The sequence below is a fragment of the Vicugna pacos genome, chromosome 5 (assembly GCF_048564905.1).
Source record: "Vicugna pacos chromosome 5, VicPac4, whole genome shotgun sequence".
NCBI classification, from domain to species: Eukaryota; Metazoa; Chordata; class Mammalia; order Artiodactyla; family Camelidae; genus Vicugna; species Vicugna pacos.
Genome location: NC_132991.1, coordinates 94,371,769 through 94,514,821, shown reverse-complemented (window position 1 = coordinate 94,514,821; position 143,053 = coordinate 94,371,769). Strand labels below are relative to the sequence as shown.

At 51.1% G+C, this 143,053-nt stretch overlaps 2 protein-coding genes and 1 long non-coding RNA gene across 12 annotated transcripts; all 3 read right to left on the bottom strand.

The window, feature by feature from the left end:
• Positions 1–30,529: 30,529 nt before the first annotated feature.
• Positions 30,530–35,412, bottom strand: LOC116280517 (uncharacterized). The gene is made up of 2 exons (XR_012072974.1): positions 35,353–35,412; positions 30,530–33,077 (listed from the first exon to the last, which is right to left on the bottom strand). It is a non-coding gene; the product is annotated as an uncharacterized lncRNA (long non-coding RNA).
• A 7,303-nt stretch (positions 35,413–42,715) lies between these two features.
• On the bottom strand, positions 42,716–58,373 carry ASB1 (ankyrin repeat and SOCS box containing 1). Of its 2 annotated transcripts, none has more exons than XM_072961967.1 (5): positions 57,991–58,373; positions 54,180–54,321; positions 51,399–51,701; positions 44,518–44,903; positions 42,716–43,280 (listed from the first exon to the last, which is right to left on the bottom strand). In XM_072961967.1, the coding sequence occupies exons 1-5, from the start codon at positions 58,028–58,030 to the stop codon at positions 43,153–43,155; spliced, it is 999 nt and encodes a 332-aa protein (XP_072818068.1). In that variant the 5' UTR covers positions 58,031–58,373; the 3' UTR covers positions 42,716–43,152. The 2 variants fall into 2 exon arrangements, with proteins under 2 accessions (XP_072818068.1, XP_072818067.1); XM_072961966.1 differs by lacking the exon at positions 57,991–58,373 and adding an exon at positions 55,552–55,825.
• Positions 58,374–79,777: 21,404 nt separating this feature from the next.
• On the bottom strand, positions 79,778–137,994 carry TRAF3IP1 (TRAF3 interacting protein 1). 9 transcript variants are annotated; one of them, XM_072961957.1, is made up of 18 exons: positions 137,725–137,994; positions 134,378–134,446; positions 133,792–133,953; positions 131,031–131,174; positions 130,475–130,927; positions 128,944–129,015; positions 127,934–128,009; positions 125,466–125,567; positions 123,935–124,030; positions 119,844–119,945; positions 117,375–117,395; positions 116,352–116,436; positions 115,812–115,895; positions 114,954–115,077; positions 114,700–114,736; positions 111,982–112,058; positions 81,635–81,858; positions 79,778–80,169 (listed from the first exon to the last, which is right to left on the bottom strand). In XM_072961957.1, the coding sequence occupies exons 1-18, from the start codon at positions 137,845–137,847 to the stop codon at positions 80,004–80,006; spliced, it is 2,217 nt and encodes a 738-aa protein (XP_072818058.1). In that variant the 5' UTR covers positions 137,848–137,994; the 3' UTR covers positions 79,778–80,003. The 9 variants fall into 9 exon arrangements, with proteins under 9 accessions (XP_072818058.1, XP_072818059.1, XP_072818060.1 ...); XM_072961958.1 differs by lacking the exon at positions 117,375–117,395; XM_072961959.1 differs by lacking the exon at positions 123,935–124,030.
• Between the last annotated feature and the right edge of the window lie 5,059 nt (positions 137,995–143,053).

Below are 143,053 nucleotides of genomic sequence, written 5' to 3'. Positions count from 1 at the left end.
AGCCAGTGGGGGACCCCTGAAGAATGGTGAGAACACCCCAACTTTTCCTTTGCTCCCTCCAGGTAAGAAAGGCTCAGGATCCTTGTCCAAACACTGCTGATTGAAGACGAGCTAACAGGGGCCGAGACGGAGATGAAAGCGACGAGCTGGCGTTGCAGGAACAGCTCCTGGGAGGCCAGGCCTCAAAGCCGGACGTTTACTTGATGAATCCCTCCGTGTGAAAATAAGCAGAGAAAAGACCGAGCTCTGCTTCCACCCCCAGGGGGGCTGGGGAAGGGGCCGAAATCTGCCCCGCACATGGTGAGGCCGGGAACGCGTGTGGGTCTGCGTGTGTGCGAGTGCGTGTCTGTGTCAGTAAATACATCGACGTGTGTGTGAAATGTGTTCAAACATCAAGCGAGGGCCCCTCCGTTTGCCTTGGGAGGCGGAAGCCCTCAGAGTGCAAATCAGACGCAGCTCCGTGTCGGAGGAGAGTCCGAGTCTAGTTAAAGCAAGGCTCCTGGCCACCCCTCACGGGGGACCTCGGTGGCCCTGCAGATTCGCAGCCGCTTCTGCGGGCTTGGTGCGTTTTCAGGAGGAGCCAGCCGTTATCCCGTCAAGTACGAGCCACGAACACTGTGTGTTTCCATTTGAAGCCTCCCAAGTCTCAGAGGGGGTTCAGCTCCATGAAAACCACTGAAATCCTGTCGGATTCTGAGAAACAGTCTCTTGATTCACGTCAGTCCTTCCTGAACCTCTGTCAGTGAGGTGGGGAGCCCCACGAAAAAGACAGCGGGACCCCCAGGCAGGGCCACTACCCTCCTACCAGCACCATTTGGTTCCCTGGCCCAGCAGCGTTATCTCGCTTTTTAAACTCTGGAACAGCTTACTTCTAGGAAAGCGGAACTTATCCCTCAGATTCTATTGGTTCCCTGAGCTCACCCCTGATCAGTTCATTTCCCTCACTCCTGATTGGTCCATTTCTACAAAGCTTGTTCCTAATTAGTCACCTTTTGTTATACCTTATTTGCATATGATGTTACAAAATGTTTCAAAGTCTAAACTGGTAGCCTATAAAAGCCAGTGTAAACCTACAGACGGGGTCCAGAGCTTGGAGTGTTAACTTCTCTGGGCCCGCTGGGATAATAAACCTGGATTTTCCAAATCTCTGAGTGCTGCTTGGTCTCTCGCCCGGACCCAGGTTGCTGGCACACTGAGCTGTAACACACTTTGCTGTAACATCATGGATGGGCAGTTCAGTGAAGCCAGAGCTTTGATGTGAGAGAAATGCTGTCATTTGGGCTGAGAGATGTGGCTGCCCAGAGAAGGGACCGAGGGGCAGGAGGAAGCCTCCCGGACTGGAGCGCCATGGCCATAGGAAGCTCCAGTGGGTCGTGGGCTGGGGTCCGTCTCCTGCTCCTGGACATCCTGACAGCAGCCACAGCCAAGGCTTCTGAAACCAAGCCCACTGCAGGGGGGCCTCCCTTCCTGCAAACCTCCCAGACACCCAGGAGCCTGGATCTTCAGTCCCTGCACACGCACGTGTGTGAGCACACACATGTGCATGCACACACTCACACACACACACTCACATACGCACTTGTGTCCACACATGCTCACACATACATATATACACTCATGTGCACACACACACATAAGCACACACACATCCCCACCACCACAGCCCCCATGTGGCCCCAACATGGATCATCCTGATTCCTCTCTAGCCTGTAGTGTTAGTGTCCAGAGCTGTCGGAACAAAGTACCAAAACAGGGCAGCTTAAAACAGCAGAAATCTATCCTCTCCTGGTCCTGGAGGCAGGGTCACACTGCCCCAGGGGCTCAGGTGAATGGTCCTTCCTCGTCTCTCCCAGCGTCTGGTGGTGGCTGGCGTTCCTGGGTCGTGGCTGCATGTCTCCAATCTCGTGTTACTTCCTCCTCCTTGTGTCTGTGACTGGCTCTTATAAGGACACTTGTCATTGGATTAAGGCCCCCAATAATCCAGGATGATCTCATCAGAGGAACATTAATTAAATTACACACAGAAGAGACCCTTTCTCCAGAGTTATGGTCTCACGTCCTGGGTGTGAGGGGCACACACTGGGGTCGTCTGTGCACAGCTCAGCAGTGTGTGCACAGCAGTTGGACCAGAATGAAGGACAAGATGAAGTCCCTTGGTCCACAACTCACTCACCACTACCCAAAGCAGCTGCCCGCCCAGTGTCCAGCCAAGGTGGGCACCAGGGCCCTGACACCGGATACAGGGTGGCCACTGACCTGGACAAGGAGATCTTCTCCAAGATGGTCATCGGGACAGTCTAGAAGAGCTCTGCAGCCGAGTCTGCCCTGCCTGGCTTACCTGTGCTGGCATTGCCAGAAAAGTGCCAAAGCCACCTGAGAGCCAGCCCCGGTGTCCTCCAAGCCCAGAAGTGCCCAGGGACCAGGGCCCACCCTGCTCCAGCGGGGTCAGCAGCATGACCCCCATCAGGGCTCCAGACAGGGAGCGCCTGCCTGGCCCCCACTACACCCCTGCCGCCGCCTGGGGTCTCTTTCCAAATGCACCTGGGACCCAGCCACGCCCCCACCTGACGGACAGCATCCCCCTGCTCAGGGTCTTCTACCCCTGAAACAACTGCCATGCTAGGCCCACGCTCACACCTGCCCTGGACTGGGGTCCTGCCCACTTTCCGGGGGGCTGGCCGACACAGCAGTCACCAGATGTCCCAGTACCCGCCAGGCCCCTGCGAGGGCCTCACCGGCCTGAGACGCTGGGCATTACAATGAGGGTGGAGGGGAGAGTAGAGCTCGGGGTGGAGCGCGTGCTTAGCGTGCCTGGGGCCCTAGATTCAATCCACAGCACCTCCTTTAAAAAAAAAACTCAACCACAAGGGTGGAGCTGACCCCTCACAGGTTTCCCACCCCCAGGGCCGGGTCAGCTCGCCCTCTTTCAAGGTGCTTCACTTTGGAGTGTAGCCCAGTGGCCTTCCCTCTGTCTGGGCCTGAGCTGCGGGGAGCCCGCGTCCGGCTCCTGCAAGGCCAAGGTCAGAAAAGCAGCAGCTCTGAGCGCCCAGCGCACCTTCAAGCTAGGTAGTGAGAGCGATGATCTCGGGACCCAGACACCCAGGGGTGAGAGCGTCTGCATGGGGACTGCGGGGCCGGGGCTAACGTGTCCCCAGAACACAGAGTCATCTCTGCTCCCTGCCCTCCGGATCTGAACTTGAACACGACCTCCTTCCAGGCACCAGCCCCGCGAGTTCGACAAGCCCTGGAGAAAATTTCTTAATGACCTATGAGTGTTAATACGCAGTGCAATAAATAAGACGCAATTACATTTCACACAGGGGAGAGACACAGGTACTTCAGCCTCGTGAAAACACAGCATTTCCACAAAACCGCCAGCACCAGACGTAAATCCAGAACAAAAGTGCGCCCGGGTTTGCTGGGACGGCGCGGCTTGTTTGCACAAGCACACAAAACACAAAAACACCTACTCACCTCTTGAAACGAGTCTCCTCTGTCGTGTGTGTGAAAGCTGTCATTTGGAGGGGTGGGTTTTGGGTATTTTGGGTTTTTTGGTGTTTTTTTTTTAATGCTCTACTTACATTGTGGCATCCAAAGAGTGAGAAGATACAAACCATGTGTTTTTTAAAGTATCTGGAGCTCCCACTGAAAAAAAAATTAAAAAGAGAAAATACACAAGAGGGCAGCCAAGTGAGGGCAGCTTCTGAGTGGCCCCGCATAGAGTGGCCGGAGGTGGGCAGGCGACACGGCCCTCTGCTCCCCCCACCCCGGGGACCCTCCCTCATTGGTGGGCGCTCCCAGCCCACGACCCTCCCAGCAAGCGAAACCCTGGGCGGCGGCGTGCGAGCACGCCCAGCTCCAGCGGCGGGGTTAAAAGAGGAGACTCTGCCTCTCCAACCAGGGCAGGCTAAATCGAGACCCCAGGGCGGTGGCCTGTCGGAGGCCTCGCGCAGGGGTCCGGCACCCAGCTCCACCCACCCACCCACCTGCCGTGGGACCTGGGGTGCAGCCTAACTCTTCCTTTTCTCATCTAAAACCTGGGGGCCTAGCCCCCTCCCCACCTTCCAGCGGGGCTGAGTGGAGCGAAGGCAGCTGGAGGGTGTGCTGTGTGCCCAGGACAGAGCCCAGCGCCACGTGGCAGTCATCACATGATGAATAACTGCCCAGCTGTTTGGAGGACACACGGCTGACCAAACTCACCAACAGGAAGAGGAAGATCAGGTTAGAAATGAAGTTGGGGCGAGCCTCTGTCAAAGACAGCATGACCATCAGAATTCGTGTCATCCACCCCTCTGGAAGCCCAGCATAGATGGCAGGAGAGGGTTTTTTTAATGGCATAAATCCACAAAGACATAACCGGGAGAGGCAACAGCGGGGACAGAGGTAACAAGGGGTGGACGCGTGTGACCCACGGAGCAGATCCAAGAACCGAATCCTCAGCCAGGAGCCAGGACACCAGGAAGCAAACCAGCCCGCCCCACGGCATGCCCTGCAGGCACAGCTGCAGGTGCGCCTGGAGGGAGGGAAGGGCCACGAGTGGGAGAATTGGTTCCAGGTCTGGGTAAGAAGCCCCAAGCTCTCATGCCCCCTCCTCTGCCCCAGCAGACAAGGCTTTGTATTCCCTGGAGAGAGCGAGCCAGGATCTTGGGCTGAGGGACGGTGCGGAGGGAGAAGGCCCATGCTGGGCACTGTGAACAGGAGCTCTGGCTGCAGACACCTGCATCTCTCCCCAGTGGGCTCCCGCGTGCTGGGGCCAGATTGACCGCTCCGACTTGAAGCCTGAACGGAGAGACCTGGAAACCCCACATGGGCATCCCTGGCACCAGGCCGGCCAAAACACTCTGCCCTGAAACCTGTGGGAAAGCACCCCCCCGCCTCGGGCTGCCAGGTAAAACACGGGAAGCCCAGTTACGCTGGGCTTGCAGATAAACAACAAATAATTTTTAGCATAAGTATACCCCGCACAGTGTTAGGGGTATACTTACCCTCCTTTGTTTACCTGAAACCCACATGTAACTTTTATTTGTACACACTTTACCCACTCTCCAACACACACACACACACACACACACACACACAGCTTGCAAGTGGTTTTTTAATATCTCCATCTTAGACGTAACATTCAAAGATCGACAAACTTTGGAGGAAGGACTCTGAGAGGGAACGGGGAGTGTGGGGTGCATCTTAGAAGAAAGAGAGGGCTGGAAGATGAAGCTGAGGAAATTGAGTTTTTAGCATAAAAGGGCCCGATCCATGCACAGCGCTGGCATGGAAGGAGATCCACACAGAGAAAAACGTGTGACAAGGCAGTACACTGGGGGCAAAGAGAAAGTCCTGGAAGTTTCTAGAGAGAAAACAAGGTTTTATACAAAGGATGGAGAATTAGCTTGGCACCAGGGCTTCTCAACCACAACCTCGGGGGTGGGGAGGAAGGGAGTGGCCATGTCAGAATTCTGAGGAAAACGACGTCCAACCTAGAGTTTGAAGCCCAAACTATCAAGCGATGTCAAATAAAGACATTTTCAGAAGCTCCAGGTCTTCCCAGGTCACCACCTGCGCACCCTTGCTCAAGAGTTCCCGGAGCACATGCTCCACTGAAGACCCAGGGGTGGACTCGCCAAGGGGAGGCTGTGGAGCGGGACAGGGGACAGAGGTCACGCCGGCCAAGTCACGTGCGGAGAAGCCCATGGGTGTGCGCAGAGGTCCCAGACCACTGCCCGCAGCTGCCTCCCCTGCGAGCAGGGCCCCGGCCCAACAGGGCCTTCTCCAGGAAGACAAAATTGGGAGGTGACGTTTTGGGGACCTATGGCATGGGGAGAGTCTCAGACTGCGCTGGTGGTAAAATAAAACACACAAAAAACAGTAATCGTTGACCCCAGAGAAAACAGAGGGCAGGTAATCTTGTTGTTCCGCTGGCCCGGCTGTGAGCAGTGAGCATGGGCTGGTCGTCTCAGTGAGCCTCTGCGACCACATTAGAGGGACAGCGGGAACGGAGGGGTGTGAGTGAGTGAGTGTGTGTGTGTGTGTGTGTGTGAGTTAAGGGTTCAGACAGAGCTGGAACCCTGCACGGTGGAAAGTCGCCTGATCAGCACATAGCCACGTGAGCATGTGGCTCGTCGGCATCTAGGTGGGCAGCACAGAGCCGGCTGGGGGAGCGGCCGGCAGGCTCCAGGGAGGGGCCGCATGGGAGGGGCCCGGGAAGGGGCCACGCCGGCTCTTTAAATGCCCTGTATGTGTAACAGGTAGAAAGCGCAGCTAAGTCCTTTGAGAAATAAAGAGTTTTTTCATCTAAGGAAGCTTCCCAAGCTAAAGCCAGAGAAGAGGCTGAGGGTTTCCAGCAACTGCTCCTAAACACCTGGCGCGGAGATGGGAGCCAGGCGGTGGGGGAGGGACACGCGGGGGGCGAAGCCCCCGAATCTTGTCCCACGTGCTCCCGGCCTGCGCGCGTTAAGCCCGGATGAGCATCCAGCCTGGGTGAGAACTGTCCGTGTGCTCGGCAGCAGCAGCTTCAAGCCAAGCCCCCTCTGCCTTCACTCCTTTTAACTAAATTGCCCGCCCGAAATCCTGGGCGCCTGTCTTAGTCTCCTCCAGCTGCTGTGTGGCTTAAAAACAACACCAAGTGATTATCTTACAGCCTGAAGCTCCGAAATCCAAGATCAGACTCACGGGGCTAAAATTAAGGTGTTGGCCAGGCTGCGTTCCTGCCTGAGGCACCGGGAGAACCCATTTCCCTGCCGCTTCCCACGTCCAGAGGCCACCTGACTCAGGAAAACCCAGGACCCTCTCTGCATCCCAGGGTGTTTAACCTGATCACATCTGCAGAGACCCTCCTGCCATGTCAGTTCACCCTCGCAGGTCCCGGGGATCAGGGTGTGGACATCTTTGGGACCACATTCGGCCCTGAAGTCTGCTGGTAGGAGATGTGACCACCTAAGCAAGAGGCCAGCGCGGCAGAAGGAAGGGGCCACCAGCCAAGGAACGCAGGCCGCCTTGAGAAGCTGGAAAGGGCAAGACAATGTGTCTTCCCCTCAGAGCCCTGAGAAGGACTCACACCAGACTTCTGACCTCCAGAGCTGTAAAGAGAGCTGTGTTGTTTTAAGCCACTGCGTTTGTGGTAATTCATGTACTGTGGCCAGGTCTTAATTTCTAAAGGTGACCAAGTGATGACATGGAAAGGCTTATGCCGTTGAAAGATTTTTAGTCCTCCAAGCTCCCCCAGAGACGCTCGCTGGGACACACCGCCCGCCACGCTCAGGAGTGGGGAAGCAAACGGACAGAGGAGCCACCCCCCCCCCTTTATGACTGTGGTGGCGGGATGACGTCCCCACCGGGTCAGTGGTCGGGGAACTGCTGCACGACAACTGGGGGCCCGAGAAGGCAAGTCTGTGGTGAAGATGTAAACCACGTGGGTAGTGAGCCTGGGCCTGTGATTCAGCAGATGCACGGACGGGCTGGGAAGGACAGGCGTTCAAGAGCCAGTACAGAAGTGGCTGTGATGAATAATACATAAGTAACACAATGTGTCCGGCAGCCCAGGACACCACCCTGGGCAGCTGCCTTCCTGCAGGTGGCACGGACTTCGAAGAGGACCGAGAGCAAAGAGGGACCTGGAGAGGGGCTGGCCTGGGGCCTGTGGATGGTCCTGATTCCCGAGTCCCTGGAGACCGGAGGCCGCCCCAGTGGGCGCTGCAGAGCAGGGTCACACGTCCAGTCCCAGAGTCCAGTGGGAGCATCCAGGCGTCTGGGATTGAGACTGGCTCCCTAGAAGCCACGGCCCCCCAGACTTGGACAGGGCGCCACACCGGAGGGCAGGGGCGATGGGCCAACCTGCTGGGGTGAAGGAGAGTTGACGGGTCACACCTGAGGATCACACCTGGGGCTCTTGCAGCCTGAAGTGAACCCTGCAAAAGCCAAACCCCAAACAGGACTGCTCTGGAAAAGTCACCGAGGTCAGTCCCTCCCGTGGAGAGTGAGGGTCGGGTTGTGGGTGGGGGGAGCGGAGGGTCCCACGATACTCTCGGGGGGTTTCACACCATCTCAGCAGTGTGACCGGCTGCCCGGGAAGAGAGAATTACGACTTGTGAGTTTGGAAAGCGAGAAGCAGCCCGGGCTCCCCCCGGCCCTGAGACATTTGGGGTGGGAAGTTCAGGATGAATTTCAACTGCAAAGACCAAGGTGATTTAGAAGGTAAAACATTGGCGTTTGTGTCGGATTTCCACACCTTCCCCTCCATGCCAGGCGGCCCCGCTCCCCGCTCCGCATGGCTCAGCCTACGGCCCCGCGACGACAGGCGGCTTCGGGGCCCGCGTCTGCAGCTCAGAGCCTCCTGCTCCCTCGCCCCGCCGGGCGCGGGCCAGGCCGGGCCACCCGGGGTGCCTGCGGTCTGGGGGCGCACAGTGCGCCTTTGTGTGGAGCCGGGCTGGCGAGGGCCAGCCGAGCCGCGCTGCTGCGCGGCTTCTCAATCCGGCCGTGTCTGTGTTTGGTTTGGTAGCTTCAGGCTGACGGTGTACTTAATTTCACCTCCATACTGAGTCTGAATGAACTGAAAACACAAGTATAAAACAATGACTGGCCGGCTCGAGGCGCGGGACAGGTGTTTCCTATCTGGGTATCCCACCTCTGCACCGGCCGCGTCCCCAAGGAGCTGGGTGTGCCCCGAGGCATTTTCTTTTAAACAGCTTTGTGATAAATGCGCAGTCTGGGCCCAGCTGGACGCCCCCCGGGGCAGCCCTCTCTTGGGTCTGGGTCTTTTAAATACAGCAGAGTGAGCAGGAGGGCTCACCTGTCACATAAATTGTCTGAACCCCAGAGTTAACCGTTTGCAACCTCCCGAGTCCCGCCGCAGTGAAGAGCAGGGGTGACCTGAGGCCTGCGACGAGGTGAGCGGCCCCCAGTCCACCTTGCCCTGCCTGTGCTCCAGAATTCATCCTACAGTTTTGCAAAAGTGATTTTTTTTAAAAAAAGAGGTAATAAAAGGTCAGAATAGCAGAATACAATGATTAGCAGGTAAACCCACCTGCTTTCCAGAAACTGCTTTTGCTCAGGGGCCCTGTGAGAGCAGGGCCTTGCCTCAGGCTAGTGACTGCTGATTGCCAGGGAGGGGCCTCAGCAGTCATCCCCCCAGGTCCCGGCCTGAGCCCACGCCAACATTCCCATGGAACACGGTGTCACTCCCACGGCCTGAGTTCCTCAGGGCTGCGTCCCTCCTCAGCCGCTGGGCCAGCTCCCGGGCACGTGACCACAGTCACACAGCGCCCCTTGCTCGGGAGGGAGCCCTGCGTGTGGTGGTCAGAGCTCTGCCACCACTGCCTAAGATTCTTCATAATTCCCCCTGAACTTGTGTTTGGTGAATGAAGTCCACTGTGGGACTAAGGAGCTCGCCGCCCCTCAGCCCAGCGACCTGCCTGGGAGGGCTGGGGGCAGGCGGGGGCAGGGTGGGGGACAGATGCCAAGCCACAGGGTGGGCCCGGCTCCCATGAGGGTCTGCACTTGCACGACGTTAAACAGCAAATAAAGAAAACACCGTGACAGGTCAAGAGAGAAACCACAGGAAAAGCTTTTTCCTGCTTTTTGAACAAGGGGCCCTGTGTTTTCGTTTGGCACTGAGGCCTGCAAGTTATAGAGCTGGCCAAGCTCAGCGACCCGGGGTCCACCCTGGATGCAGAGAAAATGCACCTCTGTCGGGCGCAGGGGCATCCGGTCCAGCAGGCTGAGAAAGGAGGTCATGGGGGGTGGGCGTAAAGCCGGCCAAGGACACCAGGGCAAAAGTGAAAACAGATCCCCCTAAAACCGAGCTCCTCCGCTGAGTTTGTGATGAACCACTTTATCCAAAAGTTTATTCCCCTTCTTGTCCCACCCCCACTCCTCTCAGGATTGAAACTGAGCAGGACCCTGCGGGGCCCTCCTGGGTACAAAAGCCCCTGCATGTCCCCCATTTCTTATTTGTAAGAAAAAGGCTCTAATCTCCTAGGCCTTCTCCTGGTTCCAAAGAACAGACTCAAGCAGTTACTAAGCAGGGAAGTGAAGGAACACAGAAACAAAGGGAAAGCAGTTAAGCAAGAAGATGGTGGCCTAACCAATAAACAGAACCCTGGCTCCTCCTCGAGGCACGCGCATAACAGTCTGACCTGTATCTCTGAGCTGCTCTGCAGAAACTAAGATCCACCGCCACCACCCCCAACCCAGGAGGAGGATGGTGACTACGTGCTGACCACAAGCACACAGATCCCAGACCAGGTGGGACCAAAAGGCTGATGGTTAAGATTTACAAAACATCACCCTGTTACCTCGCCACCAACCAATCAGAAGAAAGTCCATGAGCTGCAACACTCACCCCAAATGTTGCCCTAAAAACCACTGGGGAGTTTGGGTCTTTTGAGCATGAGCTGCCCATTCTCCTCGCTGGGCGCCCTGCAGATGAATGCTGTGCTCTCCTTCACCACAGCCCAGTGTCAGCAGGTTGGCTTTGCTGCACAGCAGGCGAGTTTGGTTCCATTAAAAAGGGTGCCAGGCCAAGGGACAAAGGTCTGAAGTGGCCTCAACAGCCCAAGGGCTGTGTGAGAACAGTGATGTGCTCCTGCACGGCTGGCCATTTGCAGATCTCCTGAGGGGACCACCCACCATCTTGGGGGCCCCGGGCCCTCGAGCTTGGGGGGAAGTGCCAGCACCTGTACCGCAGGGCCTCTGCGGGACACAATTGCATGTGTGCGCATGCCACAAAAGTCTACACTGGCACCTGAGTGTATACTCGGATATTTTATATCATAGTTGAAGAGTTTGGCCACCTGTTCTTTTTAAACAGCCATTGACAAACACCGCTCGGTGTAAGAAGTGGTGAAAAATGTTGTTAGAGTTCGTGCAGGATTTCTGGGAAGGCTCCTGGTGTCCCACTGGGGCTTCCTACGTGGCCCGCTCCTCTGTCTGTACCCCCAGTGCGCACTCGCAAACAGACACACACATACACACACACACACACAGAGATGCACACACCTAATCCAGAAAAATGTGTTTCTCACAAAGCCCAGACCCGGCCCGGGCCTGTCATAGGCAAGCAATAGATATCTGTTAAGCAAACAAATGAACGTCATTGTTTATTCCCCCTGATGGTAAGCCCCTGGATCCTGGCCCTGCCCCATGATGGCACACTTTGCTAGCCTGACTTTTCTTTAGGTATTTCCGTCTGACTCCTAATGCCCTCCAGCTTAACAGACAACCTGAGGCTGGAAACGGTGTGACTCCACCCCTACAGCGACCGAGTGACCTGGTGTCCTGCTGCCTGACTGGACTGGCTTCCTGACCGCAGAGCGGCAGCCTGCAGGCTGTCTGCAGAGGGCAACCCCGAGGCCACGTCTGTCCTCCATGAAGATGGTGCCCCCGCAGGAGGCGTGGTGTGTCTTCTGGGCCGGGCGGTGCTGGTGGCGGGAGGGGCTTCCCACTGGCTGGCTTAGATAGCTCTTTCCCCTCATTTTAAAGATAAGCAAACTGAAGCCTAAGAGGAGAGTGAGGTCCTCCAGGTGACCCCAGGTTGGTTTGTCAGGAGAGGTGGGAGGTGTGCAACCCCCAACCTGGGTCCCCAGAACCACTTTCTGGGAGGTCCCCCTGTAGCAAGAGATGGCAGCTGTGGGGGGAGCGCCGCAGCCCACCCCAGGCCGCTACAGGCCCCTCCAGCCTGAGACGGCCACGTGCAAAAGAGGTGAGTTGATTTTGTTTGTCCTTGGTCTTTCCGCGGGCCGCTTCCTAACCACAGTGCGTGGGGGTGAGTTTAACAGAGAGGAAATGATCAATCGCTCTTCCCACATCCTGAGCCTGCCAACGCAGCGCTCTGCAGTCTTTTCAGTCCTCTTGACCAACCCCCCAAAAATTGCTTAATATGAAGCAATATAAATGAGATTGATATAAAGATATTTTTAAAAGCTTATTTTGCTCTGTCTGGGGCCCCAATAAATGCACGTATCTGTTAAATAAATACAGCCCCAGAATGTTTCATTAAGCATCAGAGTCCTCTAAATTTCTCGTCAGGCCCTGTCCCGCGGAAAGAACAGAATTTAAGAGCCGCGAGAACGTCCGCTTGGCGGGGGCTGCCCCACCGCCCATCACAGGGCCCTTTGTAGGGCTGAATATATTTTGGCTTGGGGCAGAGAAAATGCATTTGCCAAAAGGGTTATTATTACCTTAGCAGTGATTCATTTAAGTGGTTTCCCGGGAGTGGTGTTTTATTATGATTTCTCAGCTCTCAGCTTGGTTCTCTCCCTGCTGTGGGACCCGACTGCATTCCTGTGATACTGGCCTGTTCATAACGCACAAACAGCCCATTCACCGTGCCCTGGGGGCCTCGGCCGGATGGTCCCCACCCCCAGCCCTGGGCCTCCAGCCACGGCCTCTGCCCTGCCCCAGGTGAGCTGACCTTGGGGCCCCTGAGGTGGGCCTGGCTTGGGAACAGTCCATCCACACCCCAGGAAGGACAGCGAGGCCACCCCCCTCCACCTGGCTCCAGAACTCACCGAGGTCCTTTTGGGGGGTGGCGCACCCCTGCGGTCAGGTCCCCTCCCGCGTGCCAGGCTGTGCTGGCCGCCCCAGTCCCTGCTTTGATTCTGATTATGCCATAGAGAGACTTAGCACCGAGAAAAGAAACAACTCGCAGGCAAGGTTTGCAGGAGAGCCAGGCTTCAGAGAAGTAGCTCAGCAATAAAAGTGAGGCTGATATTAAAGGCAAAACATGAGATTAGCGCGGCTACCAAGTTTACTGTGGGTCTCCTTCTGGGTTTTGGTGGAAAAAGAGCAATTTTTGACCCAACTATCATATCTGAACAATCAAAACAGATACTCCGACATCTGCCACATCGCAGGGGTCGGTGGTGGTGGCAGTCACACAGAGAGAGTGTACCTTCTGTCCCTGAAACTGAGCCCTCAGCCTGACTCACCTTCATGACCAACTCCTAACCACCCTCTTCTCTGCTCCCCAGGAGCCAAGGGAGATCCATTTTCTTCCCAAGATGCGCTGACCGGAGCCACCGAGAACGCACCAGAACACTCAGCCGGGAGCCCAGGCCTGATGAGGGGGCCTCCCCTTGCGTCCTGCCAACCCCCCACCCCCACCCCCAGACACTGAGGGCATCTCCAGGCCAGGAGGAGTCCCTCCCAGTCACCTCCATTCACCCACCAACTGCTCCCAGAGAGTGGGATCCCCTGACCCAAGGAGGACACCCCACCTGTCATGGGGGTCTGACCCTCCCTCAGGCCACCCACACTCCAGGCTCCCTGCCCCAGCCCCGCCTCGCCCCTTAGAGCTGCCCCCGGCCACTGGGGTCACTGAAGCACGCGGAAGGTGTCGAAGACTCAGCACAAGAAAAGAACGTGCAATGTCCCACTGATGATTTGTGTACGGATCACAGATTGAAAGAGTAATATTTGAAGAGCGTGCATTAAATAAATTATCAACATGAATGTCGCCTGCCCCCTGTTTCGGCAGTGGCATAGATGAGATGCTGTCTTCTTACAGCCCCTTTTTTAAACAGCAAAAGGAAACAGCTAGAATTAGCTAACAGACATGGAGCCCGCGTCACAGGCGTGGTGTCCATCGTCCCGGTGGCTCAGCGCCATCCTCCCCAGCCGCGGCCTCGCCACCTTGACCAGTGACTTGGTCCAGGTGCCAGAAACCGCCCTTAACTAGACATTCTCTGGTCCAGCAAGGCTACGGCCAGACAGTCGTCGGGACAGTGCTGGCACTCACTTTGCTAGAACACCCTCAGTGCTCCTCAGGCCCCTGCCCCAGCTCCCACCTCCCTCATCTCTCGTCTCCCACTTAATCAGAAGAGCATGAGCTGCCAGCATCCCCGCCCTCGCCTGGACCGTCCCCAGGCCTTGTAGGGTCATCCCTCCCTTGGAGCAGGGCCCGAGGCCTGACTGCACCTGCTAACAGGCTCCCGTTCCTCCCCGCCTCCCCTCCAGCTCCACGTGCTCTGCTCCAGTGCCCTCAATCATATCACAGTTTAAATTGCCAGTATATCAAGGAGTGTTTCCAACAGGAAAGAGCAAACTGGAACTGGGGTGAGCACATCAGAGTGAGCATAAGGGACAGAGGTCTGAGGTCAGCAGATATTTCAAACCCTGCCCCATACTCCTTTCCTCTTAGCTGCTCCTGACAATCGGTCCTCACGGATGGGCGGCCCAGCCACTCTGCAGGGTCCCTGGACCAGCATCACCCTCACAAGACGCCAGGAGGTCACGTCACCCTGGAAGCCGCGATGACCACACCAGAGCCCAGGACAACAGTGCATGAGGCAGAGGATGGGTGTGGGGATAGACCCCTCCCTCCTCTCCACACATGCTCTCCCCCCCTCCACGGGATAGGGGTTATGACCGAGCACACGTTGGATCTTCCAAACCTCCTGGAGATCTTCCTCCTCTGTCTGAGGTTGAGAAGCCAAATCACGCACAAGTCATTTTCAGCCTCCTTTTAAATCTGGAAACCACATCCCTGCTCCCCTTTCTGATGGAGGAAACAGTTTGGTTTGGAGGAGCGGGGATGGGGGAGCCTGCAGACCGGAGAGGAGCCTGCAGGTCGGCTGGGGGCTGGACCGCCCGTGCACTCCCTCTCTGCTGCTTTCCCGACCTGCTGGAACACTTAAGCAGACCTTTTGGGAAGGACTTCTGGTGCGAAAAATAATGATTGGCTCAGCTAAAAGCCAGAGCAAAATAAGAATGAGGAAGCAAAAGTCCAATTTCTGAGTGATTAATTTTATGAACTACACGGGGTTGCAGTGGTTCCTTGCATCAACCCTCCTTTGTCACGGACGAATGTAAACACGCAGAACCTCGCTGGCAATTCTGGTCAAAATATTTAAACAGGGAAGTTTATGAGCAAAAGAGCTGCTTTTATTATTCAGCTCTGTTACAACCAGCCCCTTGAGTTTTCCCTCAGGTTTCTTTCAGCTTGAAGGCAGTCTCCTGTTCATTCTCTAATCTCCTCAACCCAATTAACATGCAACATGTGATGAAACATTACTGCCCTCTGTTTTTCCTGGTTATAAAAGGAATTCATGTTTCTTCTGCTTCTGGGATGAAGTAACCCACTTTTCCCTACTTCCCCCACTAAGTGCGGCTAACAGCCCTGGACGTTACACCTAAAACCACAGAGAGCATCTGGAAAGATGGAGGGAAGGTGGTAGACCAGCTGGTGTCTCAGGACCCAAGGGAAAACACAGTGCGGGGAGGGGGGTGCCCTGCTTTTCTTCTGCCTGAATATTCCAGACGTGGATATGAACCTGTCTGCAACCCAGAACTGTCAATGGACAAAGACCCCAAAAAGCCCCAACAAAAGCCTGCTCTCTCTCGCTAACAGATCAGAACAGAGGCAGCCTGGCAGGACAGAAGACTTCTAAAGAGAAACTGCCCTGCTCCAGCCAAACACCACTGGGAAGACTGTGGCCCCCTTCACCCACAACAGCGAAGATTTCTTTGCCAGGGAGCCCAGACCCCTATTTCCACCAGGCAGGAATGAGGCAGGACTCCCTCCTCCACCAGAGTAGTGCCACAGGCTTCAACAGAAAACCACTTATCACACCAAGGACCAGGAAGACCTCAAATTGAGTGAAAAAAGGCACCCTGATGTCAACAGTGAGATGGCAGACATTAGGGGTATCTGACAAATATGTTAAGGCAACTGTGATAAAAAAAAAAATGTTTCAACAAGCAATTACGAGTATCATTGAAACAAATGAAAAAACATGGAAAGCCTCAGCAAAGAAACAGAAAGTCTCAACTAAGAACTACAGTATATTTTTAAGTGGAAATTTAAGAATTAAAAAGTTCAGTAACTGAAATATAAAGCACGGGTGAGCAGCTCAGCAGCAGAATGGAGAAGACAGAGGAAAGGCTCAGTGAACCAGGAGACAGAGCAACAGACACCATCCAGACGGAACGCTGAGAGAAAACGCTCTGGCAACGATAATAATAAAGGCTCTCAGGGACCTGTGGGAATATAACAAGAGATCAAATGTCCACACCATCTGAGTCCCCAGAGGAGAGGAGAGAGGAAGAGGCTGAAAAATATTCAGGAATATAATGGTTGAAAACACCATCAGCTGGGAAAAAGACATAAACCTCTAGATTCAAGAAGCTGTGCAAACACCAAACAGGGTACACCTAAAGAAATCCATGCTGAGAAACACCAAAATTAAATGCCTGAAAACTCAAGACAAAGAAGAGATCTTCAAAGAACCCAGAGAAAAACGACATCTTACCACAGAGGAAAAGCAACCAGAAGGACTGTAGTTTCTGCAGGAGTCCAGAAAGAGGCAGCATAGTATGTCTCACACACACACACAACTGTGCCCAGAATGCTAGAGCAGACCCATTCTGAAGACTGGCTAAGGAAATGCCCTGAACAGAAAGGAAATAGTAAAATAAGGAACTTTGGAATGGCAGAAAGGAAGAAAAACACATATGAGACAAGGATATGGAGAATTACAGTAGGCTTTCCTTCTCTGCTTGAGTTTTCTAAATTATATTTGACGTTTGAAACAAAATTATAACACCAAGTGATGTAGTTCCAAATATACATACAAGTAATATTTAAAACACTGATGTTATAAATGGGGTAAGTAAAGGGACATAAAGAGAGGTAGGGTTTGTATACTTCATTCAGTTTAGCAGGGAGGGGTTTGGTCAGCCCCACCGAAATGTTGCACCCAGGACAGCAGTGCCCTCACCCACACTGCGCAAGGGTCAGAATCTGCACTGCAGGGGCTCATTGGTTCCTCTCCACCAGGGGAGCAGCCCACATTGCTGGGCTGACCTCTCTTTCTGGGCAGAGGGCTGTCCTTCCCACCACCTCTTGCAACCAGATGGGAAACCATATGCCTCTAGCTGAATGTCACCTGGGAAATATGAGACTGGGGCGACCTGAGATTGCTCCCTGCTCTAAGTTGCTGAGTCTGGATGGGGAATGACTAGCAACCATGCAAAGGGGACATGGGGCTCCATAGCATCATCTCTACCTGCCTGAGCCTCGAATTAACCCATCACTAGCAGCAGTCCCTCTCTGGCCTTGTTGGAGCCAAACTTACACTGTAAGTTCATGAATCCCTCAGTTGAGAGGCCAGGATAAGGGGTGAGGGCATGAGCAGTTAGGATTCCCTGTGCAGGCACTGCTGTGGTGGGGAGGCAGAATCATAGTCCAAAGGAAGAACAAGAAAGGGGAAATAAACTAGGGTAGGATAAGCAAACAGTAAGAGTAGGAAGGGGGACATGTGTCCTAAAGGGGTTTGAGGGCAGTCATGAGGAGAGAGGACCTTGAGACATGGGCAGCTGGAGGGCCTGGGGCCTTCTCTGTGAGAAAGAAAAAGGGCCCAGGGTCTTGTGTGAGCCCAGTCGGTGGTTCCCCCAACCATCAGCTGCTTATGTACAAAACAAAATGACTGACTTGCCAACAGAAAGGTGACTAGTTTCCAAAACTCTGGAATTCAGACAGCAAATAGGGGCCAGGGGACAAAATGAATCTGAACTTTTAGAAACAAGTTGAGAGAGGATACAAAATCTTGAAGCATCCCAGGCTGACACAGACTGAAGACAAGATTTCTGAAGCAAAGAGATGACAGCATCAGGTAAGCACAGGCAGAGCCCACAGTTCTGCACAGCTCCCACCCACCCGGCCTGGCCGGGGGCGAGGTCAGGCCGCTTGAAGGGCGGCACCCCGGGGGCAGAGGATTCCTCCTTCCGAAGTCCTTCCATAAAGTGCTGCTGGGAGTTGGTGCGTTCTTCCTTTGAGGGGAAGCAGAGCCGTTCCAGAGTGACCTCTAGGGGACAGGCCCTGCCAAGGGGAAGTCAGAGCAAGTGGAAATTCATATTCTCTTGACGACAGTGAGTGATCTCGCACAGTCGCCAGGGCCTGGTGAGGCCTGTGCCAGGAGCCACGTGGGCCAGAGCGCCCCCTCCCTCCACCCAGGGCTGGGTGAGGGGCGAGGGCGGGGCCGGGGCTGGGGGCGTCTGTCAAACTGAGGACTGCCAGGACGCAATCAAAGGGCCAGGGCGGCCTCCCCACTGTGGAACAAATTCTAAACACTTCGCAGGAATGTGGGCGCCACCGCAGGCCTGCGGCCATAGAGGCCAAAGGTGAGGCTAATTAGAAGCAACTTTTGGAAGGACGCCGGCATGTGTGGGTCGAGACACAAGGCAGGATGCAGCTGGGGGGCCGGGGGGCCAGGCCGGGGCCTGTGAACATAACAGCCCCCGAAGGGCGCCTGGGGAGCTGGTGGCTTTGAAGGTTGATTCGGACCACAGCCAGGATGCTATCATCGAACCCGAACTTCGACCATGCCCTTTCACCACCATCTGTGTACGCCCCCCACGCCCGATCTTCCAGATGGTTCTGGAAAAATCCTCTCCTCACAAGATCCATAGGCCCCGTGGCCAGAGTGCCAGTGGCACGTGGCAGAGCCCCTCCTCTGGGGCCACAGGACAACCAGCGGGACGCCCCCACATCCCACCTTGGCACCTCTTTGGGGGTCACCAGCTCAGAGTCCCAGGAGGGCACGGCCGGGTTTGTCCGGTCTCGTGGCACCGGAACAGTGGCTGCTGCTTAGCTGGGGTTCAAGAGACATTTAAGGGGTTCACTACCTAGGGCTGCCAAGACCACATGCCAGAGCCTGGTAGCTTAAAATAATGGAAATGTATTCTGTCACCGCTCAGGAGGCCAGAAGCCCCCGATCAAGGCCCTAGCAGAGCTGCGCCCATCTGAGGCTCTCGGGGAGAAGCCGTTCCAGGCCTCTCTCTCCAGCTGCTGAGGGCTGCCGGCCGTCCTCGGCATCTCCTGCAGCTGCAGCCAGCCAGCCTCCGCCCGCACCCTCCCTCTGAGTCTCTATGTCCGATACCCACTCTCCTTCCTCCTTTAAGGACACCAGTCACTGGATTTAGGGCCCATCCCACTCCAGTGTGACCTCATCTTAACTTGTTTGTATCTGCAAAGACCCTACTTGTAAATAAGGCCGCATTCACAGGTCCCACGGCTAAGACCTCAACATACCCTTTTCGGGGTGCAATTCAACCCCTACAGGAACGACTGAATGAGGGGAGGACGAATGTCCCCAGCCCAGGAAGGAACCCACTCTCCCGACTTTGCCAGGGTCTACGGCAACAAGCACTTTCTGCGCTGAGAGAGGCGGGTGCGTGAGGCGGGTGGCTGTCGGTGGTGCCCCATGAGGGAGCCTTCCCCACGCCGTCCCCAAACCAGGGATTCCAAACATGGAACCAAATCCCCAGTCACTAGTCACAACCACGACCCAAACATGCACACCAAGCCGCAGCGGTGGGCATACGTACATGGGGTCGGACACGCGTGCGAGTGTGTGATACGGCATGCAAGGGGTGAGACGTGTGGTTTGTGTTTGGGGGGTGTGTGTGTGTGTGCATATGACAGCTGAAGTTCTGCCCCGTTCTGCCCACCTCGGGAGTGCACTCAGTGGGCCTGATGTGCTTCCTAAGATGAAGAACGTCACTAAGAACCACGAACACGCCCCCAGCACGGGGCAGGGGTGGGGGGCGCATCCTCCAGCTGGAGTCAGTAACGAGGGGCGCTCGTCAGGTGGCCCGGGGGCCTGGGGGCGGTAACAGAGCACCACAGACAGGGCGGCTTCAACAACAGGAATCGACTGCTCGCTGCTCTGGAGACCAGAAACCCAAGGTCAAGGCAGGGTGGCGTCTGGTGAGGCCTCCCTCCCCGGCGTGCAGAAGGCCACCCTCTCACTGGCCCTGATGGCCCTCCTTCCGCGCACAGGGAGGGAGGTCGGCGTCTCCTCCCCTTCTTACATGAGCAGTGGTCCTGCTGGGCTGGGGCCCCGTCCTCACCACCCTCGTTTAGCCTTAATCACCTCCCAGAGGCCCCAGATACAGTCACACAGAGGTCAGGGCTTCAACATGCGACTTGGGGGTGGCGGGAACAATTCAGTCTGTAACAAGATTTGAGGAAAGATGTCAATGTCACACCTCTATTAAAAAGGACACAGCACTGAGGAGGAAGGCCACCTCAGTGGTGTTGAAAGCATCCAGAACATAGCACAGCCGTCCAGGAGCCCGAGGTCTGAGGCAGGAGGTGTGGGTGCCCATGAGGGGCTCCAGGAACTGCCGGTGAGGCTGTGAGGTGGGGCCCCTGGACCCACACAGGCAGGAGAAGCCGGAGCTCCCTGGCTCCCCGGTCGGCCCGGAGAGCTGGCATGAGGGGTGTGCAGAGTGAGCGTCTGGGAGGAACAGGGCCAGCCCAGCCTCCCTCACAGACTTGGACCACGTGCCGAGGGTGCTGACGGAGGGGCTCCCAGGGGATCACACAGATTCAGGAAGCCCAGGGCTGCAGGATCTCCAGGTGAGGTTTGACGATGGGGGTCTAATGCCACCTGTCCTGTGATGATTACCCCATAGGCAGCAAATGCACCAGATGTCAGAGGACCCTGGGTCCCACTGGGCAGTCACCCCAGACACGAGCCATCCACCCCGTCTCCCGTGCTTTCCTCAAACACCCCTGGGGCCAGCTCTGCATCAGCCTCAGACCCTCCAGACCATTCTGCACGCCGCCCTGGAACAAGCTAGACTGAGGAAGCACCAGAGGATGGCCACCTCCCCTCAGAGGCACAGTGACGAGGAAGGGGTCCTTCCCCTCGGCTGCCCTTCCCGAGAGGGAGCTGGGCACAGGAGAAGGAACCCCCCCGTGGCCCAGGTTCTGAGTCCTGGGGGTACCACAGCCTTGCAGAGCCTGGACCCCCTCGCCTGTGGGGAGGTGTCGGCGCTGCCCTTGCAACAGGCACCCCAGGTGGTGTTCTGCTTGTGACATCAGTTTGCCAACTGTCAACAACAGCCAAGAAGAGCCTGCGATTAACCCCACGATGCTGCCCGCTGCAATGTGAAGAGGCCATCCCAAAGCAGCCGACCCCCAGAGGGCACCCCAGAGACCCCAAACCTCTGGTCAGAGCTGGCTGGCATCTGTCTGCAAGGGGAGCAGGTTTATTTGCTGCTGGACTTCCCAGTCACTTAGAGGGAAATAATTGCACCCACATGGCATTTGTTTAGAGAGAATTTCACTCATGTTGCACTGAGCGCCTTCCTTTCAGCTCAGTGACTGAACTGCCACCCACCAGGTCCCTCTTCTTCAGTTACTGCTGTTCCCCGCTCCCCGAGCATAGTTTGGATTCCATCAGACGGTGTCACGTACAGTGCAAGTGGGTTTCAGCATTGAGCAAGGCTTACAGGAGACGGCCCACTACGTACTAGCTACGGGAACTCCATCCACACTTTACCCCTCTGAGCCCCAGTGTTCCCCATCTTTAAAGTAGGGACAATAACTCTGCCAACTACTTCACAGGACAATTGTGAAAATCTAATTTTAAAATCATCTGATAAAGTGCAAGCTACTACTCAAACAAGCGGTCTGGAATTATTTCATCAATGTGCTTCTGGCATGACAGGAGAGGTTGCATCGGACCAGACCCCCTGCCAAAAATAGCAAGGAAAGCTGGACAAAACACAAAGACCCCCGGGAGGACAGAGCTGGCCGAGGCGGGCCTGGCGTGAGGCGTCGCGGCCTCCCCACAGGTATGTAAAAGTCCATGAGCAGCACGGGTCTCGGGGGCTAACAGCCAGGCAGAAAGCGGGCGCCACGAGTGAGCGACATTAAGCAGCTCCATCATTCCCACAGGGATGAGGGGGAACAAAACCTGGAGCTCAAGGCTACCAAGACAGCCACATCTGAAGACCCTGAGAGAGAAGGTAAATGCTTAGAAGCAAGCCCGACACCCTGAACCACTTGTCTTTGCAAAGAGATCACTTATTCACAAACAGCAAGCCAGAGGCTGACACACCCTGGAGAAAACAAAAGCCAACAGCTGGAAAAGCCCAGCAGAGCTCTGGGCTCTCTCACCGTGCCATGGCATAGCTGGAGTTCAGGGGCGTTCCCTGTGAACAAGGATGACCCAGAAATACACTGAGCCTTACACAAACTGAAAAGTGCCTCAAACCTGCTTACTACCTGATTATATTAAATGAGTCTGCCCCTAATTTAATTGCCATAAGCAAAAGTAAACTCTCTCTACAGGAAGATAGCATGATTCAGAGTCACAATAATTTATGATCACAATGTCCAACACTCTTTCCAAAATTACCAGATACCTGGACATAGGACCAAGAGAAAAGAGTCTCAAGAGAATATTGTGGAAAAAATTCAAATGCCCATCAACAGTAGAATGAATAAATAAAATGTAGTATATTCATATTATGGATTGCTACATAGCAATCATAAAAATTGCCATGCAAAAAAGCACGGCCATATCTGAGACATAATGTTGAGTAAACATGTCAGATACAAAAGAATATGTACTAGAGGATCCAAGTCTATATACTAATTCATGGTAATAGAGATCCAAAAATTGGTTATCTTTGAGGGAAATATCAAATGCAAGGAACATAAGGGAGACATTGGGGTACTTGGAATGTTAAAAATCCTGATATGGGTGATAACTATTTGGATATGGTGATAGATGTAGACATAAGGAGTGTGTGTGTGTGTGTGTGTGTAACAATTCATCAGGCTAAATACTTAGGATTTGTGCACTTTACCATATAAAAATACTTCATTGAAAAAAGAAGAAAAAAATCAACCTTTGAAAATAAATAAGTAGAACTCAATACAGTTGACCTTTGAACAACACGGAGGCTGGCATGGTAACCCGCCACACAGCTGAAAATTTGTGTGTAACTTTACAGTCAGCCCTCCATATTCATGGTTCCACATCCACAGATTTAACCAACCATGGATCGTGCAGTACTGCAGTATGTAGCTGATGAAAAAAAATTCATGTACAAGTGGAATGTGCAGTTCAAACCCATGTTCTTCAAGAGTCAACTGCATAGGACTTTAAAAGCAGATCATACATAGCTGAAGAGAAAATTAGAGAATTAAAAGACAAGTCAGTTGGAAGTTAAATACAGAAAAAAAAATTACAGATGAAAAATACAGAAAATCATTTTGAGAGAAATTTGGAACAAGAAATATTTGACATGTGAACAAAGGAAAAATGACAAGTTGGTAGGCAGATTTAAGCCCAAATATATTAGTAATTATAATAAATGTTAATTTCTTAAATATACCAATTAAAAGACATATTATCAGACTGGATAAAAATATAAAGTTCAACTATGACACTTATAAGAGTCATATCTAAAATATAAGGATACATAGATAAACAACAAGGACCTATTGTACAGCACAGAGAAATATATTCAGTTTCTCATAATAATATATAACGGAAAAGAATCTGAGAAGAAAATATATACATGTAGGTATACGCATAACTGAATCACTTTGCTGTACACCTGAAACTAACATTGTTAATCAACAACACTTCAATAAAAAATAAACAAATAAAATAAAAGGATACAGAGAATGTGAAAGTAAAAGCTATACATATCTTTTAAAAAGATATACGATGCAAACACTAACCAAAGGAAAGTCAGTGAAGTTATACTAATACCAAATTAAATACAAGAGGAAGAAGCATTAATAAATAGATACTTCATAATAAGAAAAGGGTCAGTCTACCAAGAAGACATGACAATCCCAATCATCATGCTCCTAATAATATAGGCTTAAAATACATAAAGCAAATGTTTACACAAATGGAAGTAAAAACAGACTCATTTGCAATCAAAATGGAATATTTTAACAAGTATCTATGGATAGAATGGATAGAATAAAAAATATCAGTACATGTACAGAAGATTTGAGCAACATGTTGAAATCTCACGAATTTCAAAGAATTGAAAATATACAGATTATATTCTCTATTTTCTGACTACAATGGAGTTAAGCTACAGCTGAGGAAGAAGTTTAAATTCTAAATACTCTTCTAAATAGCCTATGAGTTAAAAAGAATTCATAATGGAAATTAGAAATATTTTGAAATGAATGCAAATGAAAATATAACAACAAAATTTATGAGATTAAAGCTATGCTCAGAGGGAAATTTTATAAGTTTAAATGTACATAGAAGAAAAGAAAGGCTAAAAATTAATTATCAAAGTCTCTATTTTGAGAAATGTAAAAAGAACAGCAAACTAAACCCAAAGAAGGAAGAAACAGAGCTTAAAGGCTTATCTGGAAGAGATTTGGGAATGCAGCTTCTGTCTAACGGGGTAAACCACAATGAGATTCATATGTGACTCACAATTATATGAGAGAATTACATCAGCAAAAACATTGTCAGCCTATACTAAAAAACAAAGGTGGCCTTAAATTAAAGGAGCCAGGTTGACCCCCTAAATTCTACCAGCAGGAATCAGGCTGTGAAAACTACTCTGCTGCAAACACGCATTCTCCTTCACCAAAAAAGACAGGATGACTCAGAGGGTGGAAACAAGAGGCCAGAGGGTAGAGCCAAACACTGTGAAGAATTATTTCCAAGCCTCAAAACCTCATCAGGGAACTTCCAACATGTGTCCCGCTGGATGTCAGAACTGCCATGGACCACTGACTGCTTGGTGCCTCCCGTTTCCCCTTTTTTTAAAGAGGAATATGTATCATGGTTATCTTGTGCCTGCCCCACCACTGTATGCTGGGTATAGGAAGCAGATAACCAACTCTTTAGTTTCACAGACCCAAAGATGGAAAGGAACTGTACTCAAGGAGCTGTGCTAAAGGAATCGTCCTTGAAGAGCCTCACCGAGGGGGCAGCAACTTGGAGGAGCCGACCATGCATGGGAGGGGAGGAAGGGCTGAGAAAGATGTGGGATTTTTTAATCGAAGAGAGTTGAGCCTCCAGTCAAGGGTTGGGAAAGTTTATTCTCCCTCTCAAGGGAGGAACTGGAACGCTACATGGTAAGTGGTGTGGATACAAGAAAGGGTGAAAACATACAGACAGACCTCAACTTTGAACTCTGAATTGTATTCCACATTTTCCACTGAACATCTCAAAAGTACCTCAGATTCAATCTTTCCAAGACCACACCTTGTCTGGTAGCTTACATCTCCATGAATCACAAGACGGTCTACCCAGCTGCACGGGGTAGACAGCTCGGGATGGAGCGTGATCCCCTCCCACCCCTCACCATTCATTACCCAACCAGCCACCCAGATCAGAAGCTCTTACCTCCTTAGCTGCTCTAGGATCAGCTCACTTCTCTCCACCCACCTCCAGCCCCACAGTCCAGGCCACCAGGATCAAAGCTGGCCTCGGGAAATGGCCGGATCGTTGGCCTGCCCTGGACCACAAGGCTGGCGCCCACGGCCACTCTGCTCCTTTCAAAATGCCAGTCCCCTTGTGACTCTCCCTGCTTAAGCCAGTAAGTGGCTTCTCGCTCACCTGGCCCCATGGTCTCCCCTGCAACCTGAGCAGCTGAGGGGAGGCAGGGCCGCAAAGCTGGAAGGAGGAAGGAACAAGGGTGCTGGTGCCCTTCCCCCAGGGGCACCACAGGGCTCTGCACCAGGTCCCCTCCTCCTCCAGGCGCAGGCCTGCCCATCTCCCTAACGTCAGATCTCTGCTAAGTGCAGCTTCCTGCAAGGAGCCCCTTCCCCTGCCCGCACCCCGCTCTAATGCACGCCTCATTAAACAGGGCTCCTTCAGCATGCCTTACTTGGTCCACTGAACGCTTGAAATAAGCCAAAAGCAGTGGACGACGTTCTCGGTCCCCCTCTGCACCTGCACATGAAGAGACACGAGCCCAGAGAACTGAAGAGAAATGGCAAGGTCACCGAGCTGGGGACAGGTCCCTCTCACCAAAGGAACAGGAGGCTCAGTCCACGTCTGACTAATGGAGGGAAAAGAACTACCTAAAAACAAGCGGAGAAGTAAAACGCTGTGACAGGGGTTCCTCACGCTTAAGTCCCCTGCCCTGCGTTTTCTTCCTCCCTTCCCCTCGCTTTTCTCCTCCTTCCCTGCGCTCAGTAGCTGACCTGTCTCCCTTTAACTACTTCCCAAGGAAGCAGCCTCAACAGTCTTTCCCACAGATTTGAAAATTCCCTGCAATAAAAATGTCAAGGGTGAAATAAGACAATGCATTTTCTCAGTCCTACATCAGGCCAAATTACATATTAAAGGACCAACATCTGAACAATAAAACTCAGGATAAAAGCCACCTTTAACTTGTCAGAACCTTGGCTGCGGTCTGGATTACAACTGGAGCAGGCGCTGGGGCTGAAGTTGTCCTTCCCCAGGGTATTTCACACATGGGCCCAAATCTGCTTGGCCCCTCCCAGACCTCCTCCCCAGTCCACACCTCACCAGGCTGCCAGAGCTGATTCAAATCCTAGAGAGACTGATGAATTTTGGGGGGACTGATTGCTGAGAAATTTTTTTTTTCTTGCCTAAAGTAAGAGCCTGGAGGGGGAGGGCAGAGCTCAGTGGTAGAACCCGCGCTTAGCATGCACGGGGTCCTGGGTTCAATCCCCAGTAACCCCATTTAAAAAAAAAAAAGCCTGCTGGAAGCCAGGTTGGCAGCGCTGGCCCAGCCCCCGAACGCCCCGCCCAAGGGACAGGGAAGTGACTGAGCTGTCATCACTGCTGACTCCTTCATTAGGGAAGCACTCACTCCTGCTCCCCACTGACGGCTCTTTGTTTCTGAACTTTCTTACTCAGGTGAAAGGACTCAAAGTCTCCTTTCACCAAAGTACCTGAAAACCCTCCGTCCACCTACACCAGTTACACCTTCTTCCCCCATGCATGACCAGCACTGTCTTTCCTGGGCTTCTATGACCTTACAGTTCCCAGAGAGGCTCTGAGTGCTCAGCACCGGCTCCGGTGTGTCAAGATGCAGGGAGGCTGCGTCCTCTCTGGGCCTGCCTGGGACAAAGTCAGGGCCCCGCCCAGAGGACAAGGTGCGAGCCCTCCCCAGGGACCCCTGCCCCAAGGCGCCCCGTGACAGGCCAGTGTCACAGCTGGATGACATGTAAAGTTGATTTCGATTTTAAGGGCCTGTGAGGGGAAATGCTAATTATTTTGACACTGGCAATGCCCCTGTGATGGGCTGATCCCCACAATTTCATTCTGTTCCGTTACTCATGAAAACTGGATTCAAACTCCCACACAAACTGCCCCACAAACTCCCCATGTGCTGACCACCAGTCAATTCAGTTTCCCCACTTCTGTGAGCCCTCCCTCCACAATTTTGATTTTTGTCATCACAGACAAGAATGGGGAATGCCATTCACCAGAGACGGTCCCTCCTCCTGGCTCACAAATGAGGAAAACCAGCCCCAGACCACAACCCCCCCAAGACTCGAGTCCCAGCTGGCACCAGACCCAGAGCCCCCAGCACCTCCCTGCAGGCCCTCCGTCCACAGGAAGACTCACCTCAGGGCAGGCGTGTTTGTCTCCTCCGTGAAGACCACACAGGACCCAAGCACTGTGACTGGCCCCCAGTGGCCTCTGCTTGTCCGTCCTGGCTCTGGAAAGCTACAGCTTTTGCTTTTCATTTCATTTTCTATGAAGGTTAAGATAATGCTTGAAGTCTAATGTCTTTCTAAGTGTCAGTGACAAGGGAACACTGGCTTTAGGGCCTCCCCTGGAAGGGCTGCTGAGCTACGGAATGGACTTAGTCTAGTGGAAATCAGCGTCCACCCACGTCCGCCAGGGTGGGGTCAGAGGGGGGCTAGTGGAGAGTCAGAACTCCCTGCACTGCCCGGTGTTAATGAGGGAAGTGCCCTGTGCCCCAGCCCCCTGCGGCTGAGGGGAAGACATCCTCTCCATCCCCCAGGGTCTCATCGGGGGCCAAGAGGGGAACCTGGACTTTCACGGCACCTGACAGTAATAAGGCCACACTTCCTTCTCCCAGTGATGACGTGTCAGAGGTTGCCTGCTAAAACAGATTTAGGTAAAATTCTGAACACCTGAAACGTGTGAGATACAACTGAAAATCACTAGTCATGCCACAAAGCAGGAAAATCCCAACTCGAATGAGAAAAGACGGCCAACAGATGCCAACACCAACGATACATGTGCTGGAATTCCCAGACAAGGATTTTACAGCAGCCATCACAACGCTTAAACAAGGGATTGTAAATGCACTTGAAATAAATGAAAAGAAGCAGAAGATACAAACCAAAGAAACAGAAGATACAAAGAAGAAACTTATGGAAACTTTAGCACTGAAAAATATAACCAAAGGTTTTTGTTTCTCGTTTTTTTAACTCACTGGATGGCTCCACAGCAGAACAGAGAAGGCAGAGGGTGTAACTGGTGAACTGGAAGAGAGAACAATGGAAATCACCAATCTTAACAACAGGAAAAAAAATCACAGAGCCTCAGGGCCTGTGGGACTACAGCAAAAGGCACAGCACTCATGTCGCCATGGCCCTGGACAGAGGGCAGGGCTGGCAGCGCCTCAGAGACACCATGGCTGAAACTTGCCCCAAACTGGGCCAAGGAGCACACAGGTACAGATTCAAGAAGCCAAGCAAACACCAAAAAGGATTAACCCAAAGAAATCTGCACCAAGACACATCATAATGAAACTCCTGAAAACCAAGGACAAAGGAAAAATCTTGAAGGTGGCAAGAGAGGAACACTTTACAGAGACGAGAAAAGGCAGCTCTGAGCGACGTGACTTCTCATCAGAGACCACAGAGGCCAGAGGAAGTGGGACAGCATGTGTCCGGAGCTGAACAAAACCATCAGTGAAAACACCCTTCAAAAATGGAGAAACCAAGACACTATTAGATGAAGGAAAACTAAGCGAATCTGTCACCAGCAGACCTGCCCTAAAGAAATGACGAAAAGAAGATCTTGAAATGGAAAGGAAATCATAAAAGAAGGATCTTGGAACATCAGGAGGGAAAACCCCACAACAGAAAAGGTGAAAATATGGGCAGACACAATATACCGGGCTTTAGGAAAACGTTTTGTGAAACATGCATGTTATTTCAGACCTTTTCAACAGTTACCATCATCATATGAGTGGATGGTGAGCACCTGGAAATAGCTGATACTTTCTGATTTTTTTGGAGCTAATTTAGAAGAGTTTCATTCAGGTTTCATAAATAAAAAAACAATGTCTCTCTGATTACTTGGCCTGCTTCTCAAAATATTCACCATCCCTGTTTGTAAGTCAGACTTCCCACTGACAGAATTACAGATTCATAAAAACTAATTTTATCCCCAAGTTTATTCCAAATAGAATTAACAAATCCAGATTTAACAACTAAAACTACAGGGTGCCCAGGTAAATTTAAACATTACATGGGACATTGTTATACTAAAAATCATTCATTGTTTATCTTAAGTTCACGTTCCACGGGGCGTCCTGTGCTGTCGGGCAGCCCCGTGGGGCTTGACTGTCAGCGTCTACAGCACAGAGGCCCCACCCCCCACCCCACCCCCCCACCCCCGAGCAGACCACACCTACCCTGGAACCTCGTCCCTCTCGGCAAGAACCCGCCAAGGGGCCCAGCAGCTCACAGGGTCACATCTTGAACAGTAAATAACATCCTTGCTCAGAAATGCCTCATTTCCATAGATTAGGAAGTCTGGGGGCTGTTTTAAGCTTTCATTCATAAGGGTAAAAATTACCTGCTCCTAGGGGCCCGACAGAAGAAATGGAAAGCTTTAGAGCCACTGCGAGGCAGAGAGCAGCTGGGGGTTGGGAGCACACTCACCCCCACCCTGGTCTACCCGCATTCAGAGCAGGCATTCCAACCCCCGGGACATGCAGACCACAAACCTGTACTCAGACCCTTACAACAAACGTTTGGGGGCGGGAGCATAGGCCTTGCGGAGCACGGGGTGGGGGTACCACTTGGCTGGGAGGGAAGGGAAGGCTTCCCAGCAGAAGTGGCATCTGAAAGGGGATGGGGCAGCCCTGAGGGTTTCCAGCACACGGGGGAGGGGAACAGGCCGCGGGGCCGCCAAGAGCTGGAGATGACGAAGTGTACACGGCAGGTGGGAGGTGGAGCCACATTCAGGGAAGCTCCTTCCAGCCAGCCGAGGGGGAGGACGAAGCAGAGCAGACTGGAGGCAGGACATGAGCCGGGCCACCGTCCCGCTGGTGCAGGAGCGCCCGGAGGTGGACATGGGGAGGGCAGAGGCGAGGGAGGGCAGGAGGTGATGCGAGGGACGGAGGGGCTCCCACCCACGTCCTGTGTAGCAGGTTCTTTCCTTCCTCCACGACGCTCTCTGAGCCCCTGTCGTGTGCCGGGCACGGGGCTGCGGTCTTCCCTGTATTTCCACAGCCATGGGTAGCGGGGGGGGAGCCAGCCGAAGTCAGCAGTGTCACCCCCAGGCTTTCCAAGGTCTGTCCTCCAGCTGCCCACCCAGGCCGTCACTCGCACGCCAGGTGCGGTTCTATCCCACACGCCTGGAGCTCCATTTGGGCTTTACACACCGGGAGGCTTGAGCTCCCAGGCCCCGGGCCCCTCAGTGCTCAGCCGCCTCACCCCACCTCTCACCACAGCTTGGCTCACGCTCCTTCTGAAACAGCAGGGATGTTCCAAGGAACACTTGGAATATTCTAATTTTCTGGTTTTGGCCCACAGAATGCAATTGGTATTATAGCTGACCATGTATTCAACAACTTTATAAATTTATTCATCTAAAAACGTATCTGTAAGTACTTCTAGATTTTCTACATTTCTATTGTCAAATAACAAGTTGTTCCCACCTTTCTAATCCTTATATCATATGATTTTTTTTATTGTTAATTACCTTAGTGGACCCAACTCAAAAGCAAAGCATTAAATTTTTCACCAATAGTTATAATGCCTGCTGTGGGTTTTTTAGAAATAACCTGTATCAGAATCAAGACATTCCCTTCCACTCCTCGTTGGCAGGGATTTTTAATTAAACAGTTTTTTTCTGCATCTGTTAATATGATCATATAATTTTATCCCTTAATCCCTAAATACGATTAACTATAAAATTTATCTTATAACGCAAATAGTTAGAGAAGACTAAAACACACACACGAATCCCAAAGTGTGCACCAGCTCAAAACGTTTATCGCCTGTTTAGCAGCCCAGGATGGAAGTCTGACTGGCAAGCAGCTCTTCTCCCGACACGGCCGTCTACCCGGTAACTCCGCGTTCCCTAAGGGGCAGGTCGCCTGCACAGAAAGCAGGGGGGAAAGCGAACAGGAGGAGGCCTGCGAGCTCTCTCCTTAGAAGTTTTCACCTGGAGGCTGCATTTCATTGACGAGAGGGTCACCTGGTCACAGCTTGGTGACAGCCCCACATCAAGAAAGAAAACAACAAGTTCCGGTGGAGAGCCTGCCGGTACAAGCCCAAGCTGGTCTTACCGCTTTAGAGTTTGTAAGTCGCTAAATCCAGTTTTCTGACTTTTCTTTAGGATTCCACATCCATGCATATGTGAGGCAGGCCAGAACTATTTCTTTTCTCCCACCATCTTTGTTGGGTTTTGTCATCAAGGTTGTTTTAACTTCATAAAAGGAGTTTAGCTGTGCCAGTTGTGAACGTGTCGCCTCTCAGCCCTGACTCCGCTTTTCACTGTCCTGCTTCGGAAGCCAGACGGGTTCTTCCCGGCCAGCCAGCGTGGCGCCAGGCTCTGCTGGTGGAGGAGCTGGAGGGATGCTGGAGGAGGAAGCCTCTCTCCCTGGTCCTGGGCGCCTGCCTTCCTCTGGTTCCCACAGTGTTTGACTGGAGTGCTGCGCAGCCAGTGGAGCCCAGTGAGCTTCAGGGCACCTGAGATGACTTCCTGGTGGAGCGGTCCATGGCACCCCTGTGAGCAGCTTCCCGCAAGTTCTGCAGGTACCCCAGCCAGCCTCCAGGGAGTTCAAGGGCACCCCCATCGAGGGGTTCTCAGCAGCTCACCAGCAAGCCCAGCCACACCCGAGTGGGCTTCTAAGCAAAGTTGATAGCACCTCCCTTCACCCCGGGCAGCTCCCAGGTGAATTATGTAGCCATCCCACTTCCATAGGCATCCCACTGCCAGGGGTGCGGGTTCCGGGGATGGGGGTCCCACCTTCCGCCAGCTCAGCGTTCTTGCCCATCAGTCTTGGAAGAACAAACATGGACCATCTCTGGTCCAGATCAACCTGGAAAACTTCTCCGCTGTCTGTCTGTCGAGCTAAAACAGCAGCATCTCCAACCAGGTCTCAGTCCAGCCTTAAGGAGGCCTCCTCCCTTCCTTGTTTATTCTTCCTTGGGTACTCCCCCTCAGGGTATCCCTTAGAATCCTCTTCTTTCTCCCTGGAAGTAGTTAATAATTCTTTACATCAAATCTTCCTTGCTCAAATTATTGTGTGGTTACTGCCTGTTGGACTGGACCCTGGCTGATACAGAACTGGTACCAGGAGTGCCCACAGGAGACAGACTTGCAAAGATGGCATTTGGGAACTGATCTGTTGGAATCTCAAGCTTAACAAGTGCTGTGCTCACGGCCAGCGGGAAATGCTCAGTACCCGTGGCCTGCGGGCACACCGGCATCAGAACTAATCACACAGTCGCCTTCGGTTGCTTGCGATGAAGTACTGTCTGAAGCCAGTGACCTCGAGCCTCAGTGGCTACTGAACTTTTTTTTTTTATGGTGGTAAGGATGACTACAGGGACACAGTATGGGATAGTCTCTTGAGTGCACTAGAGTGCATACAGAGAGAAAATGACAAGTCGTGGTGACTCAACTCAGGACAAGTGAGAACCAGAATACTTCAATGACAGCCCTAAATGAAGCTCTTTTCTTGCAGTCACAGGAGTCATGTTCCTAAAAATCATACAGAAAAGTTAATTGTATTGCTGGTGAACAACAACGTGGAGTTCACAGTCTCACCAGTATCTCAGGGGAAAGTCAGGCATTGGCTGGGAAAGGTGGGAGCATGAAACCTGGAGCGAGGACATTTGGTTAGACCCAGGGAAACCGATCATCTTGAAGTGCGAAGTCATTCTAAGCCTCTCTCACCAGTAGAAGCATCTTGGCCACAGTGTCTTGGAAAATTATTCTCTCTTTGCTTGAAAATCCTGTGACAACTTCGCCAAGGGAAGATGCCTTGAAAGGGGATACCCTCTCTCAAGACCCACCACAACCACATGACTAAGGTCGAATCACAGCATGCTCCAGAAGGACAGGAGTGGCACTACACTTCAGGAAGAAGAGCTTACACACCTAGAAAATGAGCAAGACTTCTCTAATATATATCAGGAGTATACATAAATATGGGAAACATGTGTGAAGCGGATTCTAAGGGTGTTAGACCAAGGAGGGTGGAACATACCACTAGATCAGACCAAATTTATTAATGATGGAGAAGTTTCCAGACTCCAGATTTACTGTACTCACTGAGCAGCTAGAGGTGTTTCTAAGCAACACATCTAATTGTCTGAAACTTATACTCGAAAACAGTCTACACTTAACAAGGCTGAGACACACAGAGGAGGGCATCCCAAGGCACAGGGAGGTTAAGAAGGTCGGAGTGGATTTACCATGTGTGCCCTGCACACCTACCTCCCGTCCACACACTTCACTAAGTCCTGGAAGACATTCCTTTCACTTGGGAACTGAGAACACATTAGTCAGAGGAGCATTCACGTCCAGGAACAGCCTCAGGACTGCTGTCCTTGGCAGGCAGGTATGATGGTGGAGGTGCCACCCCTGGGATGGGCTCTCTGATTTCAAGGGAGACGATGGGGCTCCAGAGGAGCACAGCAGGCAGTCCCCTTGGAAGTTTGACTTGGAAGCTGGACAAATCCATCAAGAGTCACACGAGGCCAACAACGTCCCTTAAAAAAAGGTAAACCATCCCTGAAAGCCACAGAAAGACCCCAGCGATCCTCCTAGCCACAGCTGGGTCATACCTACACCCTAACTCATCAGGAAGCGACGAAGGCCCATCAATGGGCCCCGGCTGCCCGTGGTCCCACCAGGGACTGGAATAAGCAGTTTACGAGTCCCTCCCAGCTGGCAGAATGGTGAGATGACTTCTACCACTGGCACTGGCAAAGAGAGAATTCTGGCAAAGGCCCTGGGCAGGTCAGAAAGTGCCATGTGGCTCCCGAAAGCTCCTCACACACCTAGTACTCATTAGGAATTATCCCGTGTGGGTGCCTGAGCGTATGAAGTCCAACTTCAGCCGACAGCATCCTCAACAGAGGCTACTCTCAGAGCTGGTCTCTGGCACACCATCTGTTATGCTGAACAGGGAGAATGCACGTTCCCCGCACACTTAAAGCCCTTCTCTGATGCCTTACGAGGTGAGGCCTCTGACTGGAGGTTTTCTCACTTTGGCTGCACTCTTAGGCCTTTCTCTACAGTGAACCTTCTGGTGCCGAATGAGGAAGCCTCTTTGGTGGAAAGTCTTCCTCTTGAGTGTGAATCTGCTAGGGCTGAACGAGGATGGCCCTGAAGCTTAAGGCTTTCTCACACTGGTCATACTTAACGGGCTTTTGTGAAACACCAGTTGGAGGTTTTGGCAGGTTTCCCGTGTTTGCTGTACTCATATTTCTGGGTTGCAACCCTTCCAGTGCCAAATCAGGGCAGAGCTTTGTCAAAATGTTTTCATTCCATGCATTCGAAGTATAAACTTTCTGACGCTGAATGAGCTCACAGGTATGGCCAAAGGTTGTCTGATATTTACTGAACTCACTAGGCCTTTGTGTTGTGAAGCTTCTGATGCCAAACAAGTGTGTGTCCTTTGCTGAATGCATCCTTCCCACGGTGGCTACACCCGTAAGGCTCTTCTCCACGGTTGATTCTCTGGTGCTGAATGAGGTCGGCGTTGTGGCAAAGATTTCCCACGTTAACTGCACTCAGGCCTTCCTCCAGTGTGGCTGCCCGCGGCTCCTTCACATCTGCTGTACTTCCCCGTGTGAAAGGTCTCTCCGCCTGCGGCCCACTGTGAATGGCCCGGTGCGGGAGGAGGCCCGGGCCGGCGAGGAACCGGTCCTCCCTGCACACTAAGGGCGTGGCTGTACTTGTCAATAAATCAACCCCAACTCCTACGTGGACTCCATGGCGCTTCACAAGGCCCTGCCCCGCCCACTTCTGCAGGGTTTCTCTCGGCTGTGCTGCTTCGGAGCTGGGGAAAGCTGAAGCCGAAGCCTCTCCCACACCCCTCTCTACTGTAGTTTCTGCCCGCAGTGGCTCCCTGTTCTCAGCCAGGAGCAAACGTCTTCGAGCCTGAGCCACACATGCCACGGAACGGGCCTCTGGCTGCACCGGCGCCCTACCCTGAGACTCTTACGAAAACGCCCTGCTCGGAAGGTGCCTCGCCCTCCGCTGCATGTCCACCACCCCGGGGCCGCAAGTGCGAAGTGCGCCCGCGTCAGTCCCCACACAGCAGGGCCCGAGCCTTATCCACGAGCCACTCCTCCAGGATAAGCACGTGGCCACCTCCTCAGAGAGCGCGCGGCCCTGCCCCCGGGAGCCCCAGCCCGGAACCCACCCAGCTCTCCGCGCCGGCGGATCAGGACTGACCCCAGAACCGCCGAGATCCCAGGAAGACAGCTCCGGAAGTCCCGCCCCCACGTCGTCCACACGCACAAGAACACCCAACTCGTGGGTCTTCATTGGCCCGACACCGTTGTGACGTAAACAGAATGGCCGCAGAGAAATTGCGTTTTCCACCCGGGGCGGGACTTCAGTTCCTTAAAGGAGACGCGCCAAGATTCCGGGCAAGTACTCAACTTCCACTTCCTGAAGGGCATTGGCTGCCCTGGTGGCTGTCTGAGCACCTCCTTTCATATTAGGTAAGTTCTATTTTCCTAGGAATGTATCCATTCCCTCTAAACTTACACATTTACTACCTTGAAGTTGTTTCTAATATAGCCTTTTTTTTTACATGACCTGTGAAATTGCCCTTTTTATGTGATTCCTACGCCCTTTCCGTCTTGTCTCTCTGGAGGTGTTATCAATTTTCTTTTGAAAGAAGCAACTTCTGGCCTTGTTGCTGCCCTCCGTTGTTTGTAATGAATTCTGTTCGTTATTTCGCTTTCACTCATACACACCTCCCCACCCTCCATCCCCAAAAGCGCTTTATGGTGGTTCACTGATGTAAATAGTAGTCGTAGCTGAGACATCTAGTGTTACTGTGATAACTTTTTCTTTCTTGCTCAACCTTTCGTTTTCCTTGGAGTTGTGTCCCTTGGTTCCTAAGCACTTGCCAATAAATCAACCCCAACTCCTAAGTATGCTCAGAGACAACAGGTATTCTAATAATTGAGACATCTTCTCTGGAGCCTCAGCCTCCTCCCATCTGATCTCGATCCGGCGTCTTCTGGCCTGACGCACAGCTGCCACCTTGGAAGCTTTCACTACGTTCCTGGGAGTCACCTTGCCTTTGTGTTGGAGCCACATTTCCTGAACACCAGGTTTTCTCCTTTGTTTACTCCCTCACTCTGGAAGAGTACAATGCTCTAGTAGTTTCCTAAGAAAGGGTGTGTGGAACGTAAATTCCAAGAGAAACTACAAATCTTTAGCTTGACTTTTATATGTATTTCCTTCAGAATTCTGAAAGGTCCAAATTCCTCTACTGTCCCATGTGGCATCTGAGAATTCCAAAGCCATTTTCATTGCTGATACAGTGTATGCATCCTGTTCATTCTCTCCAGAAGTTATAGAACCTCTCCTCCCCAGGGTTCTGAAATTACACAGTACGTGCCATGGGAAGGGTCTTTCTTCTTCCAGTGTGTTAGTACAAGGCTGATCCTTGTAATCTGGAGACTTACAGCCGTCCTTCTCAGAGTTCTCCTTAATTGTTTATTTGAATCCACTGCTCCGTGTGTGTGACCTTCTCTGGCACATCTGGCACTGGTACCCTTACTCCTTTCTGGCTGGTGAGACTCCCCAAGAAGGAGGACGCAGCCTGTTTCCTGAGCTGAGGATTTTACACACTGAAGGCTGATGTCACGCCTCCTTTCAGGCTCCCACTGGGCTAGGGCAGGGCCAACGGCCCAAGCGGGCGGAGGGGAGTTGTAACTGCTTCCTAAACTGGCTCTCAGCCAGTCCTCCTGCTTTCAGCCTTCTTCACATCCACTTCTGGAGGTACCTGGAACTGCCAGTTCCAGAGCCTCTGGGAGCTTTGTGATAAAACCGGATTCTCAGATGTGTTCATTTCTTTCTTACAGTGTCTCAGGTGCTTTCGAAGTCAGTAACCATCTACCTATCCTCTGGCGTTTCCAAAATTTTGTTGCTATTTACAGTCACCTTAGTGGATTTATACTTTTAAAAAAATTAAAATTCCCCTTAGTTTTAATGGGGTCTTGGGAGGAGCTGTGGTAAACGACCACATGTAGCTGTAAGAAGTCTGGGAAATGAAGACCTTATTCAGGGAATTCCAGTCTCCAGCTAAAGCTGTGGGTTCTATTATCACACAGAGAGACGACGGAGAGTGAAGGAAAACTAGCAATCTCTGCCACCCATATGCAGCTGGCTCTGAAGTACGAGAAGGTGAGGCCACTTTTCAGTGGAGCAGGAGAGGTGTACATATGGGAGTAGGGAGTTGGGAATCGGTGTGAAGAATGAAGAAAATATCTGAAATAGCAAATACAGAACATGCTAGGGAGTTGCTAGTTGCTGAGAGATAAATGTCTTTATTTAGTTCATTCATTCCTCAGTTCATCCCAAAGCTTCACACCTCACCCTCCGCCTGTCAAAATAAGTCACATATAGCAGGGGCCCAGAAACAGTGGTCCCGCCCAGTCTCCACCACCTCCCCACCAGACACAGCACTGGAGGGACATGTCACTTTGAGTGAAAGCCATGTATTTCAAACACATTTAGGGGCACATTCTTTTCAAACTAGAAACCCCACTAAGTAAAACAGGTTCGCCCATCCATTTAAACCTGTGCAACATTTTGGGTGCCTCCTTAGAGCATTTAAAACCCCTGTTTTAGATAAGCCCCCTCTCCAAATCATTAGAAACCTTCCAGCGAGCTAGCGGCCTCTACCTGAATGCACATGCAAAGATTTCACATGACCGACCTCTATCCATTGCGATAAACAGTCCACAAAAGTAAGGCAACTGGGGGGAATTACAGAGGGAAAAGCATTTATTAAAGTTACAATAGCATATCAAAGATGTCCATCGTATTTTTGAAAGCTCTTAACCAGGCACGAGTGTGGGAACAGTCACGGTCCCGGCGGCTGCAGGCAAGCACACGGTCGTTACCAAAGGAGGAAGGAAAAACTGAGGGCTGAAGGTCAGCATTCCCTTCAGCACGTGTGCAGGCACGTGGGCCCCGGTGCGTGTCACACCTCACGTGCCCAACACCAAGGAGAAGCAGAGGGAGCTGTGCAAACACCGCGGGGCGGAGCGGGGCACTGCTGGCTGAATTACAGCAGCACACTGATTTTACACACACAGGACAGCCGTGTTCACAAGTACCACACTCAGCTGGACTTAAGCACACGCAAACGGTCCTTGGTAGAGATCTGAAATCCAAGAAACAAAAAAAACACTCCCCAGGCATTTCAAATACTGAGCAATTACACGTGAAGGCAACAGAAGTCACTCGTCTCCCTAACTCCCTTCTCCACCTGACTGTCTCCCTAGAATTCATGGTGTGTATTCCGCACATCACTGTACTTCAAAATCCACTGTCCTTCCCGTGGAATCCTCCTAGGACATGATCCCACTCACCATTTGGGTGTACGTGTCAGTTACTTTATTCCACATCAAGTGAGTCAGGCTGGGGGTGGGGGCGACGAGGGAGGTGAGACACGGTGACCGAGGGAGAGGGGGGTCAGTGGCCAAATGAGTCACCTCCAGGAGGGGTATCGGGGCTGGCGGGGAACCCAGACCACTCAGGACTGGTCACTGAGTGCCGAGCAGGTGGCCAAGGGCACAGAAGCAGAAGGCTGCAGCCCCTGCACCAGGAGACCCAGCAGTAGCGCCATTGCCAACATTCGGGGCGCCTCGAGTGCCCAGGCCTGACTGAAGGGGCAGTCTCACTGGGAAGGCTGCACTAACTTCCCAAGAGTGTCCCTCAAGGTTTCGGGGTGGCCGGAGGCCCACTGCCACGGGGACATTAGCTCTGCGGTCTCCGGGACACAAGCACACACTTCCCACACCTCACACACTGCTCTCAGTACTGTTCTTGGACCACCAGGCAGAGCAAAGTCTGGGATACCCTTCAGCAATGTACAAGCTACTTTACGGCTCCGAGAGGGACTTCTCAGCAAATAAACATACCCTATGGCTAGACTGTGGGTCCCCGAGGCTGGATTTTAGAGACTGGCAAACTTAGAAAGAAATTCTGGGGTTTAACAAAGGGCAGCCAACATTTTATTCTGCAACCAAGAGCATTTTTAAAAATAAAAATATTGCCCTCTATTACCACCTTCCTTACAGAAAAGGACATTTTATCACCTCAACTAGGAAGGCCATAATCTCAGAACAAAAGGCAACCCTTTAAACTGAACAGACTTGACTTCCTGTATTATCTCACACATGTCCTCACACTTCTGGCGTGCACAGAAAGTGCACGCCCTTGGTCCCCGTGACTCCTGCTGCCCTGGGCACGAGGCCACGCGGACCACCAAGGTCACGGCCTGTTCCAGCACCATCATGGCCTTGAAGGCACATCCACTTAGACGAGGGACGACAGTCACAGGACAGCAGTTTACATGTCACAGGGACGGCTCGAGTGCAGAGTGCTTTCACAGACGTTCTCCCGTGTCCTCACAAAAGCCCCGTGGGAAAGGCAGGGCCGGACCCCACCCTGACGAGGAGGGCAGCCCCCACTGCCCACGGGCCCTGCTCGAAGCACGCGGAGCAGAGCGTGCTGACCTCTAAGGCCAGTCTCCCTTTGCTCAGTCCTAACCTGTTTCCTGCTCTCTGCCTCTGCAGGAACCTTCTATTTGAGAATTAATTCATGGAGGAAAGGGGAAGAAACAAAATGACAGCACTTAGGCCTGATAACAGAAATGCAGTCAACAGCAGAAAACTGCTCATTGTCCTTTCTTCTTAAAATTACCTGTTTACCAGTGCATATTGACTAAACTTACCAAATGGTAAAAGAGAGCATCAAAACTAAGCATCGCGGCCTTAAAGCCTTTCTGTGACAAGGCAGGGCATAAATAAGCAGATATGCCAATAACGTAAGTCACGTGAGAAGGCACAGATATGTAGGACATTGATGGGCTGTGGAAACATACTCAAAAAACCCCACCCAGGATGCCAAAGCTGAATTCTCAGAGGTATCAACGCCGCCCCCACTGCATGCCAACCCCCGCCCACCTGTGCACAGGAGCCAAGGCCCAGAGCACAGGACTCTGTTCAGCAGCTGGCAGGCACCCCAGCAGTGGCAACAGTCAGGACACTCCTGGGAGCCGGCCGGGGGGACACGCGGGTTCCTTCCCACTGGCCCATCATGCCCCTCCCTGGGAGTGCTCTGGGGCGGCAGCCTCACCAGGTACCACATTTCCTTGCCATGTGAGATGTCGGCAGCCTGCAGCTGAGAAACGTGATTTTTATAAAGTGCTCTGATGGAGAGAGTTACTCCTTCCTATTCTGAACCCCATCTCTGCAACAAAAGGAAAAGGGAGCCACAGTGAAGTCACTCAGAACAAGAACGGCCCTAAGCAGCTACCTATTCTATTTTCAGATTCATGTTTGGCAGCTATGAAATTTCAAACTAGAGGCTGAACCTCAAAGTCGCTGGGATTCTGAAAAACAATCCCTATGGCTGGCTGGACAAGGAGAAAGCCAACCTGTCTCTGCTAAGGGAGAGCTGAGGCCCGGCGCCTGCAGACCAGCCCCGAGCACAGCATGCTCTGGGGATGCAGCAAGGGGCCCTAGTCCCCGGCTCACCCTCTCGCCAGTCCCACCACCTCCCGGCCAGCCCTGGGCAAAGCCCCACAGTGAGGATGAGCTCAGGCCGTTCCCTCCAGAGAGATCCTGGAAAGACGGTTCCATCCCCAGGAAACAAGCCCTGCTTCGCTGGGCGGAGGAGCCTGACGGCTGCTCTGCTGGACCAGCCCGGTGCCCTCGCCTCTGCGCCGCCCAGGGCAGCCCTGACAGGGCTGGGCCCCCTGCACCGCCAGCGTTCCCAGATGCTGCTCTCCACAAAGTCTGAGAAGAGAGCCGCTCTCCTACCCAGGCCTGGGCTGGGGAGGGTCTGTCCTTAACAGGCTCCTGCAGAAAATACCCAGCAGGGCACACCCAAAGCGTCCTACGAGTCTACAGCTTGGCTCCCCTGAAAGGAACCGAAGCCAAAGGGCAGCAGAAGAGGTACAGGAATTACGGTGAACTAACCACCACTCCCCACCCTCCTCTCCCAGCCCGACCAAGGTGACAAGCCACCACTTACACACCTCCAGGGACCCGAAGCCCCTCCAGCGGCCCAGTCCACCTATGAGTGGCTCGATCCTTCCCTACATCCAGGGAAAGCCCTGACTCCCTGCAGCTCCTGCCCCAGCCACAGCCCTCCTCCTCACTGTGGGTCTGGTCCCACCACGAGTGCCACAGGGAACACACTGAACCCTCTCTGGGCTGAAGCCCCTGCAGCACTGGCTCTGGCTGCAATGGCACACATCGGCCAGCCCCAACTCCCCTCCTAGTGTGGGGAGCCCCTCCCGACCGCCTCAGGGCCGCACCCCAGGCTCCCCGTTCTCCAACAACACGCAGCCCCACCCTGGGCCTCAGAAGACGTCCCACGCCCGCACCGCGGCCTCCAGCAGCTGCATCTTCCCCTGAATTACCAGTGACTCTTCTCTCCTCGGATCTCAAACGTGCATATACCGGGCAGCCTGGCTTTCCAGCACAAGTCCACACGACACATGAGGTGGGGTTTAGAATGCCATCCTGAAGTCACAGAAGATGGTGACCAGACACTGCCTGTCTGGTCGGCAAAGACACATAATGATGTTAATAAATAAACCCATATCATTAGTACAACTGTTACAAATTAGATGTCTCTCACTGAAGAAAATTTAAACATAGATTTGTAATCTGCCCATTTCTAAACACTTCTAAAGGTCAGAATCACCATGGATCCAACACAACGATCCTGAGGCCTCAAACCCCAAACGCGGTTTCCCTGGAAAAAGGAGCTCTAAAGAGGCAGCTGCTGGCCCACCTGCAGACACAGCCCACACCTGGCTGCACAGCCCGGGGTGGGAGTGAGCCCTGCCCACAGCCCGGGTTGCCAGAGCTCAATTCTCTCACTCACCACCGCCCCCAGCAGGCCCAGGGAAGACTTCTGACCTCACTGCTATCCCCTTTCTTAGGTTCCAGGACCAGCTATCCAGACATCAGGTCCAAAAGAGTGAAGAGCAATCAACCAAACACCAGATGTTTTGTCCACCGGACACCAAGTGACTGAGAGCTTAGAACCATCCAGAAGAGGGCTCACTCTTCCCCTGTCTAGGACGTGCAGGGACTGGTTAGAGCTGGCAGTGAATGCTGACGGACGGTCCTTGGTCCAAAGGTAGGCAGTCAATTACTGGCTAGTTCAGTGTGGGCCTCCTAAAACCAACCACCTGTCTGGAAGCTCCGCAAAGTGAAATGGCAGAGGACTCATGAGACCCGCTGGCGTGCTGCTAGGCACAGCCAGGAGTCAGAACAGGTGCAGCGCTGCCGAACTCTGAGCATTACCTAAAGAGACTGTGAAGAAACGCAGGCCTCGACTTTGGGATAATAAGGCCAACCCACGTGGGTAGGAAACCATCCCTGAATGAAGACAATTTGACATTCCCACCACAAGGAGAGTAACTGAAGTGGCGAGGAAAGCCTGTGTGTACGATAAAAGTCAAATGTCTACCCCAGGAGCAGGGGGGACAGACTAGCAAGTTCACAAGCTGCATCTCTGTACTGTACTTTCATACCAAACTCCCTTTAATCCAACCATTAAACTGAGAGGCAAACACAGAAGCACAGTTCTGGAAAGTGCTAGTTCTCCCCGCTAGGCTATCAGCAGGCCTCCAACCTCAGCCCGAACTTGCCCTCGTTTCAAGGCCCATTTCTTTAATGCTCAACGGCGCAAATCCAAAACACAGATACTGAGGAAGAACAAAATTAAGTTTTGTATGAGCCTCTCCGCTGGTACTGACCCAAGGACCATCCGAAGCCCCAAGCACCTGAGATGGGATTACAGTCCACAAGAACAAGGCTGATTCTGCTTTACCAAAGCCGAACGGGACTTAGCCAGCAGCCCAGGATGCGGCTCCCGGGGGCACGAGTCGGAGTCCATGCTCTCCGCAGCGGCGCCCTCCTCCTCACCGCCGCCCCTGCGCTCTACTCCTCTACTCGTAGAGCAGAAACCTCTTGACAGCGTCCGGCAGAGGCAGTGAGGGGATCAGGTGGAGCCGGTACTTGCCGAGCGCTCTTCTCACGGCCACACGGCACAGACTCAACAAGGTCCTGGGGACACCTGGAAGCCGTGGGAGGAAAGAGAGAGACAGAGGAAGGTGGTTAACTGAGTTCCTCTCCCGACTGGAAGGACCGAAGCTGGCTCTGACGACAGGTGGCCCTGCACTGCTGCTCGCTGCCAACTTCCCCACGTTAGAGGAGAGCGGGCTCTGGTAGGAGAGGCCTCAGCGGCACCCCCGGCTGCAGGAAGGCTGAGATCTTCATTTTCTGGGGCATCTGCTCACTGTAACAGCACGTCCTTGACTATGTTTAATTCCCTTGACAGGGAGATAAGAGCTGACCCCGACAAGTGTGAAACACAGACCCTTACGCTCTGTCAGCCTCTGCTCTTGGTAATCCCAGAAGCTCCAAGAGGGTCTGGGGAGACGGGCCGAGCAATACATGAGAGGGCCGGCTGACAATTTTGCTCTGGGTCAAAAAAGCCCAGCCACAACTCGCCTCGTGCAAAAGGCACGGACACAGGCAGCTTACCTCCACCTGCATGGCTCCACTGACACTAACCAGCTCTTCTGGGAAAGCTCAGCAGGGGCAAGTCTACTGATGGGGTTACGGAAATCCAGGAACAAGAACACAACAAACAGAAGTTCTGCAAGAGGTAAGGGACTGGGGAAAAGGCTGGCACTCAGATGCCCTCAGACCCAGGTGGTGCTGGGGCCGGGTGAGGGCAGGTCACAGAGAGGGCCCACGGTTGGCTTCTGAATCCCGGAGAGAGGACGACAACAAGACCAAGGCATGGATCACCGCAAAGCCCCCGCCATCAATTTCATTCACTTCCAGAATCGTTCTTTATAAATAAACAAGCTGTAGGCTTTATTCTAACAAAAATGAGACTTAGCACACAATCCAAAATGACGGTATTTGAGTGGAACTGAAGAAATGGAAGTGAGGAGCCCTCGAGAAGGAAGGGCTTGCGATTTGTTGTAAAGCCAATACTTAAAAGCCATAAATATACGAGTGAAGGAATTTGGGATTACAAAGCAGAGCTAAGGGGTAAAGAGAATACAATTCTAGGAACTTTGAGAACATGTACTTTTATATATTTCTCGGCATCAACTCTTAGTGTCTAGGAATTTAAAAGGAGAAGACTAATGTGGAAGACCATTCTAGAACATTCTTAGTCCTAACTGAAGGTTTTGACCAAGCACTTAGCTGGAGACTTGTTTTCTTAACTGTTACAACGTGGTTCGTTCAACTGCCCTGAAGAGACCATCAGTCAGAGCTCAACTAAGGGCACTTACTTCTGGCCTCTTTGAAGACCTGCAGTGCCTCAGGGTCCACCTTCCTTCTGCCTCTCGACTCTGGGCCCAAGGACTCCCACTTCACCAGGTTCAGGTTGGCTCCGAACTCCACGAGCAGGCTAACGAAGGCCGCCTCGCAGCCGTGACGCAGGACCGCATCCATGACACACCCGGGGGAGCCCCTGCAGAAGCCCTGAGTGTTGACAGGCCCGTTGCAGTTGAAGTCAGGGTTTGCCCCAGCCTGGAGGAGCAGCTTGAAGCACTGGAGGTTGTGGTAGGCCGCGCTGATGTACAAGGGGCAGACCACCAAGGAGGTGAGGCGCCGGGAGAAGGGGGGCTGGATGTCAGGAGTCAGGTGGTGGTTGACATCGACATCGGCCCCATACCTGCGGGGAGACACGGACAGTCAGGCCTTGCCGGAGGCTAACCGCGGGCAACAGATCCCTGCAGCACCCTAAGGGGACAGGTCTGAACTCCACGGAAGCTTGGAATGTGCTCACAACAAGTAACGCATCGGGGATTTCTTGCAAACCTTTGAAGATCCGATAATTCCACGGGTATTTCAACCATTTCAGAGCAAAGAAAAAGAAGGAAAACTTCCAAATTCATCTAATGAAATTGGCAAAACAATAATCCCCAAACCAGAATGAGGCCACATCGTAAAGAAAAACCACCGAGTAATTACACTTATGAGTATTAACTTAACAACCTTCAATAAAATGTTAGCAAAGAGAATCCCAAAACATTAGGAAAGCACTATACAGTGACCTCACGGGGGTGCTCCAAGGACGCAAGGGTAGTGTCTGTATTAGAAACTATTAACATAATCCATCATATTCATAGAACTAAGGGGAAAATCCATGATTATCTCTACGGATGCAAAAAAGGCCTAGGACAAAACTCAACACTCATGCGTATTGTAAAATATTTAATAAAACAGAAAGTGATGGGTATTTCCTTAACATGATAAAAAATACTTCCTCAACCCGGAAGTTAGGAGCTCACCTGCGAGGGGGGAAAGGCTGGCAACTCCGCCAGGAGCAAGACACACTCTCCCACTCGCAGGCCCACTACTTTAAAGGCATTTTTTTTTCTTTCTAAAGTATTAGTGCAAATAGACAAGAGAAAGCGATTAGCTGATTTAGACTGGAGAGGAAGAGGTGAAACCTTCCCTATTTTCAGAGCACATGACTGTGTCTGGAAAGCCCCAAATAGTTAATGAAAACACAATTAACAAGCAAGCAATTTACTGAAGCAGCAATTTGCGAAACCAACAGCCGACATGCACACGAACGGAAACAAGCTCAAAAACAAAATGAAAAGGCCTCTCTGACAGCAAAGTAAACGTCAGAGTGAGGTGTCTGAGCATAAGCTTAACAGCAACTGTGAACAGCTGCGCCAGGAGAAGCTTCAAGCCCCACTTCCAGCCACAGAAGCAGCGACACAGAAAGACACAGCACAGGCTTGGCCGTGAAGACTCAGCATCCCTGAGATGCCACTTTCCCCAAGCTTATTACATAAACGAAAAACTCCCTAAAACTAGGTGAGTTGCTTATAAATACAAGTAAGCAAAAATACTGTGGAGCTACCACGAGTCGATTATGAAGTGCATTCGTAGACCAGACAGGAAAATACGTAAAAGCAAAAATTTTTAACATGGAAATTAAAGAAAACCTTGGCACAGCAGGAAAAAAACAGCCTAAGTAAAGTAAAACAGTAAGTGAAAAATTGAGGGAAATTTTACGTAGGGTTAATATCCTTAACACATAAAGATCTCCTAAAAGGAAAAGGTCAGTAGCCCTACAGACAAGTGAGCCAGGGATGGATACAGACACAGGCAAGGGGCTCTTAACCACATGGAAGGAGGCTCAGCCTCACTCATAACAGAAATGCAAATTAAAACTGCAGGGAGATACCACTTCTCACCTATCAGATTGGCAAAAATCCAAAAGCTTACTGACCAGGCTTTAAAGAAAGAGGAAGTCTTATTCATTTCTGGGGGCCATGCAACATGGAGCAATCCCCGCAGAGGGAAATCTGGCGACAGCATTTAGCTCTGACTCATCAGTCACACTTCTTGGAATCTACTCCCAAGACACACCTGCAAAACTCTGAAAAGATGCATATGCAAGGCAATTCATTAAAACATTTTCGTAACAGCTGAAGGCAGGAGACAACCCCCAGGTTCATCAAGAGGGGACTGGCTGAATGAACTGTGGTCCATCCACATGAGGGTGCCCGGTACCACTGAGAAGGAATGGGCGCAGTGCTAGCAGTGCTCTGGCGTGACCTCCAGGACACACCGTTTAAGTGAGAAAAGCAGGACCATGAGCATGAAGTACGCTACTGTTTCTCCTGGGGAGGAGGCTGCAACATGAATGTGTACATGACACACACCTAGATACATACACAGATCTGCTTACTTTCTAACAACGGGAGCATAAACCACAGAACTTTTTAAGTGGTTATCTATAGGGCAGGGACGAGCAGTCAAGGACAGAAGCAAGACTTCTTTTTATATACTTTGTTTTATAGATTGGGCTTCGGAACCATGTAAATATACATTGTAAAAATTAAATAAACAGCAATCCCTAAAAAGTGAAAGGAAAGAACAGTGCAACCCAGCTGTGTGTCTAGCTGGTGCCATCGTGCTCTGCCGGCCAGGATGGCTCTTCTTTTCAGGCAGACTGAACAGAACCTCCAGAGTAGCCAGACCACTCCCTGCATCAGAGTCATCTAGAAAGACTAAGACAGGAAGCACAGCAGGGCAGCTCCATGCAGCCCCCTGGGGTGGGGGCACTCCCCTGGGCCCCACAGCTAACCTCCACAGTGGTCCCGGACTGCTCGCCTTCTGACTCCCAGAGACAGCCCAGGAGTGAGGCTGACTCTCACACGGGGCGGGTGCAGGAGCCGCCTGACCTGGAAGCCTCATTCTCCACCAGAGCCAATCACTAAATGACAACCTGCAGGGTCCCTCAAGGGACCTGCTCTTGTCACTGCCCTCAGGGACGCCCAAATATATGGCTTTCTATCAGGCATTTAGAGTTCTCCCAGGCCAAGCACACACTACTCATTGGGTCATCTGACTCTAAGCAGGGCCCCTGACCACAGCAGGGAGGGCAGCCTGGCCCAGGGTATCCGAGTCCTGGCCAAAAGAGGATGCCTGCGAAGGACGTCGCCTGCACAGGGGCGGCAGCATAGGAGGCTGCTTACACACGGGGGGTTGGCAAAATAAATACATTAAAAGTAAGGGGAACCAGGTCTCTCAATGTCGGAAAAGAATAATAAATTAGGAAAGAGAGAAAATAGGATGAACCCTGTGGTGTTGGACTGGATTAGAGGCATCGGGGTGAACTCTTCAACTGTCAACGTACAACTGATACAGAAACGTAGCCAGCAACATGTGTATGCGGCCTTAGCTCCGCCCAACAGCTGGGCCTGAGAACAGTGACGTCTCATAAGCTATAAGCACCCCTCATGTCCAGATCTGGGTCTTCAAACACCATTTCCCATGGAAAGTCACTGGAGAAATGACTAATTCCAGGGCTGAATCAGGTAAAGTACATATGAGTCTAGAATATCTTGATAAAGGAACCATTCAGAGATTGATGGGGACGGGCCAAACGGCACAGAGCTGGCGTGATGGGGCTCCCTCTAGCCAAATCTCAGATAGTTTGAGCATCAAAATAAGTAACAATAATAATGGATTGTAACTCCACAGGAAACTATGAGTCTAACACACATAAATGAATAAATTAAAATCCTCATGAGGAATAGGATATATACATGGTTGCAAAGTACCTATCCACCAAATATTTATTAATCACAGAGGGAAAAAGAAGAGCTTTGTAAGAGAGAAACCTAGCAGACACCATCTTAATCAAAAGATCAGAGTGAACAGCAACAGCACTGGGACCAACTGAAACCCTGTGCAGCCTGATAGGCTGTAACGAGAACAGCACAGCCTCACTCCTGTGAGGCCAAGGCCCAAGGTGCGTTACCCGACTCCAGTCTAAGTAAACATCAGACAGCCGGCACCTGTTTACTTGAGCGCCCACTGCCCTACAATCTGCAGTGCCTCACAAATCGTGTCATCACATACTTCATCTGGATTAGGAAATGACAATGCGTAGCAAGTGATGATGGGGCCTGACATGCAGGCGTCCAGGCAGAGGGAAGAGCACTGTTTTCCAGGCCTTAATAAAAATGGCTGGCCAACACTCACAGCCAGCAATCACGTTTTATCACCTGTCTCTTCAGCACTACTCCAAGTACCCAAAGGAACCTCCCCCTAGAACTGACACCCTGCCTCCCAGCAGCACAGACCTGAAGAAGAGGAAGGACGGGCACACCAACCAGGGAGCTCACACAACAACCTGCTTCCCCGCTGATGCCACACAGCATCACCAGACACTGCAGATACAAGTACCACCCATTCTCCAAGATACTCCAGGAGTGACGAGAGGAACATTCTAAAACTCATACCAAACCAAGCAGAAACTAGTATTTCACTTCATACACTCAACCAATTAAAAGAACTAGATTTCAAGCAGTCATTTTTTTTTCCCTCTCTATTCTTAGCAATGCGTCTTCCAAAATGTTTGTAATTTTGGGCAGAATGACAATCTGGTATTAGCTGAGCTGTGGGAAAGACAGCCCTTCAACCACTCATAAAAATATACTGGATGGGGTCCAGTTAATTTTAATCCTGAATATTTTCCAAAATTCCCCTACTGCTTTTAACATCACTGGCAAGGAACCACTGGGACAACTCCATAAATCAGTATAACTTTTGCACATACAGAAATATCACTCCTCACTGTTTAAAAAAAAATCAGCAATATATATCGAGGGAAATCAGAAGTAACAAAGTGGAGGTTACCTGCAGAGGAACAGCAAATCACAACAAAGCAGAGCCCTGCCTACAGGGGTCAATGACTTAGGGAAGGCAAGAGTTGAGTTTAGATTATATTTAGATTATATTATCTGTTCAGTAATTTAACCCTATTTTCCAAAAGTCAATTATCTGGTAATTTAGAATACAGAAAACCTTTCAATAGAATAATATATGTTCTTGGTACCTCATTGTAAAAGTAATGTCCTGTGCTCCAGCGGGAGAACAAGAAGCCTCACTAATGTTTTCTCAAGAAGGGCATCTGTATGTGTACTTCTGAAAGTCAAGCCTGCAGTTAATTCAAAGCAGTTGTGCATCATGAATTGACTGAAATGCCCAATGGGATTTCTGGACCAAGGTGAAATTTCATGGATTGACCCTACTGAAAACCATTTCCAAACTGATGACGTACAATCTCCAAGACGCAAAGATACAAGACTGAGGTGGCATAGATTATCAGGCTAAAAACCCTTAAAAAGAAGGCGAAAAAAGCATCACATCTTTATCACCCTCTAATAAAACCACCATATTAACCTTCGTCTAGCTTTCCAACAGCCAAGTCCATAGCCATTCCATAAAACCTTTTGATGTAATAAATTTATCCTCAGCACCTAATTTAAAATCTATGTTCTGCACTGGGCAGGGGGAAATGCCAGGTCCGGGCTTGTCAGACCACTCAACGGCTATGATCCTTCCCAGCACTGACAATCAGCTACCTAAACTGCACTCGGTCCAACCGCAGAACCGACTGCCTCCAGAGAGGAAGGGAAGGAAAAAGCATCCTTGGTAGAACACAGTCACTGCAGACACAGGAATGAAAATGCAACCTGGTTCAAATTTTTTAAAAGGTAACCGTTAGGACCATTAAAATAAGACGATAAACCATCTAAAATAATAAAAAGAGAAAGCAAAGAAAACGCAGATCATAGAACAAGACAAAAAATAAAGGTACAGTCAAGAAACAAAGATAACAAAAATAGATCTGACATCAGCTATGGCGATGAAGCTAACTGTACTAAAAAAACTCCCAGACAGTCAAACAGTAAAAGTGAACACACAAAGAATTACGTAGACCTGTTAAGATTAAAACTAAACGTTACAGAATGCTGCATCAAAGAGCCCTCAGTGAAACCAATGGTTCCCTTTTGTTTGGATAAAGGGCATAATCCCCAAGCAAGAACTTCTATGAGCCAAATTAGCATCAAAACGTGTTAAGCAAAATTATTAGAAATACAAGGGGAAACTGATAAATCACAGCAGAGACTGGAGACTTATAGATTTCTCTGAATTTTGGGCAGATCCAATGGTTAAAAATGTAAAAAACAAGAGAGGGAATCTGCAAAACGTTAAGTGAGGTTTGTAATATGCAAACAAAACACCCATGGTCATGTACTTTGTTACAAGCACCCACAACAATGTAGTCTGACATTTTAAAAAAGATTTTTTTTTAATCAAAGGAACTTCAACATGGAAATTATACGGTTCGTATTATCTGAGCACAATACAATAAAATTAGAAGGTCACAGGAGTTGTTATCAAAACTGTTTCCTCCATAACTGTAGGAGGAAATCAATTTCAATCATACCTATTTAAAAATGAGGAAAAAGCTCAGCAGACATAGCCAAAGCTATGGGCACAGAAATCAGCAACCTTGAAAGTTTACATTACCAATCAAGAAAAAAATGAGTAAGCGTTCAACTCAAAAAGTTGGGGGGGAGGTAAAATTGAGAAAAACGGGAAAAAATCAAGATGAAAATAAAAATTCTTCAGTAAGCAGAAAAATAAGAGAACTGATAAAGCTAAGCAGCAGCTCTTTGAAAAGACTAAGAAAACAGACAAATCCTCTAACAAGTCTAACTGGAGAGACAGAGGGAAAAGCAAATAGAGAGCGTAAGGAATAAGAACAGGGCTGGGGAACCGGCAAACCTGGCACGTTCCCGGTGGTGGCCCTCTCAGGGCGATGGTGGCCAGCCTGTGCAGTACTGACCTGATGAGGGCCTTCAGGATGTCCGCCCTGCCCACGCGAGAGGCGTGGTACACAGGGGTGCTGCGATGGTGCCGGCTTCCATTGGGGTCGGCACCAGCCTCGAGGAGGATCTGGGCACTCTCCAGGTGCCCATTCACCACAGCTACGTACAGAGCCGTCTGTCCCTTCACGTCCACCAGATCCACCTCGGCCCCCTTCCGGATCAGGAAGTCCACGCAGTTCCCGTGGCCTGCAGTGGCTGCGATGCGCAGGGGTGTGCAGGGGAGCCAGCCACAGCACCAGACAGACTTCTCGTTGATGCGGCTAGGAGAGAACACCGGGGAGCCAGGCTGTGGGGGGTGCCGGGGACCCACCAGCTGCTCTGCCTCCCCCCACGTGGGGGCTCTGAAGCACAGAGTCGGAGGGCAACCTCTGCTTTACTAACGCATCCAATGTGCTCTGCTTCCTGAACTGCTTGCACATACTTACCCTGCTGGACCCATGCCTGCCGCAAGCAAGAGATAAAGTGAGAGCCCCGCGCTACAGATGAGGAAACTCGAGGCACAGTTAGACTGCTGAGCACTAGGGCTAAGATCTCGAACTGCCTGAAATACACAATGGGTCCCAGTTCCTCCTTCAGCTGTGAACTTGCTTCCACTGGCAAGGAGGCCAAGGAACGCTCCAAGGACTCCACACCAAAGAAACAGAGCAACAGAAAAATATTAAGAAACCAGAGATTTACTGAACCCAAGGATAAGAAGAAAAAAAGTACCTGAAACAGCTATAGGAAAATACATGGTCTAAGACCTAGCTGAGCTCTACTTTGTTCTACTGTTATAACTGAAAACTTAAGGTTTCCTTTAAACTTGAGTCATTCATATTAAATATTCACACACAGGCAGAAGACCTAAACAAGCAATTCTCCCATGAAGACATACGAATGACAAATACGCACATGAAAAAATGCTCAGTATCACTATTTATCAGAGAAACACAAATCAAAACTACAGTGAGGTATCACCTCATACCAGTCAGAATGGCCATTATTCAAAAGTCCACAAACGACAAATGCTGGAGAGGCTGTGGAGAAAAGGGAACCCTTCTACACTGCTGGTGGGAATATAGTTTGGTGCAGCCATTGTGGAAAACAGTATGGAGATTCCTCAAAAGACTAAAAATAGACTTACCATATGATCCAGCAATCCCACTCCTGGGCATATATCCAGAAGGAACCCTACTTCAAAAAGACACCTGCACCCCAATGTTCATAGCAGCACTATTTACAACAGCCAAGCATGGAAACAACCTAAATGTCCGACAGATGACTGGATAAAGAAGTTGTGGTATATTCAGACAGCGGAATATTACTCAGCCATTAAAAATGACAACATAATGCCATTTGCAGCAACATGGATGTCCCTGGAGAATGTTATTCTAAGTGAAGTAAGCAGGAAAGAAAAAGAAAAATACCATATGATATCATTCATATGTAGAATCTGAAAAAAAAAGACAAATGAACTTATATATAAAACAGAAACAGACTCACAGACATAGAATACAGATTTGCAGTTGGCAGGGGGGATGGGGGTGGGAAAGGACAGACCGAGAGCTCGAGATTTGCAGATACTGACAGGTATATATAGAATAGATAAACACGTTTATACTGTACAGCACAGGGAAATATATTCAACATCTTGTAGCAGCTCACGGTGAAAAAGAATATGAAAATGAATATATGTACGTTCATGGATGACTGAAAAATGGTGGACACCAGAAACTGACACAACACTGTAAACTGACTGTAGCTCAGTTTAAAATAAATAAATAAATATTCACACACAATCTATCGAATTTTAATTTCTCTGTATGACAGTCCTTTCTGGAGTTTAAACAGGAATAGCTGCCCTGATGAAACAGAGCAGCTAACGCACTAGAGAAGAAAGAAGAAAGGAATCTATTCCTGTAGTGTTAGAAATACTTCTTCTGGGAACTATCCACAAAAGTGGTATTAGTTTTAGTGTCAATACACAGGCATTGCTTCCATCAGCTCACTGCCAACCAACCCTGAAGGGGAAACAGAAAAAGCCCAGAGGAGCTTCTGGTTCCAGGTGAGCTCCACATCTGTTTGGGGTGCCCATCCTAGACACACAGGGAGCAGGAAGGCTCTCTGTGCTCCCGCAGGAGTCTCAAGTGGGGAGAAGTAAAAGATTCCAACGCTTGAGCCAGTTTGGAGGAACTCGCAGGATCTGGCAAGGTGACAGGCAGGGCATCGTCAACAAAAGGAACAAGAAGGTGGGCACCCAGCTTCTCCCATGGGGATGAGACAGCTGGCCTGAGCCCCAAGCCCTGGAGGCAGGTGACTGAGAACCCGAGAAAGCCAGAGGAGAGTGTGTCAGGGACAGTGTACAGGTTCGCTATGTCAGGACATCTGGACCCACAGGGGGATGACAATGAAGATAATTAAGGAAGGAGAATTTATGGATACAGCTTAGGATAAAGAGCCAGAAGAGGTACCCATCACGGAAGATGACACCCAGAGAGCAGCAGGAGTTGCTGGAGAATGTAAACTTCAATGACAGGATGGACTTGAACTCGGGTCTCCCGCCCGCACTACCTGGCGATCTCCTACAAGTCTGAGCATGATTCCCTCAGTCACCTCTGCCCTGTCCTCTAACACTGGGAAGCATCGGGGTCTTCACCAGTGAACCCGAGACGGCCATGCCTCCCTCCCGGATCAGTCTTAGCTTCGTGCAGACCCACAGGGGACCAAGTACAGGGCTGGCCCAGGGCAGTGCTGCTCACCTCCGGTAGCTCTCCTCTTGCAGCAGGGTCCTGAGGGTCTGGAGGTCCCCCACGTAGGCCGCGTCATGGAGCCGCGTGTCCTCACAGTGCTCCAGTGGATGGTCACAAAACTGCTCCCTCAGCCACTCCTTCAGATTAGGACCTGCGCTGAAGAGAGGGGCACCTGTCAGCTCAGGCAAACCTCGCCAATGCCTAGCGAAAGGGGCGCCATAGGCAGCGAGCCCTTCCTCTCCCAGCTACTCTCAAGAACAAATCACTCCCATGCTCCAGAAACTTTCAGAGCACAGAAAAATACAGGAAGTCTGCCTTAATGAAGATAGCACATTACTGACACCAAATCTGACAACTATAAAAACGTTGGTGGGGCGGAGAATAACGAGCCAAAACTACTTAAGAATAAAAAAGATTCTAAATAAAATATTAGCAAAGTGAAATTTTAAATACGTATCAAAAAATCACCATAAAATCACTCTATTGCAAGAATGTTTTAATACTGGGAAAAACCATATAATCATCTCCTGCATTACAAAAAGACACGAATTTGGCAGAATTCAACAGCCAAAATAACACTACTACTGGCAACGTGAATGACTCTACCGTGCTGATCTGGGTAATGGCCACGCCACGGGGGAGTCTGCAAGAGGGACACACCTGACTGTAAGCTAAGGTAGGTGCACTTTACTGAATACAAGCTGCACCTCAGTAAAAAGGAAAAAAAATTAAATATCTGCATACAAATAGAAAGCCAGCCCTACATGATGAAGACTGGAAAACTGGAAAACAAAGAAAAGAAAGTAAAAATAAATAAATAAATGATGAAAACCACACCATGTGCTGGGATGAGAATCCACGCTAGGAAAATGCTAAATGATACCAAAAAAATTAAGATGTTTAACAAATCTCTTTCAGGTTTTTACACGAAGTGTGACAAAAATATTCTAAAAGTTTATTTGGAAATATAAATAAGAGTAACTTTTTTTTAGTACATCTATGAGAAGAGGCTACCTTACTAGAAAATAGACGTTATTATCTCTCATCAGAATAAAAAGATGAATAAATCAATCAACTGCCCAGAAAAGAGCTTAGTGTAAATAACTCAACATTCCAGAAAGGGGCATGGAAATCAGTGAGGAAGGGCAGGAGCAGCTGCTATAAACTGCATATGTGTGCCAAGTATGTTGAAGTCCTAAGCCCAAGGCGATGGCGTTAAGAGGCAGGACCTGCAGTAGGTGATTAGGTTATGAGACTGGAGCCTCCGTGAATGGGATTAGAGCCCTTAACAGAAGAGACCCTGGATAGCTCCCCGGCCCCTCCACCACATGAGGACAGAGCAAGAAGGCGGCAGCCTGTGAACCAGGAAGCAGGTCCCCACCAGACACTGAATCTGCCGGCGCCCTGGTCTCGGACTTCTCAGCCACCAGAGCCATGAGAAGTATGTTTCTGCCGTTGACGAGCCGCCCGGTCTGTGGAATTCTGTTCAGCATCCTGAATGGACTACAGCAAGTACTGGTGACCCCTGAACAATGCAGGTTTGATCTGCAGGAGACACTCATACGCATGTACTTTTCAATAATAAACACAACAATGCTGCACGGCCTGTGGCTGGTTGAATTCGTGGATGCCCAGGGACTTCAGATGTGGAGGACTGTCGAAAACTTACGTGCAGATCGACCCCGAGTTGTTCAAGGGTCACCTGTGGTCAACAAATGTGTACAATGAGATAACTACAGCTGAGTAACATGGTCCAAACTACAAGGTCCGTTTACACACAGATGTTTCTCACTAAGTACACACGACAGGCCTACATAACCTGCAGTTCGCTGAGTCCTTTGACACAGAGCTGTGAACACGGAGGGACAACTCCAAGGACAGGGACCTGTGACTGTGCGGAGGGTCGGCACCCCTAACCCTGTGTTGCTCGAGGGCCAGCTGTAATTGAGTTCCCCACCTCACACTACAGCCCAAAATAGCTCAAGACAATTAAGAGTTTTACAGACATAACCAAGCACACAGGGACACAGGAAAGAGCAGGAGCTTAGACTGCATTCATCCAGTCCCCATGGTACCACACTGCCCTAGAGCGTGACCAAGCACAGTTTAAAACACACCCTTCCACAGGTGGACTCTTTTCAATGCTGAAGTTGTTTTTTACATTCGAATCAAATCTCTTTTGAGTGCCTACTGTATACAAACAAGGCTGAGCCACAGTACAACCAAGGTGATGAGTAAGCTTCCCCACACTCTGGGATTTACAGTTCCTTGATAGAGGTAAGACACAAGGGCCACAGGCAGATGAGCAGGGGAACAAGAGTTCAGAAACACATGGGTGACTCGAGCTAACCCCACAACCAGACCTGCAGCAGATCCACAGGGCAGGGCCACTATGCCAATCTGCCTTCGGTAGTGAGCCTCCACTGTAGTTACCCTATAGTTTCACTCCAGAGTGCAAAAGTTCCACGTAGGAGTGCGTAAGATTCAGAAGGTGGAAGGAGACTGCCAGGAAAGCGGGAGCCGTGAAACTTTTGCTAAGTTGCCCTCGAGGCCTCCCTTTGCTGGCCTCTCTTCAACCCACCACCTGGCCCAGCTCAGCACAGCCTCCTCTCCCCCAGCTCCAGATCCAAGACAGTTTCAAGCTTGCATTTTTCTGACCAGCTTCTCCAACAACACAATTTCCCAACATAGCACTTAAGCTTTAATTGTGGCTCCTCTACTCCCAGGCCTGCAACTTTCTAAATAACAAACCACTATTGCCTGGGTGTTAAAAAGAGCGCCTGGATGTAAGGCAGACTCAGTCTTCCTGCCACAAGACTCTCCTCCATACTGAGAAGCAGCTGTCAGCCCTCCTTCTCCCACTGAACACCTCTCAGTCCATCCCTCAGTCTCGCATGGAATGATGGCCCGGACCCAAGGTCCTGGCTGTCCCTGGGGTGAAAGTCAATACCAACCAAAGCCCAGGATGGAAGGGGCTTTGTCTGGCTTATTTTTGTTCACTGGGGTATCTCCAGCCCCAGCAAGGTTCAGCCAATGGTAGGTCCTCAGTAAATGTTTGCTGAATGAATAGATAGAGGGAAGGCTGGATGGATAGATGAAAAAACGCTACTTGCACGGGTCTCCAAGTCAACCTTACAGCTTAAATTATGGCATATTTAAGAGTTAGAGTAATTAACTTTGGTGGGGTATCTCTTCTCCAGAGACACAGATGTGCGTGTAACAGGGCAAATTCTCTCTCTCTCACACACACACACACACACACGTTAAGGCAAATACTTTCCCCGCAAACTCACATCTGCGTAGTAGGACTACCTCAGGGTGGAGACCCTTAGTCAGAAGGCTGCTGTGGGCAGCGGCTGTGAGCCTTTCCAGCCGCCTAAACCGAACTATGTCAGGACTGCCTCCTCCGCCGGGGGGCAAGGGCCGCTGGACATGCTGTGTCACCGACAGCTCGCTGGGGAGGCGTTATCGCGTCCCTCGCCTGTGCCTGGGGGAGGGGATGCACCGGCCGCAGCAAAGGCACCCGCCCTCCCGAGGGCGGCCCTCCGGGGGCCTTCCGGACGGGTGTGCTCGGGGCTGGCGGAGGTCCTGTTTCCACAGCTCGGGGCCCAGCGAGCCCCTACAGGCTAACGGGCTGGCAGTCACAGTGCAAGTTCCACAGGAGAGGAACACGGCGAGCCGCGCCGACCCGACCCGCGGCAGCGGGGCGCGGCTCCGGGCCTGGCCGGCCGCGGGCCCAGACGCAGGGCCCGGCCCGGGCGCAGCCGCCTCGGCCCCCGCCCCTCACGGCCCCACGGCCCGGAGGCCAAGCGCACGTTACCTGCGGACCCCGGTCCGGCCCGCCCGCCGCCCTCCGCCATGGGCGCTCCGGCCTTCGGCCCGTCAGCAGCCCGCCCCCCCGTCGGCCCCGGCCCGAGCGCGGCGCCGACCGGAAGCAGCGCGGCCGCAACCACTTCCGGCGCCTCGGGCAGGTGGGCTGCGTCGGGGGCGCGGCTTCCGGCGGGCGCGCTGCCCTCAGGGGCTTCTGGTGTCTCTTGTCGGGCGCCGGGGCCTCCACCTCCCGGTTCTCCTCCCGGCGGGAGGACGAACCCACGCCCGCGCCGGGTCGCGCGCTCGGGGGCAGGGGGTGCAGGCTCTCGGGGGCGCGCGCCGTCGGGCCCCCGCCAAGGCTGTTTTTCTCCACAGAAGAAGCTGAGAAGTCTGGAAAAACTCGCTCACCTGGAGGGCGGGGCCTAATTTGCATGCCCTGAGGACTCTGGTTGGCGGGCCGGCCCCGCCCCCGCAGAAAGGGCGTGGCCTTCTGCCTGGAGCGCGCCGGCGGGGCCGCCGGAGGTTGGCACACGGGTTCGAATCCCGAGAGATCCAGGCTGATGGGGCGGGCGTCTGGTGGGAGTGCCGGCGAAAGGAGGCCCGCACCCGGCAGCAGTGGCTCAGCTCTGGTGTTTTCCAGGAGCAGCCCCGGGAGAGCGTGGCCGCGAAGGTGCGCGGACTTACAGCCCTGTTCCTTGCAACAAGTTCTGTTGGAGGGGCACCGCCGGGCTGGGCGTATATTACTGTGGTATTAGGTGAATGCTCCCCCCAAATTCCTTCCATGAAGATCTGTCAAAACACAAAGCGTTTATTGAATAAATTCGTGAACAAAGGAATAACTTGCACACTCGTTAAGATGTTGTCAAACCACTTGTACTGAGTTTTGGTTTGTAAGCATGGATTCCTTTGGCTCCTTCCATGCGCCCCACGCAGTAAAGAGAAGGCTTTTGCACGAGGTGAAGGAGGGCTCCAGCAGACGGGCAGGGAGGGGACACTGAGAACAGGTGAAGAGCGGGTTCCAAGCTTTTGAGGTGGCGGAATAAAAGCTACAGCAGGGGACCCCCCCCCAACAATCATGTGTGTGACCCGCAGGCCTGCCTTGTGTTGTAAGGACTAGGCTGGAGTAAGGAGAGCCACGCTGACGGGGACTGGTGTCCCCAGGAGGATGCTCAGATGCACTGGGGGCACCAGCTGGGCGGCAGGGCAGGCGGGCCGCGGGCGTGGAGGTGGAGCGTGGGGTGGAGGGGCCTCCTGCAGCTCTGTTTGGACTTGATAAGGGCAGAGAGCACCGCTGGCCTGAAGGAGCAGAGTGCCGCCCCCAGCGCTGCAGTGCCCGGAGCCGTGGACATGCCCCGCCCACCTGCACCAGACCTGCACGTGGGGCCTGGGAGCCTGAAACACACAGACACCTGGAAACAACCCAGGTGTGCATCAGCGATGAACGGCTAAACAGTGTGGTCTAGCCATATGGTGGGACATTATTCAGCCTTGAAGGGGAAGGAAATTCTGACGCGTACTACAGCATGCCTGAACCTTGGGGTGTTACGCTCACTGAAGGAAGCCAGTCACAGAAAGACTAACACTGCTCATGAGGCTCCTAGAATAGTCACATTCATAGAGACAGAAAGTAGATGGCGGCTCATGGGTCGGGACTGGAAGTGAGGAGTTAGTTGATGGGCACGGAGTTTCAGTTTGGGAAAATGATAAAGTTGGAGATTGGTTGCACGATGATGCTAATGTACTTACTACTGAACTGTACGCGTAAGATTAAAATGGTAAAGTTATTAGGGATATCTAACCATAATTATAAAAAAAAAAAAAAAACCGCAAGCCTGACCCCACCCCCACTCCAGAGATGCTGATGCAGCTGGTCTAGGGTGTGGGCTGCACATCGGGATTTGGGGGCTTCCAAGCAGTTCTAATACAGCCGGTTGAGAGCCCTGGTCCCAGCCGGCTTTGGCTGCAGCGCAAGGGGTTAAGTGGCCTGAGCAGAGGGCCACTCCCTGCCTGTACCTGGCTCTGATGTTGCCCTGGGGATCCTGTCTCTTCTCTAGAAGGACCTGAAGCACGTCTGGGTCAGCGGCACCCCACGCCCTCCTCCTAGCTGCTCTCTGGGCGTGGGGCAGTGCCCCCAACACCAGCAGAAGTGGCACTAGACCTCACCCCGTTTTTCAGGACCCTGAGATCAGGGAGGCTTAGTTCGGTGCCCACCAGACACAGGGGCCCCCAAGGACTCAAACCCAGGACCACCCAGTCCTGCAGCTGCGTTCCTCAGGCTTCACCTTCTCCCCGGGGCCCTTTAAGCACAGAACACCCGCCAACAGAGGGAAGCGAGTGAATGCTAGAGACAGAATTCATTCAGATCACATAACCCACACGCCAGTCTCTGTCTCGGGGCACACCAGCTCTGGATGGACACATGGCCAGTGCCACCTCAGGCAGAGCAGGGAGCTGTCTCTGCCCCCCTCCAAGTCCTAGGGGCACCCTGGCATTTTCCCACCCCCATCACTTCCTCCCACCCCAAAATCCCTCGTCCTCTCCTGTTGCCATCTGACAGCTCAGGCCAGCCCACCAGGAGCCCACCCATCTGTGTCCCCAAAATAAAACCCCAGTGTCCCCATGAGAGCCTTCCTTGGAGTGATTATAGCCCCATCTTTCTGGAGGATAGTTTGGGTTAAGATGTTCATCATCCTTGACCAGAAATTCCTCTGCTGAGCATGTATTCTAGGGAAATAATCAGATGTGTGAGAGACTTAGCTATAGTGCTGCCCATTAAGCATAATTTTTGTAGCAAAAAAATGTCCAGCAGTAGCTTTCTGGCTCAGGAGGTCTGCGAAGGGGCTGGGAAGCCTCCTCTTAACCAGCCCCTCATTCCCTGCCCTCTGCAAGGAGCTGGGGGCCTCCTCTGGAAACACTGCAGGTCTTGGCGGGGCTAGAAGCCTGAGCCCCCCAGCTGCATGTGGTGGGGGCTCCTGCCCTGGCTTGGGGGTCCTGGTGCTGCTGGCAGCTTGACCCCCACAGCCCAGCTCCGGGAAGAGGCCAGAGACGGCCATCCCGCAGGGTGGGAAATGAGCCATGCTCCAGGTCCTGCGCCCCGTGGGCCTGTGTTTGGGTATCTCCTCCCAGGCACCTCGGGCCTCACTCCTCATTTGGAGATCTCCTTTGCCCTCCTCTGCCCCCTCCTCTCCCTGCCCTTGGCCTCCAAGGTTGATGTAGGGCCACGACTCATGTTTACCTTCCAAAGGCAGCCCTCACTCCCGTGTCACCCTGGAAACGCTTGACCAGCCCTGCTCTGCAGACCCTGCCCCCTCTCCATGGGGTTGGTATCAGCAGAGCTGTCTGTCCTCTGAGAAAGGGAGCAGAGCCTGGGGTCCCGGAGGCCATGTCCTTCCGGCCAAGTGATCAGCTCCAGGGTCAGCTTCTCCAGGCCGTGGTCTCCTGTAAAATGGAGCTGAGGACACCTGCCTTGCAGGGTTATTGTAAAGATGCAAGATTCCTCAGAAAGTGCCAGGCGCTTCCCATGCGGAGAGAGCCTCGGAACAAAACAGACTCAGCTGCCTGCTCCCAGGACAGCACCGCTCTGCTGAGGGGGCCGGGAGCCAGACAGCGGCCAGGCCCGCCCCCACACTCCATCCTGGAGGGGAGCTCGCCTCCATCCTGCACGCCGGCTGGGACCTGGGGAGCCCTCTCTCATGCGGGTCCCCGCACACGTCTGAGCTCTGGGTGTGTGTCAGGAAGCCACAGCCCTGATGACACCAGGCGTACTCCACCCGGGCCTGCTCCGTCCGAGACCCACACAGGGCACCTGCTGTGCACCTGTCACGGGGGCGAGGGGGCTCAGGGCAGGCAATCTGGGCCCCAGGCCCCCAGAGGTGGGAGAGGCCTGAATCTGTGTCCCCGGGGAGCAGTGACTCACAGCAGTCGTGCCTCCTCCCTAGGCCAGCCGTCCCAGTGTGCCTCAGTTTGTTCCAGGACGCAAGACCCCAGTTTTAAAATGAGAGTGAGCGGGACCCTCCCCACCCCTGGGGATTGCTCCACGCCTCCCTGCTTCCCCTTCCCTCCCTCCCGCCCTGCACCTCGGACTGAGAAACCTGTCTGGTCCTGAGCTGGGCGTCTGGGGCCCTTTACAGCACATGTGCCAACCTCCCCTCCTCTTGAAGCAACCAAGGCTCCCTCCGAAGCCAGCGTCTGCACACCAGGCACCTCCGTCCCCACCCTCAGCTCACAGGCCAGCCGGGCGCCTGGGCCCCCCCGCCAGCCGCCAGCCGCCACCCGCACACCCCGGGCTTCCAGCTCTTCTCACCTCGCAGCTGCGCGCGGCGCTCTTATCTGTCCTGGCAGTCACAGAGCTTCCTGGAAAGCCGCGTCTGCTCGGACGGATATTTCAGGTTGCTCACAGCAGCTCGCCGGGCCTTGATACTGAACAAATGGCTCGAGTCACTCATCAGCCGGAAGTGACAGCCACCAGGCCGAGCATGGCACCTGGGGCAGGGCACAGGCTGAGGCAGACGGCCTCGGCCCTTGGAGCCTGGGGTCCAGGGAGTGGGGTGAATGGCTCCCTCAGAGGGGAGCCCCACCTCCTAGCCCCTGCAGCCGGTGAGCAGGACCTGATCTGGGAAAAGGGCTTTTGCAGATGTCATTAAGCTAATGGTCTCAACCCTCCTGGATCAGAGTGGCCCTAAATCCAAGGACAGGTATTTCTGGATTTGAAAGGAAGGAGATCTGAGACTCAGACACAGGGAGAAGGACATGTGGGGAGACAGGGCCTGGGAGGAACAGGGCCACAAGCTAAGGACCTGGGGCCACCAGAAGCTGGAAAAGAGGGACCTTCTCGAGAGCCTCCAGAGGGAGCTTGGCCCTGCCGACACCTTGATTTCAGGCTTCTGCTCCCAAACTGAGCAAGAATACATTTCTGGTGTTTTAAGCCTCCCAGTTTGTAACTGTTTCTCATGCAGTCACACTGAGTCCTGGGCCCGGAAGGACAGGGTGGGGCCAGGGAGGGGCGGCTTCTGCAGGACTCAAGACGCTAACCACAAAGAGAGCGGAGGCATCATAGCCAAGGGACAGGACGGTCCCCTGAGGTGAGGCCCTGTCCTGTATCAGGCACCCCACAGGCTTTCAGCAGGCAGCGCGGTGATCAGCCCTGGGTTTGGACAGGACCATGCTGGCTGCTCTGTGCAGGAGCTAGTAGAGGGGAAGGATGGGGGACTCCAGGGAGACCCAAGTGACCTCAGTCCACCACACCAGCTGAAAAGATAGAAGACACCGGCCTTCGTGGGGCTGCAGCTGCCACGTCCAGCCCTGGACGGTGCCTGCATCCCTGGGAGGTAAGAGTTGGTCCTGCAAGAGGTGGTCAGGTGGCAAAGCGAACCCAGACCAGACGTCCAGGGAATCTGGTTCAGGCCCAGGGAGGCTTTGGTTTGGGCTGGGGACACGGGGTGGCCAGGACGTCAGGCGGAGCCGACCTAGAAAGGCCAGCCTGAACTGGAAGCCTCTCTGACTCTCCGCTTCTCTCCTCGACCTGCTGTGCCAAGCCGGTCCCTGCCTCTCTCTCTGATGCCACCTCTTCCTCTGCGCCCCACCCCTGCCCCGGGCACCTATGGCCAGGCAAGCCAACAGGAGCTTCAGACAACAGTCCTCAGGTGTCCTCCTGTCACCCCACGTTTCTGTGCGGCTGGAGTCTGGACGGGCGCTGCAGGACAGCCTGTCTGCTTCGCAGCATCAAGACCTCTGCCGGGCGCCCCAGGCTGGGGCGGGGTCGTCCGAAGGGACATGCTCACAGGTGATGCTGAGGCCTCGCTGGCGCTGCCAGTGAGACACCCATACGTGGCCTCCCCATGTGGTCTGTGTTCCTCACAACCTGGCAGCTGGATTCCAGTGGGAGCACCGGGCTGGGGGAGAGAGTCAGGGGGATGCGTGTCCTGTGACACTTGGAAGCTGCAAACATAACCCCTACTGCATTCTATGGTCAAAGAAGTTACAAAGGTCTGCTCGGGTTCAAAGGGCCAACGAGGGCCCCACACGTCTCTCTGCAGAGGAATGTCAAGGTCACAGTCACAGAAAGGCTGTGAGATGGAGGCCGGGATACCGTTGCTGCAGCTATTTTGGGGTAATTCCCTCTCGCTCTCTCTTTCTCTCTCTCCCCCTTCCCTGTCTCCCACTGTTTCCCTGGACCTCGGTGCTTCTCTGACCCTGCCTCTCCCTCTCTGCCCCCCTCCGCTCACCAGTCTCTCCCCTCGGTCTGTCCCTGTGCGTTTGCCCATCCCTCTCTCTGCAGAGGGACCAGAGGGACTTCCTTGGCTCTCTCTCAGCTTCTGCCTCGGCCATCAGTCTCACTGCGTTAGAAATTCCAGCCTGACCCTGCATGACCAGTGACCAGCTCAGGCATCTGCCTCCCCCTTGGGTCTCTCAGGTCACATCCTGGGGACAGAGCCCTGGCCAGCCAGTCGGCCGCAGGCAGGTTCCTCCGGCCCAGGAGCCCCTGCTCCAAGGCTGCGCTCTAACGGCCACACTGACCGGCAGAGTCCGGCCACCGGGGTAATTAAAAGCCTTGACCGTGGTCTGTAGATAAGGAGGTTCCCCTCACGCACACAGTGAGTGGATGGTTTGTCAGAAGAGGCTCTACTCAAATCAGTAAGAAAAAAAAAGAGCCGGCGGGTCTGTGGGAGCAGACGCTGCGGGCGCCCGGTGGCTCTGGGCCGGGAGGTGAGACAGAGAGCCTGTGAGTTCTGTCCCTTGCCTGATGCAGGGCAAACTGAGGTGGGATTCACGCTTCAGGGCCCCTTCCATGTCCCGCAGCCACTCCCTGCTCCACTCCCCAGAGCACTGCCTTAATAAATCACTTGCACACACATCCTTGCCTTCGAGTCTGCTCTGGGAACAAGGAGTTGGTTCCCATGATTGTGAAGGCTGGCAAGCCTGAAACCCAGGCTGTCAGCCCAGAAACTCAGGCAAGAGTTGGTGCTCTACTCTAGTCTTGAGTCCAAAATTTGGAGGGCGGGCTAGCAAGCTGGAAAGTCAGACAAGGTTTCTACACTGCAGTCTTGAGGCAGAATTCCTTTTTCTCAGGGAAACCTGTTTTTGGTTTGAGGCCTTCGACTGATTAAAGTCAACTGATTATGGATGCTAATTCCATTTGTAAAATACCTTCACAGCAAGACTCAGATGGCTGTTTGATCCAATAACCTGCACCATGACCTAGCCAAGATGACATACAAAAGTGAACCATCACACTCACCAAGACATCTAGATATTGAGATGTCACGGATGGGGTGGTCTTCAGGAACAGCTGGATCCAGGAGCTCAAAGTCTGGCCCTAGGTATCATCCATCTCCAGACTTGCTTTCCTCTGTGTGCAGCCTCCACCGTGACAGTTTCTTCTGTGTTGCGTCACCACAGGCCTTCAAGCTCCTAGTTTAGTAACTGCAGGACAAACCTCCCAGTCCACATCACCTATTGATCCCGGAGTATACTCTCACTGTCCTGCTGGGCCATGTGCCCACCACAAGGACTGGTGCAAGCCCATGGCTGGGTCCTCTGCCAGGGCCTGGAGTGAAGGAGGAGTTCCCTGAAGAACTGGAAAAAGGAGAGCGGGAAGGTGGCCAAAGCAGACAACCAAGCACACAGCTCGTCTTAGCTGCGCTGCTCAAAGAAGCACATTGCTTTGGTCACTTTCGTTTTCAGAAATTAATTTCCCCGATGTTTGAAGACAAGTGAATTTCTTTTATTTTCTCAGAAGTCGAAAGCCAGAAAACACATGCCATTCAACCGTCTGTGGACACTGAGATAGTCAGCTTCATCCAGGTGACACCAATGTCGCCCTCTCTGCTTTTCCCTGCAGCGGTCGGTCACACCAGGGTCAGGACCAAGGGCGCCTGCCCTGAACAAGGGCCCAATGGCAGGCTACTTCTGAATCCATAAAGCACCAGAAGAACACCCTGGGTTACAATTAATAAAGGTCATTGTTACTAGACGTGAACAAAGCCCGCCTTCATTTCTTTATTCGGTGGCCCATTTGGTGAAGCACTTAAGAAGTGCCCAGGCCAACATACACACATAATGGTTTTAATTACATCCTGTGAATTTATTTTTCCAGAGAGAAATATTTCTCAGGGAAATGTCCATAAAAGCAACTTTCGCAGCAGTGTGATTGTGTGTGTTTCCTAGAGGAAGTCTGTTTAGTTTAAGTCCCACTTTGAGCACAACTTTTTACAAAGACGGGGTCCCGAGAAGGCTGCCAAGAGCCCTGGAGATGGCGATGTCGTGTCCTGGGACACTGGGGGAGAGTGGGCATGCAGCCCGCCCCCCGTGGAAAGAAGGCGGGGCGGGTGGGGGCGGGGTCGTTCCACTGACTCCCTCTCCAGACCAGCTGTCGTGAGTTTGCAGGGTTATTTCCACACAGTTCTGCCTGCTGCATCACGGGCCCTTAAAGGAAATTCTCAAAGACCAGTTTTAGAAAGAAGGAAATGATCCCAGACGGAAGGTCTGAGATGCAAGAAGTAACGGTGAGCAGATACTGGTAAATATGTGAATAATTCTGACAAAGCTTGGCTGCCTGAACAGCAACAAAACATTTGCTTTGTGAGCTAAAAACCAGGATGAAAATAAAATGCCAGATGATATAGCACTTACGTTGGAGTCGTCCTTGTATTATTGGAAGAAAGTGAAGATACTGATCAATCTTAGACTTTGTGAACTGTAAGTACTAAAGTAGTTAAGCTAGTAAATTAAAATAAGATCCATATAATGCAGAACTTCCGACCCACACAGCTCTAAGAAAAAGAGAATAAACATTTTTTTTTTCTAAAATTAGGCCAAAAAAAAAAAACCACCCAAAAGTGGGGAAAACAGAGACCACTTAATAAGATAGAATAATAAATCTAAATGGAATAAATTCCCCAGATAAAAACAAAGGCTACGCAACTGAATGTTTATAAGAGACACAGTTAAAATATAAGAATTCAGATAGATTTAAAAGCAAAGGATGAAAAAATGTATCAAGGAGAAATCAATTAGTCATCACAGTGAGTGGGAGACTTCAGACAAAACGCCTCTCTCAGTAAGTGATGAATCAGGTAGGAAAAACACCCATAAGGGGACGGATTTGGACAAAATACTCAACACGTTTGACAGAATGAGCATACATAGATATAACATTGCACTCGACAGTTTGAAAGTACAGAGTCCTTTCAAAATAACATGAAAATAATAAGTGTGGGCGAGGTTGCAGGGAAACTCTGGAGCCCTGTGCACTGCTGGTGGGAAGGTGGCACGATGCAGCTGGCACAGAAAACAGCGTGGCGGGACCACCATGTGGCCCAGCAGTTCCAATGCTGTGTGTGTGTCCGAAAGAATGGAAAGCAAGTATGCAAATAGGTATTTGCACACCCACGTTCATGGCAGCACTATTTGCAGTAGCCAAAAGGCGAAAGCAGCCCAGGTGTCCACTGACAAGGCAAACGGGTAAACAAAATGTGGCCCATCCCTAGAGCAGAATACTGTTCAGCCTTAAAAATAAGTGAGATGCTGACCCGTGCTCGTGCATGGATGGCGCTTGAGGGCATGGTTCTCAGTGAAATAAGCCAGCCACAGAAAGACAAATACTGTGTGACTCCACCTACGTGAGGTCCCTAGAGCCGTCCAATTCATGGAAACAGAAAGCAGGCTGGGCGTTGCCAGGGGCTCGGGGAGGAACACTGGGGAAAGAGCGTTTGACAGGGACAGGGTCTCCATTGGGAAGATGAAGAAGATCTGGAGACAGATGGTGGGGACGGCTGCGCAGCAGTGTTAACGTGCTTAAGGCCACAGAAATGTGCACTTAAAAAGGTCCAACGTCGTAAATTTTACATTACGTGTATTTTGCCACAATAAGAAAAAAAGTGGGGATGATGACATGTCAAAATGTTTGTTAAGCTCAACAAAGAGATAAATTGTGAAAAAAATTCTCTGAAATTTTACGAAATTGCTCACATGCTCGGTCATAAGGCAGCCTCCACAGCTCAAGCCAGACTCGGGTCCCTTCCCCTCCCGTGATGCAGTCAAACCGAGATCAAAAAGATAAAGGGGGGGGCACATACTTGGTGGTAGGCCAAAGAAGAAATCAGTCTGGAATGAGGACGTTTGCAACTGACCCGAAGTGAAGCGTCTATTCAGTGAAATAGTCGTCAGCTCTTAAATCTCGGGTTGAGAGCGCACAGTGACAAGGGGGAAGTACAGTTGTGTCATTTCCTGAAAGTAAGAGGTCGACACCGCGCACCAAGGAAGCCACGTAGTCCCAACAGCATGAACACTGTGCGGCTGTGTGTGTGTTACCTACACGTGAAAGAGAGGGAGATTGTGAAAACAAATCGTCAAGGTGACAAAGCAGACACACGCCGGCAACCGGCGTCTGAGCCGCGCCTTGGGAGGCAGGCTCATACGTCGTGCTAATTTCCTTCTTGATGCAGTTTTCTAACTGAACGAACGTGAACTAAGTAAGTGGAAGTTTAAAACAATGAAGGTGGTTGAGACGAAGGCAGCGGGAGCTGTGTGGGCACAGGGAGCCCCAGCCCCCCCAGCACCCACCTTTGGGTCCACTCTGCTGCTGCAGGAGCAACTGCAGGGCACAGCGTGGCCAGGGAAGGACCCCTCCCTCCACGCCCTGCCTCCCAGGTGACGGATGCCACGGGCGGGACCCCAGGTAGGGGCAGCCTGGGTCTGCCCCTGGAGGTGATGAGGTGAATTCTGCTCTGTCTGCAACGTCCGCCCAGTCCTCTGGCCCTTCTCTGATGCCGGAGCCCCGCCCGACTGTGCCAGACCTGGGGAAGCACCTAGGTGCCCCGGAACCCGCAAAATCAAGACGGAGGAGGCTACGTCGAAAGCCCCTGTGTGTGCCTGTTCCAAAAACACAGAACCCCAAGGAGCCGTAACCTCAAGAGGTTATTTTGTCAGGAAGCCAGGCAGGCGCAGTCATTTAGAAAGCAATCGACACGCCTCCCGGGCGCTCCTGCCGCGGCCACCCGGAGCCAGCCGACCGCCCCTCACAAGGGCCTGGGGACCCGCAGGAACGGGACCTGCGGACCCTGGGCCGGAAGGATCTGGGAAGGAAGGACACCCCCCAGCCCACCCCCTCCCGTTGCTGGTGCTGAGAAGGGATTTCCAGACCCGCCCTGCGGCGGAGGCCTCTTACTTTTCCAGGGGCTCAAATCCCTCGGCCCCCCCGCAGGAATGAGGCCCAGAACTTTAAGGGGGGCCCGCGGGCCCCGGCTGCCAGTCAGAACCAGAGGCCCAGCTGAAAGATACCTCCTCCCCGGCTGAGGGAGGGGAGTTACAAATACTAACGGCGATACAAAACGGAACAATGGGTTCTCAAACTATTAGTGATATAAATACTGCAGCACACAACTGACAAACAACAAGGCAGACAGTACCCTTTGTTATCAACTCCATACTGGTAGGTAACTGACTCTCACAGAACGCTTTCGCTGATTTTTGCTGAACTCTTGTATTCACAGCCAACCCACGGTTGCAACTGACAAACAAGCGCAGTTCTGACCTGAACGTTGGATAATCCTCTCATTTATTTTAGCAAAGAGGAGGAAAGAGGGACCGCAGATTCCTGCAGAGGAGCAGCGGGTGTCTGGCAATGAGATGAGTGGTTGTTTTGCTGAACTGAACAGCCGTTTTTGAATCCTGGAAGGAATGTCCTCAATTTTTTGAGTTATTCACGATGTCACGGCTGCAGATACATGTACTTTGTTAGCACTTTCACTCTGTCAAATTTGCCAGTTTCCCCTGGTGTAAATACTCCAACCTTGGCCAGCAGTGATTGAACCGAATTGAGTCGGGAAGAGATTTAGCACACGATCGTGTTTCCACAGCTCAGACGGCCTCCCAGGCTCGGATGAGAGTAGAAGGTGATAAAACACTTAAGAAGGGGTGAGTTTCCGGGAGTCACTACCTTTGTTTTTGATACAAGGGCTCAGAGCTCCGAAAGGCACAGCGATCACTGGTGTGAGCAGCTCCAGGACGCCCTGCCCTCTCAGCCTGTGCCCTCAGGCGCCTGTCCGGGAGGGGGCTTTGGAGGCCGGGAGGTGCCCACAGGCAGGGCCCCTGGGGGGACAGTGAGGGCAACACCGGCCAGCTCACTCCAGAGACCGCTCCGCTCTTTATAAACTGTGACCTTCTCATTCCGTTGCTAAGAAGTCTAGGAGTTTTATTTTAAAGCCACAAATGGTTGTTTTGGCAGGTGTGAAAATGGGGGGAACACTGAGGTGGGTGTGCAGTTTTACAGGTGATGGGAGGGAGGCTTGTGCAGGGATGCAGGCTGGCCCACAGGTCCTGCCCGGGGGCTGTGCTGTCAGTGGGGCAGGAGCCGCTGCTGGGGTGGGGAGCCTCCCCACGGGGTCCCCGTGCCTATACGAGATCTGGATTTGCAGCTGTCCGAATGCCTTTAATGCCTGCCTAAAAGCCGTGCTTTAAGAGTTTCTATTTGCAACTTCTATTTTTAAATGCATCCCGTGTTTACATTGAAACTGCCCCAAAGACGCTTTCCCTAAAGAGCTGTAATCCCTGGAAGTGGAAAACCCACCGGAAGGCCTCGGGCTCCGCTCCCAGCCCTTCCAGGCAGGGTGGGGAGTGAGGTCACCTTGGTGGTGGGTCCAGCCCCCCCAGGACAGGACGGTGTGAGCCCCAGCGGCAAGCAGCCCTTGTGCCTTTGTGGGCCCTTCTCTCACAAAAACATATTAACAATCACATTTTACAGCCACACTGCTAAAGAGGCCGTGTAGCAATATTACATATTCGAACGTTTACTCTGATCTGAAAGTTAATTTTTTTTTCTTTTCATTATAAAAGAGAGTAAAACACTTTTGCGGGCGCCTGAAAGTGCCAAGGGCCCTGGCTCTGCACCTGCGGTGCGGGGGCGTCGGGGTGGGGCTGCGGGGGAGTGTCCTGCGGACCTGTATCCTCGGGCGTTGGACAAGGTTCCGCGGTCTCAGAGGCAGGGCGGGGGACCTGCAGCCACTGCAGCCAGCTAGAGGACCTCACCCTGCAGACCTGGGCACCAGCCCGAACAAACAGGGGTTCCTAGAACCCACTGACTCCCCCTTTCTTAGCTGTGTGCCCACCCAGATGACAGAACAAGCAAGCGGGAACCACCCCAGGGATTGGCAGGTGACGTGCCCTCCGCCCGGCAGCCCCGCCCTGAGCTGCCCGCTCCCCTCGACCCTGGAGCCGACCCTGGAGCCGGCCTCACGCTCTGAAACTCGACCTCGATCTGGTGACCCCGAAGGCAGCTGGACAGCATGTCTGGAACTGAGACCTGGCAGAGGCCTGTGACCTGCTCTCACAGCCTCAGCTTTCTCAGCTATAGAATGGGTAGCTAAGGCCTGACTCCTGGCCCCACAGAGGCTCAGGTGGGAAGGCGGGAGCGAAGGATCTTTGTAAACAATTTCACGCTGAGAGGGCTCTTTTTGCCTGATGCTGTGGCAGAAGAGTGGAAGGGGCTTCCGTAACAGAGGGAATGCCAAGCCCTGGAAAGCCGCAGGGCAGCTGCAGCTGACCCAGAGGGCCGGTGCCAGGCACCGATCGCAGCAGCTCTGCCTGGGGTTTAAGGGAAAATTTTGGAACACCTTGGAAAGGTCTCGGGCTGCTTGACAGTGAAGGAGAAGAAGTGGCAAATGCAGCTGCCCTGGTACCTGTCCTGAGAGATGTCACATCCCACTGAGGCTGCCTGCACGCCACCTCCCACCCCGTTTCCTAGGCACTTTCTTTTCAGGAGAGAACGGTGACATTCACCTCCCGGCCAGGGGCATGGGGTGGGGGAGGCAAGGTGAGGCTTCTCCAGGCAAACTTTGAGCAATGAGAGGGGCCTGGGGGCCCATCAGGTGAGCAGGAACCACAGCTCCGCTCAGCCTGCAGGGGCTCCTGAAGGTCACCCCTGCCAAGGCTGGAGGAGTCAGCAGGTAGAGGGTGGGGTAAGATCTGGGGTAATGGGACAGTTCATTCCTTGTTGGGAGTAGGCAAGGTCTGAAGGAGCAGAGGGAGCATCCTGTGAAACCCTCCACGGCATCCCTGAGAAGCGGTCAACCAGCCTCTGCTTGCATACCTCCTGAGACAGGGGGCTCACTACCCACATCACCCACAGACCGCTCTGTCTGCATGGAGACTCCCTCCTTATACGGGGCCAAAGTCTCATCTCCCTGTATGTCCCACCCACAGGTCTGTCCTAGGGACACAGAGAACCTTTTATTTGAAGGTTCCTCCCCCCTCAAGACCTTTTATTTGAAGACAGTGGTCATCTCCCTGCTCCAGCTTTCTCTGTTAGCAAAATATTCCTGCTTTCATTTTGAGAAGTGCTTCCAAAACCCTCTCTAAAAATATTGAGCAATTTACCCACCACATCCTCAACCACACTGTGTATTATTAATCTTTTCAGCTTTTGCCAGTCGAAAACTTGCCCCGGGATACTGACTTAATTACATGAATACTAGTCAACACTTATACAGAGCACACCATGTGCCAATTATTGGTAGCTCCCATGTGGATTAACCCAATAAACACATGGGAAAGTAAGGCAGAAAGTTGAGGTCACTTGCCCAAAGTCACCAGCTAATAAATGAGCCATCCTCGGGCTGAGGGCAGGATACCCCAACTTGCTGGGGTTCCAGCCTAGGTCATGCTCTCCAGCCTGAACTCCTAAGCTCTCTGCCCCGTAATCCCCTGATGACAACGTCAAACATTGGTTTTTGGCTAACTGATCACTGGTATCTTCCACGAACTGACTTTATTTTCCATCATCTTACTTGTCTATTTTTCTTATTAAGTATTTTTCTTATTAATTAAAAAGCCTTTGCCTCTTTTGAACACTAACTCTGTTTGAGACAGGGCAAATATTTCTCCCAGCGAGGCGTTTGCTTTTGCTTGGCTATACGGGGAATTTTATTTTTTGTAGAGCTAACTGTAATTTTTCTTTTCACTTATGGCTTCTGAAAATGTCTTTTTTAGGAAGTTGTTCTTCATCCAAAATAGTCTTATTTTGTGAGAGGCAACCTATCGTATAGGAATAAAGCACTAGGGCACGGTCAGTGCTAAAACATATTCAAATGTATGAATGCATTTATAGGAATATATTCCTATACAAAACGTTGCCTCTCACAAAATAGAATTATCATAGACAACAAATGTATAAGTAGCATAATAAGCCTGTCAATCAGTAATACAGACATATTTATAAATACTGTAAATATGAAAGCGTCTTCAATTATTTTCTTCTAGTTTCCTCGTATCTTCTGAGCTCCTTACGTTCTGGGATTTACTTCTGTACGTGGCGTCTTAGCCATACGGCTGACCGTACGTTCCAGTGCCACTTACTGGGACAACAACCCGAAATACCTCTGCTGTGAAACATCACACTTATCAGGAATTAGAACTCCCAGATGTGTGTGTGCGCCTCTGATGGGAGTTCCCATGCCGTTTCGTTGGCTAATTTCTGTTTCCTACACCAGCGCCACTTTGTTTCCATTGCTGTCGCTTCACAGCAAATTATCAGCTTCAATTTCTTCAGTAATGCCATTTGGACTTTTTTTTTTTTTAACTGTTCACTTCACAGATTTGGGGGAGAAAGGTCTGCACCGTCCCACGTGCTCTGCCCCCACCATGCTCCCAGCCTGCCTCCTCCCCGGCCCTGCAGAGGGGCGGTCTGGGAGTCCGGCCCACCGCCCTGGCTCTGCGGGGTCTCCGGCAGGGCTTCTCCGTGCTGCACTCTCACCCACCCTCCTGGGCACCAGTCCTCCATCTCCCAGGCAGGGGTAGCTAAGGGTCCCCAAGCAGAACTGGACACACGCACCCCATCATCCTCACTGGAGTCTGGTCCCAGGTCGGGGTGGGGGCCCAGCACCCATCCTTGCCTGTGACCCACTCCTCCACACTCCCTGTGGCTTGGGACCAGGAAAACCGCCAGGGCCCAGGGAGACCAGTGCCTGCCTGGCTCCGTGTCTGCCCACCAGGCAAGGCGGGCACTTCTCTGCTTGGGGAAGCCCGGAGCTTGCGAGGGTGGCGCTGCCTTCTCCCTGCCCAGGCCAGGAGGCTTTTATGCACTTTGTGAAAACAAACAGTACTTCCTAGAACTGTCAGGCCCCTGAGCCCTAAGAGGTCCCACGCCTGGCTTTGGAACCACAAGCCCCTGGCGGGCATCTCTCAGGGCCTCCCCGCAGTGGCCAGGAGGCCCAGGCAAAGCCATGCCTTTCGTGTCCAGTCCTGTCTGTCCTCAGGACCGAGGCCTGGGCGCACCTTTCCATAAGACCTCCCCGCAGGGGTTTCTCTCACAGGAAGATGAGAGCCATCCAAACACGGAGGAGGAAGCGTCTCTGGACTTAACTGTGTGTCTGCGGCACATTCAGTAAGTGGCTTCTGTCCACGAGTCGGGAATGAGATGTGAGGCCTTCCGCCAAGATGGGGACGCATCAACCAGCCCTGAAGAATTAAGGGAGGTGAACAAGGGCCCCCAGAACCCCCCCACGTGAGCGAGAGCGCTCTTGAGAAGCCCCCGATGCTGAGGGGCGACCCATCCACGGTGAACCTGACGCCCAGAGGTGGGGCTGGTGTCAGGCCACACCGACCCAGACCCCGAGCTCTCCCCGGGCCTCGTGGCCTCCTTCCCGCCAGGTCTCTTGCCTTCACCTGCGGGTTTAAGGGAAGGAACAGAGCCTGTCACCAGGTGAGACCAGGGCAGAGGTCACCAGGGAGGTGGGGTCTGGCCCTGCGCCCCGGCCCTCCTCCGCCAGCGAGGATGAGAACAGGCTCGAGCCCCCGCCCCCTGCTTCTCCCCGAGGTGAGAGGTCAGAGTCGTGGGGCGCGTCCCGCCCACAACCCCACGGTCAGTGGGGTGTGCCCCCCCAGGCCAGCACGCCACCCGCGGGCGTCAGCTATGGCCCGCCTGCCCCTCACTGCTGCTGCAGGACCTTGCTTGGGCTTCGAAACGCCGTGGTGCAGTCCGGGGACACCAGGGAGACTGGTGATGGACGCACATCAGCACCTGGGCCCAACTTTGTCCTCAGGGGCCTCTCCGCCTGCAGTTCGAGGGAGGCCCGGGAGCCAGCCGTCGGGAGGCGCAGAGGGAGAGCGCCTGCTTCACCTGGGACTCACTCTCACCAGGAAAAAGCTGCACAGGACTGAGCCTTCTCTTGAGCAGTGGGCTGGGGCCACAGGACAACCGCTGGCCCAGAACCCAGCGGGCAGGCCGTCCTGGCAGAGAGAGAGGGCCGCCCGGGGCCGCCCTCCCGCGGGGGTTCTCCACAACCTCACAGAAGGCGCTGGGCAGATTTTCAGCAAGTGTCCCTCGCGGTGTGGACCCGAGACAGAGCAGCAGCCACTGTGTGGCGGGAGGGCAACACCTCCTCTGGGAAGCTTCTCCCCCCATTCCCTGCGGGACAAAGACATCCTGCCCTCGGGGCTCTGCAGGGATGCGCCAAGACGCCCACGCCCCAGGACAGCGCCACAGGAGACGGGGTGAATCAAACCACGGACAGTGGCCCCCAAAGCCAGGCTACAAGCGTCTGGCAACGAGGCCTGTTTGCTGGTGGGAGACCCAGCCGCACAGCCCACCACCAGCGCCTCGCAGCTGAGGTGCCCACGTCCACCCAGTGACCCCACAACCTCACTCCTGGGCAGCCATCCCCAGACACACCTGCACACGTAGGAAACGATGCAAACTGGCCAGTGACTGCACAAGGCTGGGGACTACTGGGGCCAGCAACAGGGAGCAGGGCCACCCACACAAGGAGTGTCCTTGGGGCCTCCGCTCGGCTTTGGAGGGAAGGGTGGCGTTGGGCCCACTTCACTGGAGACCGCCCAGGTGCCTGTGGCGTCCTGACCCAGGTGTCGGGCTGCACGCACGCGCACCATTGGGGTTCCTCCTCCTGCTCCTCTCGAGTGGGGACCAGCCTGGCTTCCATCTTTCCATGTCCTGAGAAAATCCTTCAGTGCCTCTGCCTGCCCAGCTGTGTTCACACCCGCTGCACGCTGCACAGACCCACTTCCTGCAGCTCCATCCAAACTGCTGGAATGATGTCCAACAGGCCCAGCCGGGGTTCCCTTCCGGGCAACGCCAGTTCAGAGGAGCCTTGGGGAAGGTCCTCCAATGCAAATCCAAGACACGCTTCCACATCTTGCCCCGGGGAAGCAGAAACCTTCTCGTGGTACTGGACGCACCCTGCAAGCCCCCGCCAGGCTCTCTCACCTCGCCATGGTGGCAGAGCTGAGGCGGCGGTGGGGCCCACACAGCTCTCCTCTCGCTCAGAGGGGCCCCATTGTCCCTTCACAGCCACGTACCACCACTCATAGATGTCAAACAGGGAGAGGGACCCAGTTGTTTGTCATCCAAACCAGGATATGACTGCAGGTGTGTGTGTGTGTGTGTGTGTAGGGGGGTGAATTAATAATCATGCCTCGAAAAAAGGCACAGCCGCCACTGTCCTGAGCGGATCAGGACCCAAGGCCCCTTCCGAGAGAGACGCAGCCCCGCATACAGGAGGCAATAAGCCCCGCACACCAGCGGTCACGGCGGAGTCTAGCAAGAGAGCCCCAGCGTGCACCTGCTGGCGTCACCTAGCAAAACACTGGCTTTGATGACGATTTTAAATGGCAGACTTAGGTGGGTTTTTTTGGTTTGTTAAGTCGTGGTGATAGTCATGCGAGAAGCTTTTCCTGAGAATAGAACAGGAAACCTGAGAGGGCAGCGGAGAACACAGCAGATGCTGTGAATGAGCTGACAGTCCGCGGCAGAAAACTGGCGCAGGCAGGATGTCCCCAGAGGTGCCTGACTCACTTGGGGCGGTGGCAAGGGGACCCCACAGCCGCAGGGCATGCTGTGCCGGCAGCAGTAGGGGCAGGGTCAGGGCGCCGGGAGCCTGGTGGGGGGAGTAGGCACCTCGACCGCACACTTGATCACAAAGCCCGTCTGGCTGGGGCAGCCTCCCCTAATTTATAGACTTCACTTTCTCCTGAACCCCATTTTCTTACCAGAAAGACCACCTTGCATGGTTTAAGAAGCTGATAATCAATCTGGAACTCAGCTTTAAATGTGGACTTGAAGACCAGGGTTACAGTTTAAAAAGCCATTTAAATGCCTGTTCCCTCTCAATTGAAAACCAGTCCTCCCACGCTCCCTCTGTGAAAACGCGTGCAAGGAGCCCAAGGGGGTCTCCAGGGGCTCCGGCCGCCCTCCTGTAAAGCCGGCGTGACTGCTCTTACCAGACACTGCGCAGACAAGCACGAGAGCTTCTATTAACAAAGTGCATCACAGGACAGAGCTATGCTCAGCGCCCCGGGGCAAGGGCTCACGCCGGGCACCGGACGGGTGGGGGTGCCGTGGGGGTGCCGGCTCTGGGACTCGCCCTCCCTCGCCTGCTTTTCTGCACCAGCCTCTGCAGGAGGCGCACAGGGCGGGCAGGGGTGGGCCCCGGGGGAGGCAGGAGGGCGGGGGTGGGGAACGACCTCTGCTTCTCAGGGTGTGGACCAGAGCACCCTGAACCGGGAGTGGGAATCCCTCCCGCATGGTGGCGCCTGGCACGTGCCTCCCTGGAGCCCGTTGCTGCTGGAAGCTCAAGCCAGCTCGTCAGTCCAAGCCCGAGACTGCTGACCTCAAGCCGCTTGTTCAAAAGCTGGCAAAGGTCCCGCTGCCTGTCCTCCCACTCGTGCGCCGCGCAGCGCCGCCACATCAGCAGGCACAGCGCAGGCCGCTCAGGGAGGCTCGGGGAAGAAGGCGGGTGCATTTTAGGCGCACTTGTCAACAGAAAAGTTCCAGACCCTCAAAATCCTGAATTGCACTCAGTGTCAGTAGAGAACGTCATCTCTCTTCACAGATTCCAGTTATTACTGATTTTTTACATCGCTAGAAAACAAGTGTGACTGTCAAGGTGGGAAGCGCAAATGCTAGTCTGAAATGTTAGTGTTTTCAAAGGCTGATGCCATTTCTTTTAAATATAAATTAGCATCAGCTCAACTTTTAAACTAAAATTTCTAAAGTATGACTTCAGTACTTCCTGAAAACTTATAAACCAAAGTAGAGGGGAAAACTGAATAATCCCATTTGTGTATTTTATCAAAACAATACCATCAGGACTTGATGCGTCTCTGATGAGACACAGCAGTGACCACACGGAGACTTTCTAAAGCTTCATGAATGATCCTAAAACTTCTGACAAATGCTTGCCTGTCTTATAAACCTTCAAACAGAAAAGGGTCGTCACAATATGAGCAAAGATAAATTTCCCTGAACTTTCTTCGAAGAAAAACAAACTGCACACATTTGAAAATACAAAAAATCCAAATGCTTTTAAATGCTTTTTTCCAGGTGTGAACTGAACTGTACAACCCATACACTTAATAGAAAAAATATGTGATTATTTTTAATGATTTATGTATAAAAGAAAAATAAATTTTATGATACAATTTGATAGACTACTTCATACAAAATTTTACTCACATACAATGTATGCAATTTTTTGCAACACAAAAATTCTAGTCTTACGTACAAATTTATAAAAGGCAGACATCTTAACCTGAAGTGAAACAGGCTCCCTGTGGGGCTGCAGCGAAGTCATTCCAGCCAGGAGAAAAGAGACACAGACACGAAAAGGTGCGCAGAGGGCTTGGTCCTCCTCCCCCCCTGAAGTGCATTTAGGATCATCGACCAGACAGACCGTCGTGGGCACCACAGGAAGGCGGGAAAGCCGGCGCTTCAACATGGCAGATCTTACGATCTGGTCTTGGACGCACTCAGCCTAGAAAACCCTACAACTGCCTTTGTAAGGGATCTGTTTTGGAAATTACTCCAAGAAAACCTAACCACGCCACCTGTGCTTGTCTTTGAGGAAACAAAACATTCTCAGGCAATCTAACACTTAAAATGGCACACCTTGGGTTACATAATAAATACGGCATCTAGCAATAAAAGTATCAGGAACCAGACCTTAAGACCCGTAAGTATGTCTCCAAACTGTGAAATCCTTTATACACAAATTTAAGATTTTAGTAAGTATTTACAGTATCATACGTAGTGAAAAACTAAATATAAACCATTAACAAAAAAACTTCTGCTTTAAAAAACAACTTCCAAAAAAATAGGAACATCAAAAAATTTTGTAATCGGTGCATTCTTTTAAGTCTTCCTTTGCGGTTTCCCCTAAGCTACCTGTCTCTCAGGTGCACAGGTGCTTACGCCTGCGCAAGGGAAAGGCATGATGCCGACGCCCCGGCGAGCAAGCCCCTCCTCCCGCGGGAACCAGGACGCCCGCCAGCTGCACTCGTAGGCCCGGGGGAGACCCAGGGGCAAAATGCTGAAGACAGTGAGGATACAGCCTGCGACAATCTCATGCCCAATGTCCGTGAAGGCCATTATGAAACCTCCTTTTGAAATTCATGAACTTTAAGGGCTGGAAATATAAGCAAAAGATAATAGGGGCCAATAAGAAAATTACATAAAGAAGTGCCTGCAATTACAAAGAGATTAAAAGTTCACATCTACCTGATATGGGCTGATATCAACCCTTCTCAAGTGGGAAGGAGCTAAAAATACAACTCATTCCTTTTCAGGCCTCATTCTATTTATGACGTTCGCATCAGAAAGGACAGCCATCCTTCACTCAGTGCTTGGCTCCCGGAAGTCCTGTCCCCCGGCCAGAGACTGAAATCGAGGACTCCTGCCTTGGTGTGCCAGCACCACTTACCTGCGAGAGAATTCTGGTTCAGAATGAACAGAACAGGCCTCCGCAGAAACACAAAGAACAGGAAAGTTGTAAAGAACCTCCTCACACAGCCATTTTGAAGAGCTATTTATAACTAGCAAGGGCTCCAGCTGGAGGACGGGAGGAGACGCGGCCTCTCGCACACCGAACACGCCTGGCGCTGCGAAGCTCTGCAGCTCGCTGGGGAGCGTCGTCAACGGTTCGTCCTCCTCAGAGGGGAGCTCGAGGAGTCACGGCGTCCCCGGCTCCTGGCACCTTCCGACTGAGGACGACCGCTAGGCTTTGCAACTTGGAGCTTTCACCTTCTGGAACTCAAATTGATACTGTACACCATTTTCTGAATTTTCTCTTCATTCTTTAGAACGTTGGCCTTCACAGCGCAGATCCTGTCCTGCTGGTCTCTAACCAGCTGCTCCAGCTCCGCCAGCTCCGCCTTCAACGGCTCCACCGCAGCGTCTGTGATGCTGGCGGGAGACAAAAGCAGGGGTGCGTAAGGGTCCTTCTGTTTAGATTTGCTTCTTGATAAAACGGTGAAAGACAATGAGAGTAAGAACAGGGTAAGAACATAAACATACTAGGATAATGATACAAAGGGGGAAAAACCTCACACCTGGGAAAAATCTGTTTCTTATTTTCACAATCCCTGCCACAAGCAAAAGTCAAGTCGAACATGAAATGTATACAAAGGAGGTTAACACTCTCAAAGGAGGGGCTGAAAGTCCCGAGTTCACGTATGCTGCCCAGAGCCCGGGGGCCATCGACACCACGAGCCCCGCCTTCCTCGCGGGGCCCCCACTTTCCTCGCAGGAACCCGGCCTCCAGGAGAGGCTCACCAGCTCCAGGGGCTTCCAGCTGAGGCCCCTCTGCCTCACGTGTTCAAGACAAGTCAGGAGGCCCTTCAGTTCCTGCGTTAAATGCTAGGAAAAGTCTAGAAATTACTTGGGAAAGCTGAGGCCAGAAGTAACCTCTCCCTTTAGTGTTCATAGAGCATATAAACACAGAATAAAATACAGCAAAAAACAGAGATAGTTTCCAACCATCATACCATAAAGCAAAATCAGGTTTCGTAAGGAAGAGACGTCTGCGGTGGCATTTTTTAACACCTTAAATCAAAATTTAAGAAGCGCTAACAAACAATCATGCCAGAAGAGGCACCAAAAGCTCTCCATGACTTTCTACTTCTGTCAAGCTGTATATTTTAACATTTACTTAGGGGACTTTTTAAGAATAAGCAGACTAATAATAAAGAGTAGACCTTCACCATAATGTGCTTTTAATTATATGGACTTAGAGCTGTATCATTGAGTCCAATCGAGTGTTTTCTAAAACAAACTGTTAACAGGTGATATAGTTACATGCGCCACAGATTCACTGATTAAAAATAGAGATTATCAAACACTTTCCTAAAATAAATCTCTTTTTAGGGGCCATCACATTTCTGTTATGGCATCCTCTTCAAAATGGGTTCACCAGCATTTCTTTTAGAGCACAAAATTAAAATACTTTCAAATTACAAACACTTACAAAATTTGGGGGATTTCGATAAGACACAGAGAAACTATGGTATCCAAACCGCAAATGTTCCTATCTTTTTAAATGTCTAAGTCTACTTTGTTTTTTATTTAATCAGTCTTCTTTGGGGGGTGTGGGGGAGGTAATTAGGTTTTTATTTAATTTATTTTTAATGGAGGTGCTGAGGATTGAACCTAGGGCCTTGCGCATGCTAAGCACACGCTCTACCACCAAGCTACACCCTCCCCTATTTTGCTTTTGAACAATGACTGCAGATCTTTTCTAATTGCTACGAAGAAATGCACTATAGGATCTGAATGAAAAAGAAGCGTGCTTCCTTCCAGGCAGGAGGTAAGAGAGGGCCGAGAGGGAGTGGTTTCCAGGGAGCTCTCTCCCCAGGCCCCGCGCCCCCCCCACCTCTGCTCCTTCTGCAGGGCCTCAGCGTGCTGCATGTTCTCGGCGCGCCACAGCTGCAGCTCGTTCTGCATGGCGTCCACGTCCTCCTGGATGTAGTCCATGATCTTGCCCAGGGGGAGCGCGCTGCGGCACAGGGTCTGGGTGGACACACGGAGCCTCTCTATCTCCTTGGAGACTATGTCCTTCTCCTTCTTCCACGCCAACTCAAAGACCAGCAGCTTGTCCTATAGTCAGTGGGGAGGGACGAAGAGAGAGAAACCCCCTCACTCTAAGGCAGGACGGCGCGGGGGTGGGGACAGAGCCGGCTCAGGACCCCGGCCGGGTGCGCAGGTCAGCAGTGCCGGCCAGGGGCTGCTCCTGGAGGGCTGTCCGAGGGCCACACTCCTCTACGGCAGGATGTTATTTCCCAACTGACCACTTACTGCGGTTGTTACTACAGAAGCTCAAGGACCGTGATGACTTTCCCCAACAGCCTGGCAGAAAGGGGCCCTGACCCTGCACTTCGCTCCCTGAACACCCCACCTTTCCCACCTCAAACGCTGAAACCCAGTTTGCCAAGGAGGAAAGCAACCTGCACTAGAAGCAGAGGCCAGGGAGGTGGACGGGGGGGGGGGGTGCAGAGGGCGTGGCTGGCAGACCCCCGGGGCTGCGGCGCAGGGCCCCGGGGGAGGGGCGCACACAGCAGCAGGTGAAGGCGGTGAGGATACAGAGGCGAGAACCTCATCCAGTTTCCGCCAGGAGCTCCAGGGCTCCTTGACAAGCAATATTTAGAGTTCTCTTCACGTGAGATTTTGATACAGGCGTCTCTGAGTTTCAAAAACTGATGTCCGAATCAACCAGCAGTTTCAACTGGGAAACCTTTCCTGGGAGGATAACACCGTTTCGGAAGCCCGCCCTGGCGCGCCCACGCCACACAGGCTGGCTGAATGCCCCTGTTCTACCCACTGACAGCATGAGTCAGATGCGCTAAGTCAAAATTAATCAACTTCTTGTTTTATTTTTACACTTGCTTTATTACGTTGCATAACCACTTGCGTCATGTCTAATTCCAGTTTCAGACTACAGACCCCAGGAGGGCAGGAATATTTCAGACTGTAGACACCTTAAGTATCTCCCAAATGAACAGATGAAGTGCATTAGTAATTCATGTGTCAAGATCATAGTTCCACCGCCTCCTGGCCTTTGGCAAACACGTGGGAAGCCTTAACATAATGCCTGACACACGGTGTCAACCGGGACTAGAAGTAACAGGCAGAACTCACAGAACTAGGAGTGAGTGCTGCAAGGCTGCGGGACACAAGGCACACCTACAAAAACCAATTCTGTTTCCATTTGCTGGCAACAAACACATAAGTACAAAAATTAAAAATACAATGCCATTTACAGTTGCTTAGAAAAAGAGAAATGCTAGGTGTAACTCTGACAAAATATGTATGTAACTTGTACACTGAAAACCACACAAAGCGGATGAAATAAGTCAAGGAGGGTCTAAACGAGAGCCAAACCGTGCTTGTCCACCGCAAGATTCACTGCAAGATTCAAGCCGTCACTTCTGCCCAAAATGATGTACAAGTTTAACACAACTCCTGCCCAAATCCCAAACTGCAGATATGGACGCGATTAGACTAAAATGTATACAGAAAGGCAAAGGAACCAGCATGGCTAAAACACTCCGAAAAAGAAGAAATGAGAGGGCGGAATCAGGCTACCCACTTCCTGGTCTTGTCATTCGGCTACAGCAATCAAGACAGTGGCGCTGGCAGGGTGGACGCCCAGGCCAGTGGCACAGAACAGAGAATCCAGAAACAGACCCTCACAAACACGGCCCATGGCTTCTGACCCAGGTACCAAGCGATCCAGCCGAGGAAACACAGCCTTTCAGCATACACGCGTGGGAGCCCCTGGACGGCCACGGGGGGAGAAAATGAACCTTGCTTGACCTATGTCCCACACCTCATACAAAAATCAACTCAGAATGGATCACAGACTTAAATATAAAGCATAGAACTATAAAACTTCTAGGAAAAAAGTTGGAAGAAAATCCTTGGGATCTAGGGCCAAAGATTTCTCAGATTTGACGTCAAAAGCGTGATCCCCTAAAGGGAAAACCGTAAGTGGACTCTTTCACAATTAAGTCTGCTGTACAAGAGACCCTGCTGAGTGGACGGAAAACAAACTAGAGGGTGAGAGAACGCATGTTCAAAACACAGACCGGACAAAGGACCAGTGTCTAGAATATCAAAACTCTCAAAAGCCAACGGTAAACGGCAAAACGGCAAATAATCCGATCAGAAAATGAGACCACACACAGAAACAAGCTCCAAGTGGCTTAAAGCCTTACACGTAAGACACGACACCATAAAACTCCCAGCAGAGAACACGAGCAAAACATTCTCTGACATAAATCACAGCGACGACTTCTTAGCCCGGCCTCCCAAAGCAAAAGACATAAAAGCAAAAATAAACAAATGGGACCTAATCAAACTTGCAAGGTTTTGCACAGCAAAGGGAATGACAAAGAAAATGAAAAGATAACCTATGAAATGGGAGAAGATATTTGCAAATGATGCGACATACAAAGGCTTAATTTCCAAAACATACAAACAACTCATACAGCTTAATATAAAAAATAAAACCCAATCAAAAAGTGGGCAGAAGACCTAAACAGACATTTCTCCAAGGAAGACACACAGCTGGCCAACAGGCACATGAAAAGATGCTCTACGCAGCTAATTATCAGAGAAATGCAAATCAAAACTACAGTGAGGCATCACCTCACAGCAGTCAGAATGGCCATCATCAAAAAGTGTGCAAAGGACAAATGCTGGAGAGGGTGTCGAGAGAAGGGAGCCCTCCTGCACTGCTGGTGGGGGTGTAAATTGGTGCAGCCCCTATGGAAAACAGTACAGAGGTTCCTTTAAAAACTAAAAATAGAGGTACCATATGACCCAGCAATCCTACTCCCAGGCATATACCTGGAGAAGATACGACTCCCACGCCGTCATTTGAAAAGACACCTGCACCCCAATGCTCATAGCAGCACTATTTACAATAGCCAAGACATGGAAACAGCCTAAACGTCCATCAACAGATGACTGGATAAAGATGTGGCAATGTATATACAATGGAATACTACTTGGCCATAAAAAAGAACAAAATACAGCAATTTGCAGCAACATGGATGGATCTAGAGATGATCATACTAAGTGAAGTAAGTCAGAAAGAAAAAGATAAATATGATATCACTTACATGTGGAATCTAAAATAATACAAATGAACTTATTTATAAAATAGAAACATACTCAGAAAACATAATTTTGGTTACCAAAGGGGAAAGGGGTGGAGAGGGATAAATTAGGAGCTCAGGATTAGCAGATACAAACTACTATACACAAAACAGATAAACAGTAAGGACCTACCGTATAACACAGGGAACAATATTCAGTACCTTGTAATAACCTACAATGGAAAAAAATCTGAAAAAAGAATATGTGTGTGTGTATAAGACGGAATCAGTTTACTGTACACCTGCAACTAGCAGAACACTGTAAATCAACCATACTTCAATTAAAAAATAATAGATTCAAAAAAATTAGAAAATTGGCCAAAAAAAGACGTTTCACCAAAGATACATAGATGGCCAACAGTCACATGAAAAGATGTTCAAAATCATTACCTACTAAGGAAATGCAAACTAGAACCACATGAGATATCACTCCACACCTATCAGAATGGCTAAAACAAAAAGCAGTGACCACACCAAATGCTGGTAAGGATGCAGGGAAACTGTACCCCTCACTCGTGGCTGGTGGGAATGTACAATGGCACAGGTGCTCTGGAAACTAGTTCGGCTGTTTCTTTAAAAACTAAACGTGCAACTGTCATACAACCAAGTAGTCGCATTGCTGGGCGCTTATTCCAGAGCAGTGAAGCCATGCTTACGTAAGAACCTGCATAGGTTTGCTTGTAGAAACTTTATTCAAAGCGGCCAAAAGCTCGACAACCAGGTGCCCTTTAACACGTGAAGAGCTAAATAAACGAGACTACCTCCATATTGTGGACTACTACTTGGTGACGGAAAGGAATGGACTGCCGAGTCACACAGCAACCCGGACAGACCTCCAGAGAGCTTTGCTGAGTGACAGCTACCAATCTCAAACTTTATGTGCTGCATGATTCCATTTATAACGTTCTTAAAATGATAAAATTATAAAAAGAGAGAACAGATTAGTGGCTGTCAGGGGTTCAGGACGAGGTGGGCTGGCAGACAGGCAGTGGGTATGGTTACAGAAGGGCAACAAGAGGGACCCTTGTGATGATGGAGAAGTTCTGTATCTTGACTGTGTCAAGGTCACATTCTGGCTGTGATACCGTACTCGGTTCTGCAGGATGTTAGCAGTGGGAAAACTGAGTCAAATGTCCCTGGGATCTCTCTATTATTTCTTACAACTGCATCAGAATCTACCATTATCTTAAAATAAGTTTAATTAGAGAAAAAAAGGTAGTGGCTATAAAAATGCCTTTAAATTAAAATGCTAAATAACTAAAAGAATTGGTATAATAATAAACTACTTTCCAGGAAAAACTGTATTGTCTTTATAATGCTGACTGACTTAGTTGATAAATTTTAAATTCTGTTTAAACCCATTCACAATGATTAGGTAATTCATATGTATTTGGTATCGTGTTGACTCTAACACAAAACTGTTCAGGGTATAGAACTTAGGGTGGAGACTAACATTCATAAATGTCTTATAAAATTGGCAAGTCACAATGTGGATGAAGACACTAAGGTGTCATCTGCCAAACCCCTTCATATTTCTGTGCCACAGAACCACACAGAATCTGGAACACTAATCTTAAAGTTTTTCATTTTACTTTTAAGAGGCTAAGAATTTAAGACAAGATACATTTGGGCCAAGATTATGATAGTCAGGAGAAGCTTTTAGTGTTGCTGCAAACACGCTGCTGCAAAATTACCTAAATTCTGGCATTTTTCAGACTTTCATTTAAACTGGAGCAGCGGGTGGGGTGGGAAGTCAAGCTCTGACCGTGCGCTTCAGAGAGCGCACCCCACGACAGCAGGCTCCGCTTTACGCGCGGCTCGTCCTGCGCGCCAGCGACTTCCCTGCAAACACAGCCATCATAAACCCTCATTTTACAGACTTCGTATGTACAGCAAAATTTGAGAATCTACCACCATGCTCACCACACAGGACTCAGTCCCATGAAATAGGCTTAATTTCTGAAAACAGAAGACCGAAAAGTAACGAAACTACGCCATTATAGAAAATCGCTCCCAACCCCCCCAGAACCCAGAGCACCTGCGGTCGGGATCGCGTGCTCCGCAGGGACAAGCCCGCCCGCCCAGCCTCACCGCCTCCTCACTTCACAGCCTCAGGAGCTCAACTCGACCTCTGTGCACCTCGGCTTCCTCACAGTAAAGTGGAAATAATAATATTTATCCTGCAGGTGAGATTAAATGGGATAATACAAAATAAGCACCTCCGCACCTCGCACACAGTGACCCTCCATAAACAGCCCTGCCTGGCAGGCGCGCTGGGCACCCGGCACACGGGCAGAAGCACGCGGAGATGCGTCCACGAAACTAGATCTGAAATCACTAGGTCACGCTGGGGACCCTGGCCACGACGTCAGTTCCTACAGGTGACCCAGGGGGTGGCAGCCGTGTGTGTGTCACAGGGACACAGGTTCGCCCTCCTGCGCCTCCTGCCTCCTACCCCGCTGGCCTTCCCCCTGAGGCTGCAGGCCATTGACTCAGCTGGTTTCCGGCGGGAAGGCCTCGGGCACGAGCTTCGGCATTGGGCTGGCCGCCTCTCACGTGCGCTTCAGAAGCAGCGATTTCCCAAGACTTTCCAGGTGAGCAGCGACTTACTTGGGGGACCTGAATTATTCACATTTACCACACGTACACCTGTCTCCAGAAATGTGGGTGCTGGTGTTTATAGTGACTTCTAAATGTGTAATTATTCATTACAACACATACACATAAAAACTATTGACCTGAGAGGTCTGTTTCTTTATGTTTCCAAGCAACGCTTTGGGAGGAAAAGGGACTATTCCTTTTATTAAAATAATGTTGAAAAGCCTGACTGACCCTCAGTGACTGCCAGCGGCCTCTCAGAAGCAGGACTCGGGTTCCACAGGAGCTGGTGGCACCTGCCCACAGCCGCGCCTGCCGCAGGCCCTCGGGGCGCGAACACCCCCGTGCGGGGCCCCAGCCTCCAGCAGCAAACCCAGTAAACAGAAGCCTGGCTCCCTGGGAGGGTGGACAGAAAACCCACGAGTGCGAGTATCCGCTGTACACAGCACCCTCTCCTGCGGCCTCAGGAAGCGACCTATAGACCCGCTGCCAGAAGCCCAGGAACGCCCGCGTCCAGGCTCCACGGGCAGAGCAGAGGCCGACAGGATCTCTGAGGGGCCTGTTCGCCCGGGAAGACCCCGCCGTCAAACCTCTCAGTAACCCGCGCGTGCGTCTCCAGTGTGGGTCACCCTGGGCGTCCTGAACACACAGCGAAACGGTCTGTAACCAAGCCCTTGAACGGTTGGCACACATACAAAAAAGCACCTAAGACAGGAGTGGACAGTTTAACCAACTGATGAAGTGACAACTGCAGCCATCACCTGGGTCAGGAAAGCAAACCGCGCCCGGGTCCCCAGCGCCCGAGGTCGCAGTCAGGCTGCCAACCTCGGTGACCGAGTCCGGGTGAGCGTGACGGGCTCCGCTGCAGGCCGACCTGCGTGCCCGTCCCGCCGACCGGGGACGCTGGGATCGCGCGGGGCACGGCCGCGGGTCTGCCCCGTCGGCTCAGCACCGTGCTCAGGGATCGGCAGTGGTTACAGGCACGTGTGTTCGGCTCGTTCGCGCTGCTGGACGGGCACTTCACGCCGCTGACGGGCACAGGCACCCCTGGTCTGGGGCCACCACAAACAACGCAACCTTGAATCGCCTCACGCATCTGTCCCAGGGCACCGGGCTCAGGCTCCTCCAGGTGGGCAGCAAGCGGCGGCACCGCTGCGTCCAACGGCACAGCGCCTCCCACCGTGACACGTGGCACGCACGTTTGCAGAATGCTTTGTACCGACTACACCAAATCATCTTCATCAGCCAGTATGTTACGTCTCAGTTATAACACCGACTCCCACGGCATTTCTACCGTCCGACAAGCGCAGGTCATACCCGCTGAACCCTGGCAGCGGAAAGAAAACCGCTGCCCCAAGCCAGGGGCATCCTGTTAGAAGGAAACCTTCCTGATGGTGAAATCTGCTCGTGCAGCAACTACAGATAAGACGTAAACAGGAGCAAGAAGCTCTGAGAAAGTCCGCGTGAGAAGCTACATACTGTGAGGTTAACTGCCCAGCCTGGGGCCAGACAGATGAGGGGCGACACCCCGCCTCTGGGACTCACTGTCTCCGTAACCTTGGACAAGGCAACTCTTGTGCCTCAGTCTCCTGACCTAGAGAATGGGGATAACACCTCTCTCATAAATTACCGGGAGGGTTAAATAAAGTGACGCCTGCAGCTCCTCAGTGACAACACGCGCTCTCTCATGTCAGCTGTTGTTATAATTATCACATTGTCCACGGGGAAGGATACCCGACGGGTAACTTCTGTAGGAGAAACAGAGCATACAAGGAGCGACTTAGCACCCGGCACAGAGGAAATCAAAAGATCATTCAACGTTAGCTACTTCTACGAACATTCGTGTCCTCGGAAAGGAACAAGGGACTCCCGGGAACCGTGTGTAAAGGAAGAGTGAGGAGGCTTGGCATGAGGCCCCGTGCCGTCCCTGCAGCTGGACCCAAAGGCTAGTGAACAGAGCAGAGGAGACACACCTTCGCACTGGCCATTCTGACCGACCTGAAAAACGGAGATAATTTTAAGCTCATCACCCAGAGAACTGATCATCTGGGCACTATCAAAGCAAGCGACAGGGAAACGCAGGACCCAATTCTCTGCTAAAATGATCCCTTCTCTACTTAGAGCAATGAAAGTAAATAAGAACACAGCATCACAGGCTTAAAGCTAATCCCTTCCAACACTTTTATAAAAGACTATTCTCACACATTTATTCTTTCAGATAAACTTCAGAATACTCTTTGCCAAATTCCGAAACAACCACTGAACGTTTATTGCAATTGCATTAAATTTATAATTTGAGAGAAATTATATCTCTCATTAAGTTTCGATCCAGAAAGACAATGTCTCTCTCGACTTTTCCCAGGCCTTTTATATTTCTTGGTAAAATTCTGTGGCTTCTCAATACACTTACTGCAAATTCTTGTTAAATGCACACTTTTGTTTCCAGGTCTGAGGGGGAACTTGATACACATTGTTTCCAACTGGCTATTGCTGACATACAGGGGAAACACCCACTTTGGTGTATTGGCTTTGTCACTAACCATCTCATAAATTTTTTTAATAGTTTTAACCTTTAGGGGGTTGACTCACTTGATAGACTGCTGTCACCTTCCAATGATGACGACCCCGCCCCCTCCCTTCTGGAAGTCAGCCTCATTTTCTCCTGCACTGGTTGGGCCCTCCCAAGGAGCTGAGCAGGGCTCCATTTCTCGTCCTTGCTCCTGAGTCCCGGGGAAACGCCCACAGCCCGCCGCCGCCACCGCGCTCAGGCGGCCCCTCCTGTGGTCAGGAAGCACTAGTGCGTCCCTAGTTCAGTGCCAGGTTTTAGTCACGATGGATGCTGAATTTCATATGTACCATTCATTCTGAAGAGGTAACACTTACTAGTGGTTTATTTGGCTCAAGAACAATTTCTTGGTTAAGCATAAGGTAAGCAAGCTAAGTTCACAGGATGCTACAACAACTGATTCGAGTTTTTTCTTTAACTGAAACAACTGGCTCTTTCTGGATGTGGCAGCACAAATGAAGGAGAAACACTGACGATTACAGAAATAGACAAACACATACTCATCAACCCAGGACAGAGTTTTCAACCCTAGGGTGTACTCTATTTCACTATTAATCATTTAATAAAATACATGCTTTCAAAAAATAAGATTATTTGAGATAAGATGTTTTATTTATTAGATTGACACCTACGGATCCTCCGGCTGGCCCACGGGCGCCCCGTCACTCAGCGTGCCTCACCCACGCACACTCCTAGCCTGTGGCTGGCTCCCCGTGTGCAATGCCCACAGTGGTCAGAGGGAGTTCCGACAGACGGCCGGTGAGCAGAAAGCCAGCCTGAGTATGCAGGCAGGGAGAGACCACAACCTTCAGCTTTAGCTCTGCCCTCGGGAAAAGATAGGGAGGCTGTCAGCACCCAGCCTGGCACCTGCGGAAGCCAGAGAAGGCATCTGAGCTCAGGAATTCTGCCCCAAGAGGGAGCGAGAAGCCCGGGCCAGGCGTCGCCTCAGGACATGTGCGGAAGCTTTGGAAGCCCTAGCAGGGCTGACGGAGACATTTCTCTCCCAAATCAATCAGTAAAGACTGGAGGAAGCGACTGCAACTTCAAACGTGAATTCAGCAACATAAGACTCAAGGTGCATGAAAAGTCAAGAAAACACGACATTACCAAAGGATCACAACAGCCTTCCAGTGACCGACTCCAAAGACAGGGGGATCTGCGACTCACCTGCTGAAGAAGCCAGAATAGCGATTTTAAAGTTCAATGAGCTGCAAGAAAACACAACTCAACAAATCAGGAAAATAACACATGGAACAATGAGAAGTGCAACAGTGACAGAAGTCATTTTTCAAAAAGAACCAGGCAGGTTCTGCAGCTGAAGGCTACAATGAATGAAATGAAAACTAGGACAGAGCGTCAACAGCACAGCGGCTCAAGGAGAAGAATCTGCAAAGAGGACGACAAGACCTCAGAAATTACCCAGCCCGGGGGGAAGAGTGAGAAAGTGAAGAAAGCCCCCACGACCACTGGAAACCATCAGGAGAAGCAGCCTACGAGTTACTGGGCTCCCAGGAGAAAAGAAAGAGAAGGGGCAGAAAGCTTATTTACAGAAAAAATGGCTGAGGACGCCCCAAATCTGGACGCGACCTGGACATCCACGTGCATGAAGCTCATCGCTCACCAGACAAACTCAACCTAAGGGGATCTTCTCCAAGACATAGTATAATAAAACTGTCAAAAATCAAAGACAAAGAGAGAAAAGCAGCTTATACCTTCCAGCTTTCCCATAAAGCAATCAGCAGATTTATCAGCAAAAACCTCACAGGCCAAGAAAGAGTGGGGCAAAATGCTCAAAGAGCTCGGAGAAAAAGCTGCCAACCAAGAACACTCTATCCAGCAGAGCTGCCCTTCAGAAATGAAGGAGAGATTGAGACTTCCCAGACAAGCAAAAGCTGAGGGAGTTCATCACCGCTAGACCTGCCTCACAAGAAATGCTGAAAGGAGTTCTTCAGGATGCTAATTAGTAACATGAAAACATAAGAACGTTACAACACACTGGTAAAGGAAGAATACAGTCAAGTTCAAAATATTCTAATACTGTAATATGATGGTACATCACATAAAAGAGGTAGATCATAAAATCAAAAACATAAAAAGGGGGAGCAAAAGGATAGAGTATTTGCATGCAATTGAAGGTAAGCTGTTATCAGCGTAAACCAGACTGTTACACCTGCAAGATGTTTCAGGTAAGCCTCACAACCACGAAGCAAAGACCTTCAGTAAAGAGACAAAATAAAGAGAAGAGAATCTAGGCATTCCACTATGGAAAACCATGAATTCACAAAGGCAGGCGGAAACAGGAGCGACAAGACAGCCAGAAAACAACAGTCCTTACCTATCAATAATTACTCTACATGTAAATGGATTAAATTTCCCAATCAAAAGACACAGAGTGGATCCAGCAATCCCACTCCTGGGCATATATCTGGAAAACACAAAAATTCTAGTTTGAAAAGATACATGCACTTCGATGTTCACAGCAGCACTATTTACAACAGCCAAGACACAGAAACAATCTGAGTGTCTATCGACAGACAAATGGATAAAGACGTTGTGATACGCATGCACGCGCGCGCGCACACACACACACACACACACACACACACACACACAGACAGTGGAACATTACTCAGCCATGTAAAAGGAGGAAACCCTGCCATTTGCAACAACACAGATGGACCCTGTGGTAATTATGTTAAGTGAAATATGACAGACAGAGAAAGACAAATATTATATATGCTATCACGTATATGCGGAACCTCAAAAATAAAAAACCTCATAAAAAGAGATCAGACTTGTGGTTACCAGAGGTGGTGGGGTGAGGGGAGAGGGGCTGGGAGGAAGGTGGTCCGACAACACGGACTTCCAGCTGCAAGACAGGTGAGCACGAGGAACGGGATGCGCCACATGACGACTACAGCTAACACTGCTGTACAGAGTACGTGGAAGTTGTCAGGACAGACGATCCTAAGAGTTCCCATCACAGGGGAAAATGTCTTCCTTTTCTGCGTCTTTGTGAAGTGATGGTGTGAACTCCCTCTGGTAATGGTCTCACAATATATTTCAGCCGAATCACTGTGTGGTGCCCCTTAGAAGCACACAGGGCTGTGTGTCAGCTACATCTCAATAAAGCCAGGGGGGCAGGCCCAGAGCGGCCGAGTAGACTGAAAAACAAGACTCAAGTATCTGCTGTTGACAAGAACCTCACTCCAGCTTTAAAAGCACAGAGCCTCTAAGCGAAGGGATGGGAAAAGATATTTCACAGAAATAGGAAGCAAAAGAGACCAAGGGGAGCTATGCTTGTTATCAGACAAAACAGACTTTAAGTAAGTCTGTAAGAGACCAAAAAAGAGCATTATATAATGATAAAGGGGTCAATTCATCAAGCGATGATAACAATCATAAATACATATGCCCCAACATTGGGCACCTAAATATAGTAAGCAAGTACTAACAGGACAGGAAGAGAGAAACTCCTGGGCTCAAGATGCCCCACCTGGCCCAGCAGCTCCACAGCAACAGAATTCCGAAAACACACCAAGCATCCTGCCGAGTCCTGGCGCTGTGGTGAGAAAACCGGCGACTCTGGGAGTTCCCTCAGAGAGCCAGAGGCACCAGGCTCATCGGACTGAGAAAACCGGCATCAAGCAGTCCGGGGAACTCAAATCCAGGGAAGACACCCCAGAAGGGCCCCTGCTCCATGCATGCATCTCCGAGGCTCCAGCACGCACATTTAAGCATCAACTAATAAATCTCAATGAATTTCAAAGTTACTAACATCCTCTTATGTCATTTTCATTACTCCTCACATTCTTCTAGTCTCCTTACCGTTCTCTGCTTGTCACTTGGATTTTTCAGGAGCTCAAAGATTACAAAGGTATGTCCAGGCATTTCTTGTAATACACTCTCAGGATGATCTCACCTTGGGGCAGGGGGCAGAGCCATGGGGTAAGAGGGTAAACTCGGAGTCGGCGCCAACAAGCAACAGTCCCTGCTCCTGACACAGCACCTGGGCAGACGCACCCCGTGAACAGGCCCACGCCTCGCACGTCAGCAAGGGCAGGAAGCTCTAGCTGGTGCGCTTGCAGGCCACCGGGCAGGCAACTGTGCGTGTTTCCTATTGGTTAGGAAGACGCTTCCAGATCTGCCCAACCCACTGCTCCACAGCTCCCTGCACAAATGAACCAGGTCCAAGAGGACACTGCTGCCACCCAGGGGCGGGGAGCAGACAGGCTCCCTCCTCCCCAGGCATTAAGACCCAGCTCTTCTGAGGGTTTGATATGATCCGTCCTTGTGCGTAGGAACCAGCAGTACAGGCTAAGCAGCGTCCTGCTTCGTTCTTCCAAGGAACAGCGACAACCTGGAGCAGAAGCTCTAAGGAAACATCTCACTGCTGGCTGTGCACTGGAGTCACCTGGGGAACTTTTAAACATACCCACACGGGGATCCTGCCCAAAGATCAGCCTATGGATCTGGGGCAAGCCCAGCACGGATATTCAACAAAAACTCTCTGGACAGGTCTCATGCACAGACTGCTCTGGGCAGATGGACCTTAAGCAAATTTCGAAGGTCGTGAGGTTCTAAAGTTCACCTGCCTTGCATTTTCTAATCACCTTCCATGCTGTAGGCACCGGAGCACATGAGCCTGAGTTTAATAATACCCCTTACAAGTGCTTTTCTCTTGTCACTATCATCTCTGGAAATGACCATTAGGACTATTAAATTGTTTTGCTTTTCCTTTCCATCCCTCTCTTAACTAACTGAATTTGCTATTTTTAATGTCTTGCTAAAATACTTACCATTGTCCATTGAGTCTATTGCTCTAATCTTTCCCTACAATTCTAGCTCGAGTTTTATTTTTAAGTATTTAGCCTTCTAAATTCTTATCATATTTAATAGCTCTAGAAATACCAGATAAAATAATCACACCCAAGTTAACCATTAATCCTAAAAGACAGTCACTGGGCAATATGAAACCCACTGAATTTCACGGTTGGCACGTGAACTGGAGAAAAAATAAACACTCGAACCTGTAAGTATAAATAGCCAGGATATCAGAGGTCTTCAGCAGAAAATAAATTTCTCAGAATGAATGATGAACATAAGGAGTGTGCCCAAGGAAGTGCAAAGGGAAATTCAAACAAAGGGCAGTCTGCTCCCAGACGCCCTAGAGGGGTGAGGCCGAGGGAAGAGCCTGCAGGGGGCGCCACACACACACACACACACACTGAGGCAGACGCCACAAGGCTGTGCTTCAGCTGGGCTCCTCCGTGTCCAATTCAGGCTGCAAGTACATCTACAACTTCAGTTAGCGGTCGATGCCATGAAGAAAATAAAGTCGGGTCAGACGGGTGGTGGTTGGAATGGAGGACCAGTGTAGCTGGGAAGTCCCCTCTGAAGAGGCAACCTGAGTAGGGACAAGCAAGGTCTTGGAATATGTGCCATGGGGTTGTCTGTGACGGGTCTAGCTGGGGCCCACCAGGCCCCGGGTAACTGTGGCTCCCGCACAGACGGGGGAGGGGGAGGGCAGGGAGGCTGAGCCAGCGAGAAACAAGCCCCTAAATTTGCACCAACAAGCGCTCCTGACCTATTCTCCGTGGACAGCCGAGGAGCGAGTGCAGAGAAGCCACGGCTCTGGGTCCCGCCGAGCCCCCCGCAGGGCAGCTGCACCCAGCCTTGGCCCCAGGGCTTCCCAGGCGGAAGCAGCAAGCTGAGTCCTGCGTGGAGGAGGAGGACCCACCACCCAGGCCTCCTACTACGTGCCCTGCAGGCAAGAGCCCAGGAACCCGGGATGTCAGTGGCCACCGACCCCAGAGCCCTGTGAGCTCCCAGCCACTGGTTCTCAAGTTGTCCTCCAATAAGAAGTGAGGACACAGTCTGCTTCTGACCAGCAGCCCTGGGGAGGCGAGCCCCCAGAGGGGACCGACCTCTGTCCAAGAGGGAGGAAGGGCACCCAGCCTCAAGGTTCCGTCAAACCTCCTGCAACCAGATCACTCCTCCATTACACTGTTCTAGGGCACAGGAAAAAGCAAATTTTATAAAACCAACAGAATCTCGACTCCAACACATAATGACAACACGCAGACACTCACATGTGCACGAAAACTCCAGGTTAATTTCACCTGAGCATAGATATAAGCTATTTTTAAATGTCAGTAAATTGAATATAATTTTGCATTGGATAAATAATAATCTATGACCAAACAAAGGTTGTTTTAGGAAGGTAAGAATTGCTCAACATTAGGAATTCTATTAATATATGGTCGCCTCAACCATTGCCCAAAAGACAGGGCCAGTGAGACTGCAGCCTCCGGCCTGCAGGCTGGCCCATCGCCTGTTTTTCCTACAGCCCCTGAGCTAAGAATAGTTTTTACTTTTTTAAATAGTTGAGAAAATATTTAGAGAATAATATTTTGTGACACACATGAAAGTCCTATAAAGCTCACATTTCGGTGTCCATAAATAAAGGTGTGCTGGAGACCAGCCACATGCACCTGCGTGTTGTCTACGCGGCTCCCGCACCACAAGGGCCGCAGTGAGTACTGGCCCACGGCTGTCCCAGCCCCAAGCATCTCCCACCTGGCCCTTCACAGGAAAGGTGTGCTGACCTCCGCTGCAGGGAACCCAGCGAGGGCCCCACGCACACGGTCCTCCCCACCCGGCAGAGGCAGCGTCGCAGAGCAGTGTGGAGGGGAGGAAAAACCGGGGGGAGGCGCAGCTCGGCATAACACAGGAAAATCAGCTCCAGGTGGATGAGGGCTCAAATGTCAAAACAAAGCTTTACATTTTTAAAAAGAATAAATTATCTTTCTGACCTTAGAAAAGAGAAGAATTTAACTAAGACACAAAAAGCTCTTATGATAAAAGACTGAGAAATCTGACTAGATTAAAATTAAGTGTAAGTAATCAAAAGACACCTTAGAGAAAGATAAGAGAAAAAGTTTTGAATAAATGATGATTTTAATGTGGTTTTACCTCCCCTGACCCTCTACCCCTATGATCTATTACTGTGTTATTTTTCTATAAAACTGACTTTTTTGAAAACTGGTTTAGGACTTTTGCATTCAACTCTGTAGTGACAGTTATACCAAATTCTGTTTGCTTAACTGGTTTTAATGCTCAATTTTAATTTATTTTGTTCATACTAATACTGCCCAATAGAAACATGTGAGCCACATATGTAATTTAACATTTTCAATTTAACTAGTTTCATTAAAAAAGGAGAAAGAAATAGGTGAAGTTAATTGCAATAAGTTTTACTTAACTCAACATATCCAAAATAGTGTTTCAACAGGTAGTCTTTATAAAAACTACTAACAGGATATTTTGTGTCTTCTTTTCCTTCCAGGCCTCTAGCCCGCTGTGCGTTTCACACGCACAGCGCACCGCAGGTGCCCAGACGCACGTCCCACGAGCGGCCCCTGCGCTGGCCAGGTCCCCTGTCCCCCGCCCCCAGGTGTGGGCTGGGGCTGCTTGCTGCTGTCAGCTTTTTGACCCCTTAGTTGTCCAGACAGACTGTAGGTAATCATTTTTTTCCAAGAAGGACCCAAGAGTAGCATTTTTTTTATTATCTGCATTATCCGGGTATGTCTTTAAACATTTCCACATATGAGACACCATCCTGACTAAATAATGAAAATCTAGGGTCAGTCTGCTTCTCTCCAAGCGCCGTAGCTACCACTCCATTTTCTCCAGGCACACACGGCTGCTGAGAAGCGGAAAGGGAAATCTGACTCCAGTTCCTTTGAAAAGAACCGACTGCTTCTCGCCCTACAATGTACCTACAGAATACTTTTTCGGTTTTTTGGGTTTTTTTTAAAGCTTGATCCCAGCAATACTGCCAATATCATGAGTTCTCTCTTTACCCAGAACATAGAAGCCCTTTTAAGTGCAGGCTCACCGCAGGTTAAGCTTCTTGCTTTCGTGAAAATACCAAAGCACCTCTAAAAAAGCGTATTTTTATATTCAGCATTACATTAATCTAGGTCAGAAAGCTATTTAAACTTCAGCCCTATCACACTGTACTTGGAAATCTGTATTACTGGCCAAACTACAAATTTCCAAGCTGTGGCAGAAAACCACAGAGAGACAGGGCTGTGCCCGCCCACTGCCGAGGCCTGGCCCCGCCCGGGCCTCTGCACCGGGGGCTTCAGCGGAGGGGCTGAGCACCACCCAGAGTGCTCCTCCTGGTTTATCACTCCTCCCTCCCGTCTCCCTCCTTCTCTTCCAACTTTTGTTCAGTGAGGTCTGAAATTCAGTCAGTCAACAGCTAACGATCAGTTACGCCATGTACTACACACACCAGGCCACAGGAGCAGGAAATGAGAGACTGGTCTTCACCTTCTGAAATTCCCTCCCAAGGGCAAGTCAGCAAGGGGTCCTCAGGCCCCGAAGCCGTGAGGTGGGCGGAGCAGGGAAAGGGGGGTCAGAGGGGAAGGGGCAGCAGCCAGTGCAGGGTGCAGGGGGCGCCCATGCAGGGACACAGCCTGGTCCCGGAGGGGCAGGAGCCCGGCTGCAGGGGGGGTCACCCCGGTGCTCTGGCGAGGGCTGCTGGAGCCCAAGGTCGGTGAAGAGGGCGCCCACGCAGGCCAGGGTAACAGCAGCAACGGGAGGCTGGTGACACACCTGGGGGATTCGTGTTATAAGCTCACCTGTAAAGGATAAGCAAGCCAGGTTTCACTTTGTTGGACACACACACAAGACTGAAATGAACCCTGCAGTGTTCACACGTGCACACACACACGTGGTTTCTTTCCGAGGTGTGAGCACTGGAAGGGCCTCAAAGCGGTAACACTTCAAAAGCAGTGACACATCCAGTGAGCAGATCTTGGCTTCTCAACACCACTCTCCACTGAAAGGACCCAGGAGAAATGGCTCATGCCAGGGCTGAGGCCTGGAAGGCACACAAGAGACCTGCAACATCTTGGTGAGCAAGAGAGGAAGGAAGAGCTCAAAGGATGACAGAGGCAGATAGAAAGGACACAGAAGCCAATTTCAAGGAGCCCACTGGCCACATCAGAGGCAATCTGAGCATTAAAATAGTGATAGAATGAAACTGGAATCCAACAGCCTGTAGTGACATACATAAAGGATTAAGGTGACATCAGCGAAGAACAGGATGCTTACGTGGCTTCAAAGCACTTCCCCACAAAGCAGTATCCATCACAGAGAGAGCAGGAGCAGCCTGCAGTGAAGAAGCCTGGCAGGCACCACCTTAACCAAGAGGTCCCAGGAGCACCAGCGGAAAAGGGGCGAGTTACAGTACGTGTCACATGACAGGGCGCGGGAAAAGAGCACGGCCTCAGTTCTGGGCGACTCCCACCCAAGACGGTAACGAGAGGGACGGTGTCCCTGAGCTCCTTCCCAAGTCGGGTGGCCCTGTCACAGTGATGGAGAATGTCTTTGTGCGCAGAAATTACTCAGGCAAGTATTCAGAAATGATACTGATGACTTGTTCTCAAAGTGTGCGAGGGAAGCCTCTTTGTGCTGGACACATAACTTTCTGTAAGTGTAAGACCACTGCCACACACCCAGGCGCGCGGCTCGGGGCCTGGCACACACAGACGCGCCAGAACTCGGGGACGTGGCTCCTACTGCTGCCCCCCCAGGGCAGGCTTCCAGAAGGCCTTCCTCCTGGAACCTGAGCCGGCTTCACCCCTCGAGGGTTGCCCAGTGAGCCAAGGCCAACCGGAGGGGCAGAGCGGAGGGGCCCCGGCAGGGAGACCAGGACACACACTCCTTCTCACGTGGAACAGTCCAATCAGCGATCTCTGAGGTACCTGAAAGTCCTCACAGGGGCCCCTCCCGACTTTGAGTGTTTGATCTGCTTCCAAACCTGCTCTTCTTCAAAAGTAGCTTTTAAGATTGTTTAGAGGTACTTGCTTTGCTTTGTTTAGCTGTCACTATTACAACCTAATTATCATTTTTCACCACAGTGACTCTACTTGTAACAGTAAATACAATAAAACTTTCTCAAGCTCCCTGGAAACCTAATTGGCACCCAAAATAATAACACACAGAAATTCCTCCTCAGCTTCAAAACCTAACAAGAAAAACTTTCATATCACATTTTGTTTGTAATCTGGAGTGCACTACACGAAAGCAGTACCGTCACCCCGCCATATCTGGGGGGTGGGTCCAGATCCCCACGGACACCAAAATCTGCGGGCGCTCAAATCCCTTACATAAGGTGGCCAGGTATTTGCATATAACTCAGGCACATCATCCTGTAGACTCTAAATCATCTCAGGATCATTTATAGTACGCGATACAGTGTAAATGCCATGTTAACAGCAGCCAGTGCAGGAAATTCAAGTTTTGCTTTCTGGAATTTTCTGGAATTTTTTTCCTCCAGATACCGTCCCTCTGAGGTTGGCTGACTCCACGGATTCGGAACCCATAGGTCCAGAGGGCTGGGCTCGAGCACGTGGCGAGACTGCGGGAGGCGGTGCGGGGCACGTGGCTCCCCTTGCCTGTCCCTATGGAGCCCCGGTCCCCCTGGGAGATGGACCCCCAAGGACCCAACCGGCTACACGGCTCTGTGCCGGGAGGACAAGCCGGACCTGCCCGGCAGGCCAGCCAAGGCGCTCAGACAGGTCATTCCCCGCCCCTCCTGGCGAGCCTTGATTTCCAACGTTCTTTTTTCTCAGTAAGCAATTTTGTGACGTCCCACGGATGCTCTCCAGTCCGCGTGCCCCCTCCAACTCGTGAGAATTACCCCCCAGCCACGGGCAGCCAGAGACCGCGCCCCTGCTGATGGAGGCCGCCGCCGCCGGCAGCTGCGCTCCCGTAACTTGTGACAAAGCCCCGTATTCTTCTACTTCCTGCTCTCCAGACGACCTCCTGCACATCTGATCAAATTCAATCCGAATCCTAATTCTTATCAGTTGACATCCACCTGTGGTCCCTCCAACCCGCGTAATGTGCCACAGTCGGCATGATTTAAACACCGGGGTCCACGCTACTTGGTAACTGAGTTTACACCTACAGACCTAGGCTGTCAAAATCATCAAAATAAAGATTTTTTTATGCAAAGCACAGAACAGGGTATTGATGGAATTAAGGCCAAAATTACTTAGCAGGACAAAACTGACTAAAACCTAGGAAAGTGATGAATGTGATATGAATGTTAGAACTTCAAATAAAAATAAAATACTTATTTGTCCCATCAACATTCACTGAACAGACATATTCAATAGAAGATGGCTATTCAGTTTGCAAATGTTTGTAAGACTACAGCTAGTCACATTCTTATAACCCAAATTCCTAAGTCACGTGTATGGTTTCAGGTGAGCTTCCCGGGTCCACATCACAAACCACACCGCAGGCCACACAGACAAGGCCCGTGTTCTCATCACTACACCCAACGCTTTGACGGTTTCCAAACCACTTTTTGTGGGCTATAATATATCCGTGCAATGTATCTGCAAATATTTTTAACTGACATTGTTGATAATTTGGTGGGGACAAATTTAATGTTACATCCAAAACCTAAAATCCCCAGCCTGCGTGCTGAAAAGCACTGCACTTCTTGGGAACAGAAAACTATCACCTCATTTCCTAAAAATAAACAAAAATAAAAACAAATACCCCCCCCAGAGCTCCTCGTGATTAAATCAGTCCCGTGGTCCCTGAGTTCGGCTACTGAAGTCTCACCAGAGGAGAAACGCCACAGCACATGTCCTGTCCCATTTTTTTTCACAGCAATTTAAACGGGAACAATATTCCTAGTGACAGAGCATCTAATAACACTGGGACCACAAATGTCTGAACGATAAATGCATCTGCCAGGTACAGGATTTAAGTGAAGGGGGGCTTTGCAATAGCATTTTTCTAACGGGGTTAAGGACTTTGTGATGAAATTGCACCATCTAGCCACCAAAATAAGAAATAACTCAAAGCTCTATTCAGATCACCAAAGGAAGAGAGAATACAGCCGAGATCCCTCTCGCGTAAGCACTCAGCCAGTCACTATCAGCTGTATTCCATTTACCATAATTAGCACCTAACATGTTTGTGATAAGGTCCTTTTATCCACCAAGAGGCATTTCAAGATACAAAAGTTTCTCATATTCCCCAGTAAGGGCTTCATAATTTAAGACACAGCCTCTCATCGCATGATGTGTGGCTGCTATGCTGGCCCCTGTGGCAGCGTCCCTTCAGCAGGGCAGCGAAACACACACCTGCAGGTCAAATTCCACACACGCCCAGGCTCTCACCTGGACAGATGTATGACCTCCAGCCGTCCCAGGGAAAGCGCAGTTTACATGACCAAGAAGATGAAGAGAGTGAAGTCACAGAAACTTTAAATAAACGAAGAGAAAGGAATCTACGAAGAGAAATACTCTGAGAGAGCCTACTTCAAAATAAAGAATTCAAATGAAAAGAAGAAGCATTGACATTTACATTCACTTAGCACAGATATAAAATGGAAAAAAAAAAAAGAGAAGACTATATAAAAGGAGACTGAAAAATCAGGAGTGAGACATCTTTAAAGTGTGTGAACCGTCTTTGACACTGCTGGCTATTACTCCAAAGCATCTTCATTTAAAAGCTTAAAAGGCAAGTATTTTTAAAGCATAAGAAACACTGTAATAAAACTGCTTTTCTGGTTGTTGTTTTAAAAATTTCATAAATATGAAGGAAAGAATGCTTGGCAGGAGTTATACCTTACTATTAACAGAGTTTATATTTCCTCTTGAAAAGAGAGCAAGTCGGTCAGGAGGATGAAGAAAGCGCTCAGAGCAATCTGACTCACATATTTATTCCATAATGTATTCCTCAAGTCCATTAGCACAATAAGAAATGGCCTTTCTTCCAACACAACTTCAAAGACAAGCTGGAGAGATGCCCAGATTACAAATATGTATCTCCTCAGCATTGGCAAAAATGCTTCCCTCCAAAAGAATAAACAGCACGGCAACTAAGGGCACACGACAATTTACGTGAGAGCAGAGCACACATCTGCCACTTGAATCTCTGAAGAGAAGAGAAACCATCACTATCATGATTAATATGTGTAAATCAAGAATGACCAGACAGGTACGGCCTACACGCTCTGAGTACACAGGCTTCCATCGCCTGTCCGTGAAATCAGCAGGGTGCACCGAAGCCTGGACCCCAAACACAGAAAGCAGACGTACTCTGCGAGCACTCTGAAACATTTATAAAAACTGACCACAAACCAGGCCACAAAGTCTCAATTCCAAATAATCAACATCATACAGACCATATTCTTTGACCACACAATTATATTAGTTATTGTTTAAAAAAAACCTTTTTAAAAAACTCTTACGTTTGGGCCTCTCCTTGCGACTGCAATGAAACCACAACTGAATGCTAAACAACCATCGAAAAAAGACTGGAACCTAGCAAAACAGATCTTCTGCAACTGGAAACATACAGAGGGAACCATAGCAGGACGGTAGGAGGGGCGTGCTCGCGATATAACTGGGCCCCATACCTCCCTGGGTGGGTGACCCAGAAGATAAAGATTTGTTCAGTCGCAGAGGCCCGCCCACAGGAGTGAAGCTCTGAGCCCCACGTCAGGCTCCCCAGCTGGGGTCCTGGCATTGGGAAGAGGAGACCCCAGGACTTCTGGTTTTGAAGGCGAGTGGGGCTTGGCTCTGGGATCCTCACAGGACTGGGGGAAACGGAGACTCCATTCACCTGAGAAGCATACACAGAAACTCACATGCACCAGGTCCAAGGACAGAGGCAGTGATTTCACAGGAACCTGGGCCAGGCCTGCCTGCTGGATTTGGAGGGTCACCTGGGGAAGTGGGGGGTGGCTGTGGCTCACCCAGGGGACGTAAAAGCTGGTGGCGGACATTCCAGGAGTGTTCATCTACACGAGCTTTCCTGGAGGCTGACATCTTGATGGGATCATTAGCACCAAGACCCAGCCCCACCCATCAGCAGACTTCCTAAGCCACAAAGGCCTCTCTCTAGACACAGCCCTACTCGCCAGAGGTCCAGGACCAGGCTGCACCCAGCAGTGGGCAGGCACTGGCTCCTCCTCCAGGAAGCCCGCATAAGCCTCTAGTCCAGCCTCACCCACCAGGGGCAGATGCCAGAAAGAAGACAACAGTCCCAAAGCCTGTGGAAGGAGTCCACACACACACTGAATGACAGGCGATATGAGGTGTATCCTGGGGGAGGAGTATCTCCCAGGCCAAGGCACGAGCTGAAATCCCAGAAGAAGTAAGTGACGAGGAAACAGGCAATTTATCTGAGACAGAGGTTAAAGTAATGATGGCCTAGATGTTCAGGGAACTCGAGAGCAGTACAGATGCACAGCGTGAAGTTTTTAGCAGAGTTGGAAAAGGGAAAGAATACTCAAACAGAGCTGAAGAATAAACTCACTGAAATGAACAGTCCACTAGAAGGAACCAAGAACAGACGAAACGAGGCAGAAGAACGGATCAGTGAGCTGGAAGACAGATTAGTGGAAATCACTCCTGCAGAACAGAAAAAAGAACAAAGAATGGAAAGAAATGAGGATAGTCTAAGAGAACTCTGGGACAACATGAAGTGCTCTAATATTCGCATTACAGGGGTCCCAGAAAGCGAAGAAAGAGAAAGGACCTGAGAGAACTTTGGGAGAGAGAATCACCAAACACTTCCCCAACTTGGGAGAGGACACAGTCGCCCAAGTCCTGGAAGCGCAGAGATCTCCACACAGGACCAGCCCAAAGAGGAGCACACCAAGGCACACAGTCACCAAACTGACAGCCATGAAGGATGAAGAGAAAATATTCAAATTAGCAAGAGAAGAGCAACAAACAACATACAAGGGAGCTCCCACAAGGTTTTCAGCTGACTTTTCAGCAGAAACTCTGCAGGCCAGAAGGGAGCGGCACGATATATTCAAAGTGATGCAAGGGGGAAACTTACAACCAAGACTACTCTACCCAGCCAGGCTCTCGTTCAGACTTGAGGGAGAAATCAAAAGCTTCACAGACAAACAACAGCTAAAAGATTTCAGCACCACCAAACCAGCTTTACAACAAATGTTAAAGGACCTTCTCTAGTCATCAAACCGTAAGAGAACAAAAAGAAGGGAAAAAAAGAGAGACCTCAAAAATTGTTTTGGCTGTTCGGGGTCTTTTGTGGCTCCTTATAAATTGTGCACTTGTTTGTTCTGGTTCTGTGAGGAGTGTCGCGAGCACTTTGCTGGGGGCTGCAGTGGAGCTGTGGGTTGCTCTGGGCAGCGTGGCCATTTTGACAGTGCTGATTCTTCCAATCCCAGAGCACAAGAAATCTTTCCATTTCTTTGTGTCATTTCAGTTTTCAGAGTACAGGTAACCTCCTTGGTTAGGTTTATTTCTAGGTATTTTGTTGTTTTTGAGGTAATGGAAATGTCTCTGCTAATTATAAAATTCTGGGTTTTGAAGCAAAAATAAAAAGTAAATGAAGGGCTGCAAATATCCTTCTTTTTTATGGGTGAGCTGTATTCCATTACATATATGCTACATCTCCATTATCTATTCAACTATTGATGCGCACTTAGGATGCTTCCATATCTTGGCAATTGTAAATAATGCTGCTATTAATAGCAGGGTGTAGGTATCTTTTTGAGTTAATTCTTATTTTGTGGTTGGCTTTACTCCTTTGATAACTATGTAAGTTTAAAAAGCTAAATCTCTAAACATTCTTAGAAACAATGAACAGTACATATATGTAAGTTAAAAGATACATGTGCAGCCAAAAAAAAATCTAACAAGCCATGAAAGACATGGAAGAAACTTAAAAGACATATTACTAAATTAAAGAAGCCAGTCTGAAGAGGCTACAGACTGCACAATTCCAACCAAATGGCATTCTGGAAAAGGTACAGCTACAGAAACAATAAAAAGATCATGGTTCCAGGGGCTTGGGGGGGATGGGGAGGGAGGGAGGAATGAATAGATTGAGCACAAAGGATTTTTAGGGCATTGAAATTATTCTGTATGATACCACAGTGGCTACATGTCATTAGGTGTTTGTCAAAACCTACAACATCACAAGTGAACCCTAATGCAAACTATGAAAAAAAAAAGAACTAATTCCCGAGTCAAACTAATGCTAAAGGGTTTGGAAGAAAAGTAGAAACCATCAGCAGTCGCAGAAGGAAAGGCCAGTGAGTCCACAAAAACACAGAAACCAACAACAGAAACAATTATAAAGATGGTAGAACGCCGCGAACTGCAGTCCACACCACGGACGCATCTCAGAGGGAACGAGACCGACTGTGTCAAATGAAGCCGATAAAGAAGAGTGTGGATTGAGAAACCCTTTTTTCCCGTGACAGAATTGTTCTAAAATGGGATTGTGAGGGAGACACAACTTTGCACATTTACACACACAAACATCAAAGAATTTTGTATTTAAATGAGTAAATTCATGGCATGTAAATTATACCTCAAGAAACCTCTTTCAAAACGAGTGTTTAGCACAGATCTACCCCACAGAGCTGCTCCCAGGCATTCGTCTCACAGGGTAAATGAAAACAGATATTTAGAAAAAAGATGCATGCATATATAGAGATATTTATATTTACATATACATTCATTCATAATAGCCTACCCTTGAACTCCCCAAATGGCCATTATTAAGAGAATGGATTAATATTTGGATATGGATATAATCTTACAAGGTCAAGTTATTCAGCCCTACAAATAGAACGAATGGCATATTCAAACAAAAACGTGTCGCTCTAAAAACATGACTTAGAGCAAAAGAGACATCAAAGTATAAATTGTGATTTTTTTTCATTTTTATCAAGTTCAGCCACCATCAAACTGATGGATGCATGTCGTGAGAGTGTGTGTGTATTTCAACTGAAATGTGACAGAGGGTATATATTCTGTGTTAATGGATGTGATTCAAACATATGGTTCATACACGGACTTTTCCGATATTGTCGAGGGTTAGGAATTTGAAAGATTTGTGAAATCATAAACTTTACATTGACACATTTCACTATATTTTTATTGTATACAGATACAAACACAAAAAGAGGTATGAAATTGACACAACACTGTAAACTGACTATAACTCAATAAAATAAAATAGAACAAAATAAAATGAAGAGGAAAGAAAAAATTACCATTAGACAATAATGGAGGAAATGACATTTTAGTTACAACCCTCTTCTCTGACAACTCCCCCTTCTCCCCACTGACACTGACCAGATAACTGACCAATCCAGGATGTCAGCCGCTGGCTGGGTTCCAGGTGGAATGTTGGGGTGCCCCCCAGGGCTTGTTGTGGCTGGTGGCTCCACGGTAACTGGGCAGAGCCCTGGGTGGGCCAGTGCCATGGAGGGGCTGCTGTCCTCTGCGGACCTTGGCTTTGGGCTGACCCTTAGGACGCTGAGTGCAGTCCTGGTGTTGCTGCTGCCCAAAGGCCTGTGTTCTCAGCTCATGTTCCAGAGCCTCCACTGGGAGGCAGTACTGAGTCCGCCTGTCCTCAGCTTATTTATTGCTCGATGTCTTACTTTCAGACTTATTGAGTCTGTTAGAAGTCAACTTAATGGAAGACATGAAAAGCAACTGGCAAAAACACTGGCTGCACAGACTGAGGAGAAATGCCACATCGACAAGCTTCGTGTGGCTAAACAGGAGTGTGCCAGGATGGAGACAACCGTAAAGGACACCGGGCTAGAGAAGGAGCCGCTAAACACACCCAGCCTCGCTGACACCTACAGAGAGCTGATGACAGCCAACCTGGTTCGAGGAAGGAAATCAGTTTTCTCATCCAAGAACTGAAGAGAGAGAGGCCCCTGCAGTCTGTACGAAAAGAGATGGCAGAGATGCTGAGCATGCTCACATTCCTGGAGGAGGTCACGAGAACCAGCACATCACAAGGGGCTTTTACACACCAGCCAGGGGGCCGAGCACCAAGTCCAGATGGCCCCTTTCCCAGGAGTGGGCCCTTGTGTTAAAGCCGAGCTGTTCCCTCCCCTCCACGCAGGCCTCCCAAGTGGCCAGCCTGCATTCTCTCAGTCAGGTCTCCACCTGAGCGGCACCGAGGCCAGTGGATGGAGGGCAGTTCCCTCCCCGGCACCAGAGTTCCTCCAGCTTTACCAGTGAGCACAGCAGTGAGCTCCTTTGTGGTCAACATCTCTCATCTAAAATATATTGGAACTCCCAGAAAACACCACGAAGCATGGGGCTTTTTTTATATTCAGCCAATGTCTGGATTCTCTCTTATTAGTTGTGAAAGAAATGTTGTAATTGAGACTGATCTTCCACTTAGTTTGAATCTATATTAAGCCTCATTTCTCAAGACAGTTTGGGTAACTATCATATATCAGCAATGTAAGTGAAGTGTATATATAGTTATCATGTGTACAAATATTGCATTATAATTTGAAATTGTATGCAGTTTGTCAATATAAACTTTAAGATGGCCATAGCATTTATTTCTAGAGTTTAATTCTAAGTCATAAGTTTAGAGTCTTTTTTTACCTGAGTATGCATAGTTTTTTTAAAAAATAGATGAACTTTTAAAGATGAAGTTAAATTGTACTCTTAAAAGAAATTTTTATCATTTAATTTTTATATTCTGCTGTAACAATATCCATAATAAAAAATAAATTTGATAAATTAAAAAAAAAAACTCTTACATTTGAAAGCTAAAAAGCTAGACTCCTAAATAGCCCACAAGTTACAGAAGAAATAACAACCAAGTAATTTATATTAAAACTCAAGGAATTTTTAATATTAAAAAAATTTAAATTTAAGGATGAAGCATGCCTAAAGAGAGCTGTATAGTCTTAAATATATTTGTTTAAAATGATGAACACTAAAAATAAATGAGCTATGTGTTTTTTACTCAAGAGGCTAGAAAAAGTAAACACTCAAAGAAATGAAGAAAAATGAAGCACACAGATCTGTGAGAAGGAAACAGAAGTGAGGATCTACAGAACTAAATGCTGCCTCTCTGCTGGGAGCATCTGTTTCAATAGATTTTTTTCAGAGATTTATCAAGGGGAAAAAGACAAAATTTTTGGAAGAAAAGGACAACTATAACTAGAGATATACTTTGTAAATCACGAAAGTATCTTGAAGCATCTTTTTGCCATGACTTTGTAAAATGTAAAATGAAATGAACAATTTCCTAGGGAAACCTTGCGGAAGCTACTGCTGGTCGGCCCTGCTTCCACTCTCCCTTCCCAGAGCAACGCTGCCTGCCACCATGCACAGCCCACACGTGGTAGGTGTGCTGGCTCCAGAAACCTCGACCCCTAGCCAGCCGGGAGGCCTCCACCACTTACCTGTGTGCCTTGCAAATACCATTCTGTGACCGTACCAGGCAGTGAGAAAGCTTGGCAAGTTCTAGTCTATATTAATGGAACCTCTGATTGTTAGCTGAGCAAATGGATGCCTGGAATAGAGATGTAACATCAGAGTCCCCTTAGCGACAAAGATCTGGCCAATATAATGTAAGCAGAGTGGTGTGCACCACTCCCATTAAATCGCCTAAAAGAGAAGGGCTGTACCCTTCCCCTACTTCCCCTTTCCTCCTTCCTGCTGACTGGAACACAAGTCGTGAAGGCTAGAGCTGACAGCCTTCGTGGCCCATGAGGTGCCCTGAGGAATGGAAGTCATGCACCGGGAGGATGAGGCAGAAGGGTCTGGATTGCTACCACCTCCAGACTCAGACTCAAGAGCTAATTAAAGCACTTTCTACAGCATTTAAGTCACTATTATTTCAGATCTTCCCCCCACCCACAAGTACGCCTAATACTAACTGATTCAAATATTAATTACCATAATGAACTCAAAAAGAAATAAAAAAATGAAATATACTAAGGAAAGTGCCTTGGTGAAATAAACAAACAGAAAGAACCAGCTTGAGAGAGCAGAAAAGCCAGCAACACTGGGGCTCTAATACTAAAAAAAGAGCAAGGAAAGGCGGAACCAGCAAGAGAGACAGAGAAGGGGTGACCAGCACAGAGGAGGGAGGGGTGACTGGTACAGAGGAGGGTGACCGGCTCAGAGGAGGGCTGGCCAGCACGGAGGTGGGGTGACCGGCTCAGAGGAGGGGGACCGGCTCAGAGGAGGCTGGCCAGCGTCCACGTTGCGGCTGCTCGCAGGCACATCAGCAGGACTGAAAAGCATAGAGACCCACGGCGCCGAAGCTTGCCGCACTTGGACTTGTACAGAAAGCGTTTGCTGGCTGCTGCTTGAGAGACATCTGTGCCAAGACACACGTACAGGAGCCCACAGAAGTGCTGTTTATAACAGCAGAAGGCTGAGGATCCTCAGTGTCCATCAGGAAAGGAATTTAATCAATAACAATGGGAAATCACTCATCCATTAAAATTTTAGAACACACTGGGTCTACGGCTATCCCTCGGGGGGTCTCAAGAATATAATGCTTCCCGAAGAAAGCAACGTGCAGTGTACCAACGAAAGGGTAAGGTTACAAGCTTGTAAAGCAAAGCTCGACACACATGAACGTAAGGACCACATGGAATCATCGCAGTGGTCGCCCCCGTGAGAACAGGACCGGGGCGAGGACAGCTTTTCCTATACATTTGAACTTCTTTTATTTAAAAAAAGTAATTCAAAGGTTTTTAGAAGACCAGTTAGAGATCTGATGTTTACAACATACTAAAGAAGACAAAGCAGAGAAGCTTGCTCATTTTTCCTGCCCAACTGTAATACACATCACCCTGATTTTAAAGCACGAACTATACATTTTTAAAACAGTAAATGTTCACCAAACTAGAACCTTTTTTTCCCTTCTATCTTCTAAAGTCAAAACGTCTACTAATCTGAAATTTACTCTTCAGAGGAAACTTTGAAACACAGGCCTAGCGTGCTTTGCATAAAAAACACAGCTGTAAAATTTAAACCAACTGAAGCTTCAAAGGTTACCTATAGTAACAGCCGGGAGGCACACACTGGAGGTTTCCGACAGAGTCGCAGAAACATTGCCAGGGACACCGGGACAACTCCTCAGGCAAATGAAAAGGACTATAACATATTAAAATTCCACAGCAACACACAACAGACCAGAAAGGCATTTTCTCCTCTCAGCAGAGCGGTGGTGGTGCTGTGAGCAGAGCCTCAGCAACACCACTCTCCTGTCACTGCTGTGAAAGGGCCCCCTCTAGCGGTCCTTTCTCATACAGCTCTCATCAGGAGAGATTTCGGTCCTGAAGACATTTCAGGACAAACCAGGATATTTTAAGCAGAATTATGGAAAATAAACAACCATTAACTCAACTGGGGGAAAAAAGATATTTGTGTGAGAGTGCGTATACAAAACTTATTGGAACTGTTGGTTATTGATAAATTCTTGGTTAGTTAACTAACCAAGAAAGTTCTGTTCAAAAACCAAAAAATAAAGATGTAGTCTTTTTTCCAGGCGGCTAAAACAAAAACCTAGCGGCGGCATCTGAGTCTCACTACCTGGCCAGCAGGTCACGTGCCCAAGGGTGGTGGCTGGTGGAGGCTGTGAGTCCCCACAAAGCACATCACACACCTGTGAGGATGGCGGCTAGGGGCCCAGGTCTGACGGCACAGGTATTTACAACTTCCCCAGACCCATGCAGACAGCCTGCCTCTCTGCAAGCAGGGAGAAGGGGCGGACCAGGAGGAAGGGGTCAGCATGGGGTCAGAGCAGAACAGGCCTTTGGCCCTGACCCCTAAGCCCCCAAGTGAGGCCACTGCCCACGCAGGACAGGACTGGACGTGGGTGTCAGGCAGCAACAAACACAGAAAAAGCCCCGAGTCCTCTATCCTCCCAACCAGAAGGCGGGATGGGCAGTGGAGGAGGCTGGTAAATATGTGAACAGACATTATTGATTATCACAATATTTGAAAGACACTTCTCATCTTTAAAAGCAAGTGTGTGAAGCCGACTGCTAAACGCCTGTGTTTACAGAAATCGTGCTGTTACCTTCTCTCCAGGTTGGGGTGACTGCTGCAACTTCTCATAGTCCTTCTTAGTCTCCAGAATTTTTTTGACAAGTCCTCCTGTTGGAAATCAGTGGTTTATATTAAAGCGGTTCTCTGCCCTAAGAAGCCATCCTCTTCTAAATGTGGCGGGGGTGGGGGGTGAGGGTGGGGAAGGAACACTCAGTTCTTATTCTTCCTCTTTCTATTCTGAAATAGCTCCAAGTAATCTTTATTTCATATAAGACTGAAGTAATTTTTTCAATCTATTGAAGACTAAGTATTAATACTTCTTCTATATTGGGGCAAGATTCATCAACATTTTTTTAAAAAAAAAGGATTACCCAGAGGGTAAACAGCATATGAAAAACTATTTTCTTTAAAATACTCTTTTACGCATGTATGCATCACTATGAAACCGGCTGCCTGACTACGGTACAGTCCATGTGCAGAAGAGGACGCAGCCACGAACAGGGAGCAAGACTCTGTCCCCGCCTTGCTACGGCATGAATGCCAGCACACACTGCCAAGTTAAAAAGGCAAGACGGAGACAAGTGCAGATACTGGTAAACGCTCACACACACGCTCATACATGCGCAGTCACATGTTCACACACATGCGCGCTCACACGTGTGCACACAAGTTCACACGTATTCACTTGTATTTTTTTAAATGGAAGTTTAAGACATGTTTTTACTGATACCTATGGAGGGACGGAGTGTAGAGTGGAATCAGGGGTGGGAGCCCTGCATTTCAGAACAGACTTTCATACATCGGACCCTGGAATCACGTGAATATTTTACATAAATAAAACTAAATCAAAATTTCAAAGCCTAAAAATTGAAAACAAAATGAAGCTATACACTTAGCAATATCACACTGGCATGCATAACCTAACGGAAGAGACTTTTTTGACAACTGTAAAAGAGTCATTGGCTCTGCATCCCCAGCGGGACATACGCTGAGAACAGGAAGGCAAGCAGGCCTACCACAAACTCCCTGAAGTGCTTTCAGTAATCACATGGCTATTAATCACGGGTGGTGCGGCTCTGAAACTGCTGTGTGTGCACAACGTAGGATGAAGAAACAAAGGCTGATGTTGCTGGGAAAAGATTTTTGGCATGAGACAGAGCTGAACGTGCAAAAATCAAGGAACTTAGGAAGAACTCCACAATGTAAATCTGAATTGGAAATACCAGTACGAACTCAGGATCTACTTTCTTATGAAAAACTAAAACCCCTAGAAACAATGACCAACCCAGAAGCAATGTGCGGCCAGCCTCCCTGGAGATCTGGGGCAGGAAACACACAAGACGAGCCTGAAGCACCTGTCAGAGCAGAGACAAGGAAGCTACTGGGATGTGTCTAAAGGCCCCCAGAAGGTACCACGAGCACGGCTCCGGCGGTCAAATACTGGACAGCAGACCATTAACGATTAAACTGAGGTGAACTGAAGTGGGACACATCAAGTGTGTTACAACCACGACATCACAGACATCAAAACCACCAGCGCCACGCCGCCGCCCTCATCAGCCACCTGGGCGGCAGAGGTGCGGGGAAACTAACGCACTGCTGTGAAAACGGATCAGCAAAGGGGAGGCGTGGAGCTGCGCCCTGGAATGGGAAACGCCTGGGAGGGGAAGCTTCACACCTTGGAGACTGCCAACCAGAACGCGCCGGGGGAGGGGGCGGAATGAGAAAGCCACCGTCCCACCACCCCCGGGAAGCAACAGACCGAGGCTGCCGTCCAGGCACACAGACAAGCAGGTGCGGTGAAGCACCCACCCCACCTGTCGAGTGTTCTCGCCCAAAACACCTGACCAAGCCCCCAGAGCCCATTCACAGCAACACTGGGTGCGCAAGCAGGGCCCAACCTGGGAAGCGCCACAGGACAACTGGCCAGCCTCTCCAACAAGCGAATTACAGGGCGTGAGGGGTGGGAGGGGCCTCCAGCTAGAAGAGCATCCAGAGGTAAACCACCCGACTGCAAACGCAGGGACCTCGTCTGGATTCCGACTCAAACCAGAAAACACACACAAAACAACCCGTAACGGACAAGAACCTGAAAAAGAAAACACACATAAACACACAACTGAACCACTTTGCTGTACACCAGAAATTTACGAACCCGTGAATCAACTACACTTCAGTTTAAAAAAGAACTAGAAAAGTACAGGCATTTGATGATCTTAAGGAGTGGCTGCTTTTTTTATAAACAATGGAATTACGGTTATGTTTTTTAAACAGAACGTCTTTACAGGAATAATGATGCTCTGCGGGGCTCGAAAGCCATCTGGGGAGATGGGGTCACGGGGGTGGAGACTCAGAGCAAACAAGACGACCGGTCGCTGCAGAAGCTACAGGGCAGGGCGGGGGTTCCTACACTACTCTCTCTGCTTTTATAAATGTTTAAAATAAAAGAAGACACTGTGCTTGGGAAGAAAACAACATTGCAGAACTTTCACCCAATCCCACAACCTGGTCGTGCAGATAAGATGTAACGTCATCCACACACATGCTCACAGCTGACCACAGGGTCCTGGGCCCCAGCAGCACCCTCGGCCCCTAGAATAAGCCCACACACCCAGGAGGAGCCAGGCCCTGCCGTCCTACTCATGCTCCTCGGACCCCTGGCCAAAGCCCGGCACACAAAGCTCATCTCACCAGACCCTTTTAGAACACACGGAGCAGACACATGCGCGCACACAGGCCCGCAACTCACCGTGCTTCTCGTCTTCTTCTAATTCCACTGCTTGTACCTGAGCAGGACCAAAGGAGAACAAGGAGATTCAGGTCTGTTGAATTCTCAAAATCATGCTTGCCTGGATCTCATCAGACGAATGACAAAATTAAAGAGGGCAGAAAACTAAGTGGAAAATTAGAGGAAATTTTTGTCTACATAAATCTGAAAGTCAGAGTATTCATTCCAATGCTGTTTGAGTGCAATCATAAAAACATACCCCCCAGCTAACAAACCGTTTCTGGTTCTGACATCTCAGAAAGCTGGGGGACGGCCTCCACCACAAACTGATCATCGTCCTCGTTGTCAGAGTTCTGTGAATCTATAATCACATTTGACACGGTTTTACCACTCCCTGCCCTAAATAAAAAGAAACTGGATTAAGTGAGAAATGCTCCACTGGTCACACGTTCTCATCAACCCCATGCATCTGGGACTGCGTCTGAAGCTACATGAGAGAAGTCTAACCATAAACCATCTCTAGGACCACTCAGAATACAGGCTGGAGCTGAGATGAAGTCTGGAATCATGAAGCCTGCTGAAGGCCCCCAAGCCTGGGTCTTTGTGAGCCCTGCCCTCTGCCCGAGACCCCAGCCCCACGCCTCTACCTGACAAACACCCTCTGAGCTGATCCTCTTCCCCGCTGGGCTCCCTGGGAGACCAGTCGTTCACCTGCAGCCCCTCACTAGGGGGGACCCAGTCTCCTAAGTGGCAAACCTCAGGGCAAGAGTAGCACTGGTGGCCCTGCTGGCCAGGGCTGCCCCAGACCCCTGTGCCTTGGTCTCTCTGAGGAACACCGCAGCCCCCTCAAGGCCCCTCACCTGGCTGCTAGTCACTGTCATCGACCTACATCCCTGCCCAGCCCCCTCACCCTCACCTCCTCTCCCCCTGTCCTGGTGCCCCAGGTGACCGTCTCCATCCAAAACTCTCTCATGCCTCCAGTGGCCACCTGAGGGAACTGCCCTGCCTACTGTCACCCACCGCACAGCAATCCCCCTACCACCGCCAGCTGCCCTCTGCCAAGGTACTAACTCCCACTGCGCCTGCGCAGGGGAAGCCCCGCCCCTCAGGGCACAGCGATGCGAGGGCCTCACCTGTCTGTCGTCAGTGCCTCTGAGCTCTCCTGCCGTTTCACCCGGGGAGGTGCTGGCCTTGCGCTCCCAGGCCGAGGTATTCGTCTAAACCCAAATATTCAAAAACCAAAAAAGGGATATAAAATACTTGCACATTTCAAAGTGGACAGAAGAAAACCCAGATTAATGTTAACACTGATTTCCAGGCCACCATCAATATGCCAGTTAGGCTGTAGTCTACAGAATATTAAGAACATTCCAGCAGCCTGACACATCTTTTAATCTTATATTCTCATTAACGTTACGGTACAAAAGTGTAATAATATAACCATCAGGAATCAAACCACGAAGAAATTTAGCCATCATATAAATTTCCCATAATCCCTAAAACATTCTTCGTGAGGTTAGTTATACCTCAGGTACAAGAAAATTAAATAAAGCATTTTTGCTCTCTTTGCACAAATGTCTCCTCACAATTACGCTCTAGCATCACGTAAGCTGAGGAGGGCACAGAGAGGGGCAGGGCGCAGCGGCCCGGGCGCAGGACGAGAGCACACGGACCTGACCGCAGACGGGAGCTCGCCGGCTGGCTCCGAGCTCTCCAGCACCTCACACTTCTCCTGGCCAGGAGGTCCAGCTTCTCCTTCTGCACCGATGACGGGCCAATCGGCAATTTGCAAAGAAAGAAACAGACAGCTGGTAAACATCTGAGAAGACAACAGTCAAATCACTGCAGACACACATGAGCTTGTTTTCCTCTGTTATTCTGATGAAAATAGAACAGACACTTAATATCTAAATTTGGGGGAGATTTGGGGGAAAGGGCACACTCACATCTTGGAAATACAAACTGGCTCAACTTCTTAAGAGCCAGAATTGAAAAGGCAGGTCTAGCAAGTCGGCAAACTAACTCGAAGGAAATACAGCCTAAGGAAAGAAACTACCACGTGTAAACACGTGTCAAGATGCTCGCCCGCCATCGTCACAACAGCGACACACGACGAAGCTTCAGCAAACTGCAGCGTCGTCGCCTGTGAGACCCTTGTCTAAACAATGCCAACCTTCTAATATTTGTAGAGCCAACGAGTAATACATCTAGTAATTACGTGCACACAGATGGGCTCCAGGAGGACATTCACTCAAGTCACGAGCAGTGGGATTACCAGTGCTTTGCATTTTCTTCTTCATATTTTTCTGCATTTTTAAAGTTTTTTGCTTTGGCTCTGAACCATATTCTTTTTATAACCTGACTAAAGTTTTCTCCATTTTGATAAAAAGATTTAATCAGTAAATAGTAAGCCCAAACTATTAAGAAAATTAAATTTACTAAACAAAAGGGCGTTATACCTTAAAAAAACAGTGAAAATAAATCAGAATTTGATTATCGGAAATACTTTATACTCTGGAGAAAAGCCAGAAATGTATTCTTTTGAAACAAAATATGACAAATTTTAAATTGGCGTACTTTTATTTCCTTAAGTTACCTTCACCGATACAATTTGTAAAACATAATTCTGAGCGTGCCTGTTACTACCTATACCCACACAGTTTATACCAAACACACTTACTTGAAGTCACCCTTACCTGCATCACTAGGGGAGTCACCTTAAAAAAAAAAAAGGTACATCAGAAAATCAACCTCGGGGTTAGTAAACCTCAGCATATTAAATGAGCACAAGAGGATCAGAGGAAAACACATATTCAATCATTGTGGATGTCCGTAAGGGAAAACGCTCACTTCCTCACAGGCTTTTTCTCATTTCCTACCATCATCGCTTCAAAGAGAAAAAGACAAAGAACAGACAACACTGAATCGTGGAAGGCTGTTACATGAGGACAGGAAACGGGATGAGAAGAGTGCACAGCACAGAGGAGGAGGAAGGGCGCAGACAGGCAGCAGCAGGGACCTGAGTGCAAGGGGCGAGCAAGGGAACCACGCACAGGCCTCCAGCGTTGCTAAGACTGCGAAACCCAACAACAGCCCAGCTCACGTGACTCGGCAGTATTTTTCCATCGGCTCCTAATCAGGAAGAAAGCTTCTCAAGCCGCACTGGGCTGCCCTGGCATTCCTCCCCGGGCCCTTCTCTCCCAGGCTGCCCTGTGGCACCAGAGTGACCAACATGGCCACATAGACAGGCGGGTGCACTGATGGGGTGGGGCGGACAGTCTGAGTGTTACACCTGCAGACTGGCCAAGACTCCATGGATTCAGGTCAGAGCCCAGGACAGTTGGGGGTCGCCCTGGCCACCTCCAGACACGCCTACAGGGATGGGCCCAGTGATCCTGAGGACGCACCTGTGGGCTCGGTAAAGAGCGCCCCTCCAACACCCGAGTCTGCCTGTAGGCAGGAGGACCCTGAGAGTTTCCTGTGGCCTATGGGGTGCTACAGTCAGCCACAAACGCTGCACTAAAGTGGGCCATGCTTAGGAGCCAACAGGCCCTCCAGGACCCTGTCTGTAGGGAACATAGGCATCCCCAGAGGGACACAGCAGAGAACAGGCCTGGAGGATGTGGCTCCGGGCAGCATCTCTGGAGGGACGGCGAGAAGACGCGGGGCAGTTGCCCAGGAGGAAGAGAGACCCTCCCCTACGGCGCATGCGAGTCACTGTGTGGCCAGGGGCCCTGGGCTCCAAACCCCCAATCTCCCTTCAAAGCCCACACCATCCGTGCTGGGGCCAGATGAGGGGTGCAGGCAGAGCTCAGAAAGTTCACTGAGAGGTGGGGGAACTGAGTCCCGAGGCGGATGCCCAGGGCCAGTGCCCACAGTAGCCACACACTTCACCGATTGGTCCCCAGCCCCTCGGGTCCCCAGCACGGCCGACTCCTCCCCCCCCCCCCCCCGGTGCTCGGCCCTCTAGCTCTGCACCTCAGACCCTTCACCAGCTCAGCCTCCTCCCACACCCTGGAGCCAAGGCGGTCTTCACCCTCTTCCCCCTCTTCCTCTGGGTCCAGGGGAGTGCACCCACAGCCAGGCTCCCCACCTGCCATCAGTCGTGCCAGCTACCCCTCTCCAAGCTCAGCCTCAGCTGCCGGAGCTCCTCCCCTGCCCAGCACTCCACCGCAGCCCAGGCCGCTCCTCTCCGCTTGCTAAGCCGCCCAAATTAACAGGATCTAAATATATGATGAAGACACTTATCCTAAAAATGTCACCAGCTTCCTGCTGCTAAACTCCCTAAACATGGCCACCGGCCCCAACTCCCACCCCTCCACCTACACCAGGGCTCTCCAGGTGCCCCCAGGTGCAGAGTCCTCCATCCCAGACACGGCACCGCTCTCCAGCTTGGCCTCTGCTCACTGATGCCCTCGCTGCCTTAGGGCCCCGCACACAGTAGGCCTTCAACAAATATCTCCTGTCTGAACAAACGGACAAACCTTGGCCCTCACCGGGCCACACGTCCTGTTGCCCCAGTCCCAACACCCCAGGCTGGGTCCAGCTGTGGCCACCGGCGCCAGCCGTGGGGCTGGGGTGCAAGACGCTGAGCCAGCTGGGAGGCACTGGCTCCCTGCCCAGCCTGGTAGGAGCTCCAGGGCCTTAAAAAGCAAAGGCTGGAATGTATATGTTACCACGATTTTTTTAGAATGCTGGGGAAATTATGCTGAAAGCAGAATCCCACTGAGGTACGATTTAAGACACTCACAGAACATTACAGATAGAAAAGTCATGGTCATGGCAGCACTTTGAGCTGCTTAATAGTCCTCTCTGAACATGAAATCTAGGGGGTGTTCAGTTCAGCCTCCAGGACCCCAGTAGGGCCTGCAACTGGTTTTGGGTCAGCTCCGACTTCTGGGGCTCTGCTGCCTGGTCTCAGGGAGCACACTGGGGACATGGGCGCCTTCTGCCACCAGGCAGTGACAAGAACGTTCTACTCTGGTTTGTGTAAGAAGAGCGCCATCTGCCACGTTCAGTCCTGACGGCGTGAAGAACAAGGGGCCAGACTCCACGTGCGTCAAAGACCCCGGGACCTGTGGCCGCGCCAGGCCTTTGGGGAAGAGGCGCCGGTGGGCGCTGTGGGTCACCCCCCGGGAAGGGAGAGGCCGGCGGGGCCTCCTTACCTCTGGGCTTCACTGCGGATTCCGGCTCAGTGCTGTCACGCCACAGACTAGTCGAATTATCGTCTGAAACACTAGCTGAGTTAGTTTTAGCTTCTTTCGTTCCTGACGTAAGACAGTTAAAATGGGTCATTAAGACGGACACTGCAGGCTGTGTTAACTCGAGCACTTGCTTATCTCTGCTCCCCCCAACCCAGGTGACCAGGCATCCAGAACATTCCTCCCAGGCGTGGCTTTGGGATCAGGAGAGGGAAGGGGCGCCCAGTGAGCAGGCCCCAGCCCACTCAGCCAAGGCAGACTGGCCCCGCATTCCCAGAACCATCGACGCTGCCAGCCTCCCCTCATCTCCCCACGACAGCCTGGCCTGGGAGCTGATGAGCTACAAGCAGGTTACAACCTCAGGAAAGCAGGAGGAAAAGGAAAAAGATTTCTGGCTTAGTACACAGTCGGAGACATGGTGAAAGCTCCCAAAGCCTTGCGTGTCGATTACTGACTGAGCTGCAAATGTTTATAAAAATGGAAAAAATTCTAATACCTGAGAAACAGAACATTTTTCCTATGAAAAACAAGAGGAAGGATGGTGGACGAACAGATTTTTGAACTGTGGCAGGACCCAGGGTGGAAACTTGACCTGTGACTTAAGGACCACCCCCCCCACCCTGCAACTCTTTAAAATGAGTCAGGACACAAAAATAAAATAAAATTGGGAAAATGTTCCCCTTCCTGAAACACAATCTTATAATTTCTTAAAAGTACTCAAAGAACTAGTTTATGTCAGAATTAAACTGTCATTAACTGTCAAAGAACTGCTTTACTTTATGTAATGGAGCCACATAAAATAGACAACATTATCTTCTAGGGAAATTTTTTTCAATCTATAAAAATGATGCCGACTTAAACAGCCCAACTGAAGCAGTTAATTACTTAGGATATCCCACAGGCAGCAGCCCAAGTTCCCGTCTGGAACACCGCCAGGTTCTCAGACAAACAGGCCGACAAGCAAGCACAAGCGCGGCAGCTGCAGGTGAGCAAGGTTAGAAGGAAGCGCCCCGGTAGCTGTCAGTTGTCACACAGCGCTTGGAAGTGTCAGACATCTCCTATGCCGCGCAGGACCCACCAGCACAGTGGGTCACAGGCACATCGCTTCTATGGCTCAAGGAGACCGGCGACACTCTGCACAAGTCTATCTCCTCAAAGTTCTTTATTTTTTTTGATGGCCTGTGATGGTCGTTTGAACATTTGTTACGACCCCTGCAACAGGCCCTGGGCGCAGCACAAGCACCTGGCCATTCCGCTGGGGTTCTGTGCAAAGTTCAGCCGCGCAGAGCTGCTGACCGTATCTAAGTGTAAATGCAAATAACCGGGGTTAAAATGAGGGGTCTCCCTGGCCTGGTGATGGACCCTCGCATCACACCATGGGACACAGAGACACCAAGTGCACCCTGAGGGGCACAAGCCGCAGGGCCAGCAGCACCAACGCAGGGGTGAGGGCAAAGCCACCTCTTCAACCTGAATCCCATCAGGGCTTTAGAGCTAATGGAAATGCGGGGGTGGGGTGGGGTAGAGGGGTGTCATAAATTAAATGACACCACAAGGAAACAATTGGCAGAGAAGAGGTAACACTGCACAAGACCAGCGACCTCACCTCTCCAGAGCGTCACCGTGCTAGAACAAAGAGGGGGTTCCACATTCAAAGAAGCTAAAAGGACAAAAAGAATAATAATAATAAAAAACATACAATGTGTTCATCTCAACCAGATCTTGGTTTTTAAAAAAACTACATTTTGGGGACAATTAGAACACAGCCTGGGTTTCAGATGCTCTCAGGGAAAGATAATTCTGTTCAGTACAACAATAGTATCTTTTTTATTTTTTTCAGCTGCATGCTGAACTATTTAGATAGAATTATTTAGAGATCAAGTATTAAGATGTTTCTAACATACTGTGAAATTGTTCATAAAAGTGTATCACTACAGATGAAGCAAATACAAGAAGATACTAGAACCACTGAAACTCAGTGAAAGGTACACAAGTGTTAGTCATTCTGCTCTTTCTGCTCTTCCATATTTTTCACAATAAAAATGTCTAAACAATAAAACAAAATGAAATGAGGGAACCCAAGCTGAACAGAGGGACGGTGTCGCGTTCCAGGAAACCTTGGCAGCGGCAGAAAGAACGGGACTTCTGACAGCCTGCCTTACAGTGCGAGCAGGGCAAGACAGAATTCACGTTTTGAAAAAGAAAGAAATTCCTCGTTGAATTCTTCAGTACACCTGAAACGGCGAGTCCTCCTGACAGCGTCGCGGGCCGGCCGGGAAGGCCCATCCACCAGACGGCACTGGATCGGGAATCACAATCAATCTGAGAAGTTAAGGGGCCCCAACAGCTGCCGACAAGCCCTGAATTCCAGAAGTTCAGTGACTGCAGGAAAGAGGACATCTGTGGTGACAGGGGCCTAGGGTGCGTGCAGTGACAGGACTCGGGAAGCAGGGTCTGCGGGGAGGGAAAGGAGGGCCAGGGTCACTTGGGCACCCAGGGACAGCCAGCCTAAAAGACTCTGCTCAAGGCCACCAGCTGGCACAAGGCGTCCAACTCACTCTTCAGAGGATCACAGCTTCCATCATTTTCACACTTGTAGACAAAGATCTAGAAAGTACTAACACGTCCAAAGAACTATCCCAATTCATTTTAAATTCATCGCACCATCTCAGAATGAGCGTCCACTCAACCCGCCGTAAACTAAAGCGACCGGTGACAAACCAGCCACTTCACTGATACCGTCTCATTTATCGTCAAGGCAGGAATCTCCGCCGGCTCAGACAACACAGCACGGGGAGCGGGTCTGGGGAGCAAAGGGCAGCGCGTCCCCCTGGCGCCCCTCGCCCAAGCCTTCACCAGCGCCCACCCGTCTCCTGCAGTCCAAGGCTGCCCCGCCGCCCCCCGACAGGAGCCTGCCGGGGCCTGAGAAAAGCTCCCGCAGAAATGAACGAACGATCTCAAGATGTGGCTGAACGGCGATGTGCGCGGCCTTGGAGAAGAGAGGTTCCGGAGGCAAGAAGTCACCCGGCTCCAGCCCAGGCAGCCCGCGCAGACCTAGAGCAGGCGCCGAGCTGACCCGCCTGCAGCAGCAGCGCCACGGGTCACCCTTCAGACGGCGCTGGCCCAATCAACGGCGGAGCAGAAGGCTCGCAAACTCAGCCCCTCAGAAAAGCGGAAACCGGTGAAGGGAAGACCTGAGCACAGAAGCCGTGCTGGGGGGGCGTGGCTCAGTGGCAGAGCACGCGCTTAGCGTGCACGAGGTCCTGGGCGCAATCCCAGCGCCTCCATGATTAATTAATAAATCAGTTAATAACCCTAATCACCCCCCACACGCTGAGACGTGCTTGTCATTCCAGCCGCCCTTACACCATTTTTAAAAACCAGATAGACATGTGGCAACTTCAGCCTGGAAAAGCTTTATCTTTCCCTGAAGTCAAGATTTACACTGTATTTTCCCTTAGAGGTCACTCAAGAATTGCAATCGTTCTGAAGGACTTAGTCAGACATCACAGAAGACAACAGCTACAATCTCGGATTATCCCACTGAAATTGCAAACACACATCTAACCGCACGGTGTCCCAGGGCAGGGACATGCCCAAATGTAACACGGCGGCCGCACGTGTAAAAGGGTGTGCTCAGGGACAACGTCCCCGGGCACCACGAGCAAGCACCTGAAAACCCTTACATGGTGCATCTTGTTAGCAGAACACAGCAGAGCAGGCTAGAGAACTGAAAGATAATTTCTCTAACTACCCACATCACTTTGGAAAATTCCAGTAGCAAGATAAATAAAGCATTTTGATTTTGACACAAAAACATTACACATAGAAAGGCCTATAAAAGTTCACTTAAAGCTGAGTTAATTGTCTTTATCATAAAACTTAGCAAATTAAAGCAAACAGAACATCAAGTCATTTTTGCTCTTCAGTACAAAAAAATTCTGATGAACATTACAGTGCTTAGAATAACAAAAAACAACTATGACCACACTGAGACGTAAATGTTTCATATCAAAGTGGTGAGGAATTTAAACTAAAGAATATATTTTTCTTACCTATTTCTGAAGCTGTAGTTTCCTGATCTGGTTCATTACTTAATCCAGACACTATGGAGTCTAAAATTTTAGTTGCAATATTATCCTCCTTTTTTCCTGACATAAAATAGTTAACAACAGATTAAGTATTGCCGAAGTTTTTCCATTTGGTTGCTTTGGTTGGGATTAACCAGGGTTGATACCAGCATCATCAACTAACTGTTCTGTCAATTCAACAGTCAATTCTCAGCCTCCACGGGACTCCTTCTCAAAAGACAAGACCCCTCCCTCTTCCGTTGGCGCTTGGAACACCTGCACCCCAAACTCTCCTCCCACCTGTTGGCCTCTGTCTCCTTTGCCAGAGCCTCCTCCTGTCCGGCCCTCAAATCCTGGGCTCCATGCTCCCCCAGATTAATTACTGTATGAAAGTCGTATGCTGAGAACTCCCAATTTTTTCGTTTTTAACTTCAGTCTCCCCAACTCTCTCCCTGAACTCCAGGCCCACAAACCAGCCTGTTGTCCCAACACCTCTACTTGATTGTTTCACAGGCATCTTGAAATTAGTGCATCTATGTTTCACAGGCATCTTGAAATTAGTGCATCTACAATAGAATTCCTGGCACTGCCACCCAATCAACAACCTCCCAAAGCCGTCCGCACTTCAATAAATGACACCACAGAAGCATCAGATCCTGCCCCAAAACTAATCCTACTTTTGATTCCTCCCCTCTCTAACTGGTGCCAGCCAATCCATCAGCACACCTGTCATCCCTTCCGAAAAAACATCCTACCCCCAATCTTCTCGCCAGTGACACTCGGGTCCCAGCCGTCAGGGCCTCTCAACTGATGCCACACCAGCCACCTAACCGCTCTCTGGCCTCCATCCCCGCCCTTCCAGTTTTAACTTCACTTACCCCAGGGACTTCACTTACTGCAAAAGATGCCCGGCAGACGGGGCACCACAAGTCCAGCTGCCCCCTCCTGTAACCCCCTCTCCTCTCCCTCCCCCCTCCCTGCTCCAGCCTCACCACCGGGCTTCCCGTCACTTGAACAGGCAAGCCTGTCCCCAGCGCAGGGCCTCTAGCCGCTCCTGCACACCCGCAGGTCACGTGCTCCTTGATCCCAGTCAACTCTGTCCAGACATCCCCTCCCTGCCTACAACCCACCCACCACTTCTCTTGGCTTCATTTTCTTTCAAAAGTCTCATCACTAGCTAACGTGTCTTCCAGGTGCTCCCTCTAGACTGCCTCTCCGTGGGGCGGGGGCTCCACAAACATGTGCAGGACAAAGGGAAGAAAGTTCAGATGGGCCATGTCAGACTGAAGTCTGCACACGGCTGGGGACAGCAGCCCTGCAGCTGGGACCACAGGGCCCCTGCTGCCCTCCAGCCCGAGAGCCTGGGCCCCACATCTGGGAGGGCCGCGTCTCGGCCACCCCGCCCCACAGCTCCGTCCATGCAGGGATCAAACGGAAGCAAAGGACCCGGCAGCTCAAGGGCCCAACCCTCATGTAACACTCACTCGCGACCCCCAGCGGGGCTGCTCAGTCTTACCGAGCTGCTTTGCTGCGCGTTGCTTCTTAGCTTTACTGGAGGAAGAGTCACGCTCTTTTTCAGGGGAGAGACTATTTTCACTGGTTCTAGAGTCCCTTCTTCCTGACATGAAATTGCACAATGAAAATACGCATGAAACTTAATCTGTAACGCTGCATAGCATCAAACACGTGAAATTAAAATCACTCATTGACTCGAAGTGCTTTAGTTCTGCTACAGCACACTAGTTAAGAGTGAGCACAAATTACCATATTCCCGTGTAGAATGTTTTGTGGATCCCACAGGGATTCTAGAAGGGCTTTAAGAGTCTAAGCACGTCTAACAAACGTGACACCCCCCACTCTCTGGTGAACACAGGCTTATCTCTGTGGTGGGAACACAAGGGCCTGCATCTCTCACACCTTCCGGGCACTGGACACAAATCCCCAGATGCCACCCACGGAAGCAGGGCAGTGTGACAGGGTGGGGGACCCGGGGTGAGGTCAGTGCTCAAGGAGCAGCAGGGGAGAAAAGAGTTCACCAGTTTGTTGACAGCTCAGTAAATCTTAATGTCACAAATCTAGCAATCTGCAATAATCAGAGCTCTTCAAGACTGTATAAAAGGAATGCTACAGCACAGGCTCACCAGTAACTCAGACGCAAACATCCTGAGTTATTAGAAAACAAAAGCAGATGATACAACTGTCGGCTTAGAAAAAAAAAAAATCAGCAGAACTATTATGGTTTAAGATTCAAAATAATGCTAGATTTAAGGTACAGCTACAAAAATCAATACAGCTTCTACATTCCAACAATAATCACTAAAAATAAATGAGTGGAAGAAAGACACCATTTCCAAAAAAGAAAACAAACACCTGAGCAACCCTTGACAGAGAGACACTCCCCAGCACCAGCATACACGTCCTCCCGGGAGAGGAGGGGACCCCTGTGTAACCTGAAAGTAGGGGAACCCGACTTCCCAGAACAACAAACGCCTACGCTTAACCCAAGTCCAAGCGCACCCCAGTAAGTCTGTCTGCTCTGTGGGAGGTGGGATTCGTGGGCTCATGAAGTGACTGTAAAATACATATGGAAGAGTGAGCAAATAAAATGGCTTACAAGTTTTTTTGAAAAGAAAAATGACAGGGAACAAGCAGTAAAACAGGAACAGTGAAATAAAGACAAAAACAAACCAACCAGACTCCAGACTCCAAAAGGCACGGGGGGGTCACAGGGCAGGAGGGAAGGGAGCCACCAGCAGCTGACGTGGGGGGCCTGGCGGGCTATCCTGAAACCATGAATAAACTCAGAGCCTCGTTTTACACCGTGAATTAAAATGAGAGACAACCAAAAAGATTAAATAGAAAAACGCTTGAGAAAACACAAATCTTCATCTCTCAAATCTCTGGACAAACTGCCAAAAATATATATATATGTAAAAGACTGGCACCTTACAGTCCATAAAAATTAAACACCTAGGCAAGCCAGAAATCAAATGCAGTAAGAAAAAAATGGAAAAAATGTAAGACACAAATACTTATTTTAAAGTTGGCAGATGCCCTTAATGCAGAGGGACCTAGTGCAGTTTAAGAACTCAGACTCCCAGTGTTTTCCAACTGTCAAAATCAGCAAGCCTTTAAAACAAATCCCGGGAGAGGGTGTGGGGGACAAGGGACAGGTGGTGGTGCTCTGCAGCTAACCCCTGAACACGGCTGTGCCCTTTGTGCCAGTAACTACACTTCTGGGGACCTATTCCAAGAGATCGCCCAAAAGAGAGAGAGAGTTTCTGGCACAAAAAATGTTCATTACAGCATTGATTGTTGTCAAAGAGTGGAACTTACCATCTAAGTTAAGCTTTCAAATGAAAAATTCCAACTACTTCTTTAACATGTGCAATTTAGGAGAAGGAAGATTTTTCAGAACCCCTACTGCCCATTCAAAGCAACTCCGTGCTCCCACGGAAAGCCTCCAGCTGTCCTGCCCCGCGGTGGGCCGACACCCTTTCCCCACTTACCGGTCTGTCAGAATGAGGTGCCAGCCCTGGGCAAGCCCCAGGCCAGGCCCGTTTGAATTCAGATTCCCAGTGATAACTTCTGCTGCATCTTAAATAAACACCATCCGTCTAAGAGCCTGACGCTCCTGATGGGCCTGCCCTGCAGCAGCGTTGAATTTAGCTACCCAGCCAGAAGAAAGTCGGCGAAACACAGACAACTGATAAATGCTGCTGGGAAGTCAGAATTCAGTCACGTCTTTTAGACTGTAACACAGATCTAAACGAGGAGCTCCTCTGGCCCTGGTGGTGTGAGCGCACACGCGTGTGCGGGCGTGTGCACACGTGTGCAGGCCACACACTGGCGTGTTCGCGCAGCCTGCCTTCACGGCAAACCTGCTCTGGAGCCACAGAAGCTTTTTCCTGCCAGACGCTGTGATTCAGGCAAAGAATCTAATATCTACACTTCCAGCTTCTTATACGACAGATTTTCCAGTACCTTCCACTGAATTTTTGGATCGCCGTTTCGATGTCTTTGTTGTCACTGACCTGGATGCTCCAGTGGAAACCTCAGTCTTAAAGAAAAGAGAATGAAAAGAAGTCAACTGATGCACCACAAGCAATACCACGAGCAGACTCTTTATCCAAGCTCCGCCATAGGAGGAATAAGCAGGAAACACTCACAGCCACCTTCAAACGGGGAGACTGTTACCAACCTGGTGCAGCTGAGCACTCAAGACCTGAGAGCGAATTAGAAGAAATCTAAAGCCTCTTTCTTTCTACATTTAGATTTCCGCTTTTCTGTACAGCCCAGCAAAGGCCAGCAACCCACCGGCCATACCTTGAGAATCGCTGTTCTCTCGGGCACGTTTGGAGGACTCAGCAAGGTCCACTGCAAGGGCCTTAATTACTTACGTGCGTTTGCAAACAGCTCCGAGAGTGAACACGCACACGATGCGCTTAAACAGCGCGAAAATCAGAGAAAACAGCAGGCCCCGCCCCCCACCAGGGCGCAGCTGCCACCCCGACACCTCGCAGCAGCCACGAGGGCCCCCAAACAGCCTCCAGCCTCCGCTCCACTCCTTGCCCGTCTTCGCTTTCTGAAATGCAAGCCGGATGAAGCTGGGGTGAGTCTAACCTCCCCAGCGGGGCCCAGCCACAGGAGACACCCTGAGGGTCCCGCCCAGGCCAGGCAGAGCTTGCAGGGGTCGCTCCAGCTGGCCCTCCCTTCCTGGCCTGCCGGGTGACTTAATCCCCTCCCAGACTCATCCTAAATGCCACCTGCACCCTCCACCTCTACACCACGCAGACTTGTCAGATAAAGGCACAAGGAGACCAGGGAACCACCACAGAAACAGGATAAACACACCCGTCTATTTCATAGGCAGTAAACCATTTAAATTATCACTTTCATGGCACAACAGAGACGGACCCACGCACGCACTCCTCCCTGTCTCCGTGGACACCAGTTACTATCCCAGCTACTTCTCTTAAAATTATAAAGTTTACCTCTGGTTCAACTTTGGAGTCTTTAAAAGATCCATCTGACAACTTTTTAGACATCTCTCCTGCACTTGATGACTATAAGGAAGAAAAAAAAATTTTTTTCAAACTCTAGAATTGCTCAAGTCTGAAAACACATCAAGCCACGTTCTCTGACAGTGACCAATAAGAGGATAACCCCCTGCAGGAGCACGTCCCACTCCAGCCCCAACCCCTGTGGTTGCTACGCTGCCTGGACCCCAAAGGCCCTTCCAAGGCCGCATCCCCTCAGGGCAGACAAGGGGGTCAAGGGCGGCAGAGGCGGGGCCTCGCAGGAAACCCTGGGGAGAGTGTTTCCCAGGCACACGGGACGCCTACACCAGGCCAGACTCCTCCGACCCATTCCGGTGACACGCAGGGAGCCTGGAAACAAGGGAAGGCGGGAAAAGAACCCTCCGACACCCAGAGGAAACGCCCTGCCCCCAGCTTCTGAGCGCGGGGCGACTTCTAGATGGAGTGGTTCCTCACGAGCAAAGGCTTCAGATCTGCATCAGGAAAGCTCTCTCAAAACAAGCCAAGCGGAAAGTGTGAACACGTTAAGTCAGCCCCTGAGAAAGCCTCACACCTTCACCTCTCAATGCAAGGAGCAGAAGGGCTACGAGAACTGCGCGCCTCCTCCGTGGGGGCTGAAAAGCAGAGGCGCCTGCTCCACAGTCCAGCGACTCAGTGTCCTCATGACTTAATCATGAAGGTACCGGGCTTCCTCACTACTCGGAACCCCAGGGTCCCCCAGGAACGCCCTGGAGCGGGCCCACTCTCCTCCTGGGGCCGCACACCTGCCACGCAAGGCCACAGAACAAGCGGGCTGCCTGGGCAGCAGGGAAGGGCCCAGGCCTGGCCCCTCACCGTCTGGCCGCCTCACGGGGGCAGACCGTGAACCTTTCCAGACCTCGGCATCCTCCTTCCAGCAGCTAGAGACCAGCGGATTTCTGTGACCTTCCCAGGACACTTTAGTTACGTGATGTCCCACGAGACCGGGTGTCTGTAGTGTCAGCCCTGACAAGAGACTTATCCTATCTATGCGAGTCCAAAATAACCTGCACATTTAGAAAACGCTGTCGGAAACCAAAAGGATTTTGGACAATCCTAAACTTACCTGAAAATTTAATTAAACAAAATTCAGTTAACTGAGGTCTTATTGTACTTTTCTGCTAAGGCCTCAGAGACTTCAAAAGCAGCCCCAATCCTCAATAAACACAGCCAGGCCCAGGCCCTGAGAGCCACCCCCACAGGGGCTGCCTGTTAACACCGCTCCCCGTCCTCAGAAACACACCCGAGACGCGCGCGGCGCAGGCAGGAAACGCGGGCGCGCTCACGGGACCCGGCAGAAGCTACTGTCTCTCTCTGGGTTTCTGCCAGGAATCCAAGACTGTCATAGCTTTAAATTGGTGACAAAGAAATTCAGTTCCCTGATCACACAACAACGAGGACCAAAGTCATTTTCCGGCATAACATAAGCTCTTCCTCGTTACAGGCCAGGTTTTCAAACAGGACTCACCTTTTTCTCTGGTTTCTCATGCTCGTGGCTCTTCTCCCTGTCGGGGTCCCGGGCGTGCTCCCCGTTTCTCACCCTCCGCTGGTCCCGGTCCCGGTCCCTGTCCCGGTCCCTGCCCTTGTCTCGCTCACGCTCTCTCTCCCGGTCTTTCCACCGCTCTTTCTCCCTTCCTGCCTCATTCTTCCGTTCCCTCTCCCAGTCCGCGTCCTTGTCCCGGTCTCTGTTGCCTCTGTCCCGGTCCCTGTCCCTCTCCGGCCTGGCCCGGGTCTTGGCTCTCTCTCTCTCCCCTTGGCGGATCTTGTCTCTCTCGGGCTCCCTCTGTCGCTCCCGGTCACTCTCCCTGGCCTTCTCCTTGTCCCGGTCCCTCTCTCTCGGCTTGCTCTCTCCTCCCACTTCCTCCTTCCGTTTTCCCTCTCTGTTGGTACTTCTCTCGTTGACTTCAGAGTTTCTTCTATCCTGGGGGGAAAGAAAGCCAGATAATAGTATCACTAATAAACATCTCCCTGAACCACAAAAAGCCTCTTTATTTCATTTTCGGACGCGTGTAACTTGCATTCACCTCTTTGTCTTTAGGGACCCTGGGCTCTTCTTCCCTTGCGTTCTTATTATCCAATTCTTGAGGCTTCAATGTGAGGGAGGGCCTTCGTTTCGTGTCCCCCTTCTCTCCGGCTAACACTCTCTTCACTGCATCGTCACTGGAGAGCTTGTCCCAACATGAGAAAATAAAATGCAAGATGATGATGAAATTGGTACAGTTAACAAATACGAGTGTCAATAATCAAAGACAGCTCATTAAATGGGTTGTCTATCAGTGAAATTCAAAGGATAAAACGCTAAAAGGAAATGTTGTCACAGCATCTCCTGTAACTGTCCCCTCTGCACCCCAGTCATTAGCAGCAGAGTCCACCCAAGTTTCATGCAGGCTGCTTTGATCTCCCTCAAGTTGTCAAGTGTGGCTGTGCGTTGTTAAAGGACACCGAAGCTGACCCACACAACCCTACGAATGCCTGACATTTTGCACAGGGTCACAGAGGCCCAGCACTGAAAAAGCCTCATGGAATGATCTCACTCAGGTCCCATCACATGCAGAAGTCCCTTCTGCAGCTGCCATCCGGGCCTCCGAACACCTCTGGTCAGGAATCTCACTTGTCCACTCAGTCACTCATCCTGCAAGCACGCGCCGAGTGACCGCTACACGCCAGGCACCAGACTGCAGGCCAAGGACACGCCACACACCGGGCAAGACGCCCAAATACAACCATCAAAAGCCAGTGTGCTGTCATGAAGGGGCTCCAGGAAGAGGAGCCAGTCCCACAGGGCTGCAGAGGTGGCAGCTCGACCCATGAGTTTGGAAGCAGGACTGGGCGGGAGCGCTCGCGGGGTGAGTGCACGTGGGAGATGAGGGAAAAGGACCAGAGGAGGGGGCAGAGGAGAGGACAGAGGAGGGGACAGAGGAGGGGACAGAAGAGGGGACAGAGGAGAGGATAGAGGAGGGGACAGAAGGGACAGAGGAGAGGACAGAGGAGGGGACAGAAGAGGGGACAGAGGAGAGGATAGAGGAGGGGACAGAAGAAGGGACAGAGGAGAGGACAGAGGAGAGGACAGAGAGGACAGAGGAGGGGACAGAAGAGGGGACAGAAGAGGGGACAGAGGAGAGGACAGAGGAGGGGACAGAGGAGGGGACAGAGGAGAGGACAGAGGAGAGGACAGAGGAGGGGACAGAGGAGGGGACAGAAGAGGGGACAGAGGAGAGGACAGAGGAGGGGACAGAGGAGGGGACAGAGGAGGGGACAGAAGAGGGGACAGAGGAGGGGACAGAGGAGGGGACAGACGAGGGGACAGACGAGGGGACAGAGGAGGGGACAGAGGAGGGGACAGAAGAGGAGACAGAGGAGGGGACAGAGGAGGGGACAGAGGAGAGGACAGAGGAGGGGACAGAGAGGACAGAGGGGACAGAAGAAGAGACAGAGGAGGGGACAGAAGAGGGGACAGAGGAGAGGACAGAGGAGGGGACAGAAGAGGGAACAGAGGAGAGGACAGAGGAGGGGACAGACGAGGGGACAGAGGAGAGGGCAGAGGAGGGGACAGAGAGGACAGAAGAGGGGACAGAGGAGAGGACAGAGGAGGGGACAGAAGAGGGGACAGAGGAGAGGACAGAGGAGGGGACAGAGGAGAGGACAGAGGTGGGGACAGAAGAGGGGACAGAGGAGGGGATAGAGGAGGGGACAGAAGAAGGGACAGAGGAGAGGGCAGAGAGGGCACAGGAGGCAGCAGCCAGCGTCCAGGGGCCTCGTGAGCCACTACAGGCCTGGGGGCAAAGGAATCTGCAGGAAGACAAGTCAGCTTTGCTTTTTAGAAAGATGAGCAACGGGAAGGACCCGGGGGTGGGGGCTGGGGACAGAGGCCAGCACACTGGCGAAATCAGCTTCAGCGTAACCAAAGCTTGGACCCAGCCCAAGGCGAGGCGCTCTCGACTCCGACTCCACGCCCCACCTCCCACGGCTGCCATGCGAGTTGAAACCCACATTTGCCATTTTGGTAACATTGAAGGTGAGCCCCCAGCCCACCACCAGTCAGGGCCACAGGGCTCTATGCCTTGATAAAGGTCCAGCTCTGCTCCCCTCGGGTGCTGCTCCGAGCCCACAAAGAAAGCAGGCTCTGGGACAGCCCTCTCCAATGGCCCCGGCTGGGCTGTGAGGCCAGAGAAGCCAAGATTCTAGCCCACGGTGAGCGTCTTGGGAAGCAATAAAACTGGTCCCCGCACAAGTGAAACTGGATTTCTTTGGAGGCGGCACAGCTCTGCAAATAAGCAGCTGGGGAGGGAGGAATGGGGGGGAGGGAGGAGGGAGGGGAGGAGGGAGGGGAGGAGGGAGGGAAGCGACCCCGAGGCTGGAAAGGCAGGCAGAGAAGAGGGACATCCCAGAAGCCCAAAGATGAAGAAAAGCAGCTCCTCCGGCCACCCGGGCCCTGGTGGAGACCTGCTCTGAAAGGAGGCCCAAAAGGAGAAGGAACAAGGGCTTGGAAGGCCGGGCACGCGACCTCCAGCCTCCCAGAGCAGGCAAGGCGCCATGGGGCCCCTGCTTTATACTCACAGTCTGAAGATCTTGTGCATAACGGCCCTCACCTGCTTCACTTTACGGTTTTAAACTACGAGGCTCCAGAAGAGGTGGGAGCAGACTCCAAGCCCAGGGTTAGAACCCAGTCCTTAAACCCCTCCCGCCACGTTAGGGGGCCCGCCCTCCCGGTCTGGCGGTCCTCCCCCCCCCCCCCCCCCCCCGCAGCCGCAGCCGGCAGTTCCCAGCCCGGGGCGGGGGCGCTACCTTGCCGAGACAGCACTTCCCGATTCTCTGCAGCAGCTCGTTGGTTCTTTCAGGCTCGTGCCCCGCCACAATCCGAGCTGGCTTTGCCGACAGTGGCTCTCCAGAGACCATTACCACCACGTCTATGGCCTTCTGAAGGAAGCTAATTTTTGCATCTTTATCCTGAAAGATTTCCATTTAAAACACAAATACTAAAATACTTGCAAAAGAGTTTGCGTTATCCTCCGTATGTTTAACAGGCACAGTTCCTGTCTAGATAAACAGCTATTTTTAGATGTAGGACAAATTTAGAAATACTGACTCTTTCTAACAACAACTTAGAAAAAAAAAGTTCAATAAAGCTTTTAATTTTAGGTGCTGGGCTAGCATTAACCTTTGAGACACTAGCTCCATTCCTCCAGGATGAGATTAGCATGATATGCAGTTGCTGCAAATGAGAACAGGAAATGAGGGAGGGGCACAGAGATTCCAGGGGTAACCAGCCTGGTGTTCCAGCCACACACCAGCTGACCTGCGCTGCCACCCGCGCTGCCACGGAGCACAGCTCACAAAACCCCACCCCCAAGGGGAGGACGCTTACACCTACCTTAACATTATCGGACTTCATCTCCACATCCGTGTAGAGGCCCTTCATGAAACCGGTCGTCCTAATCACCTTCAAGAGACAAAGCAACACTGTGGTCAGCACCCCACGGGACAGCTTGCTCACCACCGCCCCACACGAAGGGCTGTCAACCTCTATCCACACCCAGGATGCCACTCACTCACTCAACGAACAACTGACTGTCTATACCGCATGCGAGGCCTCCTCCCGTGCAAAGCCCTGCCTAGTCCTCACAGAAGGCAGTCCGGCGGTGAGGACAGGTCAACGCTATGGCCCCGACAGGTGCTGAGGGAGCACAGGATCACCCCTAACCCAACTGCAGGAGGCGCCTGGGGGTGTCAGGGAGCACTTCCCGGGAGAAACCGTACCTAAACTGAGACCAGAAGCTCACAGGAGAAGGGGAGTCAGGGGGGCAGGTTTCAAGGAAGCACATGCCAACAAAAGAAACAGTCCCCACAAGGTCCGGGGCCAAGACGGTCCTGGTCAAGGGACAAGAACAAGTCTGGACAAGAGCCTGAGACCAGAGAGTCAGTAGGGCCCAACCCAGATGGCCTTCGAAGCCATTCAGGAGTAAGGACTTAGCCTAAGGACCATGAGGAGGCCCCGAGAGGTCCGAAAGCAGGAGCGGCGGCTTACAGGGGCACTCAGGGCAGTGCAGGGCATGCATCTGGGGAGGAGGGGCTTCTCAGCCTGGGCTTCTCCCCACCTGGGTGCTGCTCGCTTCCTGGGACTGGGGGGTGCTCTGGCTGCATCACTTCTGTCCTCCCCCGATCTCTCCCTCTCCTCCATCAACCTGGATCTTCCAATACCCCTCGGTCCAGCTTTTGGGGTGATGTTCTCTGCTCCTCGCCACCCCTAGACACGGCCAGGGCCCTGGGTTCTCTCAGACCAGAGGCTTTCAAAATGTGGTAGGTCACTATAAAATCCATGTAATCAGTAGCAATAAGCTTTTTTTTTTCCCATGAAACAGAAAAGAAAATATTACACTGCACTGTATGCAGTAAGGATGACTATTCCTATATGTGTGTCCTGGGTCAGATGTAAAGAGCATTTGTTACCATAAGACGTGTTAAAAGAAAAAAAGAAAAGACAGTATCGCCCTTATATTGGGCTTCTCCTCTGAGACCAAGATACGGCTAGCTATCAATTAAGCTAGATTTCATTCCTCGTCAAACTACTTAACAGCTGTGGTATTATTTTTTCTGATAAAACAGGCAGAATATTAAGAGTATCCTGCATTTAACATTCCTGAAACTTTCTCATTTTGCTCCTTTTAACATTCTTCCAGTGTGCTGGCAGTTACAGCTGTGAGCAATAATTTTAAGCAACAAGAGACATTAATTTCACAGAATCAATTCTTCAGTTTATGAAAGAGGCTGAGTTGGTTTAGCAGTAGCTAAAATACTAACATGGAGATTTGAGTACAATACTCAGGCAGCAGAGAATTTTCACAAGAGGATCTTCACATATTACCTGAAAGTGCTCTCCAATATGTCAGTCATCCTAACATCTTTATCAGGTAGGTGGCAATTAATGCATTGATCTTTACACAGGTAGAATAATTAATTTTGATATTAGATTAGGAAAAACCTGTGGGGAAAAGAGCAGAACAGTGGATCCTGGTTGAGAACCCAAACTCCTTCTCCACAACCTGGCTGCCTGGCCAACCAAATCATTCCTGCCTGAATGGTCCTCTTCCTTCCGACCCTTCAGGAGGTGGGAACAGCAGCCACCATGAGCTCAAGGCCACACCAAGACCCACAGGATGAGGTATGCCCCTCCCGCCTCCTTCCTGGCTCTCCCCTTCAGTGAGGAGACAAGACTAACACAGGGAATAAAAGTGTGAGGCTGGGGCAGCAATCATGGTAGTCGGCCACTCACCTCCTACCTAAGTGACTTGATCCTCCTGGGAGGATGCTACCTGCCTGCTGCACAGGGCAGAGGCGCTGCAGCTCAAGGCCCAGCTCCCAGCAGGCTCTCCACACAGCAGTCTCTTCCCCAAACACTGCCCAGGGAGGTGTAGGTGCTGCACTGGCCTAGGAGGAGGAGGCCAGTCAAGACAGCCCTTGGGATGTGGGCGGGATTCTAGAGATCTGTAAGCACCACCAGGGTTTTTAACACAGAGAGACACACGTTACAAGCTGAGATGGCAAAAAAAAACGAGTAAAGCAAAGTTTGTGAGGGAGAGTAAGACACCGAACCTGTTGGAAAGAGTGAGAAGTGAAATTTAAGGACCAACATGGGGCGAGAGTAGGAGCCCCAGACACCTGCAAGTTCAAACTGATTCCTAATTCCCACAGAGCATGGCTGAGCTCCCCAGGTCAACATCGCACTCAGGCGCACCATGGAAATGGCTGCTGCCACCCTGGGTTACAGGAGCCTCGGCAAAGTCCGCTCAACAATGAATGTTTGCTGTGCACCCTCTGTGGACGTGCCCAGTGCGGCTCACCTAGGATATGCCAACAAACAAGTGATGCTCTGCATCACTCAGGAACTCACCATCCCGTGGGGGAAAGTTACCACCAATCTCAAGACAGGCTCTGCTGTTCATCAGCAAATACTAACCCGCTCTTTTATAGTTTTTTTCTTTTTCAGGTCCCCGTACAAACACCTTCAATAAATTCACCCCCAAGTATATTAAGCATCCAGTATGTGGTGATCACTATGAGGAACAAGTGGCAGGAAATTTGGCGGGTGGTGGGGTGGTATTAAAAAAGAATAATTTCATTCTTCCAGGATTTCCTAGCACTCTTCATCTGCAAGACACTGCAGGGGGAAAAAATCACAGAAACAGCTCTGCCAAGCAGAGTAGAAGATCTCTAAGAGATAAATGGGTAGGCTGGAAAGAAAGAAGAATGTTCCCTAAGGGGCTGGGCGACTCCCTGCGAGAAACAGCCCATGCACATGGTGAGAAGGTGAGCGCAGGAGTGTGAGCAGTGGCACTGCAGAATCTGGCCGGGTCATCGGTCCCGCCAGGCCAAGCTCCTAGGGCAGGGGCCGCGCTCAGCCACGCGAGGTCAGACCCTGACGCCAGACCTGATCTCGACCCCCGACCCCCGACCCCCGACCCCCACCGGGGCCCTCGACTCCCACAGCGACACTGATCCCCGACCCGGACCCGCACTACAGCCGGCACCCGGACCGTCGCGCACAACCTTATCGCGACCCACACCCGAGCCCCGGCCGGCACCCCGACCCCACGCGGGCCCTGACCCCTGGCCCGCACCCGGACCGCACACCAGGACCCTGGCCCACACCCTGGTCCCGATCCGTACTCGGCCGGGGCCCGCGACCCGCACCCGGACCCCCGGCCCCGGCCCGGCGCCCACCTCCGTGATGATGTCGTGCAGGTAGCGGAACGGGGGCTTGTTCAGCAGCTTCTCCGTCAGCGGCGGCTTCCGAATCACCTTCCCCAGAGCCTCCTGAGTCCGCTTCACCACCGCCGCGTTCATGGCGGCGCCGCCCGAGCCCGGCCGGCCCCCGAGCCTAAGCCCCGCTCCCCGGCCGCCGCCGGCCTCGCCGCCGCCGCCCGCTCCGGCCTCGACGCGCCGCTCGCGTTTCCATCCCACAGTGCACCGGAGTGCGCCAAGGCGCGTGCGCGGGGCCGCGGCCCCCGGTCGCCAGGGCGGCGCGGCCTTAGCAACGGACGCGCCGCGGCGCCCGCCCCCTGCCCGGCTGCGCGCGCGCACGGGCGCGTCGCTGGCGGCGCTGCCTCCGCCTCCCCGCGGGAGGACGGCGCCCGGTCCCCTCCCCTCGCTGCAGCCGCGGGAGAAGGATGTGCGCCCGCGCTGGAGGACGGCGCCCGAGGGCTGGCTCGCAGCAGCGCAGCTTCCCAGATTCGTGCCGCCTGGCTCACAGATGTCAAGGGACCGAACTAAGTTTTTTCGAAAGACACGGACTAGAAACCTATCCTGTGTGTAACTCAATATGGCTTCTTGGGCGAGTAACGCCTTTTCTCCGATACTCTGTTTCGGTTACTGTAAAACAGGGATAATACGTGTCAGCCGCCCTAACTGTCAGGGCGATGAGGACCAAGTGATGCGCCGGGGCTTTGTGACCAGGACGATGCCGCGCCCTTGTGCTGCCAGGCGTCTGTGGTTCTGTCCCACAGGCCTCCCAGCCGCCAGGCACAGGCTCACTGCAGATCCTTCTGGCAATGTTGAAGCTTTAGTTCTTCTAGTGGATACCTTTATAACTTTTATGTACATTCATTTTTATCGTTTTCAATGCTCTTCTTCTTTGTCTGTTTTTTCCCATGATGTATCTAGATGTGAAGGGTTTTTAACTTAAGACTTGTATTTCATTATTATTGGCATACAGTAAAATTCAGCCATTTTAAGTGCACAGCCTGATGCGTTTTGGTGATAATATACAATTATGTTACCACCACCACCACAATTAAGAGACTGAACAGTTCTTGTACCCTAAAACATTTTTCCTGTTCATTTGCAATCCAGCTCCTCCCACACCCCAGCCCCAGGCAACTACTGATATGCCTTCTGTCTTTATAATCATGCCTTTTCTAGAGTTTCATGTAAGTGGAATCATACAGTGCACAGTCTTTTGTGTGTAATTCTTTCTCTTGTAATGTTTTGAGATTCCTCCATGTGTCCTCCGTTTTTGGAGCTGAGTAGTATTCTCTAGTACAATTTTGTTGTCTGTTCACCAGTTGATGGACATTGGACCTGCTTTCGGTTTTTTTTATTATTTATGAATAGCACTACTAAGACCATTCACATACAAGTCTCTGGATGAACATAAGTTTTCATTTCCCTTGGATAAATACCTAGGGATAGGATTGCTGCTTGTATGATAAGAATATACGTAACTTTACAGGATACTACCATACTGTTTTTAAAGTGTCTGCACCATTTTTCATTCCCACCAACAGTATATGAGATTCCCAGTGGCTCCATATCCCTGCCAACACCTGAGATGTCAGTCTTTTTAATTTTAGTCATTCTAGTAGGTATGTATTGATATCTTATTGTGGTTTTAATTTTCATTTCTCTGTTGATTACTGATTTTGAACATTTTTCTTGAGCGTTTGTACTTTTTGGACGTTCATATATATTTGGTGAAGATAGCCCATAAAGTATCATTCAGGCATTTATTGAATCACTGCTATGTGCTGAGAACCATCTGGGCTCTGGGGATTTCATGTAGGACTACGTACCTGCTAGAAGGCAACCACCCCAGCATCCACTGCTGTTCAGTGCTCCTGGGACCATCACTCTCTCTGCTGCTAACTGCATCTGAGACCATGTGAGCATTGGGTACCTAGCCAGAGGCCAGGTGAACAGCCAGGGCCACCTCCTTTCAGCAGTGTCAACCTCACTTCTTTCTGCACTCTGCCATGCAGGTGGGCTGGCTGTGAGAGACTTTACTGAGAGGCTGGGAGAAGTCTGGAGGTGACAATCAATGAGGGAAGGAATCTGACAACACTCCCTGTATAGACCTATTCCATGGTCCTTGGGGAAAAAAGCCCCCAGAAACTTGTACCCTAAGAGAGATCCCCTCCTGAGTGGGCCTCAGTTAGTAACCCTGCTTCCGAGCATCCAGGTCCACCCCTCAGCCAGCGCACCTCCATCTTCTGACCACTGACTTATCAAATCTTCCTTTCTGGAAATCCCACTCTCTACACATGGGAGCTTTCGTCTTCCCATCCATCCCCTTTTTCTCCCAGAATCTGGGTTCTCCTGTCCAGATTCACAACCCAGGACCTTGGCAGGACAGCCCACTGTGGCCTTCGGCACTTTGGTCCCTTGGAACAGTCCAGGGTGATGGTGGACACTGTGAAACAGGCTCCTTCCAGGGCTCCCAGGCTCCTGTTACTCTCCTGGTCACCCCTACACTTATCTTTATCACCCACATATCCTGCTTCCCAAAAATAAACATTAATTCTTAAACAGTTCATCAAACTCCAAAAAGAAGATTTAAATCGTTTCCCAGCTGCCTTGTTGTTTCTGAGCGTCCCCACCTACGCTGAAAGTAATACTTCACATTTGCAATGGCAAGCGATGTTAACTCCTTTCCTTCCCCTTCCCGCCCACCACCCGACCCCACCTCAGGCCCCTTGAAAGTCTTTTAAAAGGGGGGCCATAGTGAGACTGTGTACTTCTTCATGGTGGGCCCTTTGTGCATGAAGTTTGACCCAAAGCTCTGAGATGATTAAGCCCTTAGACAATGAGGCACCAGCTCCCTGCCCTCCAGGTGTTAGGGAGAGAGGGAAGGGGACTTTACTGGCATAAGGTGGCCAAGAAGGCCCCTCAGGGGCTGCACAGATGCCAAGGCTGCTGTGGTGTCCAAGAGCTGGAGTGTCCCACCCAGACCTCTTCCTCCACGTGTTCACGTGGCCAACCGGGGGCCCAGCAGCTCCCAATAGGAACACCCTGTTCTGAGCTTTGAACAGAGGCTGGGGTTGACCTGAGCGGGGGTGGAGGAGGAACTCGGGGAGGTCACTGCCCCTGGCCTCTGACCCCAAGGACCCTGCCTTCTCAACAGACACTCCCCAGTTTCCTGCGCAGAAAGTTCACGCCAGGCGGAATCCTCCTCTGGGCCCAGCACAGCCAGAGTAGCTGTGGCCAGTGACTGGGTTGTCTGTGAGTGGTGGCGGAGGTAGGCATGGCTGTAAAGAGCCCTCTGGCCCTGAGGTTCCAGCAAGGACCCAGCCAGTGCCACACAAGGGAGAATCCTGACTCCAGTTTCTCCCACAACCTGGGGAGAGCAGGGGGCCTTCTAGACTGAAGAGGCCCAGTGGAGGCCTGAGGGGACCGCAGGGCCATGAGAGAGGGTCTGAGATCTGGGAAGATAGGGGACAAGGAAGCAGAGGCGCCAGACCCCATTGAGGACCAGTCTGGGACATGAGTCCCTGCAGGTCACATCCGTACCGCTGTCCCTAAGCAAATCCACAGCCTCGACACGGAGGGTGGGCAGGCAGGCATTCTGGGGCCTGGGAGAGCAGATGCAGCTGAGGATTCCTGACTGCAAGACCTGGAACCAGGTCCTCAGGAGAAGAGGGGCAGGGGGCCCTGGGTAGGGTGGCAAAGAGGCCAGCCTGCAGCCTCTAGTTCTGGGGGGCTGGCTGCCAGAGGTGGGGAGTCTGTAGCCTGAATTCCCCGTAAGCTCCCCAGAGTCATGAAAGAATAAGAGGAAAGGGCAGAGAACACACAAAAAAGAGTCATTCACATAAAAAAAGATGATTGATTAAATAACTAGAGAAAAACACAGAGAAGAAATTATTGGAAACACAAAAGCCTGGCAGGAGATGCTTTTGAAATCAGCAGTCTCTGAATGAACGGATGATAGAACCGTGGCCATGACTCACCCCAGGAGAGAAAGTCCACAAAGCCAGGTGGCTTCCAGGCCCTACTCCCCTTGCCTGAGAGGCAAACATTCCTAGAGACAAAGGCGCAGAGAGGCTGCGGTGGCCCAGCCTGAGCTCACATCTGCAAGGAGCCCAGGATGTAGGTCAGCCTGAGGGAAGGACGGGGAGGCAAGTACTAGGGGATAGAGAAGTGGCCAGAGCCTGAGGACAGCCTCTGTCCCCAACAGCCCAGGCTCTCCAACAGGCCCAGAAGGGCAGGCATCAATCTCTGGCCAGTCAAGCACCTTGCTATATGCCACAAGGTAATTGACATCGTTCTGTGAAACCTGAGGGTCCTGCCTAGAAGACCTCGTCCCCTCCTCTCCAAGTGAGCCTAGAGAAAAAGAAGACAAAACCTTCTGTCTTCTATATAAACTTGTTACGATTATTTCTACCTCAGAACCCTTGCACTTGCTTGTCCCTTCAGCTGAATAACACTGGTCACTCAGATCTCCATTTGGCGGCATCCTTGCCATCATTTGGGTCTCAGCTCACATGTGGCAGCCTCAGAGATGTCAAAAGCAAATCACATCTGAATTCTCCAGTCTGTTATCTGTATCTTCTTCAAAGTACTTATCACTCTCTGGAAGTAATTTTTTATTTGTATTTGCCTTTTTGTTTTCTGTCTCCTCTCCCAACCCCGATCACCCCCAGAAGGTGAATTCCATGAGCACAGGGGCCTGGTTGATTTGCTCGCCCCCGATTCCCCTGCACCGTCAACATTGCCAGACGCTTACGACGCTCCATACCTGCTTGCCGAATGCTGAATAGATTGTACTCTTATAAAAACAGCTCTTTCCTAAGGGCTCTTAATAACATGGTTTGCTTCTACCACAGTTTTAAATTTAAAAACTCAAACTATAATGTTCTGTAGAAAATATGGCCCATGGATGTTACACGTCTACTTGTGCAAGTGCGTCTGAGTGTGTGAGTGAGCCCAGCAGCTTCAAGCTTTCAGAGATGTCCTTGGAGTCGGGATGAGGAGGCTTTTCTTCTGCTTATTTTTCCCCCTAGTTTTAAATTGAAGGAGAGCTGATCTACCACATTGTGCTAGTTTCTGGTGTACAGCATGGTGGTGCAGATACACACATACACACATATTCTTTTCACAATCTTTCTCATTGTAGGGTACTACAAGCCCTTGAACACAGCTCCCTGTGCTGTACAGTAGGACGTGTTGTGTATCTATTCTGTACATAGTAGTTTATATTTACCAATCCCAAACACTCACTTTATCCCTCCTTTCCCCCTCCCCACCCCGGGAACCATAAGTTTGTTTTCTGTGTCTGTGA

Coding starts and splice junctions, on each gene's coding strand:
- ASB1 (XM_072961966.1), bottom strand. CDS start 55,738: ATGCGTATGAGTGTCTCCTGCAGATCAAACCTGCATTGTTCAGGGGTC. Junction 51,702..54,179: donor CAAGAGGAGAGCTACCGGAG/GTGAGCAGCACT, acceptor GTTCTCTCCTAG/CCGCATCAACGAGAAGTCTG. Junction 43,281..44,517: donor GGTCTTCAAAGAGGCCAGAA/GTAAGTGCCCTT, acceptor CACGGCTTCCAG/GTGTCCCCAGGACCTTGTTG.
- TRAF3IP1 (XM_072961957.1), bottom strand. CDS start 137,847: ATGAACGCGGCGGTGGTGAAGCGGACTCAGGAGGCTCTGGGGAAGGTG. Junction 125,568..127,933: donor ATCCAAAAATTCAGTGGAAG/GTACTGGAAAAT, acceptor ATTTCATGTCAG/GAAGAAGGGACTCTAGAACC. Junction 114,737..114,953: donor AGATGTCAGAACCAGAAACG/GTTTGTTAGCTG, acceptor GGTCCTGCTCAG/GTACAAGCAGTGGAATTAGA.